This window comes from Medicago sativa, chromosome 7 (assembly GCF_051527215.1).
Source record: "Medicago sativa cultivar Bolivia chromosome 7, Bolivia_mono, whole genome shotgun sequence".
Taxonomy (NCBI): Eukaryota; Viridiplantae; Streptophyta; class Magnoliopsida; order Fabales; family Fabaceae; genus Medicago; species Medicago sativa.
This window is the reverse complement of record NC_140755.1, coordinates 74,689,036-74,833,214: the sequence shown is the minus strand read 5'-3', so window position 1 is coordinate 74,833,214 and position 144,179 is coordinate 74,689,036. Positions and strand designations below refer to the sequence as shown.

Below are 144,179 nucleotides of genomic sequence, written 5' to 3'. Positions count from 1 at the left end.
GATTTCAAGAACTCGCTGATCTTCCAAAAGAAATCGGTGACACAGCAAAAAGATTTAATGATTTTCTTGCCAAAGGAAGAGAAATATTTCTCCAATTCGAACAAACATATCCATGGTTCGAAGAAGAAAATAATCAGATGGCTGTAAGACCAAGAACAACCATAAAGATAGGTATCTCAAACAAAACCTATCTAGAACCAAATGCAACAAGTGTTGGATGGACATTAATCTCATTTGTTCAACAAATGAAGCGTTTTTATGACTATCTAATCAAATATGGGTCATCCATTATCAATTATAAAGTTTTATATGTCTCAGATTATTGTTTAATGGTCTGTGATTCAAAGAAAAAGGTCTCTACAGAGCACCTCAAACAAACACTTCAATTCGAAGAATTATTCTCAGGATTCGAAAATGGTCTCCACCGGATACCAGATGAAGTACAACAGGAGTGCTGTCAATACTTCTCAACCTACAAAGGGCATATCTGTAAATGGTGTGCAAAAGACAAAGTGTCGGCAGAAGAAGCCAAAATACCGACAACTTCAGCAACAAGAGATAAGGCTACAGAAAAAGCCTAGACACGCGTCATAATGTAATAGTGAAACCTTATCATCTGAGTCAGATAGGGTCCACTTAGAGATAAGAATCTTATCACTTTAGGTGATAATGCGTTTTCTTTTCCTTTGCGTGTTTTAATTGTTTTTCTTTTTTGCTGTCATGGATAAGGACAGGTGAACCACTTGTAAGTCCTTTCCTCCTATAAATAAGAGCCTCGATGCTCACTTGTAAATTACAACTTTAATCAATGAAGTAAGTACCTTTAGTTTGTGAAAAACATTGTGGGAAAGGACTTCGCAGGATTTGAGGTTGTCATAACCAAATCAAAAGATTTTAAATTTTCAAATATCAATAATCGAAAGATTATTTCAAATCCAAAGGATCGAAAGATCAGAATCATCAAAGATCCAAGACAAAGTCAGGTATGATTTTAAATATTTTATAATTTTTACATTTCACAATGGAATATAGTATGATAAAAGAAAATTCATCTGGTTTTATGGCAGATATATTAATAGATCATATAGAAAAGGTAGATTTTACCTTAAAACCAGAAGAAAATTTCAAACAGAAAAGTATTTTTTCTTTAATAAAAGAAAAATTATCTAGAGAAAATATTCTAAAATATGGAATGATGATAGGAGAAGTTCTTGTACCAATGGAATCAACAGATGGATCTGTTGTAATATCCATAATAGACGAAGACCAAATTAATAATAGATTAAAACATTTACCGTTAGAAAAAAGACAGAAGATAGGATATATTCATATATCAACTATCCAAATAATTATAAAAAGTACTTTTATGAAAGGAGTAAATTCAGAACTAGAACTTCTCATAGAAGATGCTAGAATGAATAAAAAACATTCATTAATAGCCGAAGGTGAAGGAAACTTAATAGGTGGAAAAATAAAATTTGATATAAATTTACAAATAGGCTTGAGTCTAAATGATATAGATCTAGACAGATCTTTAGTAAATCATTATAAACTTAAAGATCAAGATCTCATGAGACCAGGAAACCATCCTTTTAGTATAAGTTATAAGATGAATTATGCACTAAGTAACTCTCATTATAGTATAGAATTTAGTGGAAAAGAGAAAATACAAATAGATGAACTATTTGCACCATTAGTAAAATTAGAATCACCAATTCTAAAACCACTAAAAAGGTCAAAATCAATTATGACTATAGAAAGAACACCTCTTTTAAAACAAGAAGAAAGTACTAGTGAACCAAAGTTTCTACCAGCAAGAACTTCATTAGATAGTTATGAAAAAAGAAAGCTTAATAAAGCTTTATCAGAAATAAAAACTGAACTTTCAGGTATTAATAGAAAATTATAATGCCAGGAATAACAATAAAAAATGAATTAAGATTATTCAGAATAAAACTAGATAACCTAGTTAACAGAATAGAAGAAAATTTCTTCAAAATAGAAATGAAAAACACACTTTGGGGAATTCATGATTTAATGATTTTACAAATTTCATATATAGATGAAATAATAGAAGAATTAGAAGGAACAGAAAATGTTTCTATTATACAAAAAGAAAGAGCCACAACCCTGTTATGGCCATCTCAAAAACTATTTGAATTTGAGCAATCTTTAGAAAAAATTATAGGAAGTTCCTCAAACATATAATGCCTGGTTTAGGTCTTATAACAGAATTAGAACTCTTTAAAGAAAGATTAGAGAACATAGTCTCTGATATAGAATTTTATCATAGAAGAATTGTCCTAAGACAAATTCTTTTTCATTCTAAAGAATTCGTACAGTACCATATAGAATATATTGAAGACTTCCTAAGGGAAATAGAAGATTTAGAAAATCTTACTAATACACAAAGAGAAAGAGCTAAAACACTCTTAAAACCATTTCAAGGTTTAATTAAAATCGAACAAATGTTAAGTCAAGTTCGAGAAAATTCCGTTGGCGATTTTGCCCATAACCTGGTATCAGAGCCAGTATTACAATCCTAAAGGATGAAGATAAAAATGAAAATGAAAATAAAAATATTATATTTTCAAAAAGACAAAAACTTTTTAAAGTTGCTCTTTTACTTAACCGACTTAGTAGAATCTTATATGATATCAGCTAGTCTTTTAACCGATTTAAAAGCTCATAAATATGAGTTGTCAAAATTCTATTGGCTGTGCCTAAGAAACAGGTGTTAGGCTTGTGCCTATGCAAGTGTTTCTCCATTTCTGAATAATCAAAATGTAACATTTTTTAAAAAAAAATGTGACAATTTTTTAACAGCATATAAAAATACATCTAAAACAATTGTTAACTTGATTAAATAAGAAAGATAGAATTATTATTAAATTGACAATCGTATATGTAACGCCCTCCTTTTTATTTAATTATTTTAATTAGTTTTAGAATATATTTATATGATTGGTATGATTTACATGATTTATGTGATATTTTGTTATGTTATATGTTGGTATTTACTAGCATAATATAATTGTTATTTGGTGTAGAAATATATTTGTTATTTGTTATAGATATATTTGTTATTTGGTGTAGAAATATATTTGTTATTTGTTATAGATATATTTGTTATTTGGTGTAGAAATATATTTGTTATTTGTTAGAGATATATTTGTTATTGGTGTATTATTATTATTAAGTGGAGGAGAGATATATTTAATTTAGAAATAAATAAGATTATGAGGAATATAGTAGTTTTGAGGTGTAAGAGAAATAAGAAGGGGGTAAGAATAGAAAGAAGAATAAGTTGTTGGGTCAAAATAGATTTAGGAAGAGCATTTAGTATTAAAAATAGAGAAGCTTAGGTTAGAAAGAGTTTACCGGAAACCGCTTTTTGGAGAAAGAGGAGAACTCAGAAAGAGAGAACCGTAGGAACGAAGAACGCTGCTTTTGATTTCAGAAAAACAATCTAAGGTGAGGGTGAGACTATCTTGCATTAATATTAAGTTGTTAAATCATTAGATTACATCTAACAAGTTGGGGAGAGTTTGTGAGAATTTGAGAATTAGGGTTTTGAGAGAGATTTGATGATTAGATGATGAAAACTTGTTGAATTGATGTAGAAATTGTGTTAAATTCATGCTCTAATTTGCTGCTGTGTTTTTGGGTATATTCTTGTCTCTAAATTTATTGTTTTCATGTGCTAGAAGTAGATTCGTAGCTGATACATAATATTCTTATTCATAAGAAGATTTGAAGTAGATGTATATATGAACTCAATTTGTTTATAAGACGTAAATTCAATTAATAATGTTATTTGCATAGCCATAGGTGAATTCAATTGGTAATGGCATTGACATGTGTATTTGCATTGAATATTTTGTGTCCTAATGTGTGCTGTTCACGTTCCTATACGCTATTAGGTTTTATCGATGTGGGTATGTGCTTCTGTGATCTACTATATTTGTATCATGTGCTATAATTCATATTGACGATTAGCATCTCTATAGTTATGATTAGTTGCTTATTGCTAATTCCGTGTTATCATGATACTTGACAACAAAATATGTGATTCAAAGGGTATATATTTGATCTAAAAAATTGGTAAATCTATTTATACTATTTCTAAATGGTTTTAAAATGATTACGGGACATTGTGTTAGAATATATATATATATATAAGTTTGTTGAGACAAAATAGGTAATTCTTAAAGGAAGCTGATCCGAGATCTATGTCATGAGATTAAGTTTGTTTTAGAAATCGATACTCTTAATTATATGATAATTAACAAGCTTTTGGAATTCAACTAATAACAAATAAGGTTTCTTCATTTTTTTGATTTTCGTATTCTTCCGTGTGCCTTTTAACTTGTTATTTAAATTGCTATTGGATAAATGTTAGTAATAAATGGATCATTCATATTTATTTTAAGATTTAATTCTTACCTTTTAGGGTATGAACTTGGTGTGTGATGACATCCTGTCATTACGTAATATTAGGGACTTATTGTGACATTTTGATAGAGTTCTCATGCAATTTATACTGTTCTGGAGTGCAAAAAGCTTAAAATTTGAAGTCTGTTCGAAGGAAATCGCGCCACGCCAATTTCAAGCCGTGCTGCGATTTTTGAAGCAAAATTACACACTTCCTGTAAAGAGGAAATCGCGGCACGCCTATATACATGGCGCGGCGCGATTTTGATGGGTCAGGCCCATGACTTCTATAAATACTGCACTCAATCTGAAGAACAAGGGTTACGATTTTGGAGAGCAAAGTGCGATTCTGAGACATCAGAGACGGATAGAAGGGCGATTTCTTCATCCTTTTACCAATTCATGTATGTTTTAATTATTTCATTGATTATGCTATTTGTAAACTCGATTATGAGTAGCTAAATCTCTCAGAGATTAGGTCAGAGATGAATCTATGTAACCCTAATTGATACATGTTGCTGTGAAACTCTATTACTTATTAATGATATTCTAGTTTTCATTCAATTCAATTGTTCTTAATGCTTTTTATATCCTGATCAAATATAAACATGATTTTGTGAGAACGAATGACTACTGACCATAGCTTTCGACTTAGACCTAATTGAATTGTTCTAATAAACATGGTTAGTCTAGGAATGGATAATCGTTTGTTAGTGATATTAGGTTAACGTGCTTAAACCTTTGATGATTATTAGACCACCTAAGGAATTAGGGGCTGTAGTTTAAAAAGAGGGTCCTAACTCAAGGGATTGATTAGGGCTAATTTGTTAACTATCGTGAAACTAGAGAATCATTAGTAATAATAGGTGCAGTAACCAATTAGGGGAAACATAGAGGATTCGACAGACCTGATCTCATCTCTCTCCATATTTTCTTAATCAACTTTATTTCTTTTATTTGATTTCGTAAAATCAAACCAAATCTACTGCCTAGTGGCAAACCAAAAATAAACTTTTACACATCCTATTCTTATAACGCGATTGAATTATTGAAGTTAAAACAGTCCTCGTGGGATCGATATTTTTACTACTTCGATAGTATTTGGTGCACTTGCCAAACGTCTATCAAGTTTTTGGCGCCGTTGCCGGGGACTGTTGAATTATTTCAACAAGGCAATTACGTTATAATTTAGGGTTTTTGCAATTTAATTTTCTTTTTTTAATTTTTATTTTTCTGTTTTCATATTCACTTGATTACTTTGCGTTGTGCAGTGCTACTAAGGTATTTTGCTGTTTATGCGAGGTAAACAGAGCTCAGACGACTTAGAGTACGATCCGGAAATTGAAAGGACTGCTAGAGCACTTCGAAAAGCTGTCCGATCGCAAAGGTTAGCTCAGTCTGTTCCACCGGGTGTTCGAGAACAAATACCGGAGCCACTCTCAACTGAATCTAAAACAATCTCTTCTCCTAAATCTGCAACTATGGAAGGAGAAGGAGTTGTACCACCGAGACCAAAGCTAGGAGACTACGGGTTAGCCACTCATCGCGGTCAACTGACCCACACTTTTCAACCAGCTAACCCCGTAGCTTTCGACATCAAGACAACTGTCCTCAACGGTTTGAGGGACAAGCAATTCGATGGGACTGAAGCTATGAGTCCTCATGAACACTTGAGCCGCTTTGCTGAAACCTGCGAGTTTTGTGTGCAACCAGCCACCGTGACTGAAGCACAAAAGAAGCTAAGGCTGTTTCCTTTCACTTTAACGGGAAGAGCGAAAGATTGGTTACTAACAATACCAAACGGGACTGTCCAAACATGGGAAGAGTTAAAGCTGAAGTTCTTGGAAAAATATTTCCCTATGTCTAAATATTGGGAAAAGAAGATGGAGATTTCTAACTTCAAGCAAGGAGAAGGTGAATCATTGTATGATGCTTGGGAGCGATTCAATTTGCTTCTTAAGAGGTGCCCTAATCATGAGTTCACCGAGAAACAATACCTTCAAATCTTCACTGAAGGGGTAACACCAAACACTAGAATGTTCTTAGATGCTTCCGCGGGAGGTAGTCTCAAGAGCAAAACTGATCATGAAGTTCAAGCTCTAATTGAAAACATGGCTGGCAATGAGTATCGTGATCAAGCTAAAAAGAAAGAAAGAGGAGTGTTTGGGGTGAGTGAACAAACTGCTATCCTTGCTAACCAAGCAGCTATGAACAAACAAATCGAAGCTCTAACTAAGGAGTTTCAAGGCTTCACTTTGGCTCATAAGCAACAACAAGTAGCTGCAATCAAGTGTGACTTATGTGGTGAAGAACATCCAAACGGTGAGTGTGTTCCAGAAGGATCAAGTGAAGAAGCTAACTTCATGGGAGGTTATCAAAGGCAGAATCAATACTACAATTCAGGCATCAATAAGCATCCAAATCTAAGCTACTCAAATAACAATGCTTTGAACTCTCAGATGCTCACTCCTCCTCAACAACAACAAAGGAAGCCATCAGCTCTTGAGGAAACTATGATGAACTTCATGAAGATGACTCAAGGCAACTTTGAAGAGATGAAGAAAAGTCAAGAAGCGGAAAGAAAGAACAATGAAGCTTCTAGGAAGATGCTTGAAACTCAACTGGGGCAATTGGCTAAGCAATTGGCTGAACAAAGTAAAGGCGGATTCTCAGGTAACACTAAAGACAACCCTAAGAATGAGTCTTGTAATGCTATTGAATTGAGGAGCAAAAAGATTTTGACACCTTTAGTTCCAAAAGCTCCAAAGAAGATTGATGATGTAGTTGAGGTGGAGGAGAATGATGTAGTTGAAAAAAATGATGAGGATGTAGTTGAAAAAGAAAGTGAGCATGGAGTAGTTGAAAACGAAAGGAAGAAAAAAATAGAGGGAGAAAAAAGTGAGAAATTAATTGATGAAGATTCAATCTTGAGGAAGACGAAGAGTCAAATATTGAAGGATGGAGACAAACCACAAGTTATTCCATCATATGTGAAGCTTCCATACCCTCACCTTTCAAAGAAGAAAGAAAAGGATGAAGGTCAATTCAAGAAGTTCATGCAACTTTTCTCACAACTGCAGGTGAATATTCCTTTCGGTGAAGCTCTCGACCAAATGCCGTTGTATGCTAAATTCATGAAAGACTTGTTGACTAAAAGAAGGAAGCCTAAGGATGATGAGAATATTGCACTTTCTGAAAATTGTAGTGCTATTCTTCAAAAGAAGCTGCCACCTAAGCTGAAGGATCCTGGTGCATTTACTATCCCTTGTTCAATTGGACCGGTAGACATTGGAAGAGCTTTTTGTGACTTGGGAGCAAGTATAAATCTGATGCCTCTTTCGATGATGAAGAAGCTTAAGTGTGGGGAACCAAAACCAACAAGAATGACCATTACTTTAGCTGATCGGTCAATCTCTTATCCTTTCGGTATACTTGAAGATGTACTAGTCAAGGTTAATGACTTGGTGTTCCCAGCAGATTTTGTGGTCTTAGATATGGCTGAAGATGAGGATATGCCACTCATTCTAGGAAGACCTTTCCTTGCAACTGGTCGTGCTTTGATTGATGTTGAACGTGGAGAGTTAATGTTGAGGTTCCATAAGGAGCAGGTAGTTTTCAATATCTTTGAGGCAATGAAGAACCAAGATGAGAACCACAAGTGTTACCGGATTGACGTTTGTGAAGTAACAGTCGAAGAAAACTCCCTTGAATCTCAAACTATTCAACCTATGGAAGGAGAAATTGTTAAGTCTATTGAAAGTAAGGAAGTGGTTGAAGATGTTGGGGTGAAAGAACATGCTAAGCAACTTGAAGTAAGCACAGATCAAATGCAACAACAATTATCAGGAGGCATCCTTGACAATAAGAATGGGGGATTGGAAACTTGGAACAACATGCTTAAGACTAATTTCACTAAGCCTTGTGGTGTGTTTACTTATAAGAAGATCCCCTTTGGAATGCATAATGAGCCGGCTACTTTTCATTGGTGTATGCTTTCAATTCTCTCTAATACGATAGAAAGGGTTAGGAGGTATTGTGACAAAGAGTTGGTAAGGAACAAGCCTGTTGATGAAGCTGTGGATCTAAGGAAGTCTGTTGCACAAGGAACCTTTAAGGGTAAGGAACAAAAGCTGAAACGATACCGTGAAAAAGGACTCCCAAACAATGAAGAGGGAGAGACATCAACTGATCCTTAGGGATCGTCATCAGTCAAGCTAGTGACGGTAAAGAAGCGCTGGGTGGGAGGCAACCCACTATTTACTTTTCAGGTATGATTTTATTGCTTTCAAAAATAAAAACACAAAAATATTTTTCTTTTCTTTTAATACAAGGCAGGAAAGTTTAAAAATTTGTTCAAAATATACCTCTTGCCAAGAAAATCATGCAAGGTACTGATGTCTTGCATGATTCTCTCCTCAAATTTTTTTTTCAGAACTTAAAAGAACTCAGGCGTTTTTCAAGAAAACAATTTTTTTGGCCTGAGGAAGCAAAACACACTACCTGTTTCATCAAAATCGCGCCGCTCTGTGTAAATTGGCGTGCCGCGATTTTGAAGAACAGAAGAACACTTTCCCTGTTTTAAAGAAATCGCGCCGCGCCTTGTAATTGGCCGCAGCGCGATTTAGCTTGGAAGCTGCCTTTATATTTTCAAAAACTAGCCGTTACAAACCCACCAAACTTCCCAACCGTTAAAAATTTGCCCGTTACTAGCCGTTACACACAAAATCGCGCCGCGTCTTGCAAATTGGCGTGCCGCGATTTTGCCACTACAGCACTATAAATCCTTCACTATTCATCATCATTTTCATTCCATTCTTCCTACCTTTCTCTACCAAAACTTCCCTAAACTTCCACCCACGAATTTTTATCATCTTCATCTCCTTTTTCACTTCCTAAACATTATCTACCCATAATCCTATCACAAATTCATCAATTCAAAACACCATCAAACCACAATCATTCCCAAGTTTCCAAAACTTCACAAAACTTCCCTTCAAACATCTTCCTAAACCACAAATGGCCTCAAACCAAAGAAACACCCGCTCAAAGAAAACTACTAACCCCAAACCATCCACAAGCAAATCCAAACGCCCTCGTGCCGCATCCAAACCACCCGAAAACGCCATCCATTTCATCAACGACCAAGCCCAAGAGTTCCATCAATCTATGAAGAGTTTCGAAGTCATAGGGGAGAGGAAGTTTGATTTCACAAAGCTTGTGAAATATCCTTTCTTTGAGTCTGAATTACGAAGGAGGGGGTGGACGAGATTGAATGAGATGATCGACGAAGCAAACAACAAAACGGTGATCGTCGAATTCTTTGCAAATGCAAGGGTGTCCGATACACCCTTTCAATCTTTTGTTCGAGGAAAGTATATTGATTTCAGCCCAGATGCTCTCAATGCATGGCTGAATGTTCAAGCACCGGAGGAGTGTTGGGTTGAAAAATTGAGGAGGGAGAGATTTGCCATTACGGAGGATACCTTTGATGAGATCATCACCACAATGTGTAGGCCTGGGTCGACTTGGAAAAAGTCCCGGATGCTTACCTATGCGGAGATGCTGCCGGTACCCAAGGCATGGGTGTCTTATGTGGTCCAGACTCTTGAGAGTGCATCTTGCACTTCTGAAATTCCTCTCAAGAGGGTGCTTGCTGCCTACGCCATCATCAAGGAGCACCCTATAGATATTGGCCGCCTCTTGGCCAATAGTCTTCATGATCTAGCAACCGGAAACACCACACAATTGGGGCATGGGAGTCTAATTAATTGGTTGTGTGAGCAAGAGTTGGTGCCGGCTTATGATAGTGATCTAAACACAAGCAATATGAAGCCAATCACCGACTCGGTAATGGATGGATTTGTGAAGAAATATGAGGGCTATATGAAGGAGAGAGAGAGGGAGGCAGCAAGGCAACAACAAATGGAGCAAAGAGGGAGTAGTAGCCAAGGGGATTATGCTCCTCTTCACCCAAAGCTTGAGGAATTCATGCATGTGCAAGCTAATTGGATGAATGAGACTTCGGACCAGCTGTGGGTGAACCGTCCTAGGTTCTCAGCTGCGTTTGCTGCGGAGGCTCAATTGCATATGGGTCCGATTAGTGGGTCTTATGAGAGGTTTGGAGGCTCCCGTGAGCGCATGGAGCAATATTTTACACATCAAGAAGAGTATGGTCTGCGCATGAGGAGGGAAATCACTGATGATTTCAATGCCACCGAGCAAGATCAAGGGGATGGCATCTTTGAAGGATTGAGGACACCGGGGGCTGGACACTCGGATGATGATGTGAACATGGGCTGATCTACTGATGGATTAGCATTTTCTGCTTTGTATTTTATTTTCAGTCATTTTTCTTTTGATGTATTTACTTTATTTTCTTTTTAATGTCGAAGTCCATTGAACTTATTTCCCTATTGTAATTGCTCCTGCACTTGTTTATTATTAATGAATTTGTTTTGTTTCATGTGACCTATTCCAGTTTAGTAACAGTTGTTTGATGAAACGGTATTCCAAAAGTTCTAAAGGAGGGGTGACTTGATTCAAAGGCGAAGTGTACGGCGTTGCTAGGTAGTCACATACTCCCAGAAATCTCAGCCATAAGGTTCATTGCCAAATTTTGTTTTTCAATTTACTTATATTTAGATTAGTTTTCCATGCAACTACATTTCTAGAACTTGCATTGTTTCTCTATTATTGATTGGTCTTTGTCAATTACACACTGAGGCAAAAGTGCTTGGTCCTGTGAGCCTTTTTGAAGCCTACCCTGTTTTAATTTGTTGAATTTATCCTTTCTTAACCAATTGTGAGCCGGTAGGATTAGAACTTTTTGTTCGGTGACAAACTACATTACAAGCCTAGAGACTTTTAGGACTTGTCCCTTAATGTATTTTCTGAGTAAAGGCATTGTAGAATGTTGCTAAAGATTAAGTTGGGGTTGCTATTGGAATTTGCAACCAACTAAGTTTGGGGTGGGGGTACTAGAGAATAAGAGAACAAAAATGAAAGAAATATAAAATTGTCATGCAAAATACACACAAAAATGGTGTATCAAAAAAAAAATTGTATGGTGAAAAAAGGGACAAAACATTGAAAATCCGAGTAACTTCAAACTCGATTGTCCCTAAATGTTAAAAATGTTCTCTAGTACCTTTGCATTGATTGTGTTTCCACAAGGTGAATGATTAAAGGATTGAATTTTGTGCTTTAATTTCCGTAGGAATGCCTAACTCAAATTTTGTGTAGCCTACTTATCCAAATATATCCCACCTTCACCTAAGCCCTGTTATAACCCTAAAGACCTCAAAAGTGTGTAATGATATTGACTTTGATTGATGTTTAGAAACTTTTCAAGCGTATGGTAATATGTAGACCTGCATGTCGACTGGTAGAACCCTATTTCATATTGATGCGTGGAGTTGTGAACTGGTGGATGCGAACAAGTCAAACTAGCTCATCTTTAGCTAGAAGGAGAATGAACTTTTGGGTACTATCGTTTTGTCAGGTAACTGTTATTTTACTGTCGTTTGTCACTGTTGCAAGCAAATTCCTTGAGGACAAGGAATGGTTTAAGTTTGGGGTTGTGATGACATCCTGTCATTACGTAATATTAGGGACTTATTGTGACATTTTGATAGAGTTCTCATGCAATTTATACTGTTCTGGAGTGCAAAAAGCTTAAAATTTGAAGTCTGTTCGAAGGAAATCGCGCCACGCCAATTTCAAGCCGTGCTGCGATTTTTGAAGCAAAATTACACACTTCCTGTAAAGAGGAAATCGCGGCACGCCTATATACATGGCGCGGCGCGATTTTGATGGGTCAGGCCCATGACTTCTATAAATACTGCACTCAATCTGAAGAACAAGGGTTACGATTTTGGAGAGCAAAGTGCGATTCTGAGACATCAGAGACGGATAGAAGGGCGATTTCTTCATCCTTTTACCAATTCATGTATGTTTTAATTATTTCATTGATTATGCTATTTGTAAACTCGATTATGAGTAGCTAAATCTCTCAGAGATTAGGTCAGAGATGAATCTATGTAACCCTAATTGATACATGTTGCTGTGAAACTCTATTACTTATTAATGATATTCTAGTTTTCATTCAATTCAATTGTTCTTAATGCTTTTTATATCCTGATCAAATATAAACATGATTTTGTGAGAACGAATGACTACTGACCATAGCTTTCGACTTAGACCTAATTGAATTGTTCTAATAAACATGGTTAGTCTAGGAATGGATAATCGTTTGTTAGTGATATTAGGTTAACGTGCTTAAACCTTTGATGATTATTAGACCACCTAAGGAATTAGGGGCTGTAGTTTAAAAAGAGGGTCCTAACTCAAGGGATTGATTAGGGCTAATTTGTTAACTATCGTGAAACTAGAGAATCATTAGTAATAATAGGTGCAGTAACCAATTAGGGGAAACATAGAGGATTCGACAGACCTGATCTCATCTCTCTCTCCATATTTTCTTAATCAACTTTATTTCTTTTATTTGATTTCGTAAAATCAAACCAAATCTACTGCCTAGTGGCAAACCAAAAATAAACTTTTACACATCCTATTCTTATAACGCGATTGAATTATTGAAGTTAAAACAGTCCTCGTGGGATCGATATTTTTACTACTTCGATAGTATTTGGTGCACTTGCCAAACGTCTATCAGTGTGTTATGTTATTCGATGATGTGAAAATGATGTGATATTTGAAGATGTATATGATTTAAAAATGTGTTATATAAAGATGTGCTATTTGAGAATGTTTGATTTAAAGATGTGCTATTTGAAGATATTTGATTTAAAGACGTGTTATATGAAGATGTGTGATTTAAAGATGTGTTATATTATGATGTTGATATGCTATGAATTAATATGTGTTGTCTATGTTGCTGTTGAATCTTAGTGAAATTGCATGAGTCGGTCTAAGTTGTCATGATTTAGGAAGTTGTCCATTTTAATGGAATTGTATAAGATGCTCACGTTGTTGTCCAAATTGTAGGAAGATTGTGTCGTTGCATAGTTAGCGAAGGGGGCTTAATGCCCGACAGGTTCTTTATGACCTTAGCGATGGGGGTTTAATGCCCGACAGGTCCAAATATGACCTTAGCGAAGGGGGCTTAATGCCCTGGTGGTACCACATGCATATTGAAGTTGTCGAAGTTGTCTAAGTTGTTGTCGAAGTTGTCTAAGTTGTTGTCAGAGTGGTCTAAGTTGTTGTTGAAGTTGTTGTTGCATTGTAGAGTCGTCATAACTTATATTTAATGATGATTTGATAAGTGATGTTCGATGATGATGTTTTGATTATGTTTTGATGATGATACTTATGTGAATTACATGTTGATGCTTATGATTGATATTGATGCTATGTGATGATTGTTGGTGACTATTATTTGATGTTATATAATGAAGTTTAAGATTAGTAATTGATGATATATGAAGATGTTTATGATTAGTGTTATGATAGTTTATGACTAATGTAGGAAGAATAATGATACTAGTTAAGGAAGTTTAAGTTGTTAGATATGATTAATGAGTTATAAGATGTTTAAGTTGTTGAATGTATTTTATATGATTTATATGTTTAATATTTTTGTTTTGAGAAATCTCACCCCTCTGCTTGGAAATGTTGCTCTTCGTATGGGTAACTTGCAGGTAATCAAGATTAGAGGCGTCGTGTCGTGAGTGGACTCCTCACATGTGTGTCTAGGTGCTCTGATACGTAACGGGATGGGACTTGACTTTACTTCTATTCCTTACGTATTGTTTATGAACTTTTATGAATAAATATTGAACTAAGACTTATGAGATTTTCTGATGAGGCCTGCGTGCCAAAGACTTTTTATGTTGAATGAACTAATTCCGCTGCGAAGTTTTGAATTACTTATGTTAAATGATTTTGAAGAATAAATTGTTATTTATTCAGTTTATGAATTTTTAAGAAGTGTAGCATTCCGTTAAAAGTTGAATTACTCTGATTTTTAATTATGAAATTTTCATGTTGGGAAAACGGGGTGTTACAGTATAAACATACAATGGTAGACAATGTTGTAGTAATTTATAACAAATTTTTTTTTGAAGGAATTTATAACAATTTTTTTCTCATGCCGATAATAAAATATTAGTTATAGTATTTTTAAACACATGGTTTGAAATATCTAAGCTAAGTAATGTTAAAAAATCAATATTTTTTTTCTAAGTTAAGAGTAAAATGACATGTAAGGAATATAGGATGTCCTAACGAAGTTGACACTCCACTTTAAGTCTATATTTGTTAAGTGCTTATATATATTATTAAAAAAAATAAAAAAATACATAAAAATTGGGGGACAAAAAACCTGACCCAGTGAATCAACCCTAACAGGAAATACAACCAATAATAACAACACACTCGATTCAACCCTAGTCAAGACTAACAAATGATTTTGCGAGCACTAATCGAGTCTATAAAGGTGGCGAATGAACCGACTGTCAACACAGAACAGACCATGTACCATCAACTAACTGCACCATCAGCATCAAGCATTAACGACTCTTTCGAGTCCCAAACAATTTGTACACCAACAATTCATTAACCAACAACGAATTCGAAGGATCAAAGCAGGTTTAAGACCAAAACAAACCAAAGATGAGATTGAATAATCAAACCCATCTTTTTCATAATGGCGAATGGACGGTCCATCAACACAGACAAATTCACATACCAATAGCCCTTTGCGATTTACAAATCAATAGTTATTTTAACAAAACTTATGATTTGTTACTTTGTATTTACAATATTTATTTTCGATTGATGGTAGTCGTTTAGCAGTCTAATGTAAATTTCTCATTTAGAGTAGCAAAATCCTATTTTTAAATTGTATTTCAACATCGTATATAAATAAGCGTGTATGATAGATTCGAGGAAAGAGATAAAGATAAAATAATATAAATGTCATAAACCATATAGATTTGCTCTATTCAAGATGAATAGTTTAGACGAATTTAAATTCGATTTATGGGTAGAGTAGAACAACTCTTGACCAAATTTTACATATCTTTTGATCGAACTCCGAATCACTAAAACTTCCATATCCTAGAAATTGGAAGATTAAGACACAAAAGAAAAGTATATACATGATACGTTAATGTTAGATTTTGTGTCGAAAAAACATTTTTCATGAATGAGACAAGTTTTACGTTTTGCATAAGTTAGTTTTCATCTTTGGATCAACTGATCTCACGAGATATAGAATGCAATTATTTATTTAATAGTGAAAATAACATTTATACATTATGCAAAATCATTTATATGTTCATATTAAACAAAACATAAATGTATTATAGAGTATCAAGTTTTCTTAGTATCATGAAATGAAGAGTTGAGCAGCATGTTTTTTATATAAATTTTTTTTGGATTGTACTATATGGCATGGCAATGACATATGACATGAAAATAAAAATACCACTAATGCATTCCTTCAAAAAAAAAAAAAAAATACTACTAATGCATGTGCTTGGACAAAATAATAACAACATGGTTAGCAAGATATAAATAAATAAAATCAAACAAAGTGCACAAAGACGAATAACTAGCCGCCGTGAGCAGTTTTGATTCATGTTCTTCTACCCATGACACACTCCCTTTTTCCTTGTTTTGCACCCTCCCATGCGAGATTTATCAGAAACATCCAAAAGCCTAAAGGCATAGAGAACCGTGTTATTATGTTATGCTAGAGAGAGAATCATACTCAATTACTCCTACTATGTGAAGAGAATCCTTTAGCTACTGTCCCAATCTTCACAACGTTATCTCCTTGTAACTTTGGAACCAACAACACAACACACATGTATTTGCCTCTTAAACCAACACAACGTTCTTCTAGTATAGCACTCCTTAATTATTTCATACTATTAATGCACCTGTACTAGTACTTTACACATTCAATTTCAACCCAACCCAACCAAATATTCATCTTGCTTTCGATTCTATCAATATGGCTGCTTGTGCTTTGTTCAATGGTGCTACTACTGATGAAACCAACAACAATAGTGCTTCAAACTCCAGCAATATCAGTAGTGAAGATTTACACACTCTACACAACAACACCACCAACATGCCGCAACAACAACAGCCTCATTCAGAAAGAAAAGTGCTTAGAAAAAGAATGGCTTCTGAAATGGAACTTCAACTTCAAGTCCACAACAACAACAATAGATTTTCTCGTAGAAACAACAACAACAGCAGCAACAACATTTCCTCATTGAATTGTACTTTACCTTCTTCCACAGAAAAAGGTGTTACAACAACAACAACACTAGCCGCAGGTACAAATAATAATAATAATAATTTTCATTATAATACTAATAATATAAACAATAGTAATAATATTAGTCATCATAGTAACGTTGCTTTGTCACGAGATAACGTTGCTGTTCAAAATTACCCCACTGTGACCGTCACAACCAACTACTCCACTATGTTGCTACCTTCTTCTTCCAACAATCTCAACAATTCCTCAAACTCCAATGCTCCAAACTACACTCATTTTCAACAACCACTTGTTGAGGAACAAAACCATGTTCCTAATATTTGTGGTTTTTCTGGTTTACCACTTTTTCCATCTCAAAACCAACCCAACAGAACCAGCAACAGAAACAGTAACTGTAACATAAGTTCTGGTACTAATATTGTTGATGTTGTTAACTCTTCACCTTCTATGATGGATGAAACCTCAGCTGCAACAAACTGGATTGATGGTATTTTGAAGGATCTTATTCATACTTCAAACAGTGTTTCCATTCCTCAACTCATCAACAATGTTAGAGAGATTATATATCCTTGTAATCCAAACCTTGCTCTTGTTCTTGAACATAGGTTACGTCTTCTTACAGAAACTGCTCCAAGTGTTGTTCCTGAGAGAAAAAGAAACAACACTGAACAACAAAGTGTTGCTAATGTTAATGTTTTACCTGCTTCTAATGTTAATTCCTCAGTGAAACTCATGAACCGTGTTGATGACATTGTTCCTCATTTTTCTGATTCATCAACTCTTTTGAATCAAAATCAAAACATGTTTCCAAATTGGGGTGTGCCACAAATCAATAACAACAATAACCCTTTGGTTACTTTACCTTCACAACCACAATCAACACAACAAGATCAACATCAACGACATCAACATCAAGAGCATGAAGAAGATCTTGCACCTGCATCAACGCCACCACCACCAACTTCTGCTGAGTTGGCAGTAACAAGAAAGAAGAAAGAGGAGATTAAAGAACAAAAGAAGAAAGATGAAGAAGGTTTACACCTTCTAACATTACTTCTTCAATGTGCAGAAGCTGTATCAGCAGAGAATCTTGAACAAGCAAACAAGATGTTACTCGAAATTTCGCAGCTTTCGACGCCTTTCGGCACATCAGCACAAAGAGTAGCAGCTTATTTCTCAGAAGCAATTTCAGCAAGACTAGTGAGTTCATGTTTAGGAATCTATGCAACACTTCCACCACATACACTACACAATCAAAAAGTTGCTTCAGCTTTTCAAGTCTTCAATGGTATTAGTCCATTTGTGAAATTCTCTCATTTCACTGCTAACCAAGCTATACAAGAAGCTTTTGATAGAGAAGAAAGAGTTCATATCATAGATCTTGATATCATGCAAGGTTTACAATGGCCTGGTCTTTTTCATATCCTTGCTTCAAGACCAGGTGGACCTCCTTATGTGAGACTCACTGGATTAGGTACTTCCATGGAAACACTTGAAGCTACTGGTAAACGTTTGTCTGATTTTGCATCTAAACTTGGTCTTCCTTTTGAGTTCTTTCCTGTTGCTGAGAAAGTTGGAAACATTGATGTTGAGAAGCTTAATGTTAGTAAATCAGAAGCTGTTGCTGTTCATTGGTTGCAACATTCTCTATATGATGTTACTGGTTCAGATACAAACACTTTGTGGCTCTTGCAAAGGTTGGTAATAGTAATAAAAGTTTAGGTGCATATACTCTCCATGAAATGATGTTATAGTTTGTTATTGTTACTCTTTTCCAATTCTTGTTGGTTTTGTATATATAATCTACATGATTTAGTGGTAGCTGATATGGAAAAATAGCACTTTTTCATGAAAGATTTCCCAAAACTTTATGCTTTTTTTTTACCTTTATAGACTATAGTGCTCACTTTATGTCTACCTTTTTTCTCTTCTAAAGGTAAAATTGGAAGCTATGATTATGTCTTTGTATAAATTAATAGATAGAAACAAAAAGAACTATATGTTATTATGATATGTTTATAGTAAGTTTTGAAAGACATAGCTCTCATGTAAGTTGATTATTACAATTTACAGACATGACATTAATATGTCTATAGTTTCTAATTATCCATTGGATTTGCATGGGATTTTTATTCTGGTTATGTGTTTATCTCCGTCTCTCTTACTTTTTATCTTTTACGAATTACGCACATTTCAAAAATACACAAATAAGAGGACACCGTATTTGAAATCAAAATTTTGATGTCAAAAACTCATTTATCTGTGTTATATATGTAGGTTGGCACCTAAAGTGGTAACAGTAGTGGAACAAGACTTGAGCAATGCAGGTTCATTCTTGGGAAGGTTTGTGGAAGCAATACATTACTACTCAGCATTATTTGATTCTCTTGGTTCAAGCTATGGAGAAGAGAGTGAAGAGAGACATGTGGTGGAGCAGCAACTATTATCAAGAGAGATTCGTAACGTTCTTGCAGTTGGTGGACCATCAAGGAGTGGTGAGATAAAGTTTCATAATTGGAGAGAAAAGCTTCAACAGTGTGGTTTTAGAGGTATCTCTTTGGCTGGTAATGCTGCTACACAAGCTAGTCTTCTTCTTGGCATGTTCCCTTCTGAAGGGTATACTTTGGTTGAGGATAATGGTATCCTTAAACTTGGTTGGAAAGATCTTTGTTTGCTTACTGCTTCTGCTTGGAGACCTCCCTTTCATACCAACAATGTCATACCACATCATAACTGATGGATCTATCTCGGTCATTGATTTAATATCGAACGACTCAGTAACTGCATGACAAAGTTACTGTAGGGAATCTAATCTCAGCTTAGTTAGGAATGAAAATAGATTCCCTGCAGTTACTGGTCATGTAGTAATGATTTCGGTAGTTGATGAAGGTCGGTTGGTTGAGATTGATTTACCAAAGTTATAATATGAGTCGTCTGATCTGTATCACATGACTTGCACTAGCATAGTCCCTGTTGATGGCCTTTTGATTTTCATATTCCAATCCTTTGTAGCATCCCTATGTTCCTTTAATTAAAATTTAAGAGATATTATTAGGTGTTTAGAAAGCATGTGATATTTCTTGCTGCCAAATGTGTACCGCTTCAGTGATGACATAAAAAAGTACTAGTTAATAATAGAAGAGAGGGATGATGATAATATGGCTGAAGAGGTACACATTTAATATGATAGTATTTTGTTTTATTAAGAGAACTCTTTAGGATGCTACTGTGATATTTCTTACTTTTGTGGGGTACCAAATTATATATATAGCTTTACCGTGTGTTTTATAATGCGGTGACAAAATGTTGAACTTCTAATTTATCATCGAATGATGAACTTTTAACTCAAACTTATCATACCGACATAGAACTTGATTTTGGATGAATGAATTTTGTATAATTGTTTTTAGTTAAAAGTGAGTGAGTTTGAAGTCATTTCTGTTTGAATTAACTAATACAAAAGTGGATTGAATAATAAATGTAAAAATGAGGTTTGGAGGGAAAGCTACATATAATAATTTCATGATAAACTTTTTTTTTTTTTTATCTAGACGAAGTGACAAACAAGACAAAAACTCACGTTTGAAATAAAATCAAATTCTAAATATTCAAACAACGTCAAAATTAATTATACACTTTTAGAATTAATTTTGTACCTCCCTAAAGTGAAACCAAACCAACACTTACGGGTTAGTAGTAGTTTTTTCTTTCTATGTAGAAGAGCTATTTTTCTATTTAGTTGCTTATCTTCTGGCAAAATCAATTTTCTTCCAGCTTACTTGTGTATTTAGACATGCGGTAACGAAATATGATTTGGAATGAATTTATTTTAGTTAAAAGTGAGTTGAATGTAAAATAATTTATCTTAAATATATTCACTTAAAAAATAGTAGGGCAACTAAAAAGCACGTTTTAAATTAGAAGTTAGAATCAATTCAAAAGTCGGTATATCAATTCTTCTTAGGCTTAATTACACTTTTGGCCCCCTAAGTTTTTCAAAGTTGTGATTTTGGCCCCCTAAAAAAAACAACTCTTTCCGGGCCCCCTAAATTTACTTTCTGTTGCAACTTTGTCCCCCCACGCCAATTTTGACCCAGTCAACAGACACGTGGGCGCCACATGTGTAAAATTTTTTATTTTATTTTTTTAATTATTTTTAATTACAAAAATAAATTAAAAATTTAAAAAAATGTTTTTTTAATTACAAAAATAAAAAAAATAATTTTTTTTGTTTTTTTAATTACAAAAAATTATTTTTTTTGTTTTTTATTACAAATAAAAAAATTTAAATACAAATTTTTTTGTTTTTTTATTTCAAAAATTAAAAAGAAAAAATTTTATTTATTTTTTATTTTTTAATTACAAAATAAAAAAAATTAAAAAATAAAAAAATGCGTCCACGTCAGCGTTGACTGGGTCAAAATTGGGCTAGGGGACCAAAATTGCAACAGAAAGTAAACTTATGGGGTCTGGAAAGAGTTGTTTTTTTAGGGGGCCAAAATCACAACTTTGAAAAACTTAGGGGGTCAAAAGTGTAACTAAGCCTTCTTCTTAAACACACCCCAAAAATGCCAAAATGGAGTATACACCTGTAAATTAAATTAGGGTCATGTTAACCAGTGTCCCAGTGCCCCGGGGCACTGGTTAAGGAAACTAAAAAAAGGAAGTTTTAAAATGAAAGTAACACTTTTTATGCTTTTGAATAGTTAACAGCACAATTTCCAATGTAATATTTACTATATTTAACTCCTTAACCAGTGCCCGGAGGCACTGGTTAACATTACCCATTAAATTATAGCTCATGTGATAGTGAAATCATACACACATTTTGATTAGTGGTTGTCTGGTTGGAATAGCTACGTAGCAATGTGCTGAACTATACGGATCATACAAATATTTCACTACCTTTGGAAACAGACACTCGAAAAGATTCAGACATCTCTGCAGAGTAATGTCACGAGTCATGATACTCCCTCTGTCCCTCAATACTTGACCTATTTGGAAAAAATATTTGTCCCACAATACTTGACCTTCTCGGATTTTTTAGCAGAATTTGACAAATTTACCCCTTATAAATACTTTTTGTGGTCTCCATGTAAAAGTTTGTAGTGGAACAAAGAAAATAATCATTGCTTAAAAGTGAATGTTTAAAAATAATAATAAGGGTAATTCAGTAAAAATATCATTCTCTTTCTTTCATCTTTACACTTTTCTTAATCTGTGTGAAATGGTCAAGTAGGTCAAGTATTGAGGGACGGAGAGAATAGTATTTTTTTGGTACAGTTTTCGTACATATTTTCCTTAATTTAATGGAGTTATACAGTATTGGATCGATATTTTCATTTACGTACACTCACTCATTACTCACTAGTCATGAATATGATGTCTTTTTTTTTCTTCTTTCGCACCAGTTTCCGATACACCAAAGGTGGGCGACTAATTCAGCTCGTGCGTAGAGACATGCGCACTGGCCAAGTGTTGTTCCCCTTGGGAATCGAACTTGGTATTCCCCGGGTACGTCCTTGGAAAGAGCTCATTGCCACTGGAGCTCAAGCAACTTGGTTAATATGATGTCTACATTAGGCATTGATTTATTTGAAGATTGGATGAAGTAAGTTCACCAACGGATTTAGAAAATTTTAACGGTGGATGCTGAAATCTCTCTAAATCAGTCGTTAACTTTGGTGATAAAGAAAAAAAGAGTTGGAAGTTTGTCCATTTTAAATATATTTTGCGGGTGTCTATTAGACTTGGGTTCAAGAGGAATACTAACAACACTCATTTTTCAACATCATTTCTAGCACTCACTCTTTTATTGGATAAAATTAATGTTTGTCTCACCACTTTGTGTGAGTTCAATTTTCAAAGTGTAGATTTACAAAGATTTAAATCAGTAAGAGAGTGAGTATTAGAGACTGTGTTAAAAAGAAAGTGTTGCTAGTATTATTCTTATGTTCAACTGGAAAGACTAGCTTGTCAATAAGTGGTACAATTCATAAACTAAATTTCTAAGTGATATAATTTAGTGAGTAATTCCACGGTATATGTGATATAATTCAATAACTAATTTGTCTAGGGATGGTCGAATGGTAATAGAACCTAGAGTAATGTTAGCAACACTCTCTTTTGAATACACTTTTAAATATTCACTCTCTTACTGGTTTAAATCATTGTGGGTCTGCATTTTAAAAATTGAACTCATACAAAATGGTGCGACGAACATTGATTTCATCCAGTAAAAGTTGCCGACAACATTCAAATTCAAAGTTTCTTTTCCTGTTAAAAATTTGTAGGGGTGTAAATATTTGGCCCATAAAGTTTGAGAGGGTGCAATGATGATATATGAATTCTGCTCTTTTCCCATCAAAAATTGCTCGCTCCCAACCAAATTTATGAAAATACTCATGTGTAACTTAAGTCACGCAGCCTACGTGAGTTAACTCTCGCAGGGTTTATAACCCACGTGAGTTAACTCAAGCAAGATTTATAACTAGTGTGAATTAACTCACACATGGGTAATTATGTCTTTTTAGTTGAGAGCGAGCAAAAAATGTTGGGAGAAGAGCAGAATTCTGATGATATACGGTGATAATTTACTGGCATTAGGGAAATAAACTGGTTTTCCGTCAAGTAAATAAATAAATAAATAGACTGGTTAATGATAGCTTGCTTACTTTATAAAGAAAAAAAGTAAAAAAATAAATTCAAAAAATTAGTTTGGATTTTGGAATATATGGTGATGGGTGTGAAAAATGTGTTTTTGTGCATATATTAACGTCTTTGATAATTTTGGAATGGCTTTTTATTCCTTTTTCAAAAAATTGGGAAAGAGAAAAATTGGAATTGTTTTTGTCAAAAAAAAAAAACAAATTAGAATTGTTAATTAAAGAGATTTACATTTTCTTTAAAAAAAGTAAATCACAATTTGACCAATAAAACAATTACTTGTTTGTCAGTTAAACATTTAAGGAAAATGAATTGAAGTATGTGTTCGGTTTTGCGATAATCAAATTAATTAATTTTGAATGAGTTAACTTCATAAATTTTGACAAAAGTTGAAGGTAAAATTAGTAATTGCATACATTTATGTAAAGTGAGTTTTTCTATAAATAAGTAAAAATGAATTGAACAATAAATTTAAGTCTAAAAATTTAAGAATATAAATTTTGAGTTCTAGTTTTGAATCAAAATCAACTTTAGTGTCAAAATCAATTATATTTGAGAGCAATTAAACATGTGAAAATCAATTTTATACCTCTAGAATGAAGTTTGTCTCCTCTAAAAGTGCAATCAAAACATTCACTATGTTTTGCCTAATAATGTAGATCTTGTTAGTTACTTCCATTGAAGAAGAAATAAAAAGGATTGCTATTAAGATGCAAGGCTTGTATAAGAATTCTCTCTCTCTCTCTCTCTCACATAAATGTGGTTCCATTGTATTCATTATTCAACTTCTTTCATCTTATTTCAAATAAAAAATTAATACATGGATTCAATGTTAGAAATGAAGTGATTTAAGAGTTGTTGGATTGGAGTGAATAAGTGTTCATTAGACAACCCACTTGGGTTAGTCTGGTGGTATTGACTTGGGACCTGAGAGTGTGTTCATCCTTAAAGTTTCAGGCTCAATTCTCCGGTGCTAATTTAGATGGGCTAATTTAGCTTCTTAAAAAAAGTGTTCATTAGACATTAAAAATTAAAAATGAAATGAATATGTGATATATACGTGGAGGGGCCATTAAGTTACCTCTTATTAAGAGCACCATTGGAGATGCTCCAAACTTAATTTTATAGCAAAACTATAATATATATCACTTTGCTTCAAAATTAATTTAAATAAACATTTTGGTATCATATTATTGATACAAAGTTTTCTCCGTCATTTAGAAGTGAGTAAACTTTATTAAAAAACTTGTTGCACGCATAAGATCAGTTATTCCCTCTCAACCAATTTTTTCCATACATAAGAGTTAGGATCAAACACTGTATCACTCGTTTAAGAGTTTAAATTTTTTATCACTTAGAACAATCAATTATAGGTAATTGAAATGAACTTTTGTCAAAAAAAAAAAAGGTAATTGAAATGAACTTAATTTTATAAAATAAAATTTATTTATTTTAAAATCACATTATGTGATAATCATTTCAAAGGAAAACTGTAGACTTTTTTCTCATACCATACATTATGCAAACATCATTGGAATTTTCATGTTTGAATTGATTGGTAGCAAATTCCCAATATGGAATTCAACCCACGGGGGAACATCACTCCCATATATTTCCTTTCTCCCCATCCTTTCCCCAGATATCATGTCTAAAGTGGTGGAGCCTCCTCTTACAAGTAGCATCATCTAGTACAAAATAAGTGAGAAAGTTCATGATACATAGATTGATGAGATACATGTTTTGTCTTGGCTTATTGCAGCATGTTTTTTGGCATTAGCTCCGAGCCCTTTTCACTTTTCTGCTAACTCTTTCGTCTTTTTCCTATCAAATGCAAATAATTCTAATGTATCACTTCTTCTTGATAGTTTTTTGTTTCCTTGCCTCTTGTTTCTTAAACCTCTTCTTTCATGAGTCTTTTTCTTTTAAGGGTTAATTATGTTTCTAGTCCTTATAAAATAGCGATCTTGTAAGTTTAGTCCCTACTTAATTTTAATAGCATTTTTAGTCCCTATAAAAAAAATTTACTTATAATTTTAGTCCCTGCTAAAACAAAGTTTGATTAATTATCCTTAAACTCTTAAATTTTTGAACGATTTTTTTGAGACAAGATTAGAACACTATGAAAGGTTCGTTTACTAAAATTTAGAATTTTCTGACATGAAATGAATTAAATATGAATTTTTTAAAACAACAAAAGTTAAAGATAAAAAGTAATAAAATCTGGATGTAGAAATCAAATTTTGCAATAATTTTTTGCGGACGAACTTTTAGTAATGTTCTAAACATGTCTGCAAAAAATTGTTCAAAAATTTAAGAGTTTAAGCATAAATTAAACAAATTTGAATTGAGTAGGGACTAATACTCAGTGCAGAAAAACAAAATTAGGGACTAAAAATGCTATTAAAATTAAGTAGGGACTAAACTTACAAGATCGCTATTTTATAGGGACTAGAAACATAATTAACCCTTCTTTTAATTAAGATGTATTAAATATGTGTGTGCTTGCTATATCAAAAAATAATAATTGTGTGTTTGATTATGTAGCGATGAAAAGTAATTTAAAATAATAATTGTGTGTTTATCTTGACGCAACTGGTAAAATTGTTGTCATGTGACTGAAAGGTCACAGGTTCAAGTTCTGGAAACAGCATCTTAGGTAAAAAAACAGGATAATGTTGCGTACTACACATCAAATTGTTTATCCCTAAAAAATAATTGAGTGTTTAATTACTAAAAACGGCTTGAATTAATATAAAATGATGAGTTGAACGCATTCACACAAAAAATAATTTGACAATAAGTTTGAAGCTAAAAGGTTGAATTAATATAAAATGATGAGTTGAACGCATTCACACAAAAAATAATTTGACAATAAGTTTGAAGCTAAAAGGAAAAAATGCTTACGGATGTGAAAAAATCATAGTGAAAAAAAATTAATACTCATATCTCTAGATATGTAATGGATTCAATTCAATAATTTGATCGGGAATGGATCGAAGTTGATATGTCAACGTCAACCAAACGAACAATGCAACAATTCAAAAAATAAAACAACAGCGCACTCTTGAGTGTTTATATCTTTTTAACACTCTCCCTCAGACTCGTTATCATATTAAGTAAAATCAATGAAATCAACGTGGGTCTCACCACTTTATGTGTGACCCATTTTTAAAGTGTGGTACCCACATATATTTCATCTAATAAAAGAGTGACGGTTACTCGGTTAGTAAGAGTGTTGAAAGGAAAGTATCCATAACACTTCGTAACCAATCCACAATATAACCAAATATCATGACCAATTCATATAAATAGTTTTGTTTTCACAAAACCAGATATATCCATATCCAATTTTATAACAAGATTTCAATTTCATTAATGGATTTAAGTTTTTAAAATCGGTTTTGGACATAAAAATATAATTTTCAAATAGTACACACGGATTTTAATTTTGTAGTATTTTGGTTTTATAGGTGGTGAAACCAAGCAATAAAGTTGTTTCTCATTTCAATTTCTTTCTTTGAGGTAAAACAAAATGTTTCTTATCAAATTTCAATTCACCGCAAATTTCAAACTTCAATTCACCACAAGTTTCAATTCAAGATTAGAAGCATCCCCAAATTCACCATCAATTTGTGTATCATTCACCGACTCATCAACCATCTCCTTTACCCATCCATTTGTTGGTCTTTTTGTTCTTCTCTTTGAGGTTTTCAGTATTGACCCTCTGAACATGCTACCCTTTTTCTTTTGATATTCTGCTCAACGGTTCTATACATGCTTAATAGTTACGGCAATTTTTTTTCCATGTCATAGTGAAATTTAGGATAAACTAAATGAAGTTCTCCGTTAACAATTGCCGGATCAAATCAATCGCAAACTCTATCTGGAGGGGAAAACTCAATCGCTCAAGGTTCTCCACTTACCCAATCATCTTGAGTATATGAGGATCTACAAGTTTTCCCTCTACTAGCTTGCCTTGAAAAAGGCTTTGGAAACTTCATATCTCTCATGCCTAGCATGCTCTTGATAGACTATCTTGAGGTGTTTGATGATATCGAATACCCTCAATTTCTTGGGTTGCTTCTGAAGCTAAGAGTTTATGGTTGCTAACTGATGAATGTAGTTTTTGCATCAAACAAGATAAGTATTTGTATCGTCTCCACAGGGATTAGTGCGATATTAAGGATAGTTTAACATCAAATATCATTTCAAGTATTAAGAGTGATTGTTTGTTTGAATTTTAACTACCTAAACTAAATTGCAAAAAGTAAAAAGCTGAAATAAATAAGGATTGAAACTTGTTAGGAGTAGAGTTCCTTAACCAAGCGTCACACATAACCAAATGATCCATACGAATTCTAGCTTTATAACCAATATTATCACAATCAATTCTACATTATCCTTCGTGTCCAAAGCGATATAAATAACTCTAAGGTATCGTTTAAACATTCGTGTCCAAATCCCTTAAACGATCACAAAGACGATCGGATCATTTAATCGACCGTGTCCAGCCTGACTAAATGTCCTAAAGCATTAAACTCTTGATTACGGTGATTATCAAAGATTAACAAAGATGTCAAGTAAGTTAACCTAAGATATATTGCTACTCTAGCTCTAGATTCAAGAGTTCGTGTCCAAATCATCTTGAATCTCATTGAAAGCATTGACACAAGAATAACAACAATATTGAATATAAATTGCTAGAACCATATATTGCAAGATCAAAAGATTACATGTTTAGCAAGGATCAAGTACCTCTCATCCCAACAAAGGGTATTTAGCTACACATCATCATGGAAGCCTTGCAAGGATGGATTGAAAAGGAAGGACCATTACACTTGTGATGTCTCAACAAAGGAATAAAGATCCAACTTCCAAAACCACTCTCACTCTATATGATCTACCTTACTTCTCTCTATAAAATATCTAAAGCTAAAACCTAAGAGAGAAACTAAGAAAATATCAAGCTAAGATCCCAACCTCCTTCTTTCAAGGAATAGCAAGTGGGCATTTAATAGCCTCTGTTCTGCTTGAGCTCGCAGATGCGAGCAGCATCACTCGCATATGCGAGTGATTCTTCTAGTCCAATGAGATGCTGCCACGTCATAAATGAGGAGGTCAAACCGCCCTAACTCGCATCTGCGAGTAAGGGAGCTCGCAGTTGCGAGCTGCTCGCATTGGCACTCGCAGTTGCGAGTTTGAGTGCGAGTTGCATGCCTCCTGGATCAGCTTCTGCCCAAATAGTACTTTTTCATGATTTTTGGTCTTTGATCAGTGTCTTGAGGCTAATTCCTGCATAAAAGGATAGAGTAAGATATATATAAAGCGTAATAAGACATTTAACACTTATTTCTCGGCTTTTCCTTCAATAACTTGTAAAACAAGTAACAAAAAGTGCATGAAATATAACATGAAATTAACACTTCTTGGCACTTATCACTAACATGAGACAAAACGATTTTAGGACATCATCAACATACTTCTTATAAGCAAATTTTTCTTACTTAGGAGCAAAACCAAGTGTCTCCTCTTCGAGAACATTCATCCTTTTCTCATTCTTTGTCCCTATAAAATTTCAACATCAAATATAATTTTCAAAATTTCATTTTTTGTCCCTATAAAATTTCTCATCAGTATTTCCTTGTAAAATTGTCCATCAACATTTTTTGTCGCTAAAATTTTAAAAGGAAAATATAACAAGGACTAAAAACTAAAAACAAAATTTTAGATATTTGTAGGACCATTTATGTAGTTAACCTAAATAATAATCTATAACAATTTTGGCAAAAAGAAAAAACTATAACAATGTATAAACGGAACAATGAGAAAAAACAATTTTCTCAATAAATTAAATAAATTGTTATAATTTTCTCATTTTCATTGTTATAATTTATTTATTAGTTGAAATTTAAAATGAGAAAATTGTTATCTTTTTTTTAGAGGATTTAAAGTTCATTCTTTAGCAATATATTTTGCTCATGTTTGTTACTAATATTATTTTAGATGATTTAAAGTCCAATCTTTAACATTATTTTTTGCTCACGTTTGTTACTAGTCTTTTTTTAGAGGATTTAAAGTCTAATCTTTACCATTATTTTTTGCTCACATTTGTTACAATTGATCAAAGGCTAAGGAAGAGTAACTTGTATTAATAAAATAATATGGAAATACTGTTTTTTGTGGAAGTAATAAAATAATATGGAAATACTGTTTTTTGTAGAAGGGATATGAAAATACTTGGCAATCTTTGTTGGTTGTATTGAGGGGAACAACACATGTACAACATAAAATCGGCTGATAAAAAAGTAACGTGAGTTTTTGTTTTGTGCTAGTTTTTTGTGAGTTTGATCTGTGGTTAACGGAGGTAAAAGAGGGTTAACAGGAAGATTAGTGACATGAATTAGTAATCCACGTGTTATTTTATAACTGTCTAACAGTAAGAACGGTTCATAAGGAATTGTGTGTAGGTTTTCTCCTTAAATTAAATTAAATTTATTATTATCTATTCGTTACATGTGTTATTCGTATTTAAAATTAAAATTTAAAATTAAGGGTATTTTTGGAAATAAAAGTCCAACCCAAAAGTGTGCTGAAAGGGGTAGTTTTCTTTATATATAGTATAGATCTATTTGTTACATATGTTATTTGTATTTAAAATTAAAATTAAAAATTAAGGGTATTTTTGAAAATAAAAGTCCAACCCAAAAGCGTGCTGAAATGGGTAGTTTTCTTTATGAGACAGGATCCGTTGACACCAGGTGTCAACGGATTCGTTGACACCAAATCTTAACCATTGATTTCATTTGATCCAAATGCTTATATTTGTTCACTTAGAATATCATGTGAACCACTTAAGAGTATCATGTAGCATATCTTTTTGAGATTTTCATTTCTTAATTTGTTTGGTCGATTTTCTCTTTCTATATTTGCGATTTACATTCCATTAACAACTTTGTTGTATGTGTGCAGCAAATATAAGTAAAGTTTTTCTCAAAAAAAAAAGAAAAAAAAGGTAAATTACTCAGAAAAAAATTACTCATTCTTCATTTTGTTCCAATGCCAAGTGCCAACCTTTTCTATCTGCAGATAACAACTCGTTTTCTATAAGCCTCATTTTTTTCTTCTTCTTAATCTTATTCCAACCTTTTCTTTAAGCCATGTTTCTTCTTCTTAATCTAATGCTATTTTTCTTCGTTACAATCTTATGTTATTAAAATGACCTTCTTGTTTTTCTACTATTTGAAAATTCAAAGGAAAAAAATTGAACAAAAGCAATTTAAAATATAATTGGCACAAATCATGACAAGTCAACTGTAAATATTGAGCAAATGTTATTTATAACTATAACAACAATGTATTACCACTGATGAATTGAAGTGTTGCTCTACTTGTTCGACAAGTTCAATAGAACAAGATGTATCCATACATTTTTTTACATAATAATGCTTGTTAGTTTAATCTTGATTAATATTTTGAATTCAAAATGATTAAGGCTGCTGTATCGTGTAAAGCCTCAATTCTCTTTCTTACTGATTTCTGGTGAAACGCAATTATTCAAATTAAAATCTCATTATGAGAAGAGAGAATCCTGTAAAACAAATTAGGAAATGAAAAACACAATAAATATGATACATGATACTTTTAAGTGGTCAAATATTATCCTTTAGATCAAATGAAATCAACGGTTAAGATTTGGTGTTAACGAATCCGTTGACACCTGGTGTCAACGGATCCTGACTCTTTCTTTATATATAGTATAGATGTAACAGTTAAGTCCTTTATCTATTTTTTGTCTCATTCAAATCATTTATCTCTTGAAATGTTTGCATGTTAGTCTCTTTTTTTTTCTTTTCATTTTCATTAAACAAACATTGATAAGGCTAGCCACATATGATTAGCAGGGTTAGAGTTTTCTAAGTTTTGATTTGAGATACTAAAACTTTGTACTTAGATTTGAATTTTATGGGTTTGATGAAAAAGATGATGATGTTGAAGACGATGAACATATGAAGAAGAAAATAAATCAGTTTGTTATGAGTTTTTTTAACAATATTAATTATATATAATAAAAATTATTACTAATAATCATATGTAGCAAACCATCTCAATGCTTTTTACTAATATTAATGAACATGACAAAAAAATAAAAGATTCAAGTGTTACAAATAAATGAGATAAATGATTTAAACATGATTAAAAAAGATAAAAGACTCACTTGTTACAAATAAATAAGATAAAGGACTTTTGAAGTAATTTTGTCTAAAAATATATAAAAATTATAATGTTTTGGTTTAACATTTTTCTTCTAATTTTAACATTCACTTTATTATATTTTACCATTTTATCATTCATATTGTTATTAAGCGCATAAAACGCATACATTAGTGCTCGTCTTAACAACAACAACAACAACAACAACAACAATAATAATATATACTCCATCTGTCTTAAAATAATAATCATTTAAGGTTTGTGCAAAAATTTTAACGAAGTGATTTCTTGTATTGATTTCAAAGGTAAATTTAGTATAATTAACATTGAATGCTAAAAGAAATATGATCAACAATCAGATTCATTCTTAAACAATTTCTGAGGTATTCTTAACTGATTTGAATCAATGGACGTGTGAATTCTTAATCAACTTCCGAGTCTTCTCAACTCATTTGTAGTGTTTTGTTTTGATACATGTTTCTCTATTTCCGTTTTTGTAGTCATCTCATTTTAATATGATCAACAGGGTCGGATTCAGTGGATCCTTTGACTTCTTAAAGAATTTCTGAGGTATCTTTAACTGATTTGATTTGATGGGTGTGTGAATTCTTAAACAAGTTTCGAGTCTTCTTAACTGATTTGTAGTATTTTGATATATGTTTCTCTATTTCAATTTTTGCAGTCTTCTGATTTTAATATCCATATTGTATCGTTTAGGAAAAGATTACGTTTGAATATTCTGGTTATCTTTGTACCCTCATTGTCTCTAGTATTTTCTGTATATTGTTTTGCAAAATTTAGTTTCGTTTACTAAAATATCCTTATTAATTGTATTTAGTGGAGTAGAGTAGTATGATGGAATTTAATAAATAACGGTATAATAGTGGAAAAATAATAATAAGTGTTTTATTGATGTTATAAAGTGAAAATTATTTTGAAACTGAGAAAAAATATTAAAGAGACGATTATTTTGAACGAAGAAAGTAAAATTATATAAAAGATCCCAAAGTTTTTTTTTAAAGAAGAGGATCTCCAAAGTTGATTAACTATTAACTAATTTTTGGTCAAACCATTCTCTGGACAAAATTACCCTTGCCAGTCCAATTTTATTTTGAATTTTAAATCTATGTCTAAACTATAAGAAATTTGAATACTTACCATCTTTTAGTTCAACAATTTTTTGCTACAAACTTTTCCTTAACAACCTTCTATTTTTTAAATTTAAATTTAAATTTAAAAACAACATAAAATAAACCCACCTGGGTTGACCTAGTGGTATTGGCTTGGGATCTGGGAGTGTGCTCCTCCTCAAGGTCTCAGGTTCGATTCTCTTCGGTGTCAATTTAGGTAGACCAATTTAGCTTCTTCAAAAAAAAAAACATAAAATATAAATATAAATACAAATATAAAAAAAAACATAAAATATAAATATAAATACAAATAAATGTAATAAAAATATGAGAATAGAGTAGCATTGACTGCCCGTAGCTAGTAATAATAATGGAATACTAGATTTTATTATGAATTAATTAAAAAAAATTACTTGATTATAATATAGACATAATACTTGAATGTAATAAGAGTTAAAATTTACAATTATTTTGAATTTTTAACATATATAATATTCTTTATCACATGACACGTATGAATCCAAAAGTCATATTTAATACATGAAAAATAAGAGATAAATAATCTTTTAAAAAATGTTTATAGTGTCATGCATGTAGTTGGTTGATAGTGTTCTTGGTAATTAATACACATGAATCCAAGAGTTATATGTAGTACATGAAAATTAGAAAAAATGAATTGTGTATGATTTATATAATATTCAAAATTTTATTTTTTAATTGAAACTTAATAATATATTATTGTGCTTTTATCCCTTTTTTAATTAAAATTTGTTACACTAAATTTTTTAAATTATAAGAAAATTTAACAATTATTATTATCTTTGTTTGATCTCTAATTTAAACAATACTTGATATGTTTTGCTTACATCTCAATTAAATTTCAGATTATCAGAGCTTAATTTATTTGAAAATTTGAAGGATAAGATATCAACACTTGTTATTTGTAAAAATGAATAAAAAATTAAGCATGCATATTTTTTAGGAAAAAAAAAATACAGTAACACAAAATTCAAAACATTGAAACAAAATAACAAAGAATAATATCAATCATTCGCATAAAAAAATTAATATTGATATATGAAATAATTGAAACTAAAAGTATTAAAAAAAGTGTTCAAAATATTCCAATCCAGTAGTCTCTTGGTCTCTTTAACATCTCGATTAATCTTTTCAACTATCTCTAATCTCTTGCTTGGGGTGTTCGATCATAAATCCAAAAAGTCTCATTATGCAGAATGATTTTTTCTAGAGTATTAGTATGAATATTATATATTATTGATGATTTCGAAACAAATAATTCATGTACAAAATCATTTCAAATGATGATATCGTTACGAGGGACCATTCTTTTTTTTTTTTTTTTTTGACGTTAGGGACCATTCTTTTAATTTGCCCAGACAGCAAAATTTTCAAGATTGACCCTATTTTTATTTTAACTCTCCTTGTTACTTGAATTTCGATAGGAACGGGAGCTAATCATATTTGAGGCACCATTGAACTTTAAATATGAGCACCTCTTTAAGCTGTAATTCGAAGTTGGAGACTATCATTTTCTTCTAGATTGAGTCGTTGGTTAATCCTCATTGTTTGTGTTAATCTTGAGAATATATATTTTTTCTTTGTTACGTGATAGAAACTCAAATGAAAAAAAAAAAAATTATATGTTGGACAAAAGATATGTTGACTAAAAAGAAGTAAATGAATAATAAAATAAAAAACATTACAAGGACCACCACCTTGAGAGAAATTTTTCATGTGAACTAAAATAAGTATCAAAATAAGTATTTTATAATGATTAAAAACAAAAGATTTTATTAAATTATAAATTTCAGTAACTTAATCTACTAAAAAAATTAAATAATATTAAAAAATAAAATGGATGCATCACTTATATATAGTGAGTTAACTTTATCAAGTTTGTCTAAATTAACAACATTAAAAATGTAGCAATCTTAATTACTCAAACCCATAGCACGGCTAATCCTGATGACACCGTTCCTGCTGAATCCGTGGATGCCTCTCAAGACTTGGCAGTTGTTCATCTGTTTCCCACGAAGGTGCAGCTGTTGCAGCCGCTATTGCACCCATTCAGCCTCCTTTGACTATCCCAGTACCGATGGTGAATGCCACACTTGACGAGACTTTAGTTGACAGCACTTTAGCTTCCCGTGATGCTCCCCCAGAGCAACATATTAACCCAAGAGTCCAGCGTGACTTAGATCTTTGGCAGCGAATTAAGGATTATGATAAAAAAGCAGCAAAAGAAACTCCCTTCACTTCCGTTTTGTCGAAGAAACAAAAACAAAGTCTGAAAAAGCAACTTCTTGATGGGAAGCCGCCGTATCCTACCCGATCTAGGGGAGAACCTTCTCCATCCCCCAATGAATTTTTTCTACTAGAACGTTAGAGGTATTGGTAACGATCACACTCTAGAGTTACTTTAAAAAATTTATTTTTGTCGCATAAGCCATTGTTACTTTTGCGTAATAGATGTTATAATGCTTGTAATCTTAGCGTGCATGTAATCTCCTCTCACATAACAGAGAAGGTAACTGTTGTGCTGACAAGTTGGCTAACATGGGACATGCCGTTCAAGGTTCTGTTTGGTTAACTACTTTACCCCAGTTTTGAGTTTTGATTTCTCCCGGGACAGATGCGGTCTTCCTAATTCCAGACTCCCATAGTCTGTTGTTCTTTTATTTGTTCTTTTTTCTCTCTTTCTTGTTTCGAGGGTTTTGGCCTAATCCCCCCCTCTTGTACATATTTTCCCCCTTTTTTTAATAAGATTTTGAGTTTGACGGCATATGAAGGAGGTTCTCCGAGGTGCCAACCTAGTTGGGATGTCGATGCTTTCTCTTGATGTATGTCCTTTCTTCTGGCTTATCCAACAAAAAAAAAATACTTATACCAACCTAAATTGATTATTTTTTATAAAAAAATAATCAATTTAGGATGGTATGAGAAATTAAGTGTAACGCCCCGGATTTTGGTCCAAGACATTACGCCTAATTCATTTTCATTTTTAGAAAAACCACTATTATATTTTTTTTCCTCAATAATAATAAATTCTTAATAAAAACCTATACAAAAATTCTTAACATAAATATCCTTCAAATCACTTTTCAAAGTACAATTCGATCAAAAACCCAATTTTGTCCCCGCGTACGCTTTCATCACACATCAAACTTCATATATCATCTTTGGTACCTACAACATTATATTAATGTAAGGGTCAATTTCCTTATCCAAATTGGTTCATACTCAAAGCACCAGAAATAATGTCATGAAATAGATAATATCAAAACTTATCAATCAAAAAGAATTAAGAAAAATACATTCAAGTCATATGCTTCAAAGTAAGGTTCACACACATCTTATTTGCAATAAAATAGTTTTAAGTCAATAATCAATCACATGTATACAACAGACTCAATGCAATTATGCGTAAGATGCATGCTCTTATAACTATATGATCCGGATATAACCCGCCACACAGGCGCCACACAGAAATATAATTGCAATTCCCGCCACTAAGGCATCCACACAGAATATAATTGCAATTCCCGCCACTAAGGCACCACACAGATGCATATGCCATGCATGATCATGAAAATGCAGACTAAAATCCGCCACTAAGGCACCACACAGAACATAATCACAACCCGCCACTAAGGCACACCAATAAAATATGATATTTACCCGCCACAAAGGCACCACACAGAAATAATCATATATCTCACATCACCAACATAATCAATGACAATATTTTCAATAAAACTCACATTTATATCCATCAGCCCAAAAATATACCCACACATAAAAGGAGGATCTACCTTTCATCTTTTGAGTTAATATATTAAGTCTTACCCACACATACATATTCATGAGTAATAAACAAAGTTCATTCTTATAGTTCATCAACCTAATTCTTTCAGACTATTGTAGAATACATTAACTATTGTTTGTTAGCTATAATAATTAATTAGCTATACATATACTACAAATTTAGATTGTTACTGATCTTTTTAACCGTACAGGAAGACAAAATAAAACTTAAGCAATTTTTGCTCCAAGAAATATATAGGCTCATATATGCTAACATTGGACTTTTACTATTATATTTGACCGCAAGGAAGGAAAATAACACCACAAGTATTTTTCTCCAGGAAATAATATAGTACATATATACAAAAAAATAGACTGATATTAATTTATTCAAGGATTTCAGGTACTATATCATCATTATTTCTAAAATTTATATCCAAGATAAAAAAAAACATAAAAACATAATAAAATAAAAAAAAGAATATCATTCCAGACCAAATTGTCGTGCACAATCATCATATAAATCTTAATTTAAATAATCACTTTTATAAAAGGTTAAATTTTACCACTTAAAAGAAATATTTTAATTGTTTTTCTTTTCTAAGGACAAGAATTTCTACTTCTAATTCACAACATCATCGTAGTACTTAGTATGGACGTATGGGGAAAAAGCCCTTACCTTATAGTTATACGCTTTATTCCTAAATGAGACTTTTAGTTCCACACATCCTAGCGAGACTTCTACTTCCGCACAAAGAGCTTGCAAGAGGGGAACTACTCAAAACTTCAAAAAGGAGATCTTAATATTAGAGACGGTGGAGACATGAGGAATAATGACAAATAACAGGAAGGTCATACCTTGGTTCTACACGAAAATCGAAGGACAATAAGACTAGAATTTATTTTCCATGAACAAATGATTCATCGTGAGAATTTCTTGGTGCAACTGTGTAGCCTGAGGTAACCGTGAAGCAGAAATAAAAAGGCAGAGCTAAAAGGGAAGTTTGGCGTTTTTTTTTTATTTCTTTGGTCTGGCAACGTGCTTGTGATAGTTTATTTAATATCAGATAGGCGTGGCTTGATTTTAGGAACCAAATAACTATTTCACTGACTCCAAAATTTTACTGCAAGAAAGTGTCATATAGAGAGAAAGAAATATGCACGTTGATTGGTAGTGGATACAAATAATTTGGCAACAACAATCTCTAATTAATTTTATTATACCACGATAAAAGGAACATGGGTTGTTAATAATTTCTTAACTCAAGCAAGACCACTAAACCAAATAATTAGGAGGTAGTTGCAATGTTTTGGCTTGGCAATTAGGCCACAAAAAGAACATGTATGACCGTATCAAAATAGAGGACCAAATAATAAAATAATATAATACAAATTATTAACTCTAAAATAGATTATAAATAAACATACATCATAAAATTAATTGAATAAAAATAAGTCATGTATGGAATGATTATCCTATTTTTTTTTCCACACCAACTTATTAAATAAATAGTGGAAATCAAGAAAATTATAAAAGCAACGGGTAAAAATATTGGGATGTTACATTAAGATTTTGGCTGCTTAAGTAAATGATGAGAGAAATTAAATTATGTCTCTTGTGAATTCACAGAACTTAGTAGGAAGTGACTACTCATCTTGCATGCATTTAGATTATATAGAACTCTTTTATTTTTATTTTTCTTAAAAAGAATTTGGGAATGAACTTTTTTTATGAATTAAAGTGATACTAATATTCATTTTACAATCGTTTTTGAAGAGATCTGGCTAACTAAGCTCTTACCATTAAACTAGCACATCAAAGGTAAAAAAAGCATTAAAAAAAGTTATAAGAAAATATACAATTACTGGATTATTTAAAGAGTTTAATTGTGCCACAAATAACAACAAGATGGAAAAAAAATAGTGATTTGGATCACTTACATTGGTGATCTCTTGGGACGAAACATGTGAATGATAAAAATAATATTGAAAGTCTTGGATTGATTTGTAAGGACACTTGTCGATCGTGTAATTACATTATTTCTTGTCTATGGACATAACAAGTGATATCATAATCAAATTGTTGGGTCAGTGAGGGGGGTCTGGGGACCGCCCACATCGGACTCTCCAACAACTGGTATCAGTGCTCTGGTTAGACTCGGTGGGGGAGTGGAAACGGGATCCTAGTATGGATTAGGCAAGTGATGTGGGTGAGTCACACTTGAGAGGGAGATTGTTCGAAATCAAGTGTGAGTGATTATGTTCCACATCGGCTATGAATGGAGGAAACGTTGAAAATATAAGAGAGAGGACCCATATATCTGATGCCTTAAGGTTTTGGGTAAGAGTGTGGTGTTTAAGTCTCTTATGTCCTGGACGTTTCGCCCATTGCCGTTCCCGGAGCTCCCTAGACTCCCCAACACAAATTATGTTTATCCACAAGTTGAAATGGATTAAAGTCTATTGGGTCCTTGAATTGAAAGTCACGTAAATGTTGAGTTAGTAGCATGCTCCTTTGATTGGTAACAGCGAAATAAACACAGTAATATGAGATACTCAATCTTGTGGGTGACTGGTTGTACAAGTCATGAATAATTAGTCTGACTCTGACATTGTCCAAGAATAAATTAAACAAATATTATATATATCCAAATGCATTGCATTTAGATTACAGGTGAAAATACAATGTCAACTATACTAGGTAGTTTGCTCAAAAAAAAAAACCTATACTAGGTAGTCCTAATCATTAGTTAGTTTTTGTTTTCGTTGCTCATGCATACTCTCAACAAGTGTATCAAAACTCAAATTCGATAGGGCAAACCCTTGAGAAGAAAAATAGTTCGAACTTGCGAGTCTTATTGGATGAAGCTCCACAATAGGTTGTGACAACCGACTTTAATTATGTTAAAGAAATTAGATTAGATAAAAACCTTCACAAAATATTTGTATCCTAAACAACATTTATGGACCTCAAATGGTTTTTTTTTTAATCATTTTCTCTCTTCGTATCCAATCCAATTAAAGTAATTTACAACAAGAGATACATGTCATAACAAGAATTTTTTTTTTTTTTTTTATAAAACAATGAAAGAACCTATTTGAATCTTATTTGAACTTATCTTATAACATATGTTCATGTGTCATAAGTTGTTTGAGGTGTGTTGCACTTGGTTGAATGAGGGTTCTTTTCAAGTGAATGATATCAACGTTGTTCAATATGGACTACACCATTTTATTGCCTTATGCATGTTTTGGTGTGAATGTTGTTTTTTGAGACAATAATGGTGCTCTTGTTTTGACACACTAAGCGTGCTTACAATGAAGCAAGTGTTTATTGTGTTCCAACTTGTTCGTAATCATGGTTTTAAGCATGTTCTTGAGTTAGACAACCGAGTTTTTATCTACTTATAATGTTTGTCATCCTCAAGGTTTCAGAAGAAAACAAATATGATCATACACTGCTTAGTACGAATGTCCATATTACGGTCTATTCCAAACAATTACTATCATCCACCAAAGTGTATTACTTCTCTCAATTTTCATGAAATTGAATGAGTTGTTTTGACCTTAAAAAAGAAAGAAGAAGAGCTTTTTTTTTTTTTTTTTGATGTATTAAAGAAGAGCTTATATAAATTCTTATAACATGTATTTTCAGATGGTTTTAACAAACTTTTCATGACAAATTCTGCAAAGAACTTTAGCTAACTTTAACTACTAAAGTGTAACTATCAATTTTTTAAGCAAAGGAAAATATATTAAATTCAAAAGAAGTACAAAAAACCTTGAGGCATACACATGACCCAGAAACTATATAATTTGTCATAAAAGGGTATTACAACAAGAATTGACAAAAGTGGTATAAAAATACAACTAGACAAAAATCTAGTAAACTAATGAACCCAGGTGCGTTGCAGACGTATCACCATAAATACAACACGGCAAACCCAATGTGGGGGGTATGAAACCAGATTACAAAAGAAAGTGATATGTAAAAGGCCGCAAATCTTATTAAACCATAGACGAGCCTATAAAGATCAAACCCATCTTTTAAGGAATGACAAATGAACCAACCGTCAACACAAACAAATTCATGTAACAACAACTCTTGAGAAATTATTTATAATTTATAAACATATGTCTTTGAAAGGAAATGAACATATGTTGAACTAAGATGTTTAAGCAAACACATCTAATGAAACACAACACACACTCAAGTAGGTAGCTCGGTTTGTGAGGTAAAAGGCATAATTTTTTTTAAAGCAAGTGGTCTAATATTTAACCACTGAAAACTAACATCATCACTAATTTGTCAACATTTCCCTACTAAAAGAAACATTTTTGTCCACAAATTCTAGCTCAACTGACAAACACGCCTAAATTATTAGGCTAGACATTGTGAAACCTCAATTCCTTCAGTTGTGTGTGTGAATTTTCGATGACTATTGTCATTTCGTCTATCTATCCAAAAATATGAAATAAACACTTTTTGCATTAACCCTCCAGTTCCCTATGGGAAATGATGCTTTAACAATCCAGAGTTCGATAAAGAAGTCTTACAAAATATTATTCAACCCAAAAATCAAACTCAGATTCTTCTGAACCATCCGTGATTTGGTAAAACTCGGAGTTCAATAACTAGGTTAAAAACAAAGTTTTTTACATGCATGAAAAAAATCAACAATGCTTTTTTAAATATAAAATTGATTGGGCCGACATGTGAGAGAGACTACTACATACGATGGGCTGCCTGTGTGGTCTGTATGTCTCAACAACGATGTCTGGAAGTTATACCTCACACCCCTGCATTTATACCTTGACCCCAACATTTAACATAAAGTTTCAATTGTACCCTTTATATAAAATAAAACTCAATTACTCTTTGTTCACCCCACCCTTTTTCTGGAAACGCACAACAAATATTCACCCCCACCTTATTCTGGAAAACGTTCGAACAACAAACAACAAGCATTATCAAACCATTTTTTTCCCAAAACATTTGATTTGATTTTTATTTTGCAGGCATCAACCACAATGTTATTGTTAATTGTTTCTCTTTATGGTTGTGTTTGTACTCTCAATCGTTTATTGGAATCTTTGATTGAGGATTTCTGGGTATTTCAAGGTTTTCTAGGTTACCGAATTGTTTAACCATATGGTTGTGTTGGAATCGGAATCATTATCTGATTACAGGTTGTGCCATCGACTTCATAATTGTAGGCTTAAAATTTGTTAGAGCAGTTTTTGTAAGTTCTATCACTTTTTTGTGATCACCGGTGCACGTAAAGGTGCTTCATCACACACATGACATATGCTTGCAAGCAGGAACCTAAATTATTATATATTCATATGATAACTTTTTTCGGAAAGGATGTGTACAATTTTTCGGTATACCTTTGGGACATGTAAAGATGAGTGTAAATTTTAGAAATGTATTATAGGAGGAATAAATCGGACATACATACCTGAAAGAATATCATGTGGGGTGAATTTGAATGAGAAATGGTGAAAGTAAGAGTGACAAATTAAGGTGTAAAATGTTAAATAATAAATAGGGTAAAATTGGAATTTTTGAAGATTTGTAGGGGTGAAAGTACATGTGTCGGGGTACAGGGTATAACTTCCACGATGTCTGTATCAATGGTCCATTTCTATTTTTTTTCACTCTCAACAATAATAACCTGAAAAAGGAAATAAAAAAAATTCTCTTTTTCCTTTTTCTTATTCCTCCCCATTCATCAATTCAATTCAATTCAATTCAGCATCCAATCCAAACAAAACCGAATATTTTGCTTCTTTTCACGTTTATTCCCTTCGAATGAGGAAGAAAACTCATCGGTGAATGAACAAAATGGGGGGTATCACTAGCAGTGTTGAATCTAATGCGGCGGTGAAGTGGTTGGTCGGAGTTATCATCGTTGGTGTATCAGTATTAGGTTTTTATTCATCTTCTGGGCCATTTGGGTTGTGGAAAAAGAATGGTAGAAGAAGGAATAAAAAACCGATTCGTGTTTATATGGATGGTTGTTTTGATATGATGCATTATGGTCATTGTAATGCTTTGCGTCAAGCTCGTGCTCTTGGTGATCAATTGATTGTTGGTGTTGTTAGTGATGATGAAATTATTGCTAATAAGGGTCCTCCTGTTACCCCTTTACATGAAAGGTTCAATTTTTTTATTTCTTATTTTTTGTTATTTCATATATTTAATTTACCATTTCTGGATAAAAAGCTGTTTTTTTTATTTAATAAATTATATTATTTATATAGTTTTGATGTGCTTTTCATCTTTTTAATTGATTGCACTTACATGGTATGTATGGTATTTGTTTAAATGAATTTACGATGGATTTAATCATAGAAGCAGATGTAAATCATTGAATTCAAGCTCAGTGGTTGAAACATAGGAAAGCCTCGTGTGTTTTATGCGATACGAAATGAAAAGTTTATCCTACAACTATAAGATTGACGATGTTGTATGGAACAAAGTGTTGAACGATGAGGAACCAACACTAGAATAAAATAAATTTAGCGGAGATCTTGATATAGTGTTGGATGTGTGGTAAGACTAGATGTGATAGGATTAGAAATGGCAATATTAGAGAGAGTTGAGGTAACACCTATAGTAGAATATATGGTGGAAAATAGGCTCAGGTGGTTTGAACATGTAGAAAGATTTGTAGATTCTGTACTAAGGAGAGTAGATCAGATGGAGTTTAGCCGGATCACTAGAGATAGAGGAAGACCTAGAAAAACTATTAAGAAAGATTTAGAGATTAATGAGCTGAACCTAAATATGGTTTATGAAAGAAAATCATGGCGTAATTTGATTCATGTAGCCATTCCCACTTAGCGGGAAAGGCTTAGTTGTTGTCGTTGTATATTGTAAGCGTAACATATGATTGATTGTGATTTGCTGACAGGATAGAACATTTTACCCTGATAGTGAGTGTATCGAAGTTGAACTCATTTCTGATTTGGTATATTTGTTTTATTTTGTGATTTTGATGTGGTTATTTTGATTTGTTTGTTTGGTATTTTTCTGAGATGTTGATTATGGTGATGTGTGTGACAGGTTGATTATGGTGAATGCTGTGAAATGGGTTGATGAGGTTATTCCTGAAGCTCCATATGCCATTACTGAGGAATTCATGAAGAAGCTTTTTGATGAGTATAATATAGATTACATTATTCATGGGGATGATCCTTGTGTTCTACCTGATGGAACTGATGCTTATGCTCATGCCAAAAAGGCTGGCCGTTATAAACAGATAAAGCGCACGGAAGGAGTTTCCAGCACTGATATTGTTGGTCAGTAGTGTTGTCACTTATCATGCTATGCTTACTTTCAAATGAAGTGACATTTCTTTATTTGGTATTTGTGCTATTCGGCTTTGTTTGTCGTTGTTGTATGGAGTTTTCATAAATTATTGCATAGAGGTACTTTGCTATGATAGAGTTGCTTCAGAATACATTAAAAAATGTATAACTAATGTTATACAAAATATTCATGTGCAGGTCGAATGCTTCTCTGTGTAAGAGAAAGGAATATTGCCGACACTCATAATCATTCTTCTTTACAAAGACAGTTCAGCAATGGCCGGGGTCAGCAGAAGTTTGAAGACGGCGGTGTTGTTGCTAGTGGAACCCGTGTATCTCATTTTCTGCCTACATCTCGTAGAATTGTTCAGTTCTCAAACGGGAGGGTATGTTTATATAAAATCTTCATTCTGATTTATGACTGCATATAAGCTTGTTATTGACTTCTTTACCTAAATTATGTTTGCTTTGCATCCTTGAATCTTTGTGATGCTTGAATTGTGTATGTTTCACGTCGTGATATTGGTCAATTGGAATGATTATTTGGGCATTTACCAATTACCATTGAGAAATTCATTATGTCTTATGTCCTTGTCAATTGGATCACTTGAGAATTTTTCGTCCGGCTTGTTTTATGAACTTGTTATTTACAGGGACTTGGGTCATGGAGCAGTAAACTGACCGGGAAGCCTAGGCCTTAGGAAATAGAAAAATTTAGCTTACGTTTATTTTTTTTAACAGGAAAATGTTAGTATTTTCTCCTTTTAACCCTTAGCTTAAACCAGTTGAGCTACTCAACCCTCCCCATATTTAGCCATGTTGCTAGGCATTGATGTGGGGAATTAAGTTGGTAGCAAATGATAATAGGTGTTGATTGGATATTGTTGGTAGTAGTAAATGGAACGATTCAAGGTTTAACCAAGTGCCAAGGTAGAGTTTGTTTTGAAAGGATGACATTAAAGTGTAGTTAACTAATACAGTATGGAATCAGGTTATAAAAATTTGGAAAACAGCAGAATGGATGCATACAATTATAAACCTCGCGATGAATGCAGCTTACTCAACCCTCTGAAAATTCATTTCTTAGGTATGTCTGTTTCATTGGCTAAGCTGCTGATTTGTAATAGGATTAAGCAACTTGCTTCTACTGGGTCCAAGGCACAAGAGATTTCGAAAGGGGTTTACTTCGCTCAAACATATATGCTATAGGGTTTGGGAAAGTGAACTATGTAACTATTGCATTTCCTTTTAGTTGCCTATGGTGTATGCATCAGATTATTAGAATTAGGAAAACATCAGAATGGGGGATGTGCGGTTTACAAAAGTAATCAATGCAACATACCTAACCCTCCCGAAATTCATTTCTTAAGCATATCTTTTGTTTGGGTTCGTGGGTTGATCTGAACATGTTGTGATCACCTATGGTAATTGTTAAAGCAGTAACATTCATGAAAAACCGTAAAAAGAACTACACAGTAGCCAAGACATGCTTGCTTTGAGACATGAATGACTTGTCTAGCCAGTCTCCTTTTTTTTACACCTGTGATTGAACTTTCATGGTTGATTTATTTCTCTCCATTGCATACACAAATATATTGATTTCTTGCTACTTAGAGATGGTATAATATTTTTCGCCAAATTAGAATTATGTGTATTTCAGTAATTTCTTCGTATCACGTGATAACCTACTCATGCTTGCTGTTCCAGAGTCCAGGACCTGATGCACGGATTGTATATATAGATGGCGCTTTTGATCTCTTTCATGCTGGACATGTAGAGGTATTGCTTGCATACTTTATCATATAATTGCTTAATAATTCACTGCATAGTATTTTTGTTCTGTCCGATCATTACCTAAAAATATATTTTTGTTCAAAGTTCCCTCATTAACATGATGATAGTAAGCTGTTTTGATGCAAAGTAAGTTAATCCAAGCACGCACCTTGTTTCTCAAATGCTAGGTCTGTAGTGAGTAGAATATAAGCTAACCGATCGTGTTCTTATTCAATAATCTGTTGCCATTTGCCAGATTGTTATCTCTGGCAATAGAAATTAAAGTGTTTTGGTTATCAGATGAGTTTGTAAGGAGGGTAGGCCAAGATGCAACTGGAGGTTGCTACAACATCGCATATTTTAGTTGCCTAATGTGAACATCTTATCCTCTCTAGACCATACATTGCTGGGAGCCTCAATTAATGGGCTGTCCTTTGATAGATGGGGTTCTTGGTAATGCCTTCAGGGTTACTCAAGCATCCCTGAAATTGTGATTCTGATCATTTTAATTCAAACACGGGCATTCACTACCAAAGTTGCTTAAAGTGGTTATTTCAGGAAGGAATGGAAGAATGGTGTCATGTGGTAAATTGGAAGGACACAAATAGGAAGGAGTGCATGGTTGAAGGCAGTATTGTCAATCACGGATTGTGGAAAATACCAGTTTGTTCAAATTCCGTTATACTACAGTGCTATAACGCCGCTATTTGACTACACTTTGTCCAAAATAGTGCATTGCCCACAGAACAATAACGATTTGTTCAGATTCTGTCATGTTACAACACTATAGCCACTGTTGGAGAGGAATGGAAATCAGATCGCAACACCTCTTGAGTCTGCCTGACCATATCCAAATAAGACCCAATTATTTATTGCTGGTGTTAACCTATAGGTCTTTGACTTAGAGCCCTTTAGTTCCAAATTATTCTATGAGGAAAAAAAATACCTTTTCTTTTAAAAGAAACTCTTCGAAAGCCTTTTATTTTTCCTTATTGTACTAGACTGTCATTTATTTTTGCCTCCATGCTTGTTACCATCAGATTTGTTTAAATGGATGTTGTACCTTTTATCAACTGTTCTTCATTTTATATAGATCCTGAGGCTTGCCAGGGATCGTGGAGATTTTCTTCTTGTTGGAATACACACGGACCAGACAGTCAGGTTGCAAACGTTTACATCTATTGCTTTTTCCTACCTTTTATGTTGAAATATAATATATTGTACTTGGTATCGTTGTTATCAAAAGTGAATGGAAGCAAGTCGAAAATCTGCAATGGAATTATTGTTGGACAGTGTTGTACTGGCTATGTTAACACACACACACACACACACACACACACACACACACACTACATGCATCAATATTAAAGTAACATAATTGACCATTTTTTACCATATCAAACTTCTTAGAGTGAACACCAACTCTAATGTAAAATAAAAAAGACAGAAAAAGATAACTTGTATCGTAATTATGGAAGCATGGGATATATCACTCTTAATCCTATAAACTGGGGGGCAATAGTACTGAGAAAAATAGCAATTCACAGTTGTTGAACGTGCTTAAGAACGCATCTGATTAATTAGCAAGCTTCTGTTGAAATACACAACTCCAGAGTGATAGACAAGAAACTTCTTAGAATCAACACAAACTCCATTTACCTTAATATGAGCATCTATCTATAATTGTTGATGTTTATATAGTGCACAAGGTGACAATGTTCTATTTTTTTTGGCTTTGCAGTGCAACTAGGGGATTGCATCGTCCCATCATGAGCCTTCATGAAAGAAGTCTAAGTGTGCTAGCATGTCGCTATGTGGATGAGGTTATAATTGGTGCGCCATGGGAAGTGTCCAAGGATATGGTCAGTCTAATTTTTGCTTGTTTATTTTTTTATGTTATTTGTATATGATGATTCTTTTCGATTGCTATAAACATTTTTGAGCTTTTATTATTTGTTATGATATGTAATGGAAATATTAATAATTAAAGCAAAGGTTATTTTGAAATTCTAAATCTTTAAACTACATAAGAATTATCACATGAAACCACTCTTTTAAGTTGTTCTGGTTTTAGAATGCATAAATTAGATTATTTTTTAAGTGATCAATGCAGCAATGTACCTGACCCCAAATAGTTGGATAGATTATTGCTGTTGTTAAGAAATGTAGCGAAAACTGGTTTTTCTTAAGTGCCAATAAGATTTTGTGACAATTTGCTGGTTGATTCAATCGGAACATGTTCCTCTCAAACCAGCTGCTTTGAATTCTGCTATTAATGAATTATTGAGTCGTGGATTGTTCTGATGTGACTCATAGTTTAAATTATTTGAATGCAGATCACAACATTTAACATCTCATTAGTTGTTCATGGAACAACTGCAGAGAATACTGATTTTCAGAAGGTAAATTTGATGTATTTATGATTAGTGCTTTTTCTTGCAAGAGGGTGTTAAGTTGGTTCTGCATTTAGAGATTTTCTTCCTTATTAGTTGTTATTGACATTAATTTTCGTACAGGAACAATCAAATCCATATGCCGTTCCCATTAGCTTGGGCATCTTCCAAATTTTAGATAGTCCTTTAGATATAACAACTACTACAATAATTAGGAGGATTGTATCAAATCACGAGGCATACCAGGTAAATTCAGACCTTTTCATTTTTGTTTGGTTAGTTCATTTTCATACAGTTGGATTCTCGAACTTATCACTGTCTCTGTCACTTTTAGAATGATAACATAATTTTTATCATAATCATTTTGAATTCAGAAATGTTTTTCAAAATAAGATTTCAAACACAGACACCATATTCAATACAGTTTTGGCTTTTTTAATCATTTATTCTCTATCTCCGGGACCCAAAAACACTAAATAGACATGTATTTCATACGGTGTTGGCTATACAGTGTCGGAATTCTTGCTCTTGTGAATTAACTAGTTATTCTAATTCTAATAAAAATAGGATTCCTGTGTACCAAGCCAAGACTCTTTTTCACTCAAAGCTCTCTATATATCGTTTTATTGTTGAAGACCGCTTCTTCTTTTTTTAATTGAAATTTTTTGTAAGTACCTTGTGTGAGAAAAGTGAGCAAGATGTTGGAGTGGCACTTATTGAAGCGTTGGTGAGAAAAGTGATCGAGTAGGATTGTAAGGAGTGATGGAAGACTGAAGCAATTGATCTGTGTAACAGAAATCATAAAGATTTTAATTTAAATGGTTTTAGTGAAAAATTATGTTAGAGCTCAATAACATCAATATATATGATCCATCTAGTGGGATAAGGTTTGACTCTTCTGCATTTTGAGATGATGTCTGCTCCGCTAAATTGTGTTAATACAGTTTAGTTAACTACGGTTAGCCAACTTGCTTCAACTTGATAATGAGGCAGTTGGCTAATTTGCTTGGAGATGATGATGGAGCAGTCGATTAAGAGATCGTTGTGACTGGAGTTGGATTCTATCAACAGTCTTTTTTCCCACTTTCTGTATTATCATGACTGATATTATATGCTGCGTGATTGTGGTAAGAATGTATAGGCTGGAAACTAAACAAGAAGGTTTCTTTCTATGCTAATATATATTATTTTTGGATTTGGCTCATCCGAAGTGCATAGTTAGAAAAGTCAGAAAATCAATGGTTAATATTTCATCACATTCATAATTAGTTATGCATGTAGATATAATTTAAATTATTGATTTCTTCATCGATGGTTGATACTTTAGAGGAGCTGGATCAATTATTTTTTATATTTACAATGTCAACTGTCCCTCTTTCCTGCTTGTTCCCGTGTGTTGCTGGTTTCATGTAAAATGCTTCTTTTTTCACATAGATTTTGATTTGTGTGAAGTGTTAGTGGGTGTTGTAGTTAGCATATCACTTTCAATTATGAAGTCTTCATATTAAATGGAAGGTGGTGTGATAGTATATCACTTTCACAACTACCAAGACCAAGAGTTTTCCCTTGTGGAGTGTGGTTTTCTTCTTTATTGGGAATGTTATGTCCTCACTTTCCTTGGCACACATTATGTTTTCCTTTTCAACCATTGTACTTCTTTTCTTGAGAGATTTGGTATACGGTCTTATAAAATCTTTTCTGTTTTAATTCCTAATTACAAAACCTACTGTTTTGTTTTTATTTTACTTTTTGTTTTAAAAGTGAGATTAATATATATGCACTCTAACATCCAATCACAACTCTTCAATTTGCAACATCACGTTTGACAGTTTTTAAATAAAGGCAGTTGTTGTGTGGCAAGCTGTGATTGGTTGTTGGTGTAAAAAAATTACACTGACTGTGCATGGCCCATTTTCTCTTAAAAGAATCTTATTTAAAAATTAGAAAATGAATATTGAAATTGTTTTCTCCAACCAAAAAGACCTTTTTGCAAGATCTTAGGCTCATTACTCCCCATTAGGTTGCACCTCCTTTGCACCATGTGCATGAAGCTTGGAAATACATGTCTAGAATTTCTCATTTTCATCATGAACACATGTGTGTGTCTGCAAATTTGTCTCTTTGTTATTGTCTCGCACTTTGTTTCTTACTTTTTACTCTTTGTTTGCATGCAGAAACGCAATGAGAAGAAGGGTGAAAGTGAGAAAAAATACTATGAGAGCAAGACTCACGTGTCTGGAGACTGATTCATGTCTGTCATTTGGAGACATAGACATTGGGGGGTCACCACCAGGATTTCACACACTCCTTATTTATCTATCTTATCTATGTCTTTTTAGTTGTTTTTTATATTTTTGTTTGTGGAGAAGATGACAGTTTTGTTCAGCCATGAGCACGAGTTAGGCCTCGTGGTTCGCGCCTCTGATTTATAATTTATTAAACTGATTTTAACCTTATGAATATGTAAGTTTTTATCAGATAAGAATTGTGGTTAGCTAAGCTATTATCAATTAGTTTGAGTGATTGATCATACTAGTGAACAAAAATGTTCAGCTTATGCTTCAAGTCAAACAAGATTGTCACTATCCGTATTAGTATTATTGTTTTTTACTATTTTTTTAGTATATCATGCTGCAGTGTATTATTGCTTTTTCAAAAGGATACATTCATCGGTCTGATTAAGTGTTATTGTTTGATGACGAATTTTACAAGGGTGCACATTATTGTGGAATCAACATTTAAAAATTGTGTGATTACTCTAATGACAACCAAAGTATTCTCTTAGAAGGAGCAGTTTATCTTTGTCCTAACAAGATGGTGATTGCCTCAATTAAACTCATTTTCATTTTTCTTATTGAATCAATATCTGCTAGGTCACTGTTTTACTCAAGAAAATATTGATAGCAATGAGCTTCAACATTGATTGTTGATATTTCGAGTGATTAAAAGTTGAGATTGTTTTCATTTCTTAAGTGAGGCTCACTTTTTAAAATATTTAAAGTAGGTTCCATCAATATTCTGCTTGTGTCTATATCTAAAAAAAATGTGATCTTCATTACTTTGAGAAAATGAGAAGATCTTGACCCGATTTTAAAGTGTTGGTCTAGCAGAAATCATTTATCAAAGTGATTCAGTGTTGTATGTAGACGATTTATTGAAGTTGTTAACAATAGAATCAGCCAATGTTTATTGAAGTTGTTAAATTGTGACCTGTGAGATTATTTATATTAATTTGTAATTCTATTACTCACGAGCATTAAAACTGTTGCCGTGTCCAAGGGAAAAAGACATTAAAACTGTTGCAAATCGTTATCTGTACTGTCAAACATTGTCTAATAACGAATTATTATGAGATTTCCATTCTGGTGATCTTGAAGACATGTCAGTTAATAATTATCACCTTCACATAATTTAAAAGAAACAATTCTTAAAAAAGAAAAATTACTCTTTTGGCACAAATCAATTGCTTTGGCTATAAGCGGAAGAAAAAAAACTGTACAAAACTCAAAAAGGATCCTTCAATATTTAAAAAACCGATAGACACTTGAAAAAAGCAGAGCATAATTCAGTCAATCTAAATGGGTATAAGATTGTTAAAACAAGACAAGAGTACAGGCTCTTGCACACCCAGTTACCTAACAATCAAAAAAACCAATAGACTTGCAGGCTTATGCACCTTTTGTGTGGAACCATATTAGTTCTGATTCCACCATGATTACAACTACACAGAAATTTCAGCAAACAATAATTCCCACCAAAATTAACAGAATACCAAACATTGATACAAAAATCATCAACTAGGGCTTCTTGCCACCATAATATATCATTTACAAAGCAACAACTACAAGGGTGAAACCCACGTTTTTAACAGCAAATACTATTTTTTTGACAAGTAGCACACCAGATGGAGATTCATAGCATGAAATTATCATCTGACCCGTAATGCTGCAGGCGCACCACCTGGTGAGCAATTTGGGTTTGGAGACCGACAAGTTGCACCTGGACCAACGTTGTTTGAAAACTTGTGACGCATTCGGTAGTCAGAGATTTTATTCATAGCAAAAGGACCACTACTCCCACTATTTGATCCTGATAATGAGACTTCGTCTGCACCAACACTAGAACTTTGTAAGGGTTCTAATGTCTCGACTACATCACTCATTAGCGGCCTTGCTTTGGGATTTTGACTCAAACAGTAGTAAGCCAGACTACATGCTTTCTGTGCTGCCCTCACTGAATATTGATTTTCCAATCTTGGATCGATTATTTGTAGGAGCTTTCGCTTATCATTGAGCTTTGGACGTGCCCAATCTACCAAGCTTTGTTCCTTACCCGGTCTGGTTTTGTCAACGGACTTCCTTCCTGTTAAAAGCTCCAAAAGAACAACCCCGAAGCTATATACATCACTCCTAGCTGTTAGGTGACCTGACCAATTTCAAATATGCCAAATTTAGATGTGCATCCATTCATACTAAAACATATGCACAAGAGAGCACAGGCACCATGAGAGCCATAATAACTATGTTATCCGACATGCTTAATGGGTACATGTAAACAAACATATCCAGCTTGAACTGTAAACTATGTGACAGTACAATGTAAAAATGCTTATTGTTTAGCACAAAACATATACTAGGAAAGACCATGGAACAGGAAATTGATTTGAAAATTAAATTTGAGGAAATCATATTTTATTTTAAGAACTCTTTTAGTCATGTTAACAAAACAACTTGCAAGATTAAAGGACTGGAAACAAAAAATGGGATTGACCTGTAAAGAGATAGAAACATTCGATACTAGAAATTTAATCAATCTTATTATGGTCTATGTACTGTCAGTTAGTCACGTAATATAGGAAGGAATTACTTCAAATTTATTAATATGCATTGGCCTCCATCTGATCACAACCCACAATGAATAAGACCAACTTCATGGTACCCATACTTTCAGACATTTTTTTTCATTTATTTCCAAATTGAGCATGTTTGGAACACTGAGATCATACCAGTCATTACATATTCTGGGGCAGCATAACCGTATGTACCCATGACTCGGGTGGATACATGGGTTTCATCGCCTTGAGGCCCTGCTTTAGCCAACCCAAAATCAGAAAGCTTGGCTGTATAGTCCTGTAGAGCCAAAAGCAACAGAGAGTAAGTAAAAGAAATATAAAAAAATACTTGGTTTCACAGCCCTAAACTTCAATATACCAGAAACTTACAGAGTCCAACAATATATTAGACGTCTTGAAGTCACGATAGATTACTGGCCTTTCAGCATTATGGAGAAAAGCAAGTCCTTTGGCAGCACCAAGTGCAATCATCATTCTTGTAGCCCATGTTAAAGGAACAGTTGCCTCTGGAAACCTCAGGAAAGTTCATATCAATGAGTTGAAATTTGAAAAAACACAACAAGAAACTAGAAAAACTTTTAGTTTCATAACTAGTACTAGAACAATAATCATCTCTAGATTAGAAAGAAATCACACAAATTTCAACACTTGAATTAGAAACTTCAGAAACATTGTTGTGCATAATCAATTTATAGCATGTTTGACCGGCGGCACGGAACAAGTGCAACCAAAAGCCACTTAGGAGAAATTCTTGCTAATTCTGTCTCATGAAACATTACCTTAAAATTTATCATGTTAAAACACTCATGAAACAACACCAGTTACAATACATTTCAATTGGATTGGTCATTCATTAATGCATTACTCTTCTCAAAAGTCAAACACCTAAGAATCAGTGCTGTCAATCTCAAATTGCAGAAAGTAGTAGTTTGTTCAAATTCCCCTACACTGCAGTGCTAATATAGCAATTATTTGACAATAGTTTTTTGTTAAAATTCCACTGCATTTTACCACTACTCGACAACACAGCTACAAACACTTCATTACTCAGATCCAAATCCATTCAATTCAATTCCTAACAAATTCTCAAAAATCATTAAACAAAACAAAAGAAAATCAAGCATACTTCGGAACAGATGATTCTCCAAACTTCCTCGAAACATAAACTCATAAACAAGCAGTCTATGATCATCCTCACAGCAATAACCAATCAACTTCACAAGATTCGGATGCCTTAACTGCCCAAGAAAATTCACTTCCGTCTACACCAAACAAACAAAAATTCAACAAAATTTCACAAAATCACAACAACAAAAATTCACAAAATCACAAAAACTTACAAGCCACTCTCTATGTCCTTGAAGACCTTCTTTATTCAAAACCTTAACCGCAACGGGAAGCGATTTAAGTCCAACTCTAACATTCTCATCAATGTAGCCTTTATAAACAGTACCAAACCCTCCTTCACCAAGAATATAATCAGCACGAAAGCTTTTCGTTATAGTTTCAAGCTCATAGAGCGTGAAAGCTATAACATGAGTGTATAAAAGCGTATTGTTATTGTTCGCGTTGTTCCACCGCGGCGTTGAACAAGTCTCGCTTAGATCTGATGCAGAATCGGTTAGATGATGACGTAGACTGCTGTTTTTCCTCTCGCCGGTGCCGGAAAGGGAGGTTTGGTTTCTAGCTCCGGTAGGTGGATGCTGAACTGTGTAACAGAAAACAATGTGAGTTAGTTAGAGTTAGTTACAGCAATGAAACTCATTGAATTTGATTTGAATTTGAATTTGAGTTTGAGTTTGAATTTGAATTTGATGATGGAGTAGATAGATCTGAGACCTTGAGCATTGGAAACGACGGCGGATTCTTCTCTAGTACCGCAGTTGCCCATTCATTCAGGAGGAGGAGGAGGAGGAGGAGGATGAAACGACGTCGGAGGAGGAGGAGTGGTTGAAGTGGAGGGGATGATGTTGTTGGTATGCACGAGGATCACAGATTTTCATTCTTTCTTTACTCACTTCTTTGCCTTTTTCTTCTTTCTTTTCCAGTAATTCTTTTCAGCTCACTCACTCACACTTTAATAAGTAGTAGTATTTAACTGCTTTGCGGAATCAGTAATGATATTTTGACATCCATTTGATGACAACTTTGTTGACAATCTTGTTTTTCTCGCTTTTTATTGGTCAAAAACAATGGAGAGAGAAAAAGGAAGAGAGATGATAACAACATCATGTGAGTATGAGAGAGAAAGTTGTCCAAAAGTTGTCAAAAATTGATTGTCAAAATATCATTTCTCTTGCGGAATTGGTCCTCTTATTTTAAAATTTGACTATGTTATTTTAACCGTTAAATATCTCGTCGAAGATATTTATGGTATGAAAATAAGTAGATCAAAATTGCAATTAGTCCATATATATATTATTAATTTTTTACGACTTTTTTTCCTTCATTATTCGTTTGTATAACACTAGAGAAATGATGTTGTAAAACCATTTTGTGAAACTTTTGAACAATTTTTATCGCGATTTATTTTTCTCTCTCAAGTGTTTTTGACAAGTAAAAAAGGAGAAGAAGAATAATGTTGTTGTAAAAGTTAATTGCAATATGGTTGTATAAATATCATTACTCTATGCACTACATGTCCGTTTGAATAGACTTATTTTTGAGCTTATAAAAAATAATTTATACAAATAAATGAGTTTTTATGTTAACTCATATGTGTTCAATAACAAAATTGTATTTTCATAAACTATATCGACAACTTATGAATGATGCAAAAAAAAAAAGAAAACTTATTGTTTTGCATAAACTCAAAAATATGTTAATCGAAAATGGTCTCAATAAAAAGTCATTAAATTAAGATGTAATTCATATGTCTTCATGAACATATTTCAATTGATAGAAATACTGTATTATGCATGCATGTTCAGAGTTTGAACCCCGGATTTACGTCTTATTCACCTTAAAATGAAACTATTCATTTTTTATAGGGAAAGGTGAAATTATTCATTTGCAAATTGCACCAACGATCTAACATTGTAAATTTTTCACCATCAATAAACTATAAGTGTTGGATAATGATGTTCATTTAATTTTAATCAAATCTAACTCAAAAGGCATACAAAGAGTGGCATGCAATTAGTTGTAGGTGTAGTACCTCAAAATTAATTTTATATGATATGATAACGGTTTTATTAACATGTGTTATGAGAGCAGTTGTCGAGTTCATAAAAAAAAAAACATTTTTTTTAAGGAGAAAACATTTGTCAAAGTTTTTTATTTAAAATGCGTTGAAAAACCTGAAGCCAAAAATAGCAGTGTCTAGTTTGACTTGCCTTTATTCAAGTGTCATCGTAGAAAAATACATCAACTTTTGTTAACTTAATTGTTTCTGAATCTATTGTGTTGCGGGCTAAAAATTCTCTCCAAGAATAGATGTATATGCAAAAAGCAAGGCAACCGAGTCAAGGTACACATCAACAAACTTTGTGGGAAAAACCTCCGTCTCTCATGGTGAAATATAATGTGGATTGTGCACTCTTTAACAACAACACTATTACGGGTCTTGGCTTATGCTTCAGAGACTCCTCCGGAGAGTTGTTGTTAGGCTTCTCGAACTATTCTTATTTCAATCCTACTCCTCCAGAAGCTGAAGCGCTAGGCTTATTTGAGGCTATAAACATTGCTATTAATTGCCACATGTCAACTGTTATCTTTGAGTCCGACAGTAGGTTACTTGTTGATACTATTAATTCCAACTCTACTCCAAACAATGAGTTCGGAGATATTATTTCTAGATGTAAGGATCTACTATCATCTCGCAATAATTTTATTGCGAGCTATGTCAGGAGGCAAGCAAATATGGTAGCTCATAACATAGCTAGAGCTTCCTTATCTCACCCTAACCCTCATATTTTTCATGAAGTACCATCTACATTGTACCCGTTATTCTTTAATGAAATGAATTAGTTCTGTCTTTGCTAAAAAAAAATTGTCTCTTATGTTTAAAATCGGATGAAGTATTAAAAATTGTGGTAGAATTAATGTGTATATTTTTTGTGTAATTATAATTAAATCATCTTTTATGTATATATTTATCTAATTTACTTTTCCTATTTTAAAACAAACCAATAATATTAATTTGAAAGATAACATATATTTACACTTTTTTTTTTACTACAAGATGCTTATAATTAGAGATGGAAGTAATTGTTAACAATTTTGGTTGAGAGTAAAAATCATAAATGGTTTGAATCTCGATAAAGAGAATGTCCATATTCAATGTTTGATACGCGTAGAAAGGAAAAAGAAAAGTTTTTAAAAAAAAAAAAGTATAAGAAGTTTTTTTTATATAGTCTACGTGTTGCACGTGACATCCACCATTATTTTGCAACTTAACTTAAATACTACATTATTATTAAAAAAATAATGCAAGATTAGAGAAAAAAAAATGGTGTTAAATAATAATTTTGTCAATCGTAGTTGTACCCTCGTAAATTAGTTTTACCTTTTGACGGTATACATTAGCTACATAGGACGTCTTTAAACTATGCCTTTTTTTATGAATAGAAGCAAAGGTTAATTCATTTCACATGTGATCAACTTGTGATTAAGGACCAGAGGTACACAGGTACATTAAAGATACCGTGGGAACTAATATAAGACAAGGATGCTTTAGTTAGATGATGAGAAATCTAACTTATTGACTTGCTCCTAAAGAATACAACTTTAAAATTAGAATATGTATGTAAAATGGACATTGAGTAATTATTTCCCCAGTTCCACTGGTTCTTTAATGGTAATAAATAGATTTGTAAATGTTAGAGAGCTTTAAAGTATTAGTCTTAAATTGAGATATTTTTATCAGAAAAAAAGAAAGTTGATAGCCTCCACTACTGTCCACTGACATTTGAAAAGGTCATACTCATAATGTATGCAAATTTTAGTGACTGAGATACCGATATAGCTTATGCCTCAAGTACCATAAATTTGCAGGGAGGCCAAACTATTAGGGCATGTAAGAATTGTCCAGCATCATCTCTAAAACAAAGACCTACTGCCATAATGGATGATGCTAGCGTAGCAATTCTATAATAAACTATGATTGTCTATTTCTTTTTTTACAATAGTATGTTCCTAGTTGTATTTTGGACCGACATAAGTTTTAATATATAATTACTAAATTTGCTTCTTTAAAATTAAGGGTACTTGTTATTTAAAAAAAAAAAATCACTGAACAAGTTTAATTAGATTAACCATACCAATAGAGGTTAAGTTTAGTAAAAGAGGGTCGATTTCTACAATGTGATGAACCAATATTTGAATCTGGATCAAGAGAAGTGTCATCCAAAAAATGATGAGATCGTTTAAAGTTGAAAATAGGTGGTTGGAAGAAGAAACCATAGAAAGTGGTTTTCACGGGATGGACGAGTAGAGAAGGTGACATGGTAATGGCAAGGTTGGAGGGTTGTGCGAGGGAGTTAGACCATCTGCAACAGAGCACTCCACTTTGGGTGCTTAAGTGGGCCATGCATGTACACATCATCTATTTTTTTAATTTTCAATGATATTACTTAATAAGCACTCAATCTCTCCAACTCAGCACCTTAGAAAAAAGTTAATAAATAGATCCTATTAATAACTCAATGTCATTGTATTTCAAAAAAGTTTATTCGTTTGTGTACAATTTATTACATATGCCTCACAAAAATTAAAGAGAGAGAGGGTACTTTTATAGTCACCCTTCTCTATAAGCACCAACCATTTTCTCTCCACAATGAGGGTGCTTATTAATTACGGTGCTAAATAGGTGAAGCACCCACCATTGTGGATGCTCTAAGGGGGAGCTAACATCAAGTCACAATTTAAGGGATGGAAGGGTAAAATTTTCATTTGAAAGATGTGATTTTATAAGAAAAAACGAGGGTAAAAGTAGCTCTCTACTAGCATTTTAAAAAATAGGCCTATTTTTTTTTTTTTTTTGCAGTGTAGTCTTTATAATAACCTATAAAATCAATGTAGTTCTACCCTATAGGTAAGAGAGTTAATTTTCTACACTAGTATAGTTTTATAATAACCTATAAAATCAATGTATTTCTACACTATGGTTAAGAGAGTCAATTTTTTCCTCCAAAAGAAAAAAAAAGTGTTAAATTGATAACTTGTAAAGTCTGATTGAATCCAGCATGATGATTACCACCGGCAACTAAATCAATATAATAACTATGGGCTCTTTTGGTACACAAGATGAAGGACATCAAAAACAAGCTAACAAAGAGAAAAGAAACGAAAACAGCTAAACCAAACTACCCTTTAAGATAACCATGGGCAACGTATAAATTCATGGTCCACCTAGTTGCTATTAAGATGCTATTATGTTCACATAATGATGATCAAATGCAACAACAAATTCATACTCCAAGCAAAACCACACATTCAATCCACTTAGCATCAAGTATCAACCAGATGTTTACTCATACAATATGAACAAGAAAATTTTGCTTTCTCAGCTAACAAGTAGTCAATTACAATCAGTAGTCAATTTAATGCAGACTAATATGAATATCACTTACTCGATATATTATATGAAAACCAAAGTAAAACTACTCATTAAAATATTGTTAGGGTTGACCAAGTTTATCACGAATCTGTCCATATCATGCCAGCAAAGTTTTGTATTGAACTGGATCAAAATGCTTTGGGACTCAAATTTATTAGGCCAACTCATATTTTATGGGTCCGACTTTTGTCATAATAAAAACCATTTACGTAAACAAATGGAAGCTTTTTTTTCCACTGCTATATGATTATTTAAAAATGTGAGTAAATTCAGAGGGTTGTAGTTTTTAAAAAACAGTAGAAAATAAAAGTAGCTCTAAAAAAAAGACTAGCACATATTATATTTGTGTCCTTCGATTGTATATTTCCGAAAAAACAACTAGTTGCTGAGATGGGTAAAGCTGAGCCCATTTTACGTACGATGAAGCTCAGCCAATTACACACCACTAGTTGCTATATGGTGTAAAACCACTTTGTGAAATAATCCTTTTAATTGAGTATCGCCGTCTCCCCAAACATGACATTAATGCAAATATATATAGGGATGGGATGGCAACAAAACCGGTACCTGCGGACTTTGTGAAATAATCCTTTTAATTGACTATCGCCATTAATGCAAATATAGGGATATGCAAAGAGGCATGACAACAAAACTGGTACCTGCAGGCCGCGGGTATCCGTCCAAACTGACGGGTTTTTTCCGCTTTGACTGAGTTTGAGTATGGATTGAGTTTTACTCGATTTTAAAACGCTGGTACGAGACGAGTAACATGGATATATGTACCTATCTCAATACTCAAACCATCTCTCATATGACTTTGACTTCTTATAGTTCTCTCTAATCCTTACATATCTCACACTCTCGATCTCTCTCTCTTCTCCATCACCATAAACATCGATCGTCTTCTCTTTGCTGGATAATGCATTACAACACTGCGTTCGAAACTGAAAAATAATTTTTTTTAATTACAACAATTGTCCACTACTAGGATGAGGATGAGGCGGAGATACCCGAACGAGTCGAGGGTGGGGATGTAATTCGATTTCTTATTCCCATTGGGCATGGATAGAATAATGAGTTAGTACATGAGAGTAGAGTATAGGGCCAGAAAATGTAAAACTCATCTCCACTCCACCTTATTACCATGTCTAGACGTAAATGAATATTCATGAACACATACTTTGAGGAGCACACATATATTTACATATATCTATGAATCGTTTTTTAATCGATTTTTGTAAAGAAAAACTTTTTTAGTTTGTTGTAATTAACTAGTAAAATTTAACAATTCATCACTTTCGTTCCCTTATCAACTTAAGAATAAAAGTTCATAGCATTCTTTTTATTCTTTTTACCAAAACATAATAAAATATATACATTTCATTTCTAACTAAAACAAAATTCATCACATTAAACAAAAACTTACATAGCATATAGGTTTTTTCTCCACCGAATTTGAAAGGTTAACTTATATATTTAACAATGATATTTAAATAACTTACTTAATTCATTAACGGATAAAGAAATCCGTAGACACAAATTTCACTAATTCTACATCCGCATCCAATACAGATCGACTGTATCCATTACGAATCAGGTAGAAATATCTGTTTATTTTATCTGTGAATAACTATTAGGGTATTGGCCTAGTGTCGTGATGAATTTTTTTTCTGCGGATATCCATTTTCAAAATTTAAGTTTTCTTCTTCTGCATGTAAAAAAGGAATAAATCAATCAATCTAATTTCGGGAGGCTTCATAAAGTGTTTCCTTAGGAGTTAAACTTCCATTTGTCCATATTTCGAAAAAGAGTATCTCTTGTTTCTCATTACCACTAACATAAGAATGAATATTATGATTTGCATTTCTAACAAGCATGAATAATGCATCTATAGTATAACTTCCATCTTGAATGGTTTTTAGTGTTTTTATACGATATCAACGCTTCCTCTCAATTTGTAATTCAACAGACAAATTAATACGTTATGTTAGGTTAGCTATATGTTGTGTATTATCAACGATTTCCACCGAAGGTGGTAAAATAATGTCTTGAGCAGTTACATATCCAGGACCTTTGAAACAAATAGATGCGTCTCAAATTCCATACATATTACTTTTCAATACAATTTCTTTCAAATTCATTAAAATTTCATGTATTGATTCTTGAGTACCTACTATGGTAAAATATTCATGTGGTATTTTCTCAGATTTTGCACGTGTGAAACATGTTCCCTCTATTTCTCCAAGCAAAATTCTTCGCATTGCAATGCTTATTGTACCTGCTTGACCTTTCATAAGTGGAGACAAAATAAAGCATCCATAATAAAGACACTTACTATCCACCCTTGATTCAACACACTATTATTGTAATGTCCGAGTAGATATTTAACTTTTTCTCAAATAATAGTGATATGTTTTTATGAAACTCTTGAATTAATTGTTTATTTCTCTTGAAATCTCTTTCTTTAATGTTTATTCTTTTAGTTTTACACACGTCTTTTTTTAGAAGCCCTACATCCATTATGTGGCATAGGGTTACATCTCGTATAATTTTACGAACAAATTACCATAATTTGACCTCGCCTGTGGGTCAATCAACATTTTTCACAAATTTTACGAACAAAGGCTCCTACTTTCATATTTTTATTTTTTTGAAGAAGCAAAAATGGAATTTATTAAAATCACAATGAGTCCTGACCAGCACAAGGAGTGCTAGGGTAGGAGTCATAAAGTAGGAAAATACAAATACAAATGATAGATGGGGAACACCGAAATGTAAACACATACATCCGTGCGTCAAAGATAAAATCTAAAGACCTCAGGAAACACCACCTAACATTAAAGACACCAAAATCAAAGACAACCCTCCGCACAACAACATAAACAAAAGTTGTACCAAATCCCTCAAATATCATCACTAGCTGCCACAAAATCCGAAACTAGATTATCCACGCCTACCACATCCATACCAACACGCAAAAACCACACCTCCCACAAAACCCCCAACCATCACGCAAGTAGCTATCTCCATCACACCACGCAAACACCAATAACCTCGCTAACCCTCCCGTTGGCCACCACCACCACACCCTACAAAACCACCACCACACCCACAACCCGTTTCTTCTCACCACCAATCCACCAAAACAGCATCACAACATCACCTCCTCCCACCACCTAACCCGTGAATTACATCACCACCATCACCGTCTCACCACCAAACCCATGCCTACAACACACCATCACTTCCTCCACGTTAATCCTTATCAAATCGGACGAACCCAGACCGAAAACCACGGAGAAACACAGAACAATCAAGAGCGGAACACCACCTCTGGCCCACTCGTGAACCACCACAAAAACGACCACAAAAACACCTCAAAAAGCCTCCTTTCACAACCATCATCTCTGCCGCCGCCGATGCTCTAACCACCTCTGTTACGCTACTACATCACCTCCTCAACACCACATGACCACCACCCCATAACAACATCTCGCCGGCGCAACAACCTCACCACATAACCACCACTGATCCACCACACAACCACCACCTCTCGCCAGCACAACAACCACCATGATTGCAAGGCGAGGCCAAAATGTAACCCACTAAACTAACACAGAAGCACCCATATCAAAACAGATCTGAACGAGGCTGGAAAGGATCCACGGAAGCAACAGATGGGATGAAGAGCACCACCACAACCGCCTTGAAACCACCACAACTTCAAAAGGAAAATACAGATCTACGATGAACCCTGTCGCGCCGGCTATGATATGGGAAAACTCATGTCGTCGGCGCAACCATTTGAAAAACAGAGCCACCACGAACCCAGTCTTCCGACGAAATCACCGCCGAGAGAACAAGATCGGAGGTGATGCGGATGGACGTTCCATCTTCGCACCACCAGCCAACATCGTTACATCAAAACAGAAGGTTTTGGAAAAGAAGGGGCGACGGCAGAGATAAGAAAGTTAGCGAGGGTTCAGAGCGATTTTTAATGTTTCACGATAATATGATTTGTTACTTTCATATTTTTAATTTAACTCCTTAACTAAAATTTAATGTCAAATCTATATATTGGAAGAAAATAAGTTTTCCTTACATTTTTAACTTATAATTGTGTCTCCTAAATAACATGTTAAAGTTAACAAATAGTCTAATTAAATTAAGTGACTTGTACTTCCATTTTTTCCTTTACCGGTCGTATACATTAAGTACGTCCAATTTTTTTTTTAACATAACTTTTTTTTTCTTTCTTTCTTCAAGTGATATTATTAATAGAAAAAAGTTTTCCAAGTGATATTATTAATAAAAAAAAGTCAAACGGCATGAATCAACTCCTATAGCTCACTGTTGACTTAGGTTGTCTATATTAAAATTTGATGGTTAGCAAATAAGACTAGCACAAAATATATTTAACTAAATCCAATAATAAATAGAAAAAGTCTTCAAAATAATATATTTGTAAAGAATATGGAATGCAATTTTTATTTCGTATTGTGCAAGGTGCGTGCATGAGAGCATCACATCGTTTTGTCATGCTTCTAGTTTTTTAAAGAATAAAAGAGAGGCATGAGAAGTTAGGAATATTTACATGTCACGATGGGTAACAATATATAGCATATTCGAATATTCATTATTGTATTTATATCGACATCTACATTCCAAAAACAAAAACTTGTAGCACAAACTATAAAGTAAAAAAAAACTTGTAGCACAAACTATAAAGTAAAAAAAAAAAACTTGTAGCACAATCCAACTCGAGTAAAAAAAAAAAAAGAAAGAAAGCAAAATCCAAATTTAATAAAAAAAATTTACTAAGTTAATAATAATAATATATCTTAATTCATATTTTATTTATTTTGTCACTATACATCTTTTACAAATTTCAATTATTTAAGAAAAAAATAACAAACTATATGAGTGACTTTTTTTTCTTTCTGACGAATATATGAGTGAGACATCAAATATAGTTTAAATTATTTTTAAAATTAAAATGATTAAAAAAAGAAAAATTTGTGACTCATAGTTCCCTTTTTTTCTCCGTCTCGTGACTCACGATTCTCGTAGCTTCATTCCATTAATAAATTTTCAAAAAAAATATCTGATTCTGTCAAAAAAAAAAAAAATCTGATAATAAAAAAATAAAATATCGTGTCCAATAAACAAGCCAAAAAAACGGTATTTATATCCAACGAACCAACCAAACCAAACACAACACAATTCAACAGGTTAAGGTTTTGGTCGTGTTAGGTTACCTCTGTGACATTTGTGTAACAGTTAGTTGCGCCTCTCTCACAACATCGTTAGGTTAGTTATTTCTGAGATTTCTATGCTTCTTCAATTTAGTTATTTATTTTATTTAATCTCAGATTTAAGATCCAAATTAACCTGTTTAGTTTAATTTAATTTAATTTAATTATATGCATAGATATTATCAATGATGAGGTTTGTTGTTGATTTATGGTTTTGTGATTGAATCAGAATCTGTTATAAACAAAGATGGGTAGCACTGATTTTTCATGGAAACTACCGGATCACCCTAAGCTACCAAAGGGAAAGACAGTTGCTGTTATTGTTTTGGATGGTTGGGGTGAAGCTAATGCTAATGAATACAATTGTATTCACAACGCTGAAACACCCACCATGGATTCCCTTAAACAGGTATATTAGTAATCTTTTTTTTGGATTCAATATGGTTAGATCTATTGCTGTTTTAGGTTTTTGTTGAAAGTGAAATTGTTTTGTTATGTTGTAGGGTGCTCCTGAACATTGGAGATTGGTTAGGGCTCATGGTAAAGCAGTAGGACTTCCAACTGAGGATGATATGGGTAATAGTGAAGTTGGTCACAACGCGCTTGGTGCTGGTCGTATATTTGCTCAAGGGTAAATTTTAATAGCTTATAATTTCGATCTGTTTGGTTTGGTTCCGCATGTATTTTGCTTGCAATACTAGTTAGTAGTAGTAGTAGTAATTATATACTAATCTAAAGGGCCTGTTTGGATAAACAACTTATTTGTAGCTTATAGCACAAGTGCTTATCATGATAATGGATAAGCTAGTTTTACAACAAAAGATAAATTTTATCTGTATATGCTATAAGTTGTTTTAATAAACTACTCCCTCATTAGTTCTCCCAAATAGTCTCACAAAACTTATGCCAGTAGATAAGCTCAAATAAGCCAATCTAAACAGGCAAAAATTATATTCTGTGATAAGTTAAAAATTATATTATATGATAAGTTAATTGTTCATGTTCACGGCTAATTTAGTTTTAGGATGCAACACTATAATCAACAACAGCTGTGTTCTCCTTTTCTTTTTGAAAGTGTTTTTTGATTTATTTATTCACCTATGTCTTGGTAAGTACTTGGTCTTCGATGCGTCATAAATGTAACCGGTGTGGTGCTTCTTGATTTACAATACTGGAAAATATGAACCAATTTTGTTTCTTTCAAACATTTGGATTTGCTGTGCCTATTTTTTTGTTTTTTTTTTTTGTGTCATGGATTGCGTCGCTACCGTTATTGCTATGTCTTGTTCTGTGAACCATCCTTTTTCTTGAATTACTCTAAGAGTTCAGTATATATAAATTTGCACCTCGCTCATGCATAGTTTAGTTTTAGGATTCAAATGAATAGTCAACTTGTTTGTGGCTTTGCCTTACTATGCATGTCAGTTTTCCTAAGGACTCACGTTCTTATGTTTGGGTGATTCTTTCCAAACATTAGGATTGGGTCTTGCACACTTAACATCCTGAAATGTTTCGCTAATTCTTCCGTATTGTATATGCATATTGACTATGCTATAATGTTCCTAGCACATGTGATGATTGGGATGTACTGGTTTGTGTTTGTTTGTTGTAGTGCAAAGCTTGTTGACATTGCTCTAGAAACTGGAAAGATTTTCGAAGGAGATGGTTTCAATTACATAAAGGAAAGTTTTGAAACTGGCACATTGCATCTCATTGGACTGCTGAGTGATGGAGGAGTTCACTCCAGACTTGATCAAGTGCAGGTGATTTGATGTTTTCAAACTTATGTGTCTTTTATGTTTGCATAATTTGTGCCTTCTTTGTTCTAACTAACTATTTTTGTACAGTTGTTGCTTAAAGGAGCTAGCGAGCGAGGTCTTAAGAGAGTCCGTCTCCATATTCTTACTGATGGTCGTGATGTTTTGGATGGCTCAAGTGTGGGTTTTGTGGAAACCCTTGAAAATGATCTTGCAAAATTGCGTGAGAAAGGTATTGATGCACAGATTGCATCAGGTGGAGGTCGCATGAATGTCACAATGGATCGTTATGAGGTATTGCATATCAATTATCCACCATTGCATTTAATATGTTAACAAATTCTACACTTTCTCTTTTTCTTTTCTGTTATTATGTATTCCAGACAGTTTTAATTTCTTTTTAAAAAAGAAAGAATAGTTAACGGCAGTTGTAAATATTTTTTGTAAATTAAACGTAGTTTACTATATGGTGTCTGATTAGGTTCTTAAGTTCAGCTCTGCATCAAGCTTAGTGTTTTATCTTCTAATATTTGTACTTCACATCATTCAAACTTACCTAGTTTCTTTCTTTTACTAATTTTTGTGTTGCCATTAGTCTTATACACTGCCCAATTTTATTGTGTTTATTGAAAATGTGTAAATTGTGTTGCCATTAGTCTTATACACTGGCCAATTTTATTCTGTTTATTGAAAATGCGTGATTTTTTGTTGTATTACCATATTGGCTCGGAAGTTTGATAGAAGGAAAGACAACAATTTTTCTCCCTAAGAAATCATGACTGTTTTAACCGAAGGATTCAAATTATGGTGAAACTGTTATGAAAATATTTGAGTTATTAGATTTCCTTTTTGTGGTTTTGTTTTGTATTCATATTTCTTATTTTTACACCAAATAAATTTTGTTGACTTGATATATCTGTAGATGTGTGTACATATATGTTATATATGAATAATAAAAATGATTTCAAATCAACTTGCAGAATGACTGGGGTGTTGTGAAGCGTGGATGGGATGCTCAAGTTCTTGGTGAAGCACCTCATAAGTTCACAAATGCTCTTGAAGCCATCAAGACATTGAGGGCAGCACCAAAGGCCAATGACCAATATCTGCCTCCTTTTGTTATTGTTGATGAGAGTGGAAAATCTGTTGGTCCTATAGTCGACGGAGATGCTGTTGTTACATTTAACTTCCGGGCAGATCGTATGACTATGCTTGCTAAGGCTCTTGAATATGAAAAATTTGACCACTTTGATAGAGTACGTTTCCCTAAAATCCGTTATGCTGGTATGCTCGAATATGATGGTGAATTGAAGCTTCCAAAACATTACCTTGTTTCTCCACCAGAGATCGACAGGACTTCTGGTGAATATTTAGTCAAAAATGGTGTTCGCACTTTTGCTTGCAGGTGAGTTATCACCTATTTAATCTGTTGGTTTTCTCTTGATATGTAATAGTTTCATGCGAATCACTTATCTCACTAAATGACCATTCTATATGAAACTACTATTTTGACTGTAGTTTTTACGTTGAGCGCTCTGCATTATCTAAAATGTTTGCTTTTGAATGATGGCTATCATAGTCACTAATGAATTTCTTCTTTAACAGTGAGACTGTTAAGTTTGGTCATGTCACATTTTTCTGGAACGGGAACCGGTCTGGATATTTTGATGAGAAACTGGAGGAATATGTTGAGATTCCAAGTGACTCTGGGATAACATTCAATGAGCAACCATTAATGAAGGCTTTGGAGATTGGCGAGAAGGCAAGGGATGCAATTCTTAGCGGTAAATTTGATCAGGTAAGTAAATGGATTATCTTGGATGGTTTTGCGATTGTTTGTCTAATGATAAAACTTTTAGTTAATATCTTATTATTTTCTGTTGTGTAGATACGTGTCAACATACCAAATGGTGACATGGTGGGGCATACAGGTGACATTGAAGCAACAGTTGTGGCTTGTAAGGCAGCCGACAAAGCTGTAAAGGTACGAACTTAATTTTTGAAATTTGCTGGGACATTTCTGTAAATATATATCTTTTGTTAAGTTTTTTGAGCTCTAGCTGAAAATTTGAAATTTTTCAATGTCATTATATTATGTTATGAAATTATGAGTAAAAAACAGTGCTGTATTTAAATATAGCACAATCCTTTCAGTATGTGTTATTGCCTATTAAGTGAAGGCTAAACAGCTACTCCTTGTAATAATACTGTGTATTTATAAATGTACTTGCAGATGATTCTTGACGCAATTGAGCAAGTGGGTGGAATTTATGTTGTGACTGCTGACCATGGTAATGCAGAAGATATGGTCAAGAGGGACAAGGCTGGAAAACCTTTGCTAAAGGATGGAAAAGTCCAGATTCTTACTTCTCATACTCTTGAGCCAGTAAGTTTTACTACCTAACATATAATAGTTCAGACTATGCATTCAGTTCGGGGTCTTTTCTTAACATATACTAGTACATGCGTAGTCATTATTACAGATTACAAGCTCAAATTTAGTTCTAAAAATCTTTTACTTTTGTTTGTTAAGGTGCCAATTGCCATTGGAGGTCCTGGATTGGCTCCTGGTGTCAGATTCCGCAACGATGTTCCCACCGGTGGGTTGGCCAACGTAGCTGCAACTGTGATGAATCTTCATGGATTTGAGGCTCCAAGTGACTATGAGACAACTCTCATAGAAGTAGTTTGATAAATGAGTAACAAATAGATAATGAGTTTTTACAATTTTCAGCAACTTTTAAATAATTTTGAACTTTTCATTCCTCCACACTTGTTTGTGGACTTTTGCTCTTAAATTGCTGTATTAGTCTGCGGTTGACAGAACAATATACTAATTTTGAATGCAGTTTTTTTCTTTTGAACTTTAGTTGTGCTGAATAATAATCAGGCCTAGCATTGTCAATCAAATACTACAAACTTAGAATACTTTTTGGTCAAAAAAAGAATAATATTCTTTTACTTCAGTTATGTTTGGCAACTGGCTGGAATGTCCTTTTTTGTTTTGTTGTCTTTTCATTTGTATGAGGAGACATGTTATTATCTGTTACTACATCTTGATTGATGCTTTGCAAAATTGACATCTTGTTGCTCTAAATAAAAGTCCAAAAATAATGAAACTGTTGATTTGAAATGCTAAATTTGTAGCCATAGAAATGGTTGTCTCTTTCATAAACCAATTGGACTGGATTATACTGCATTCTTCATGCGTGTGATGCTTGGGTACATATCAAAGAGAAGTTTGTCAATATCTTATTATGTTTTTCAATACAATTATAGTACCACCAAAAAGTACATAAAAACTTTTCTAGAATTGAATTTTTGATTCGTTTTTCCAAGAGATAAATATGGGTCATGCTAACAAGTGTCTTAAATATATTAGTTAAGAAAGTAAAAATATAATAACTTAAACATTCAAAAAGTTGAATTTACACTTTTTTACTATTGTCTAAGACAATATTTTTATTTTAGATTCCTTAAAGCGGCGAAGCTAACATTATTTTTACGAGGTGGCCACATATGAAAAGTTTTTTTTAAAGCTAATAGTAAATTTAACTAATAAACAATAAAAATTCACAATAACTATTACAAAATTCACAATAACTATTACGCATATAAAATATACTTTATAAAATACACTTAAACAATAAGAACGGGATATAAAAGGGTTATAATTTACTAATTACTTGTTTTTTTAGCTATAAAAAAGGAAGCAAAGTGTTAATAAAGTGTTTGTTCTATAAACCCTCCCACACCCGTCTCTCTCAAACTGGATGTCACGGCTTTCTTGTCCTTTCTCACCATCATAACTTTGAAAATTGGTCTTAGGCTCAACAGTATTCCCAACGATTCATCAAAACAGTGAACCCATATAATAGTAAAATATGAAAATATGAAAATATTATTGCAAAATAAACGAGGTTTCTAGCATTATGCTCAATGCCTTGGTTTTTGAACATTGTTTTTTCCAGTTCAATAGAGTTTTCTCCTAGAGAAACTTATTTTAGTACATCCTTTCACAATAATAAATTCAGTTTGAAAAGTCATTTTGATACAGGTGCTGTCTTATAGACAAGCCTGATTTAAACAAAAAGATTGTCAAACTTACACTATTACAATCTTGGTCATATAGACAATCACAAAACAACCCAAACATGCCCCAAAAATAAAAACTTAACCTAGTAGTACTACATCAAGCATGCTACGGTAAAAGTTGTGATTCTATGCACTAACTATTATAATCGACAAAGTACATCACATTAGAATATAAATTTTGACAGATCAATAATAGAATTAAGGAAAATGGTAACTTGTGCCCTTGGGGCATAAGTTAAGAAACTAAATATAGAAGGTTTTTCTTGGAACTTGTACATTCAATATCTTAAAAGTTGCAAAAGTTATACTTTCAATATGAAATTTATTTTTAATTTCTATTTTAAGCACTTTAACTTGTGCCCTTAGGGCACAAGTTAACATGACCCTAGAATTAAATATCCACCTTACAATATTTATTATCATTGTTTGTTGATGAAAAAGAGAGTAAGCTTCCTTGACATCAGTGGTGTTTTATCAAACACAAAGTACTATAGCTTCATGCAAAGATTTGCATTCATTTGCGCACAAAACAGCGCAGCAGGAGAACACCTAAAATGTTAATGGAAGAAAAAAAGAAACTAACCAGTCTTGTCTATAATGTCTTCAAACATACTTTCAAGATCCTCCAAATGATCCTCAAGAACATCTACTTCGTGAAGGTCATCCTCATGAAGCAAATTTTTTGCCATTCTAATTGCAACATTGATCTTCCTGTTCTCTCGTGTGGAGAGCTTCAAGTTAGCATTCTGCTTCTTTAAAGCAGTTTCAATTTTATAAACGCAGCTATCCAATGCATTTTTTACTTCAGCCATTTGTAGGAATTTCTCATCTTCAGCATGGTAGTTCTCAGCTTCTTCAATCAATTTTTTAATTTCTTCAGTCGACAGCATTTCGCTGTAATTAGTTATTGTAATCTCATTTGTACTGCCAGTGGAATCGTCCTTGGCAGAGACTGTCAAAATGCCATTTTCATCAATAGCAAAACATACATTAAAAGGATGGTCACGAGGCACATGGGACAAGATAGAGAGGCTAAATGAACCAAGCAGTTTGTTGTCACTAGCTCTAGTCCTCTCACCCTCATAAACATCTATCAAGACTGAGGATTGGTTATTGTGAATTGTAACAAATTCTTTTGTCTTCTTGACAGGTATATTAGTATTCCTAGGAATCACTACACCCATGCAATCATGAATTAGCCTCCAACCTAAAGACAGCGGTGCAACATCAATCAACATCAAGTTTGGAACATTGTTACAACCTCCACTCAGCAATGCAGCCTGCACAGATGCACCAAAAGCAACAGCTTCATCAGGGTTGATGCTCTGGCACAGATCTTTTCCCTTGAAAAAGTTCCCTAATAGCTGTTGCACTTTGGGAATCCTAGAAGAACCCCCAACAAGTACAACATCATCTATGCTACTCTTGTCCATCTTAGAGTCAGTGAGACAACTCTCAACAGTCTCCATACATTCATTGAAAAGGTCCATATTGATTTCCTCAAATTTGCACGAGTGATCATTGTAAAGAAGTCAATGCCCTCAAATAAAGCATCTACCTCAATAGTGGTGTCAACAGAAAAAGAAAGGGTCCTTTTCGCCCTCTCACACGTTGTTCTCAACCTCCTCAAGGCTCTTGGGTTCCCACTAATGTCCACTTTTTTCTTTCTCTTGAACTCCTCAACAAGATAGTTCACCATTCTGTTATCAAAGTCCTCGCCACCAAGGTGTGTGTTTCCAGCAGTTGCCTTAACTCGAAAGACCTTATCCTTAATTGTAACAAGAGACACATCAAAAGTCCCACCACCAAGGTCAAACACAAAAATATTTCGTTCTCCAGTACAGTTAGTTCTCTTGTCAAGACCATATGCAACAGCTGCAGCAGTGGGCTCGCTCATTATCCGCATAACATTAAGGCCAGCAATGGCACCGGCATCTATGGTGGCTTTTCGCTGAGAATCATTAAAATATGCTGGCACTGTGATGACAGCATTATTAACTGGTGATTCCAAATATGCCTCCGCAATCTCCCGCATCTTTGTAAGGACCATTGATGAAATTTCCTCCGCACACAGCTGCTTCTCTTGACCCTTGTACTCAACAGCAACCATATGGGTTTGTTGTTTATATCAGCAATGACTTTGAATGGCCACAACTTCATATCTTTTTGAACAATGTCATCAGTGAATTTCCGACCAATTAACCTCTTAGCATCTGGAGAAAAGCATGTTAAAATTGTATTTATTAGAGCAAAAGCCAACTTAATCATCATTGTGATAAAAACACAGACATACTTGATCTCTAAGAAATAAAATGTACTAATTTTGCCATAAAAATTTCAAATGTTGTCAAAATAGTACTTACCATAAATAAAGGTTCCTACAAATTATCTTAAAAAATAACTAATTATACTTATGTTTTAGATTTTTGAAAGTAAAATTTGTCATATTTTTATTTTTCAAGAACAAATAGGTCACACTATGTAGCTAACATAGCATCAACAATACAATAATAGCAGTAAATGCTAAATATATAACGGAATATAATTAATAACTTACCAAAGATAGTATTTTGCGGGTTGGTAGCAGCTTGATTCTTAGCAGCATCACCAATCAACCTTTGTTTGTCCGTGAAAGCAACACAAGAAGGTGTGGTTTTGTTGCCTTGTTCATTGTGAATAATCTCCACTCTATTGTGTTGTTCATGCCACACTGCAACACAGGAGTACGTTGTGCCAAGGTCGATTCCCACGCAACATCCTTCATATTTTTCCGCCATAACCTATCAAAGTAACAACAGAAGCTCATAAAAAACTCGAAAGTTAAATCAAAACTATACCATTGTTAAAGAAGCTCAGAAGCTTTACCTAGAAGGTTTTCTTGTTGCACTCACTGAGAAATTCCCTTTATTCAATAGGAATATGATCGTTTTATATTGAGCAAGTATTGAGTAGTAAATAAGTGACCATACGATTGTCTTTGAAAACTGAAGCGTCTCATTGCTACATTCTTCTGCTCTCTCATATGGAGAATACGCGAGTGTGGGTGATTTTGAATTGCCAATGGTTCCAACTATTTCCAAGGAGAAGCTAATTATTGATTGGGGAAACCATTTGTATACTGGTCCCGTAAAATTGACAATGAATGGAACCAACCATCAATAAATTATAAATATTCCCCAAAAAAAGTTATAAATATATTTTTGAAATAATGTGAAAGCAATAAACAATTTAATTCTTGTTAGTGTTACTAAATCAAGTTGTTTTAAATGTTATTATTGTCCTATAATTTTTTTTTAATATTAGGCTAATAGTCATTCAAAAAACTTTGTATTTGCATTAAAATTCAGGTTATTCAATTACTTTGTATTTTTTTGACGGATTTACGCTTGAATGCTATTGAATACGGTGTATGTCATAGTGTCATTTAAGTGTTCATGATGAGTATGCTTAGAGTGTTATCGTTTAAGGGATTTGGACACGAATGTTTAAACGCTAACTTAGAAATAACGTTGTCACTTTGGACACGAAGGATGTTGTAGAAATGATTGTACTAATATTGGTTATAAAGCTAGAATCTGTTAATCGATCGAGAGATTGCTGCTGTTATGCTTGCTCGTTATCTTATACCGCAAGCGAAATAGTTCGATCTCCTCTCGTTTTTACTTTTATGTCATCTGTGGATATAGTGTTACAAACAAACAAATTATATCCAAACCCTTAATGTGAACTATTGTGAAAATGCTTATGATTAACATAACTCCCTGTGGAAACGATCCTATATATACTCACGTGTACATAGTTATATGACATGTAGGAAAAACTTACATCAAAATGGCGCCGTTGCCGGGGAGTAACGGAAATTTTTATTATAAGTATTGGAACAATTTTGTCATGTTAAGTCAAATTTTGCACAAAATTCTTTCATGCATATACCTATATCATTCATTATTATTTACGCTAACCACCTGGTATAGTCTTGGTGAACTTTGTTTATGCGAGGTACCGTTGCTAAAGAAGACCTACAATTTGATCCTGAGATTGAGAAAACTGCTAGGTTACTTAGGAAGCAAGCAAAGGAAGCTAGGAGATTAGTCAGGTTGGCTCAGCCGGAATCTTTACTTTTTATTCCTTCTCCTTCCGGTTCGGTGCATGCTATTTCACTTAGTGGTTCTTCACACTCTTCTGAACTATCATCTCCGAGGAGTGAACCAGAAGTAGTCATGGCTAATGAAGGTGAAAATGATGCTCTACCAATGTGGGTTAGTCCGAGGAGGCTAGCTAATCTTGGAAATCGAAATGCTAAATCAGTTGAGCTGAAGTCAGGGTTGATAAACTTGATAACTCATAACCAGTTTACCGGTATGGATCATGAGGATCCATATAAACACTTAACGAACTTCTATGTTATCGTCGGGACACTTGGTTTGAAGGAAAATGAGGAAGAGGGTGTATTCGTGCAATTGTTTCCTCATTCTTTGATTGGGAAGGCTAAGGAGTGGTATATTGATCAACCAACTTCTTTGATGGAAAACTGGACTGAGCTTGAGAAAGCGTTTCAAGAAAGATTCTTTCCTGAGGATAGACATCTTGAAGCTAAACATCAATTACAACCTTTTCTCAAGGCCAAAGTGAGTCTTTATGTGAAGCTTGGGAGCGCTATAAATCATTGCTAAGGAATTGTCCAAAGCATGGTTTTGATAGCCAAATGCAACTCTACCTTTTTCGTCAAGGGCTGCAAGACATGTCCAAGACAATGTTAGATGCTAGTGCTGGTGGATCTATTACTTTGAAAAACCCAGCAGATGTTGTCAAGATCATAAACCAGATGGCTCTCAACACAAGGAGATCAACTCACAACCGGAATCCTCAACAACGGAAAGCCGGTATCCTTGAACTAGAATCAAATGATGCAGTTTTGGCTCAAAACAAGCTTCTCACTCAACAAATGGAAGCTATGCAAAAGGAGATGAGAGCTATGCCAAAACAAATTCTAGAATCACTCATGAAGGAAGGTGGAACTGCTCAAGTTAACACTTGTGAACTTTGCACGGGAGATCATCCCACCGGAGATTGTCCCGCTCCCGGCTCTTTTGAGGGAGAAGAGGTCAATTATGTGGGAAACCAACAAAGACCTAACCAACCACACCAAGCCGGAACCTCACAACAAGCACAAAATCCGGGTACTTCCAACTTTCAAGGAAGATATTCGGGCAACCAAAACTTTCAAAGACCATGGAGAGCACCTTACAACAATAACTACCAATATCCACAATCAAATTTCTACCAACAACCGTACCCTCAATTTCAACAACCATTCAATAATCAATACCAATTTCCACCACAAAATAACCCCCAACAACCTAACAATTCCCAAAGCACCGAAGAAACTTTGAAGCAATTTATGCAAATGTCCATGGCTAACCAGAAAAATACCGACGCGTCCATCAAAGGCCTTGAAACGCAAGTTGGTCAGTTAGCACAACAAATGGCTCAAGGTCCTCCGCAAGTGGGAACTTTCACCGCTAACACTCAACCAAATCCTAAGGAGCATCACAAAGCATAGCAGTCAAAAGCTATTGCTACAAGGAGTGGTAGAGTAGTAGGTAAAAGGGTAGGTGAAGATATTGTTGTTGAAGAGAAGGATGATGAAGTTGTCATTGAGGAGGATAAAGAGAAGTTCGAGGAGGATGTTGTAGAGATAGAGAAGGAAGTGTATATAAAGAATAAAGAAGAATTAAATGAAAAAGAAAAAAATCAAAAAAGAGATCTAGTGGAACAAGAGGAGATGGAGAGGAAAAAGAAAGATGTGGGGAAAGATAAAGGGAAGAAACAAGAAGTTGAGAAGCAAGTGGTGGCTCAACGCTTACCATACCCACATGCTCCATCGAAGAAAGACAAAGAACGACAATACGCAAGGTTTCTTGAACTCTTCAAGAAGTTGCAAATTGATATACCATTCTCAGAAGCCTTTGAGCAAATGCCGGTCTATGCGAAGTTCATGAAAGATATCCTGTCCAAGAAAAGAAGAGTCAACGATGAAGAGACAATCCAAATTGATGCCAATTGTAGTGCTATTATTCAAAGAACGTTGCCTAAGAAAGAGCAAGATCCAGGAAGAGTCACTCTACCGGTAGCTATTGGCACAACACATGTAGGTAAGGCACTACTTGATCTTGGATCAAGCATAAATCTCATGCCTTTGTCCGTTGCCAAAAGAGTTGGTGACCTTTGTATAAAGCGGACTAGGATGATGTTGCAATTGGCCGACAAATCCTTTGCAAAACCACTAGGTATGGCCGAAGATGTTCTTGTAAAAGTGGACAAATTTATTTTTCCGGCTGACTTTGTGGTTATGGATGTCGAAGAAGATGAGGATGTGCCTATCTTAATGGGAAGGAATTTCATGCAAACGGCTCGGATGATGATTGATCTTGATGATAATATCATGAAGGTCAAGGTAAATGATGAAGAGGTCACTTTCAACATCCGGGAAGCCTTGAAGTACTCGAAAGACAAGGGTGCATGTTTCAAAATGGATGCAACCGAAGAAGTCATCTTGACTACTCGGAAGCAATTGCACAATAGAACACCCCTTGAGAGTGCTTTGGTGGACGCACTCAATGCTATTGATGAAGACGAAGCAAGAGCTATTGAAGAGTGTTTGAAGGAGCTAGATTCCTTGAAGGAGATTCTTCCTAATCAAGCCATACTTGAAGATTTGAAAGAAGAATCCAAGGAAGAAGCAAAAGTTGATGACACCAAGGTAGAATTGAATGTTTTACCATCTAATTTGAAATATGTTTTTCTTGAGAAAGATGGTACAAAACCGGTGATCATTAGTAGCTCCTTGTCCATCAATGAAGAAACAAAGTTGGTAGAGGTCCTCAAGGCCAACAAGGAAGCGATAGGGTGGAAGTTATCCGACTTGAAAGGGATAAGTCCATCTTATTGTATGCACAAGATTATGATGGAAGAAAACTACAAGCCGGTAGCACAACCACAACGCCGCTTAAATCCAAACATGAAAGAGGTGGTGCGAAAGGAAGTAGTGAAGTTGCTTGAAGCCGGCATGATCTATCCTATCTCGGATAGTGCTTGGGTAAGCCCGGTTCAAGTAGTTCCCAAGAAAGGAGGAATGACGGTGATCACTAATGATAAAGATGAGTTGATCCCAACTAGAACCGTCACCGGATGGAGGATGTGTATAGATTATAGAAGACTCAATCAAGCAACAAGGAAGGATCACTTCCCCTTGCCCTTCATGGATCAAATGCATGAAAGACTCTCCGGTCAATCCTTTTATTGCTTCCTAGATGGTTACTCCGGTTACAATCAAATCGCCATGAACCCAGATGATCACGAGAAGACGGCTTTCACTTGCCCCTTTGGTATTTTTGCTTATCGAAGAATGCCATTTGGCTTGTGTAATGTAACCGCAACTTTTCAACGGTGTGTTCAAGCAATCTTCTCCAACTTTATTGGTAAATGCATGGAGGTGTTCATGGATGATTTCTCGGTTTTCGGTTCGTCATTTGATATGTGTTTGAATAGCTTGGATACCGTGCTGAAGCGGTGTATTGAAACTAGCTTGGTGCTCAATTGGGAGAAATGTCACTTCATGGTTACCGAGGGTATTGTCCTTGGTCATAAGATTTCTGCTAAGGGTATTGAGGTAGACCAAGCAAAGGTCGATGTTATTGGAAAGCTTCCACCACCGGTGAATGTCAAAGGTGTTCGGAGTTTTCTTGGTCATGCCGGATTTTACCGGAGATTCATTAAAGACTTCTCAAAGATAGCAAGCCTATGAGCAACTTGCTCAACAAAGATAAGTCTTTTATTTTTGATAAAGAATGCCTTTTAGCATTTGAAACTTTGAAAGAAAGATTGACCACTGCACCAATAATCATTGCTCCTAATTGGAATTTAAATTTTGAATTAATGTGTGATGCAAGTGATTATGCTATTGGTGCGATTTTGGGTCAACGTAAGGACAAATTTTTTCATGCTATTCACTATGCAAGTAAGGTTTTAAATGAGGCACAAATCAATTATGCCACAACTGAAAAAGAGTTACTTGCAATAGTTTATGCAATGGAGAAATTTCGTTCTTACCTTGTAGGTTCCAAAATTATTATTTATACTGACCATACAGCTATCAAGTATCTCCTTACTAAGTCCGACTCAAAGCCAAGGCTCATCCGTTGGATGTTGTTGCTTCAAGAATTTGACTTAGAGATCAAAGATAAGAAAGGCACGGAGAATCTTGTAGCTGATCACCTTTCAAGGTTGACAAACAATGAGGTAACCAAGAATGAACCGGAAGTTCGTGAAGAATTTCCTGACGAAAGGTTGCTTGCAATCAATGTGAGACCGTGGTTTGCCGACATGGTGAACTACAAAGCAACTGGGTTCATTCCGGAAGATTTTGAATGGCAACAACGCAAGAAGTTCCTCCATGATGCTAACCACTATGTGTGGGATGAGCCTTACTTGTTCAGAATTGGAGCGGACAATCTCTTGCGTAGGTGTGTGGATGATGAAGAGGCAAAGAAGATCCTATGGCAATGTCATAATTCGCCCTATGGAGGTCACTTCAACGGGGAGAGAACAGCCGCAAAGGTACTTCAATCCGGGTTCTATTGGCCAACTCTTTTCAAAGATGCCAATTTACATTGCAAGCATTGTGATGAATGCCAAAGAACCGGATCAATGTCAAAAAGAAATGAGATGCCTCTACAACTCATCCTTGAAGTGGAAGTGTTTGATTGTTGGGGTATAGATTTTGTTGGCCCTTTTCCTTCATCATATTCAAATGAGTACATCTTGGTAGCTGTTGATTATGTTTCAAAGTGGGTGGAAGCCGTAGCATCGCCTAAAGCCGATAGCAAGACGGTAGTGAAGTTCCTAAAGAAGAATATTTTCACCCGGTTTGGTACACCAAAAGTTCTTATTAGTGATGGAGGGTCACACTTTTGCAACACACAACTTGCAACACCCGTTGGTCTATGGCAAATCTTGTCACTTACCGGTCGAGCTCGAACATAAAGCATTTTGGGCATTGAAGTTCCTAAACTTTGATCAAGAGAAGGCCGGTGAAAGAAGAAAAGTTCAAATGCATGAGCTTGAAGAATTGAGAAATCAAGCTTATGAATCTTCAAAGCTCTACAAAGAAAGGACCAAGAAATATCATGATAAGAAGATCACCAAGAGACAATTCATGCCGGGGCAAATGGTGTTACTTTTCAATTCAAGACTAAGACTGTTTCCGGGCAAATTGAAGTCTAAGTGGTCCGGACCTTTCATGGTTAAAGAGGTCAAACCATATGGAGCTGTTGAGCTTGAGGATCCAGTCACAAAAGCCAACTGGACAGTTAATGGGCAAAGGCTTAAGCCCTACTTCGGTGGTGAAATTGATCGGTGTCTGTCGACGATTTCACTAATCGAACCATGATTTCTTCAAAATGCGTCGAGCTCATGACGTAAAACAAGCTCTTGCTGGGAGGCACACCCAGTTTTGTAAGTATTTTTTATGTTTTATAGCATTTAGAATAATATCATGAGCATTGCAAATCAAAGTAAGAAGCATATCTGGGTAAATCTCGCTTCAAGCGAAGTTCATCTCGCTTAAGCGAGATTGCTGCATTTTTGAATTTTTGGTTACGGGAGAAATCTCGCGTAAGCGAGTTAATCTCGCGCAAGCGAGATGAGTTTTTAATTCAAAAAGTTTGTAACGGTTTCCAAGGGGATTAACTCCCCTTAACCACTCCCCCATCCACTCATTTTTTCCTTTTACGATTTCCAACTCTTCTTCTCTCCACTTTCTCTAAACTTCTTATCTCTCACAAACACTAACCCTAAATCACCAAATCATTCCTCTTTGATTCAAGTCAAGCATTCATCATTAGCATACAATTTCATCTTGCACTTGCATTATCTTTAACTGATTTAACAGGTTTGATTTCCCTCCTTCTATTTCATACTTTTCAATTTCAAAATTCATGCTTTATTCAAATTTAGAATGGTTAGGGTTAGATGTAGGTGTTTGTGACTAGAGACTGTTTCCTTAGGTTCATAACAATGAAAATGAATCAAAATCATCACTGTTTTTCTTCAACATTCAATTTTGTAAATTTTGACCCATTTTGGAATCTTTGGAAAATAAGGGTTTTCATTGAATGTTGAACACAAGTCTTGATTTTGGTTTCTTTTCATGAGTTGGTTTTGTGAGTAGAGGATTGAGGTTGAATTTTTGTTGAAAATATTGTGGGTTTGGTTGAATATACTGGAAATGGGTTAATTTTCGCAGGTTCAGAAGAACCTCGCTTAAGCGAAGTTCTTAGTTTCTTTTCTCGCTTAAGCGAGTCTTCATATTTTTTGCCCAGATTTTCTTCAATATCTCGCTTCTGGTCTCGCTTAAGCGAGTTGCAAGCGAGATAGCCAAGTACCTTGTTGTTGTTTCTGACTTTTGTGTTAATCTAATCTGTGTACTTCCATTTGATTCCATACTGTGCTAATCAATTGTTGCTATACTGTATATGGTTTTTCTGGTTGTTTTGCAGATGGCCCCCAAAAATCAACAAACCAAGAAACGAAAAACCACTGCTTCCTCATCCGGTGTTGTAAACCGTCCTGCACCCTTACCTAGAAACCCGGACCGTACCATTTACACTTCCAACAAAACCTATGCCAGGTTTCTCGAGCTGAAAAAAGAGAAAACTTGGCATGACAAAATTTTCCGGATTAACCCTGAGGGTGAGTATGCAGACATTGCAGCCGTTTTCACTGAGAGAAAGTGGGAGAAACTCCTTAACCCATACCCCAAAATCAACCTGGACCTTTTGTGTGAGTTTTATGCTAATTCCTTACCAGATTGCGATGCTAAGGAAATGCAAGCTGCATTTTCTTACACCACCATGGTGAGAGGAAAAACCATCCGCTTTGATAGGGATGCGATTAATGAGTATCTAGGCAATCCTTACACCCTACCCGAGCCCGATGACCCTGACACACCTGCCTTGTGTCCTTATGGGGAAAGAGAGGAGGCTGCTGATTGGAATCTTGGTAAGATTAAGAGGGAAATTTTGCTACCAGGAAGGACATACACTGAGTCCAAAGCGGGTAACCGCAATTTGGCAGCCTTCACTGATATGAGGCCAAAAGCTGGGATTATTTTTAAGTTCTTGGTTCATAATGTCTGGCCAAAAAGCCATGTCACCACAACTCCCAAGAAAGTGATGCCTCCTCTGATCTGGCATATTTGCAAAGGAAAGGCAGTGGATGTGGCTGCAATTATTTCAAGAGAGCTGAAGCATGTAGCTCTCGGTGGTGTAGCAGGCCCAGAGACCAGACTTGCTTTTCCCGGATTTATTATGGGATTGCTTAAGAATCATCAGGTGCCAGTCACCGAACCTTTTTCAGAAGAGCTGGTTTCTCCCATTGATGACAAGTACATTCGGGGTCACATTTCCAGAGCACTAACCAAAGGTGCCGCTTCTTCTTCTCAAGTACCCCCACCTGAGGATGTACCCCCAACTGAGGACTTTCCAGAGCATGATGATCCTCACCAGACTATGCCACCACCTCAGCAGCCCGGCACTTTTGATTTTGCTTCTTTGCAGGCTTGGATGACTCAGCATGAGCAGAATGCGCAGAATAGAGCCTTAAGGCAAGAGTTGAGAGATAATCACATAATGGATCAGCAGGCTGCTATCTTCCGCAGCAACCAGGGCATCTATTCTCATCTTTATGATTCTCACATGGACCCTGGGTGTTTCATGTTCACTCCGGCACAGTACTATGACTCTTGCATGTGGCCTGGGGACAGGCCAATTTACCCAGGAGGGGGCAGTGGAGCAGGACCAGCTCATACCCAAGAGAGGACTGCTAGCTTGCATGGTGCTCATGATCCAGAGAGGACAACCAGTGTCCATTTATCTCAGGATGATATGGATGATGATGCGGCACACTGACCGTATTTCTTGATGTTTTTAGTGATGCTTAGTTTGCTTTGACTTCTGCTTTGACTCTTTAGTTTATGTTTTTTATTTTTATGCTGGAACAATTTATCGCTTTTGAACTTATACTTTTTGAACACGGTTTTGGGTGTTCAATATTTTGGTTTAATTTTAATTTCATTTTGGGTTAAATAGCTTAGCTTGTTGTTTGGTTTTTAACTTATTGCTTTGGATGAATTTTTTTTTTGCTTAATCTTGCTTGTGTTTCGTCAAAAGAAAAATTGCTCATGAACATCAAAGTTTAAAGTGCTCCATGGAGCCAATTATTGAGCAAAAGCAGGTGAGTGATAATGATATGAATTGTGAGAAAGCGCAAAACCAAGGTATTGGTTTCCTGTTGTTCTAGGTGTTACTATGAATTTGAAACTTGTACTTTGCACAAAATGTATCTCATTTAATTCTTTTCATAAACATAAATAATTTTGAACCACTTAATACTTAACCTAAATGTGAGGTAGCTTCAATCTGTTGTATATATGCTGGAGACCAATAATCACCGTCTAACTTATTTTAGTTATGTTAAATCTGATAATTATTTTGAATTGTTTGAAAGCATGGAAAGGATCAAGGCACTTTTTGAATTGAGAGTAACCTACTTGACCACATAAAGCCTACCTGTGAGAAGAGTGAGTATCTGATACCCCAATCTGAACCAAATGAATCAAGTCCTCAAACATGAACTGTCAATATTCATAAGCACAATGCTCATTGAATTTGCCTGAAATTTTTCAAAAATCCAGTTCATGGTTGATTCTTATAGGATTTTGATATTTTTACTTTGTTGAACCCTTAACCTTTTTGTACTTTGTCCCTTGCCTTAGGATAGGGGAACATTCAATTAGAGTTTTGTTGTATTCAAGTTGGGGAGAAGAAGGAGGCATTATATGTCAAGTTCTGGTGAAATTGTTAAAATAACCTGACAACATTGAATCAAAGAAAAAGTTTTACATTTGATAAAGAAAAGAAAAAGAAGAAAAAGAAAGAGAAAAATCAAAAATAGAATAAGTTGTCAAGGTTATGGTTTGATTGTTAATCACCAAAGGTTGTAAATATTGGTAGGGAAGTTATTGGATTTCAAGTTTTGATACAAAGAATGTTCCTCTTTGATAGGCTTTCTGATCAATTGCCCCACATATGACATTTCTTTTGTAGCCCGGCCAAGTTTTAACCCTTGCAAGACCTTTTGATCCATGCTTTTATGCTTTTTGAGACGATATTTGGATGGACACCTAACTTAAATAGGATGTTAGCATGATTGTTGGATGAGTGCTCATTACCCTCGCTTTGTTATCATAGTATTCATTTACTTTTAAAAGAAGTGTGTTAGACGTGGTTCATAGTTAGTTATGTTTATGTTTTGAAGTTTATGATGTAAATTTTGTGCTTAGGACTTGTTTCACATTTATAGCTGTGCTAGGAATAATGGAGAACTTCATGCTTGCCGGTGCATTCACATTTGAATCACCACTTGAAAATTTTTATTTGATTTGAATTGTTTGGTACTGTGCTAGAAAGCTTGTCCAAAGCCTTGTGAGTTTCCTTTTGATTCTTTTGTTTGAGGACAAACAAAAAGCTAAGTTGGGGAGAGTTTGATAAGTGCTCAAAAGTAATATATTTCATGTGTTAAAAGAGGCATTTTTAGTGACTTGTTATGCAAGTTATCTACGGAAAAACAATCAATTATTGTAATTATACCATTTATGCTTTATATGCCTAATTCTACCCAATTTATGCAGGAAATGACAAGCAAGGACCAAAACTCAAGTGTGTGAACCAAACGAATCTCGCTTACGCGAGGTCATGTCGCTTAAGCGAGATTTCTCCAGGGAGAAGCTCAACCTTAGCTTGCATCTCGCTTCCAGGGTCGCTTGTAGTTTTTAGAATCTCGCTTACGCGAGATCATCTCGCTTACGCGAGATTCCTCCAGGGAACAATTGTAAATTTCGCTCCCATCTCGCTTCCAAGTCGCTCAAGCAGGATTCAAAGGTGGTTTAAGTTTGAAGCAACCTCGCTTACGCGAGTTCTAACTCGCTTACGCGAGATTTCTCCAGGGATCATTCGCTTCTGGCTCGCTTCCAACTCGCTTACGCGAGATGCAACTTCATCAAGGATCAGAGCTACGTGGCAAGACTTCATTGGTCATGGCTAGATATTTAGGCTTCTCGCTTAAGCGAGATTTATCTCGCGTAAGCGAGATTACACGTTTTCAGCCCATTTAAATACAAGTTTTCCCTCTCTCTAGAATATTGACTATTCCATTGAAACATTTTATACATTTTTAGAGAGAGGTTAGAGCTATTTCAAAGAGAGAAACACAAAGCAAGTGATTAAGGAGTAGATTCAACCCTAGATTCATTAAGACATCAAGGATCTTGGCATGGAATCTTCATCTTTCCTTCATTCCTTGCATTAGTTTACATGTCTATGTGTAACTATCACCTTCTTTGTAGTATTGAGGTAACAATCAAGCTATTATGTAATCTTTTGATCTTTTAATATATAAGGGTTCTAGCTTAATGATTCAATATTGTTGTTATTCTTGCTTTTAATGCTTTCAAAGAGATTCAAGATGATTTGGACACGAACTCTTGAATCTAGAACTAGAATAACAATCTATCTTATGTTATATCACTCTTGACAAGTTTGTAAACCTTTGATAATTACTTTTAATCAAGATTTTAATGCTTTCGGATACTTAATCAGGCTGGACACGGTCGATTAAGTTATCCGATCGACTTTGTTATCGTTTAAGGGATTTGGACACGAATGTTTAAACGCTAACTTAGAAATAACGATGTCACTTTGGACACGAAGGATGTTGTAGAAATGATTGTACTAATATTGGTTATAAAGCTAGAATCTGTTAATCGATCGAGAGATTGCTGCTGTTATGCTTGCTCGTTATCTTATACCGCAAGCGAAATAGTTCGATCTCCTCTCGTTTTTACTTTTATGTCATCTGTGGATATAGTGTTACAAACAAACAAATTATATCCAAACCCTTAATGTGTACTATTGTGAAAATGCTTATGATTAACGTAACTCCCTGTGGAAACGATCCTATATATACTCACGTGTACATAGTTATATGACATGTAGGAAAAACTTACATCAGGAACCTTGCTCCTAATGCTCTCTGTCCTTGTTTCTCTTCATCTGAAGAAACCTTCCTTCATTGCATCAGAGACTGCATAAGCTCCAATCATCTTTGGCATGCTTTGGGCTTCACCTCCGTTGAATTTTTCTCTAATACAGATACTTTGTGTTGGCTTAAGCAAGGACTCACCTCCCAATCCTCCAATATCTTCGCCTCAGGAGTGTGGTGGTCTTGGAGAAATCAGAACTCTACTTGTTTCTCTAATATTTCTATCCCTACCTACCGTCTTGCCATGGAAGCTCGTAACTTATCTGCCACCCTAATATCTTGCATCTCTAGCTCTCTAACCCCAACGATTGTAGATAAATGGGTTCGATGGAAATCTTTTAATCAATCTTGTATCATTTTTAATGTCGATGGTAGTTGTCTTGGAAATCCCATCAAAGCAGGATTTGGAGGTTTACTTCGTCACCAGACTGGAAGTTGGATGACAGGTTTTTCAGGTTACATTGCAGACACATATGACATGCTCCTTGCTGAGCTTGATGCCTTTCATCGTGGGTTGTTACTTGCTAAGGAGATGAACTTTGAAGAGGTTTTCTGCTACACAGATTCTCTCCATTATGTCTAAATCCTTAAAAAGCTAACGTTGGATGACATGTTTTTCAGGTTACATTGCAGACACATCTGACATCCTCCTTGTTGAGCTTCATGCCTTTCATCGTGGGTTGTTACTTGCTAAGGAGATGAACTTTGAAGAGGTTTTCTGCTACACAGATTCTCTCCATTGTGTCCAAATCCTTAAAAAGCTAACCCCTAGATTTCATAAGTATGCTACATTGATTCAAGACATCAAGGATCTCCTCAATCTTGACTAGCTAGCTTCCATTGGTCACACTCTTCCAGAAGGAAATATATGTGCAGATTTTTTGGTCACACTCTACCTTGAAGTATGTTGATCACACCTCTCCTCCGACAAGATTGTCTGATCTCTTAGCTTCAGACTCTGCGGGATCGTGGTTCCGTAGACTTTAGTCTTTTTTTTTGTGTTTTTGTTTTCCTCTTTTCCCTTTGTTTCTCTTAGCTTTGTAACAAAAAAAAAAGAGTAGATTACACTTCACTCCTTTCTTATAAGAAGTTTGAATCATACTCTCTTCCTTTCTCATAAACCAATTGCTTTGGATTACACCCCACACCTGACTTTTCTAAATAAATAGAAAATGAGAGTTGATGATCTACTAACTTTCTTGAAATCCTATAACAAAGACAAGTATAGATAGAATTGAGAGATTTGTTACATTGAACCAAGATCGGTAGGGTTGTAGGATGTTGAAGTATAACACAACACTAGTACAAAAAATGCTTTTTAGATTTGTGCTTAAGTCGGTTCGCTCTGCCACCCGTCTTAAGAAGTGATGCGGTGGCAGTTTCACAATTCTTTCAAACTTTCTTAGGTCGGTTACCTACTTACCCGACTTAACATGGATAGAGTAATTTAAAAAATTATTTGAATTAAATTGCTTTAGTCGATGGTTTGACCAATTTACTTAACAAGTCATTTTATTAAGTCTGTTCGTTGACCACCCGACCTAAGAAATTTTTGTTTTAAGTTGGATGTTGCTGGTTCGACTCTTGCTCTGGAAAAAAAACATTATCTCTTTTTTTTGACAAAAAAACATCATCTCTTCAAAATCCATTTAAAAACTATTATCTCTAAAAAAAAATACTAACCCCAATTTCTTTTACTTCTCTGTTGAAGCAATCCATTACATCTCTATCTCAAAAGCTCGATTTGTCTCTCTCTCAAACTCGTCTAGACCTTTTCCATCGACGTCGCTGAAACTTGTTGAATCCATAGTTAAAACTCACTGAATCTATGGTTGAAAATCCTTTTCAGCACTAACAACGTTGTCGTTCTAGAGCTAGCTATGAAGTTCTTCTGCAAAACAATAAATTTTCCCCTGTGAGACCCTAAATTTTGGTTCGATTGCAACACCCAGCTGCGAATCTTTCATTTGTTCGTCGTTGTTGGTGAAACAATATCAGCGGCCAGGCTATTTCTCTCATCTCTCCTCTTCTCACTGACTCAACCTCGTCTCAGTTCTCACTCTCCCGCTGGTTTCTCTCTTATTCACAATCGCCTCTTGTCTGAGTTAGCCAATTCACTCACCAATTTCTCCTTTCTTCTCCAATCACTTGTTTTAGGGTTTCAGAATTGAGAATTGGGAATTCAAAATTGTTAATTGGAAAATTGCTTATCATATGCTTGTTTATGATAATTGCTTAATGTTTAAAATTGCTTATTATGTAGAAAATTGCTTATTGGTTTTCTGTGTTGTGTAGAATTGTTTATGGAAAATTGCTTATTCTTATATATAGGACCGGAGGGAGTAATTTATTTCTGATGGTGCTCACTAAAACAAAAACAAGAAATTTGCCACATTGTTTACAAACAAATCTATACTTTTTTTTGGGGGGGGGGGGGGGGGGGGGTTAAAATCATCGTGACTTTAATGTATTTTTGTGTGATTTATGAGAGGGAAAGAAGGAAAAGAAATGATAGATAAGATACAAGAGAGATCAATATAAGAGAGAGATAGACACAAATGTAGTACTCCTTCTGTCTCACATTAAGTGTTCTATTTGAGTTTTACGCGATTATTAAGAAAATGATTAATAATGTTGATTTAATGACAAAAATGTATCATTTACTATAACAATCTTATTAATTATAGTTAGTGGAGTGATTAAAGTCTTAAAGATGGTTGAAATGCAATATATAAGAGTATTGTAGTGGAAATTAAATAATAATAAATGTTGTATTAGTACTATAAAAGAGAAAAAAAATTTAATAAAAAAAAACTATGAAAGATGACATCTAGTATGAGACATATGGAGTAGTATATTTGAATCCATATCCCTTAAGTTTACTTTACTCTTATCATTAAGTTGACGCCCCTTGAAATTTCAATATTGATAGTATTTGATGTCATGCGTGAATTATTTATAGACAAAGTTTATTTATAAATATTTTTTTAACAAAAATATTTTTTAAAGAGCAATCATTCGTTGTATTTCTTGGATCTGATAGCCATTGTCATTATAGTCTTTAAATGTTTAAAAAAATACAAAAGTATCTCTGAATGTGTCTTTTCTTAACGAATTTGATTCTCAAATGCAATTTTTTCTAATTAGATTAGTTCTCGAATGTATTGTTTACTACTAAATTAGTACATTAAATTACTAAAAAAAACACATTCTACAATATTTTTATAATTTTAACATATTTAGAGAATATAATGACATCAAATCACATTTATTTGACCAAAAGGCATGATCTTTTGATAGGTGTGTGAGAATTGGACTTATCCATAATCTATTATGGCGAGTTCGTGTTGTTGGTCAAAATGTTGAGAGATCATCATATGAGAGAGATGATGCAGAGGTGGTGATGCAGGCTTCATATTATGGTGAGTTCTAATCTACGGATCAGACCATACATTAATACTTCCATCTCCATTTCTCCTCCCATAACCAAGTGTTAATAGGGGAATGATGCTTCATATACTCCTTCACGCGTAACTTGGACTATGACCGAGCACATCCGAAAATCTATTTGAAAATATTTTGCTTAGAAATCTCTATTAAGAATATAGGAAGAGTTTTAATTGTGAGAAGCTTCCATCCTTGTTTATCCACCATGACAAGGTTAAAGCCTTCATGATCCCGGAAATTTAAGCCACCATAATCTTTACGGATTGTTGTCATCTTGTCCCATTTTAGCCAATTGATACTTCACACTCCGCTTTTCTTCGAGCACAATAGAAATAGTTCAACATTCTTTCAAATTCTTCTCCAAAAGAAGTAGGAAGAAGAAAAACACTTATGCAAGAGACATAATCACTTATCATAATTGAGGCTTTGCAAAAGTTGGCATCTCGTTAAAATTCTAAATAAATATCTTACTAAAAATCACGGAAGCAGTGGATTTAAAGTAGAATGTTATGGCCATATGTGTATCTACTAAATTTCTTGATGTGTATCATGCAAAACATAGAAAACTTGTATATCTTGAAAATGATATTTCTTCCTCAATGATTATACAAATAAAAAACAAAATCTTCAATCATAGTTAAAATTGTCCATCCCAGGCATTATGGAGAAAGTGTATAAATTGCATAACCCTGGAATCTTTTATCTCTTGTTGTCCTCTCTACCTTTTTAAGCATATGGAGGAAGTGTGTCGTGCTTCTGGGTAAGGAGGATATATGGATGGCAGTTGTTTCCGTATATGCATTCAATTTATGAATTGCTCATGAGATAAACAAAAAGAGTTACCGTCCAAGCCATGCTAAAAACTTGTTCTCCACATAATTGATTTCTGGCTAGTTATAAACCATATACCATTGGAAAATTTATGAAAACCTAAATTAGCAGTAGATCTTCCTGCAAAGGCTTTGCATTCATTGCGTACGAAACAACAAGATAACACTAAAGTATTATGTTAATATACATACTTTTGAACTCTTTTAAATGATTCTCAAGAACATCTATTTCGTGCTGGTGATTCTCGTCAAGCAAATTTCTGGCTCTTGTAATTGCATCATTGATCTTCTTCTTCTCTTTCAAATTAATAGCTGGATTCTTTAAAACAGTTTCAATTTTGTAAACCCAGTTATCCAATTCATTCTTCACTTCAGCCATTTGTTTGAATTTCTTGTCATCAACACTGTAAATCTCAGCTTCTTGATTGAATCAATTTTCTAATCTCTTCTGCTGATAACCTATCTCTATAATTGGTTATCATAATCTCATTCACGATGCCAGTGGATACTTCCTCAGCAGAAACTGTCAAAATACCGTTTTCATCAATAGAAAAACATACACTGAAAGGATGGCCACGAGGTGCAGAGGGAATACCAACAAGACTAAACGAACCAAGCAGATTGTTTGTTGTCACTGGCTCTAGTTCTCTCACCCTCGTAAATCTTTATCAAGGCTGAGGATTGGTTATCCTGAATTGTTACATAATCTGATGTTTTCTTGACAGGTATGGTAGTATTCCTAGGAATCACTACCTTCATGTGATCATGATGTAGCTTAAGACCTAAAGCCAGTGGTGTAACATCAATCAACACCAAGTTTGGAACATTCGTAATGCCATCAGTCAACAAAGCAGCCTGCACAGCTACACCAAAAGCAATTGCCTCATCAGGGTTGATGCTCTTGCACAGATCCTTTCCACCGAAAAAGTTCCCCAATAGCTGCTGCACTTTGGGAATCCTAGAAGAACCACCAACAAGGACAACATCATCTATACTACTCTTGTCCAGATTAGAGTCAGTAAGACAACTCTTAACAGTCTCCATACATTCATTAAAAAGGTCCATATTGATTTCCTCAAACTTTGCACGAGTGATCGATAAAAAAAAGTCAACATTCTCAAATATAGCATTAACCTCAATAGTGGCGTCAACAGAAAAAGAAAGCGTCCTTTTAGCCCTCTCGCACTTTGATCTCAACCTCCTCAAGGTTCTTGAGTTTCCACTGATGTCCACTTTTTTCTTCCTCTTTAACTCCTCTACAAAGTGGTTCACCATTCTGTTATCAAAGTCCTCACCACCAAGGTGAGTGTTTCCAGCAGTTGCCTTAACTTGGAAGACCTTACCCTTAATTGTAACAAGAGACACATCAAAAGTCCCACCACCAAGGTCAAATACAAAAATATTTCGTTCTCCGACACAATTTGTTCTCTTATCAAGGCTATATGCAACAGCGGCTGCAGTGGGCTCGCACATTATCCGCATAACATCAAGGCCAGCAATGGCACCAGCATCTATGGTTGCTTTACGTTGAGAATCATTGAAATAAGCTGGAACAGTAATGACTGCATTTTTAACCGGTGATTCCAAATATGCTTCAGCAATCTCTCGCATCTTTGTGAGGACCATTGATGAAATTTCCTCCGCACATAGGTGCTTCTCTTGACCCTTGTACTTAACTACAACCAAAAGCGTGTTGTTAACATCAGCAATGACTTCGAATGGCCACAACATCATATCTTTTTGAACAACATCATCATTGAACTTCCTACCAATTAACCTCTTAGCATCTGAAAAAAACATTAATAGTTGTTAAAAAACACATTGTCGGGCCATCTCCTATCTGATGTGGGACTCTTAACAATAGTTATTTCTTAACTTAGAGGCTGAAACAGCCATCATTGAGGCAAGTTGGGAGGCTTACTTGATCTATAAGGAATGGAAAGTACTAATTTAGCTCTCAAAATTTCAAAGCTGTCAAAATAGCACTCGATAAGTTCATCAGGACTAAAATGTCCATACAAATTATCTTAAAAATAACTAACTTATCATACATTTGTGATTTTTGTAGACTAAATTGTCAAATTGATGTAATTAAGGTCTGTATTTTACGAATTAAAAATAATATCTTAGGACCAAATAATGAATTAAACCAAGTTGTTTTTGGACCAAATTGAACCTTTACCATGTTTTTTATCATTCATTTGTGAAGCAAATAAATAACAATACGATATATAATAACAGTAGATATACAAGGGAGTAGAGAATAAAAGTTACCAAAGATAGTGTTTTGTGGGTTGGTGGCTGCTTGATTCTTGGCAGCATCACCAATCAACTTTTGTTTGTCAGTGAAAGCAACACGAGAAGGTGTTGTTCTGTTGCCTTGTTCATTGTGAATAATATCCACTCTGTTGTGTTGCTCCTGCCACACTGCAACACAAGAGTATGTTGTACCAAGGTCGATTCCCACAGCAGGTCCTTCATATTTTTTCAGCATCATCATCTTTCAAGGAAACAAAAGAATAACAGGAAAACTTAGCTAGAAACGTTAACTAACCTTGTAGTAAGTTTTCTTGTCACACTTTGAGCAATTCCCTTTATTCCAAAGAAAATGCTCGTTTTATATTCAACAAGTAACATTGAGATTGATTAAGTCTACTACTCCAATAAATAACCAACGATACAATTATTTTTGAAAAATGAAGCGTTTCATCGCTGTGTGTAGTATAATTATTATATGGATACAATACAACATTTTCCACGCAGAAACTAATTGCTACATTTTGTCTCTCACCGTCTCGCACCAGCACACAAGAAGCTTGTTTGGACTAAAGCAACCTAAACTACCACCGTTCTCTTATTATAAACCCTCTGATCAATTTCACAAAATACTCCATTCGAGTATAAAGATAAAAAAAAAATGGAAACCAAAATAATATTAGTTTGTTTTTTTAGGAAAAAATAAAAATTAGTTTTTTTTGAAGGAGAAAAAATAAACATTCGAGTATATACTCTCTTGAAAATTTGTGAAGAAATATACCCATTAATATCTACTAAATCATAAATTATAGTACTTCATTTGTTATTATCTTATTTGGGTTTTTCGCGATTATTAAGCAAATAATTAATAGTGTTTTTTTTTGAAAGAAATAATTAATAGTGTTAATTTTAGTGGCAAAATATATCATTTATTAAAATACCATTGTTAATAATTGTTAGTGGAATAGTTTTAGATGATTAAAATGTAATAAATAAGGTATATGTTAGTGAAAAAAAGTTATAAATATCGCATTGATATTGTAAAAAGGACAAATAATCTAAGATAATTTTTTTAGGAAAGAAGACAACTATTGTGAGACGTAGGAGTATGTTATTTTACAATATCAATAAAAAAAAAGGTTTATTTTCTTATTATTTTTGGGAGAACGCTAATGAATGTCCTTGGGGCATTGGTTATAGTACTAAAATAAATAACTTTGCAACAAAAAGTTGTGTAAATCATAGTTGTCAATAGCGCCGCGCCGCCCGCTTCGCGACCGAGATAGCGGTTTTTTTGGCTTCTTCGCGTTGAGCTGTGCCGGTGCGTGTCAGATGGCCGATGCGGTCAAAAGCGGCCGATTTTAGCCGGTGCGGTGCGGTCTGGGAGCGGTCAGTAGCGCTGCTCCAGAAATTGAAGCAAAAAAAGCAAAAAAATAGATGAAGAAAAGGAAGAAAGATAGATGAAGAAGACAAAATGGTGGAAGGGAAGAAAGACAAATGAAGAAGGTGGCTGGCGGCTGCATAAAAAACTAGGGCTGTATAATAAGATAACCCACTTTCATAGTATCTTATTGGGCTGGGCCTATTGGGTCTTTTTTTTTTTAATTTTCATTTCAGTTTTTTATCTAAATACACCCATGCATTCTTCTTTTTTTATCTTTATTTTATAAACAAAATGTACACAATGGTATTAACATTAGATATTATTTAACATTATGAATATTTTCAGACATATTTCGTAAATTAATTAGTTTTTTAATTTAACATTATGAATGTTGTATTATTTATTAATAATAGATCAATAATGGTTATAAAAACTAATAGACCACTACTTGAGCAATAAAATAATAGTAGTAATATATGGTATTTTAGTATTTTCATGAATTTTGAGTGATGTTTAAGGTGTTTTAGTATTTTTTTCTAACATTATAGTATTTTAATATTAAATATATTAATGTCCGCGTCATGAAATATCGTCCGCTTCGCTCTCGCATCCCGCGCCGCGCCGCATTTCCGCTTTGACAACTATGGTGTAAATATTACCAATACAAAAGTAACAACTTGTATTTTCAAGACAAATTTTTACTAATGGATTCCTTAATCAATGCCCTTAGGGCACTAGTTACCAAAACCTTTTTTTTTTTTTTTTTTATAACAATGAGGGCTTAAAGCCAATCTTCTTTTCATATTACAAAGATGGAGAAGTTGGCTCGAAAATGCATCGAGCAGACAAAGGAAGAAGAGAGAAAAATTCTTTATAACTAAATATAACCTTTGATGTGAGGTGGAACCCTCATTATATAGTGCAAGAACAAATGAGGCAACCAAAATGGAGGGTCGAGATTGTTTGACTGTTGTGGAATCAACGACATAATCCTGTCTCACTAATGCCTCATTAACGACTTGAGTTGACTTGCACTAATCTATGGAGGACGTACGTTGGCGTGTGCCAGACACGTGTAGGCATGTGTTAAGAGCATGGTGGCGTGTGCTAAACACGTGCAAAATGCTTACGTATACTGAAACAAAATATTTAAAACAAAAATATTTAATTAAATTATAAGGTTTGGTCATTAATGACCCAAAACCGACCGTACTAGACATGGCAACAAAACACATACTCATGGTTAACCGTCCGAACCAAACACAATTTGACGAGTTTGGGTATGAGTTTGAGTTTTCCCTGATTTCAAAACACAGGTATGGGATGGGTAACGAGTATATAGGTACCCACCCCGAACCCATACCCAAACACGTCCCGAATGCAGAAAATTACTTTATGTTGATATGTCATGTTAGTTTGTTTGATAATTGTCGTGTTATAAAAACTACCATTAATATTTAAAGGTGCAACTAAATCAATCGGTCTAAAAAATGTTAAAGTGAGTATGTTGCTTGATAATGCATTACAACATTTCTCTAGGGGTTGGAAATTTTTTTCTATTTTTTATTAAAAAAAATTATTCAATGCGAGGACGGGGATGGGGTGGGGATACCCGAACCCGTCGGGGACGGGGATGAGGTTTAATTTCTCATCCTCGTTGGGTATTGGTAGGATAACAGATAAGTATATGAGAATCGGGTATTGGAACGGGGAATGTAAAATTCGTCCCCACCCCGCCCCATTATCATTCCTAGACCAAACAAACATTGAAGCACGTGTGCTAGTCATGTTGAGTCCATCATCACCCGTTTACAAGTATGTATACCTTCAAGGAAATACCCTTAGAAGTCAAACCTCCATTATATAAAATTATAAATACTACTCCTGCTAATATATGGGACATAGGATTTTTCAATTCACACACAAACGCACAAAGTGTTCCCACAATTAGACTAGGTGCAGTAGAGGAGACGCCTGCTATACAATGTGGTTAATTTAATGTGATTCAATATGGTTAATTGTATTTGTTAATATATGTGATGTGATTCAACGTGGTTATTTGTCTTGGTTAATATAGGTTTTGGAAGTTCTTGGTTAATGGGGAAGGATGATATATTCAATTAGAGAACTATACGGATGAAGTTATTTGTAGCTTCTTAAGAAAAAAAAGGATGAAGTTATTTGTATACAATTCCATATCCAATGTGAAATCCATCTATTCTCTTGAAAGTAGAATTTCTTTATCTCCATTGCGTTAATACGTGTGTATGAAGCAAATGCATGAATGAAGTATTATGTTAAAGTCTTACGTGCATGACTATTCGTCTAACAATGTTGATTTTTATAGTATTTCTTAGATAGATGCGTCTTAACAAACTATATATCTTCCGCCCTAAAATAAGTGAATTATTTGTTCATTTCACATATATGAAGAAAAATGTATAAGTAAAAGATAGAGAAAAATAATTTTAAATGTTCTTATTGGATAATGGTGCATTCACCATGATCATAAATGTAAAGTTGAAGATATTGAATTGGATGTGATGAAATGAACTATAGGATGAAGTTATTTCTATACAATTCCATATCCAGTGTGAAGTCCATCTATTCTCTTAAAAGAATTTCTTTATCTCCATTGCATTAATACGTGTGTATGAAGCAAATGCATGAATGAAGTACTTATGTTAAAGTCTTACGTGCATGACTGTTCGTCTAACAATGTTGATTTTTATAGTACTCCATTTCTTAGATAGATTTTTTTTTGGTTACACCATTTCTTAGATAGATGCGTCTTAACAAACTACATCTTCCATCTTAAAATAAGTGAATTATTTATTCATTTCACATATATGAAGAAAAATGTATAAGTAAAAGATAGGAAAATTAATATTAATCATAATATATAACTAGAAAAATATAATTAATTTTACATTTAAAAATAAAGTAGATCAATTATTTTGAGACAATATTTTTATTTTTTTTATAAAAATATCACTTATTATAAGACGAACTTATCTTATGTCACACTTATCTCATTCCCTTGATTATGGCAATATCTTAGCGTGTACAAGAGGTGTGACAATAAGGCAGAAATTTACTCTCACTTCATAAAAAAATTATTATAAGTACCACTCATCTCATTCATTCTTAAATCTACCCAACAATTCTTTCTTTTCTTACTCATACACAGTCTCTTATGACAATGAAGGAGAAGAAGAAATGTATTACCATGATGATGACGGTGTTAATAATAATGTTCGTTGTGACTCAAGTATGTGATGCAACTCAATTTATAGATATAAGTACTAAAGACTATTGTGCTCGTTGTTAGGATGATTGCTTTTCAGGATGTCTCGGTGAATACAGTATGGGATGCACTCGTGATTGTCAGTCTAAGAAATGCCCTTGTTGCAACCATAACCCCCCCTTCTTGTTGAAAATGATTAAAGCCAGGGATGGAGCCAGGATTTAAACATCGGGGGGGACCAAGTTTAAAAGGTAAAAATAAATTCTCAAATGCACTACATATTTAAAGAAGAAAAACAACTACATTCAAAGTTAATATTGGCAAATATATATATAAACTAACCATTACATCTGAAGTTGTACTCGTCGTGGAGGCCTGCAACAATAATAAATTATTACTTGTATGTATGTTTGACTTTGCATAAGAAAATAAATTAATATTAAATAATGAATGTACCAAAAATAATAATAAATAAATGAATTTTAATTTATAATGTATATTCACCATTTTGCTTATCAATTTCTTTTCATATTATATTTCTTCTTTGTTTTTAGAGTAGATTACGCTTCGTTCCTTTTTCAGAAGAAGTTTGAATTATACCCTCCTTTTATGTTAAATTATACACTCTTTTCTCCTAAAAAGTAAATATATACAAAAAATATACTCACATCTCATAAGAGATATTTGAATTGCAATATACTTTCTTAATAATTAAATATATATTACACTTTAATAACTTTAATAGCGGATAATTGATAAGATAGTTGATGGTAACTTATAGTTGATGGTTGATGTGATGACTGACAACTGATAAATTAATTGAAATATTTGGTAAAATTATTGGTTCAACCTAACTAAAATGTCATAAAATCACATTTAAATTAAAATAAAATTTATATAGAATAATACATAAGTATTAAAATTTTGTAATTTTAATTTTCTTTTACAGTAATTGAAATTTATTAATTGCTAAAATGAAAGAGGGAATGAAGAAGAACAAAAGCCACACAATAAAACAAGCGTCATATTTCATTTTTCAACATTTGGAGTGCAAAAACGAGCACCAGTTTTTCTTTGGAATCAAAATAGAACGAGATTATCAAAATAGACTTTTTTAGTCTATTTTGAGTTATAAACTCATGATGAAATGACGATTATCAAAATAGACTTTGTTATATATATTTTTTTATTTATTCAAAAAAAAGAAGACATTTTTACTCATACGAACTTATAAGCTATAAGCTCGTTTTTTGACCTTAGCTTCTTTTATAAGCAAAATAAAACCTGTTACTTGTAAAACAAATTTAACAAAATTTAAGGGATGAAAGTGTGATGTGTAAACATGGAAAACTTGCATAAGAATTGGGCAACCATAATAACTTTATTTCACAAAGTTGAACTTTATATATACATGCCTTCTTTGACTCATTAAACAAGTAGCATGGTTCAAAGAATTAGTTGAGAAAAATTAATTAATGAAATAGCATGTGGTCAAAAGCATGCAAAAATAACTTTTGAAATATAATAAAAATTCTATAAAAAAACACAATAGAAAGTGAATGGACAAATGATTATTTTAGGTTGGATTTTAATGTTGGGTCTAACCTTAAGTGTGCCTGTGAACGTATGATATTAGTAAAATGGAAAGTGAGTTAGCCTCGGTTCGATCAATTGGTTATTTGAATCTCAAAATCAAAAGCCAAGAACCAAATCAAGTTAGATCGATTTGGTTTTTGAACAACGTTAAAGAAATCAGGTTGCAATTCAAGCATCTCATATAAAAGATGGGTATAATTTTCTTTATATGATTCAAAGTTATCTCAAAACAAAGAGGGAAGTGTAACTTACTCTAAAAACATATAAGAAATATACTATAATATAAAAAAGAAATTGAAAAACAAAATGATCAATGAACATTATAGGTTAAAATTTATTTATTAATTATCAAGTATATTTTCTTGTGCAAATTCTCACAGAACATACAAATAATTTGTTGCAAGTCTTAACAGATTTAATCATTTTGCACAATTAGGAGGATTCTTAACGCAACAAGGGCAGTTCTTAGCCTCACATTCATCGGTGCATGTAACACCGTAACCACCAAAACAATCGCTTAAGCAATTGTTAATACAATGAGTACAGAAATCTTTAGGACTAGTATCTATATATCGAGTTGCATAACATACTCGAGTCACAACCAACATAATTATTAACATCATCATCATTATGGTGATACATTTCTTCATCTGGTTTACTGCCATAACTCTCCTCAATATTTATATTTTTCCGATCTTAATTAAATTTACGAAGATTTTTGTATTTCAAGTTTTACGATAGAAAAGTATGTTTACATAACCTTATTTATAGCCAAAAATAAATTAGTAAATGATATTTACTATTAGAAATATTTTAATTATAATCAACCGTTTTTTCAGTTAGCATATAATTCATGCTCTTTATTGATGATAATTTGACTCAATAAATGTGTAGTATACTTTAGTCTACCTTTTTTAATTTATTTCTCAAAAAAAAAAAGGTAAAGATCACATACCAATAAAAAAGGTAAAGATCTTGTTAACGATGAAGTTTTTCTTTTTGTATCATTATTGATAAAGATTATGTTAATGTGTCCATATTTTTCATATATCATTGACAAATATTTGCATTTTTAATAAAAAATTTAAAATACTAAATATGTATCATATATGTGCTTGCGTCTTTCACTACAAAAAAAAATACTACACTACCAAAAAATATGTGCTTGAGTCTTTATATTAAATTATAATTACTATATTCTATTTATTTTAATTATAAATAATATATAAAAACTCAATTTAACTAATTACTAACATTGAAATAGTTTTTTTTTGACAAAAACATTGAAATAGTTGTTACTAAATATTATAATGTATTACACTAAAAATACATCTGTCATGTCTAACTCAATCCATGTGTTGGTTCATATATGAAACAATCAAAATCATAAAAACAAAAATACACAAAAAAAAAAAATCAACACATACTGAACATGCTCAGATTATATAATATAAAACATAAACAATTTTGTTCGGATTATATAAGTCGAACGTGTTCAACACCTAAACTAAAAAAAATCAAATCAAAGAACAATAGATCAAAGAAATGCGACCTTTTGGTATTTGAAAAGGCTTAAAATATGATGATTTCAACCAACAAATTAAAACCTTCAAGAATCACACATTGTGTAGTGGTTTGGATTTTGGGTGGTGTGAGAGTAGTTTTAGGGCAAAAAATCATAATTCTATAAATCAGGGTGGTTTGTTATTTTGCTTATATATAAGGACTGGTTCAGATTATATAATATGTAATATCCCTACCAACTGAGCTAAGCTCACGAGGATGGTTCAGATTATATAATATGAAGCGTATTTTTGGTTTCATATTATATAATTTGGACGAGGTAAATGAGAAGCAAGAAGTGTGGTAAAAGAATTCTCAATATATTTTCTACTACTGGGTCAATAAATCACATCATATAATTTTTTATCCAGTAGTAAGACTTATTAATCCAATGATGAAAATAAATTTGTATATAGTGTGAGGTTTGTCATTGTTGCACCATAGAATTGGCCTAATTTGACGTCCAACAACCGTAAATTGTCATGTTTCAAAGCACTTTCACCGTGAAGATAAAAAACCATAAATTGTCACTGCAATCTCAATTTGTGTTTAATGCAATTCCACCTCAAAAGCAAACATAAGCTAAGATGACAAGTGATTGATAAGTGCAACAAGTTACATATATCGTCCGGTTATAGACATCTCATCACATAAGGGTCTGTTTGGTTCGAGAGTTTTGGAGGGGAGGGAATATTTTAAATTTGATGTGTTTAGTTCAATTTGTAGAGATTTTATTGCATTGCCAAAATTATCCTTAAATTAATTTAAAATCTCAATTTTAACTTTGTAACAACTATTATTATTATTATTATTATTATTATTATTATTATTATTATTAATTATTATTATTATTATTATTATTATTATTATTATTATTATTATTATTATTATTATTATTATTATTATTATTATTATTATTATTATTATTAGCTTATATTATACTTGTAACAACATTATTATAAAGTACAAATACAAACCCCAACAACCCAATTCATTGTTCATCTGAGAAAATTAATTAAAAAATGCTTGGAGAGTCTTTAATTTGTTCTTCTGCTACTTAACTCACAACAACGTTAAGGAACTTCTTTTTGACCCTCACTCTTCTTCTGTTTTTGTTGTTATTCTTTCTAAGAAAATAGTTTCTTGTGGATCAAAATTTAGCTCTCTTTCTTCTTGCTCCATTTTTAACAAACCATTTTTAACTTGTTGTTTCTACTTGCTTCATTTATCAAATATTCAAATATCTTGATAGTTATTGTGAATGTGATTTTGACAAGCAATTCAATCTTCCCTTGTTTTCTTTATGTGATTGAGGATATGCTTTTGTTACTTCATTTTGCCTCATTTTGTTTTCTTGTAAAAAAAAATGTAGAAACTAGAAAAGTAGTATATGTCATGCGGTACCTTTTTTGGATTGGTAATGTAATTTCATATGATAATTTCGTCCAAAACTCATCAGAAATGACCCGATATATTCGCTTGATTCCTAGAAAATTAATTGCACATGAATTTGCATATTATAAATTTGTAAAAAAAATGAATCTTTATTGGCTATGCCTCCATCCAGAGATTATCTATGATGATATTGCTTAAAGTCGCATAATTGTATTATGTTATAGGAATACGAAATTTTGAGCTGCGTGTGATATAAGAATTAAGATTGAAGACATTGTTAAAAAAATATATTGGCGATGGTGGCTATAACTCGATTCTACAAGTGCAATTAGAAAGTTAGTTACATATGATTATGAATTTGATGCTAAGAGGAAGCCTCGGATTATACTTCGTGTTTGTGGAAGTGTAGCGGCTATAAAATTTGGACTTGTTATGTTATGCGTGCTTTATTAGAATGGGCAGAAGTAAAAGGAGTTGTCACAAAAACAGCTCTACAATTTCTTTGCTAGCGGTAAAGCAAGATTATTAATCCCAGAGGGTGCACTAATATTTTGTGACGATCATGACTGGAAAAATTGGAAAAAAGATAGGTAATTCTGTGCTTCACATTGAACTTGCTAAGTGGGCTGAAACCATGGTAATTGCTCCCTAATTAATCAGCACATACTGCTGCCAAGGTAACTAACTATATACAGTTTTGGAAGCTTCTATGGTGCTTTGATGAATTGAAGGGTTTCAGTACTTTTTTAATACGCTAAAGACGAATAAAAATTTGGTAGAATTCAAAAGCAATTTTTGTCAGTTTCATTCGACTGAAAATATTTCGAAACACATTGACAATTTCCATTTTGATCTTCTATATTTGAACTATTTTGAGAGATCGTGTTGGGTTGTAGATTGCTGATGAAGGGTTGTGTGACAATGATAAGAAGATAACTACCACTATAATACTAGAAGCTAAGAAAAAAGGAATTACTGAAATATCTGATGATTTCATTCATTAACTCTTGTACCTTTATAGTACTACATCATCAATCATTGGAAAGATCTAGTATCTTGCCAGCACATAAGTTTGGCACATGGCCTTAATTGACAACAATGCATAATCTAATTACTATTAAGATAAAATAACAATTGGAATATGCTGCAAGGTGCTCCTTAGTTACTTGGACACATAATCATTCAAATAGGTGGGCCTACGAGTCATCCTCTTAGTGTGGCCCATAGCAGCATTTGTATCAATACCAATCCCTGGGAGAGTCACCTTGTCCTCAAGGTGATAAAGAACTTCCAAATCTGTCCAGCTTTCCCAACTAGTATCCTCTGGAGCCAATCCTAACCATTGAACTAGCACCATGCGTGTAGGAGGAGTAGTGGAAGTGTCAATCTTTGAATCCAGAATGGCTAATGGTTCAATGAGAGGATGGTTATCAACTGAAGAAGGAGGTAACTCAGCAATATCTGTAACAGCAGGGCCATGATGTGGTTTCAACAGTGAGCAATGGAAGACCGGATGAAGCTTGGATGATGGGGGAAGGTCCAATTTATAGGCCACTGCGCCTATCTTGGCCAGTATGGGGTATGGACCATAAAATCTTTTGGACAGCTTACTGTAACTGGTCTGGGAGAGAGATTGCTGTCTGTAGGGTCGTAGTTTGAGGTAAACAAGGTCACCTACCTTGTATTCAACATCCCTGCGTTTCTTATCAGCAGCATCTTTCATTTGTTTTTGTACTTTAAGCAGCCTCTTGTGTAAGTTTTGTATCATTTCCTGCCTTGTAGATAGTAAGGAATCTACAGCTTCATTCGGTGAAGACCCCATAACATACTGTGGGATGGAGGGGGGAGCCTTTCCATAGATAACCTGAAATGGTGATAAGCCTGTAGACGAATGTTTGCTGGTGTTATAAGACCATTCAGCTAGTGGAAGGAAATTGAACCAAAGAGATGGTTTGTGGTGGACGAATGCGCGCAGATATTGCTCTAAAGAGCGGTTCAGAACCTCTGTCTGCCCATCTGTCTCAGGATGGTAGGCAGTGCTCATTCTTAGTTTAGTACCAGACAATTTGAATAATTCACGCCAGAATGAGCTAATGAAAATGGGATCCCTGTCAGAAATCAAACTACGGGGTAGACCATGGTGCTTACAAATCATATCTAAGAAGATTACTGCAACCTTATGAGCGGAGTAGTTTGGTAGTAAAGCACCAAAATGAGCTCCCTTAGAGAAACGGTCTACGACCACAAGTATGGCAGTATTGCCCTGAGAATTTGGCAGCCCTGTGATAAAGTCTAAAGACAAATCTTCCCAAATAGCAGTAGGAGGGGGTAATGGTTGTAACAGACCAGCAGGCTTTTTGGTTTCATATTTGGTTGTTTGACACACTCTACAGTTGGCAACAAAATTTTTCACATCATGACGCATCCCTTCCCAAAAGAAATTGGCCTGAAGTCTGTTCAAGGTCTTGTCAACTCCCATGTGACCACTTAGAGGAGAATTATGGAATTCCTCTAAAAGACGATCCTTAAAAGGAAGTTCCTTGACAATCCAGATTCTGTTTTTAAAAAATAGTAAGTTCTGGTGTAGCTTATAATGTGGGAAAGAAGCAGGATCCTGTGTGAATTTGGTCAAGAGAGTTTGATATTCAGGATTAGCACTGAGTTGCTTTCTGAGATCATCCAGAAACACAAAGCTAGGGACAGATAAAGCTAGACACTGACCAGTAGTATCAATACGAGAAAGGGCATCAGCAACTACATTAGATTTCCCAGTTTTATAGTGAATAGTGAAATCATACCCTAATAATTTGGAGAGATAAACCTGTTGCTCGGGAGTTTGAATAACTTGAGAAATAAGCTGCTTCAAACTCTGATGATCCGTGTAAATGAGGAATTTGTGCCCCAAAAGATATTGTCTCCACTTCTTAACAGCAGTAGTAATAGCATGAAGCTCTCTGACATATGTAGATGATCTAAGCAAGCGTGGACAGAAGGGCTTGCTAAAGAAAGCAATGGGGTGATTATTTTGCATCAAGACTGCGCCCATAGTTGTTCCAGATGCATCTGTCTCCAATACAAATGGAATAGAAAAGTCTGGGGAAGCTAGAATAGGGGCTTTAGTCATGGCTGATTTGAGTGCTTCAAAAGCGGATTGAGCTTCTGCAGACCATTGAAACCCATCTTTACGCAACAGCTTGGTAAGAGGGGAGGCTATGGAAGCATATTTGCAAATAAACTTCCTATAGAACCCAGTAAGACCCAAAAATCCTCGCAGTGCTGTTACCGAGTTTGGTACTGGCCATTCAACCATAGCAGCGATTTTGGAAGGGTCAACCTTCACCCCGGACCCAGAAATAATGTGTCCCAAATATTCCAATTGACGTTGAGCTAGGAGACACTTTGATTGCTTAAGGTAAAACTGCGCATCACATAATTTAGAGAAGACCTTTTCAAGGTGATTGAGGTGTTCCGCTAGAGTGGAACTGTATACCAGGATATCGTCGAAGAACACAGCCACGAATTGGCGCAGGAATGGTTGTAAAAGCCCGTTCATCTCTGCTTGGAAGGTGGAGAGTGCGTTGCACAATCCAAAGGGCATGACACGGTATTCGTAGTGCCCTTGGTGTGTCCTGAATGCTGTTTTGGGGATATCATCTTCATGCATCCGAATCTGATGAAACCCTTGGCGAAGGTCAAGTTTGGAAAACCAGGATGCAGAACCTAAATCATCCAATAACTCATCAATGGTGGGCATTGGAAAGCGATCTTTGGTAGTGATCGCGTTCAAGGCTCTATAATCGACACAACATCTCCACGTACCGTCTTTCTTCTTAACCAATAACATCGGAGAAGAAAAAGGACTTCGACTAGGGCGAATCATTCCCGATTCAAGTAACTCAGCAATTTGTTTTTCAATTTTGGTTTTCTGAAAATACGGGTAACGATATGGGCGTACATTAACAGGAGATGTTCCAGATTGGAGGTGAATGCGGTGGTCGTTGGCACGGTGTGGCGGTAATGATGAAGGGTTATTGAATAGTTTCTGGTATTTAGAAACGAGGGTTTCGATTTGGGGAAGACATGAACTGTGTTGATTGGTGGGTTCAGGTATCAGTTGGAGATGAAAAAACATGGAAGCTGAGTTAGTAGCAATGCAACGTTTTACCTGAGGGGCAGAAATGTCCTTTGGTTTGAAGGGAGCATCTGCAACCAACTGAATCTGCTGGCCCAAATAAGTGAAGCTCATTGTAAGGGTTGTGTAATCCGTGAGAATAGGACCAAGGCTAACCAACCAAGGCACTCCTAGGACTACTTCTGCACCGCCTAAGGGAAGTATATAGAAATCAGAGATAAAAGATGTGCCTTGTATGGAAAAGGGAACTGCGATACATTGGGTGGAACACTCCAAGATATTGCCATCACCTACCATCACTTTCAACGGTTAAGGGGCGGTGGTTGTGGGGAGACCCAGGAACTTTGCAACCCGATCTTGGATGAAATTATGCGTGCTACCACTATCTACCAGAATCACCACTTGCTTCTTTGCGATTGTACCATATATCCGAAAGGTGCTTTGAGGGCGGGATCCGGACATAACATGTAAGCTGAGTTGAGCATCCGAGGGGATAGGTAGGGTAGGAGTTTCCTCGGCAGCGATGATTGGTGGCGGTGAAAGTTCATCCGACTGAAAATCCTCTATATCTTCCTCCGAAATCAACATGAAGAAACGCCCCTTGCAACGATGTTGTGGTGTAAAGGTTTAATCGCAGTTGTAACAGAGGTTACGTTCGCGACGAGAGGCCATCTCTTCCTGGGTTAATTTGCGAAACGGAACTTTGGGATTAGTGGTAGTTGGCGGTGGGGTTTTTGATGGTGACGGTGAGATTTGTGGTGGTTGTGTGAGTGTAGGGGAGAAGTTCGGTTTTTGTGTGGGTGTAGAGGAGAAATTGGGTTTCTGATTTCTGGTGTTTCGGAGACGATCCGCAATTTTATCTTCTTGGATCTTTGCAAGCGCAGTTGCTTGAGGTAGAGTCATGGGCTGGAACGCCTGAACTTCACGGCGAATTTCCGGAATAAGACCGGAGATAAAACAGCTGAGTAGAAAGGGATGGGGAAGACCCACAATTCGATTCGCCAATCGTTCGAACTCAGTGAGGTAGTGATTAACAGATCCGGTTTGTTGCAACTTGAACAGTGCTCCACGAGGGTCGTCATAGAACGACGGAGCGAAACAGGTTTCCAACGAGAGGAGGAAATCCGGCCAAGCATGAATGAGGCCGTTTCGCATCATCCACTGGAACCAACTGAGGGCTGGGCCATCCATATAGAAGGAGGCGATGGTGAGTCTCTCGTGATCGGGGGTTTGGTGGTAGTCGAAGAATTGAGTTATTTTGAAGATCCACCCAAGTGCATCAGCACCGTTGAAGCGTGGAACTTCTAGTTTCATGTGTGGTTTTGGATGATGTGGAGGAGGCGGTGGTGGTGGTGGTGGGGTGTCACGGTGGTATAAGGAGGCAACCTCAGATGCCAAGGAATCTACTTTCTCACTGAGAGCTGAAAGGATAGCTTCCATATTTTCTGAACCAGAAGTGGACATGGGTAAGAAAATTGGATCTGAGTTTTTTTTTTAGGTGATTGTGAGCAATGAAAGCACCAAATTGATAAGAAGATAACTACCACTATAATACTAGAAGCTAAGAAAAAAGGAATTACTGAAATATCTGATGATTTCATTCATTAACTCTTGTACCTTTATAGTACTACATCATCAATCATTGGAAAGATCTAGTATCTTGCCAGCACATAAGTTTGGCACATGGCCTTAATTGACAACAATGCATAATCTAATTACTATTAAGATAAAATAACAATTGGAATATGCTGCAAGGTGCTCCTTAGTTACTTGGACACATAATCATTCAAATAGGTGGGCCTACGAGTCATCCTCTTAGTGTGGCCCATAGCAGCATTTGTATCAGACAATCTGTTGACAAGTATTGTGAGAGCACGGGACTACGAGAAGCCAATGTTTCACAAGAAGAAAATATGTGATTTGCTCCGACTGTTTTCGTAGCTAATTCGCAGCAAATTACTAGCTAAAGAGTTTAGCTTGAGAGTTACCGCGGAATAACTACTGAATTAGCCGTAGCACGGATTGAGAGACAAATTTGCACCATCAATGAACGATGCTATGTGGAGAAATCCTTTCACGAGTTGAAGACTGAAGTTAAAAATCCTATTAAATTGCAAATTGACAACAAGTTTGCAATAAATTTAGCCAAAAACCCTGTGCTGCCTGGTAGGAGCTAGCACATAAAGGCAAGGTTCTATTATCTAAGGGAGCAACTGAACAGTGGAAGGATCGAGGTGGTTCACTATCCAACTGAATCAGAGCTTGCGATGGTTTGCCCTAAATATTAAAAACTAAGAGGTTTTTTATTCTTAGGAATGATGAATTGAGACTAATTCAATTCCATGAGCAGATTGAAATGGTTGAACTATAAGGGAGCATATTGAAGTATAATCCAACCATGTTATTTAGTGTTTGGTTAGTAGTTAGTTAGATAAGTAACCGACTTTGTTAGTTAATTAACTTGTGTGGCAAGTAAATATCTTAGCTTTGTTGTAACTAAAAATTATAACATTGTGTATGTGTAAATCAGTTATAATCCCATCATTTTGAATAAAGATTTTCAATTTCTCTTCTCACCTTTCACCTCATAGTTCAAATTTTTGTTATATTTTCTTAGAGCTCAAATTACCACTTTGCTCTAAGATAACATATGATAGATCTAAATAGAGTCATAAGAGGCCAGGTTTGCTCCATTTACTTACGGATCATTAATTGTCTATTTATGAGAAATATCGACACTATAAAAAATTAGTGGGACTCATTAATGAGATCCACTTATTAAAATGACTCCCACTAATTTATCACCTTTTGCCGATCTCTTTTAGATGGACAATAAATGAATGATACGTAAGTTGAGCACATTCGAACTCCACAATAATAATACACAATGGACTTGGTTTTGTATTCTTCATATTTGGTATGAGCTTATAACTTATATGTTTTCTCTCAATTTTGCATCTATTGTATGAATTGAAAAAAAAAATACAAATTAAACATATCTTTTACATGTCATTTCATATTTTTTTCAGATAGTTTGACAATTAATTTTACCAAACATTACAAATTCAATCAGTTAGCATATATGCTATAAGCACATCCGTTATAAACTAGCATATCGGTTATCCGCAGTTTTTTTCCTCAATGATTATTCCATATTAATATTAACAGTATTCAAGTCGAAGTTTAAAGATTTTTCCATATGCTCATATTGGTGTCTTACTAAAAACTATCTAGAAAACTTGTATATCTAGAAAATGATATTTCATCCTCAAATGACTATAAAAATAAAATCAAACGCTTAAACCATGGTTAACATTGTCTTTTTTTAGAGGCATGTTGTCAATCCCAGGCATTATGCCAGAAATTTTTCAAGGTGGATCAGATGACAATGTCCTTTTCAAAATTTACTCTTCCTTTTTCAAAAGTATCAAATTGCAGAAGCCTATAATCTTTTATCTCTTGTTGCATGTTCATGGAGGAAGTGTGTTGTGGCTTCTGATGAAAACGATTCTTTCTGTTTTCTGTTACATCAAGTATTCATTTTGACTATGAATACATTTGTTCAACTTAGAACAGTTATACACATTTCTCATACTATTATATAGAAAAATATTTTCCTTTATGTGTATGATTACTAGGTGTCTTGGGAATTGTATATTAATATTGGTATGTATGTTAGAATCGCTCATTTGAAAAACAAAAATAGAGTAGCCTTCAATGTCATGCTAAAAATTCGCTTTACTCAAGTGACTTTGAGCTACTTATAAACCATATACGATTGCTCTCAAAGAAAATCAAAATACAAACCATATACCAGTAGAAAATAAATCTTCATGTAAATTGTTTCCATTCATTGCATACGAAACAGCAAGACAATACCGAAAATATTAATGGAGAAATTGTTAAAAAATAATAATCTTAATGGAAAAAGAAAAAAGAAACTAATTAGTCTTCACAATAGTGTTTTCAAACATACTTTCGAGCTCCTTCAAATGATCCTGAAGAACATCTAATTCATGCTGGTGATTCTCCTCGAGCAAATTTTTGGCAATTGTAATTGCAGCATTGATCTTCTTTTTCTCTAGTCTGGAGAGTTTCAACTGAATATTCTGCTTCTTTAAAGCAGTTTCAATTCTGTAAACGCAGAGATCTAATGCATTTTTCAGTTGAGCCATTTTTAGGAATTTATCATCTTCAGCACGGTATTTCTCAGCTTCTTGAATCAATTTTTTTATTTCTTCTGTTGATAGCCTTTCTTTGTAATTGGTTATTATAGTCTTATTTGTATTGCCGGTGGAAACTTCCGTGGCAGAGACTGTCAAAATGCCGTTATCATCAATAGCAAAACATACATTAAAAGGATGGCAACGAGGCGCAGGGGTCAACCCATAGAGATTAAAAGAACCAAGTAGATTGTTGTCACTGGCCTTAGTTCTCTCCCCCTCATAAACCCTGATCAAGACATCGGATTGGTTATCTTCAACTGTATAAAAAACTTTTGTCTTCTTAACAGGTATAGTAGTATTCCTAGGAATCACTACAGCCATGCAATCATGTATAAGCCTCCAACCTAAAGACAGTGGAGTAACATCGATCAACACCAAGTTTGGAACATTCTTAATGTCCTCACTCAACAAAGCAGCCTGCACAGCTGCACCAAAAGCAACAGCCTCATCAGGATTGATGCTCTTGCACAAATCCTTTCCCTTGAAAAAGTCCCCCAATAGCTGCTGCACTTTGGGAATCCTAGAAGAGCCACCAACAAGGACAACATCATCTATACTTCTCTTGTCCATCTTAGAGTCAATGAGACAACTCTCAACAGTCTCCATACATTCATTGAAAAGGTCCATATTGATTTCCTCAAATTTTGCCCGAGTGATCGATGAAAAGAAGTCAATGCCATCAAATAAGGCATCTATCTCAATAGTGGTGTCAACAGAAAACGAGAGTGTCCTTTTCGCCCTCTCACATTGGGTTCTCAGCCTCCTCATGGCTCTTGGGTTCCCACTAATGTCCACTCTTTTCTTCTTCTTGAACTCCTTAACAAAGTAGCTCACTATTCTATTATCAAAGTCCTCTCCACCAAGATGAGTGTTTCCTGCAGTTGCCTTAACTTGGAAGACCTTATTCTTAATTGTAACAAGAGACACATCAAAAGTCCCACCACCAAGATCAAATACAAAAATATTCCGTTCTCCGGTACAATTTGTTCTCTTGTCAAGGCCATATGCAATAGCCGCAGCAGTAGGCTCGCTTATTATCCGCATTACATTAAGGCCAGCAATGGCACCAGAATCTATGGTGGCTTTTCGTTGAGAATCATTGAAATAAGATGGCACAGTTATTACTGCATTCTTAACCGGTGATTCCAAATATGCCTCGGCAATCTCTCGCATCTTTGTGAGGACCATTGCTGAAATTTCCTCTGCACATAGGTGCTTCTCCTGACCCTTGTACTTAACAACAAACATGGGTTTATCGTTTACATCAGCAATGACTTTGAATGGCCACAAGTTTATATCTTTTTGAACAACATCATCGCTGAACTTCCTACCGATTAACCTCTTAGCATCTAGAAAATTAATATTAATAATTATTAATCAGAATAAAGTCTAATAGCAGTAATTATTGAGAAAAAAAATACAGACTTATTTGTTCTCTATGAAATGAAAATTACTAATATTTCTCTCAAAAGTTTCAAATGTTGTCAAAATAGTTCTTGACCAGAACTAAAATGTCCATATGAATCATCATAAAAATAAATAACTAATTTAAATGATATTTGAGATTTATTAGAATTTAGGTTGGGCTTAACTTTACCTTACAAAATCGGCTTACCAATGTCCCTCAATAAAAAAAAAAAAAAAAAAAAAACTTGCTTGTAAGGTGAGGCCCCACTTGTTAACGGGTGTTCAAGCCATATTTCATCCATTTTGGGACTCTTAACACCCCTCAAGTTCTGGACTGAATATCTAGAGCTTGACCTGGGTTGCTCAACTAATCATAGATAGACTTAGATACCATATTAGAATTTGAATTGAACCTATCTCAACTCTACAAAACCGACTTGTAAAATGAGGATTGCTCTCGTTTATAAACACGTCTTCATGTCATATCTCATCAAATATGGGACGCTTAACAAGATTTTTGAAGACCAAATCAATATTATTTATTTCTCAAGACCAAATAGGTCAGAGAGCAAAGACTTGTATGGTCACAACCCCAAATTTAAAGTATTTAGACACACTCACATAAATAGAAAAGGTAGAAAAAGAACACTCAATTTTTTCTTTTTGCTAAAATATTTAAATGAGTGGGACCCTTTCCTGGACTCTGCATATGCGAGAACTTTAGTGGACCAGGTTACTTTTTTTATTTTTTTTATTTAAATGATGTATATATTTTATGTGTGCATGCCTAAGTGATTAATATTTAGGGTTGTGACCAACTAGGAATTATCCATAGGTCACATTCTTTTTTACCAATTTGAACCTTTACCGTATTTCTTATCACTCATTGATCTATCTATAGCTAACATAACAATACAATAATAACACTTAATATATAAAGTAGCAGATCAATTGATAGTAAAATATACCAAAGATAGTGTTTCGTGGGTTGGAAGCAGCTTGATTCTTAGCAGCATCACCAATCAACCTTTGTTTGTCAGTGAAAGCAACACAAGAAGGTGTAGTTTTGTTGCCTTGTTCATTGTGAATAATATCCACTCTGTTGTGTTGCTCCTGCCACACTGCAACGCACGAGTACGTTGTACCTAGGTCGATTCCCACAGAAAGTCCTTCATACTTTTTCGCCATAACCTTCTAAAGAAACGGAACAAGTTCTGATTCAAGTGATGCTTACCGTGAATGAAGAACAAAAACTCTAGGTTTAGGTTTTCTTTCCATCCAAACGAATAATATATATAGAGATTCCATCAAAGGAAGAAAAAAATAAATCGTATCTTGTGTTTCGTTGAAAGATTATGGCGAAGAATACGCAATTGTGGGCTTTTGAAATTAGGGGTATTTATTTGATGCCGCGCACCAAATTTATATTTTTTTTATAATATATATATTTTTTTTTATATATATAAATAGATGCATGATCACCACGTATCCTGCTGCCGACTAGAGTTTGGTACCTAGTAGATTCAAGCGTTGAAGGTTTTTGATTCATATAAATATAAACTAGATTGTTGACCCGTGCGCCGCACGGGTCGAATAGACTGTAATATATAAAAGTATAAGAGATGAAATAATTGGTATCCCGTTGTATAAATATTACTTTTGTTTCTTTAAATTTGTTCTAATCAAAGTAATCTTTCACGATAGCCTATCTTTATGCATGTGAGGACTAAAAAGAACAGCAAAAATAACAAATGTAATAAACACTAATGTTTTAGATATATTCAATTTCTTCTATAGATTCTATTTGAATGCTATAAGATTTGTTCATGAATGTAAAAAAAAAGTATTGAATATGAAGTCAGAATAGAGATTTATGGTTTATGTAAAAAAAAAATAGAGATTTATGCTACTTGGAGAAATTGAATTGTTTTTCTAGACAAGCAAACTTATCATTTCATTAAGAATAAAATCATGAATACAACTTGTACCAAAAAAAAAAACATGAACCTCGAGAAAAATCATGGATAGGTAAAAAAAAAAAAAAAGAGGAAAATATTAGGGTTTTTGTTGAGGTAGCATGGATAATCACAAACTAATGGTGCAAATTTAGAGCCAAAATTTTAGGGTTGAGGATTAACATTTAACGATGCAAATTTAGAGCCAAAATTTTAGGATTGAGTTGTTGCAAACCTAATAAGGGATTAGTGGAGGGAAAAAATTAAGTTAAGTTGTTGCAGACTTAACAAAATTAATAAATAAGGATATATCATTTTTCATTTTAGTTTTTCTAAATTGATTTTTGGTTGAGAAATGTTATTTGTACAATCGTTTTATGATAATTTTTAAACAACCGTGTCTTTCATACTCATATTATGTTGTTATTTCTCTTTCTCTCTATTTTTTGACCAATATGAAGATAGAAAGAAAAAAATGTTATTACAAGAGTTGACAACAAATAGATCTACAAATATCATAGTTTGATGGAAAGATAACAATGTTCCCCAATTGAGTGTGCATTGGTGTACGATGTTTAACTGTTCCAATAGTATTATTTTTTTGACAAACAATAATATGTTTTTTTTTGTTTTGTGGTGGCCGGAGTTCAAACCTCGGACCTTGCATATATTATTCATTGTCCTTACCAACTGAGCTAAGATCAGGAAGACACAATTGTTTCTTATTAACATAGTTACAAAATATAAATCTTCACTCTTGTGCGTTTGTGTAAATATAAATAATTTATGGTACTTATTAATATTTTTTTCCTTAATTTTTTTGCATACATCCAATTAAATCATGTCATAAATAATTTTTTTAATAATTTAGGAACTAGTGTGTAAAAGTGAGACTTTGTTGTGATTTGATTGGATACATATGTAAAATAAATTACGCCATCATTACATAAAAATTAATCTCATTCTTTATTAGTTACCTACTACTATATGAAAATTACAAAAACATTTTAGCTACTGTGTTTGTAGCTTTTCTGCGATATTGTAACATCTAAACATTTTAGCTTCCTTTAATACACCTTGTATTAGAGGAGCTTTTGTTGGTTTTAAATATATTTGCTTAGCTTTTTCTAAAAAATAATAAAAAATTACAAAAACATGGCAACTGAACGTTAGAACACGAGAAGTAGAAAAGGTTTGAAGTAAAATATTTGTTATTACAAGGTGACAAACTCTAGCACATCCATTATGTGACTAAAATGGCAGCAATTTTCAGATACCATAAACAAATATTTTAAAAAAGAAGTTGAAGCATAACAATTAAAATCGTATACTACAGTTTGTGAAACTGAACTCAAATATTTTAAGCACTCAACTCTTTTAAGCTACCTTGGGTTTGAGCCAAATGCATGAAGGGAAAAAAACATGGTTGGAACATGAAACTCCACTAAAGGTAGTGAGCCAAATTCTTCGACAAAGATTAATCATCGACAAAGTAAAGTACAGATTTTGCAGCAATAGTATGACTACCCAAAAAATGAATACTTACCAACACCACAAGAACATGTCTACAACTAACCAAAATGAATAACACATTCATAGTGAAAGTTATATCAATCAATGATACAAATGAAGGATATAAACCCATGTAGTTTCCCCTCTTGCCATCATATCCCACAAAGTCCCCTAAGAATTCCAGGATGAAGTAATAATAGAATATGTCTCTCATCTGACACAAAATATATGGCAGTGACTTCACTGTACACAAACTATCTACAAAGTCAAATGCTCTAAGACCTATATAACAGTGAAAGAAACACATGCATAACAGTTTTACCTGAACAAATCACTCCATAACTGGCTAAACAAATGCAGTTATATAATCACATGTCAAATAATGCCTACAATCCTGAGTCAATATCCACTCTTTCAAGAAAAATCAATGAGAGAGAGAGACATAGAGGGTGGAAGGAGAGGATCCAGACCCGGTCCTGAGGCAGTTTCGGCAGTAGAATCATCCACTGCAGTAATTACACATCAGCAAAAGTACAGAGCTAAGCATGAGGATTCTTTTCCTTGGTCCATGAAGCCAGTGAAGAAACACAGCCATTTTTTTTTCTCTATTAGTTGGACCATACATGAACATAACCATGTCTATTACCAGTATAGATCTCGTTCCGGTCTTCATCATAAAAGAGGGCAGTTATGTCCTCCAAAGCCTCTGCAACTGAGCTCCTTATTTGAGATGAATCAGTTTGTTTGCAGCTGCAAGTACTACTGCAATCGTCCACCTTGGCGATGCAATTTGCAGCATTAATTTTCGCCACACATTTCCCCGTCAAGATGTTGCTCACATTGATAGAACCGGCTGTGGCAACAAGAAAATTATGATGTTAAATCAATTTCATAAATTAAAATCTGTTTATGATTTCTTCAAAACAATAAAAATTGTTTATGATAACTGCATTCAGAAATCAAACAATAACTAATCTTAGAGATAATCACCATTGGCTTCCATCCATTGATCTTCAGATTCAGCTTTGCAGTACGAGATAATCAGGTCCTGATCACTTGTTATGTATATGTTGTTTGTGTTGCAGTCTGGATGCCATAACAGGTGATCCTCAAATGATGTGACAAGTTCGCCACGAAAGTTCCAGACAGAAACTGTTCGGTTTCTGAAAGTAAGGAATAACTGATTTTCGTACAGAAAGATAAATGCTGAAGGAGTCATGAACTCAGTTCTGCTTACCTCCATCAGCTCAGAACTTCGAACCTGTGAAATATCGCACAAACAGATTTCAAAATCATTTTGAAGAGATGCTGAATAAGAAAAACGGATAATTAGTAATTTAATAATTATATAAAAAAAATATAACAAATGACTTCTTATCCCCCCGGGGTGAATCAAAAATACATTTTTTGGTGTTTAGAAGATTGTGTTGGTGAGGGCAGAGAAGGTGGGTGTCGTAAGCCTTTGGAGTTGGGGTAGGGGAGGTCTTTTTAGACTGTAGAGATGGTGGTTGGTAGTGATGGCGCCCTCGTTGGTGGTGGCCGGCAATGGAGCTCCATTGTTTTAGGGAGAGAAAAATTTAAGAATGGAAGTATAAAGAAGGAAGAATTAATAAAATGAAGGCTGAAACGGTGGTGTTCAGTGAAGGAGTCATTCAACCATGTGTAATAAACAAACGCAAGTGAAGGCATATTTGTTTTACACTTTTTCTTTTTGGATGTTAGTGTAAAACAAGCTTTTACCGACAGGGCATAACTTTCAATCTCTTTAACAATCCAAGCAACGAAACCCCACCCCATTCCATTCCCTTGCATTCTATCTCATTCACCAATCCAAAACATAGCCTCTAACGTACCGGTTAGTCAAGAAATGAAAATTATTGATTGAAATGTACAATATTTAATATATTGGTAACTTAAAACACTGCACTTTTCAACAACGACATTCCATTTTAGATTTCCTTAACCAATGCTCTTAGGAAAGTGATTAGCACTTGTCTAAAAGAAAAGACAAACGAAATTACACAGATACAAAACTAATTTTGAAAGAAAAGGTAAAATGAAGTCTCACATCAAGAATTTGAAGGTTCTCATTTTCCTGCTTGACTAGAAGCTTTTCATTGAATTGCTCTATGAAGTCCACTTTCTTATTCCGATGGAGTAGATGATTGAATGCTTTGAGAACTGTACCATCCTCAATCGATATAATCTTCAGTGGAATATGACCACTTGCTCTATTGAATATTAATAACATGATGCCAGGACTGTAACAAAAGACGAACTAATGAATAGATAAATAAACATGTGCTTGGGAAGAGCTCAAGTAACAAAAGAAGAAAGTAATTAAAACAGCTAGAAGAATATTCCAAACAGAAAAGATAAGAGATTCTACTCAGAGAAAAAAACAACAGAGAGAAGAGAGAAATCTCTTTATAAAGACCATATGCTTTACGGTAAATAGAAACCAAACCTTAAAGATGATAGCACTATGCTACAAACAACCAAATGAAACCAAGTGTAGCATGGATTACAAATTGCCACAAAAACATAGCCTCTTGGCCTATTAAAACCAGCAAAGGTACTTAACAAAAAACTGGTCCAAGGACCTGGGGCAAACTCGAGATTCTCCAAAACTGATAAAAAGTAATAATTTTATAAAGAAATAACTATAGAAGGATCCTATGTTATCACCAGACATAACACACATCAGGAGTGTTGTAATGCCCAACACCCACAAAGATGTAGCAGTTCATTAATATCAATTTAACACAAGAATATCATTCAAGGCTTTAGACTAAGAAATATATTTATTTAGATGATAACAAACTCACTGAATGAGTTGAGACTTAAAAGATAAAATTGGTATGGAGACAGCCTAGAAGGATCAAGAGACTAACCCTGTCACCAATTTAGAAGATTCACTATCATTTAAGTCAGAAATGGAAATCCTAGAAAGAAGATGAGTCTTTTGTTTTTACTGAGTCTTGAACACTATAAATTGAGGATAGGAGAATTGCATATGATAGCCGATAAAGTTGAGCAAAAGCCACAAACATGGTATTGGGAGAGTTGGTAACATGGCTCCCCCCTAGAAAAAGAACCCAAATTCGATTCCTGGAGGATTAGTCTGATAGCGAGCCCAAAGGGCCTAAGCTGTGGGAATACCTTGAGGCCCCTACTAGTGGTCAAAGACCCTAATTATGGTGGGTAAGCAAAAAAAAAATAAAAAAAAATGAGCAAAAGCGAAAATCGAAGAGGAAAATCCTCCAATGGTCCTCCAAAAGATAACATGAGGTCCACTGCCTATTTCTAGCAAAGCAATGGCTTCGCAGCAGTATACTGTGAGATAAATTTCCCATCGTCTAAATGAGAAGCTTGGCTTCCTGTATTTGCATCCCTCCCATTTAGGTCAACAGTTTCTTACTCCAGGTAACATAATGCTAAAGGAAATGAGATTCCAAAGAAAAATGTCAAAGCTAGTCGCAATGTTTTTATAGATCATACAGTCGACATCCAAACTCAATCCTTCTTAAAGCAACAACAGACCTACCAACTCATTAAGTAATACAAGTCCAACTAATTTTGAACATAATAAATATAAACCCAGTGAATTCTCTCATCAAAGTCATCCAAGTTCGGATTGACACTAGCAGATACAGATTCTGTTGTCATGCCAACTTTAAATACAGCATTATCCACATCAAACTGCAAATGAGAGACTAATAACTCTTCTGAATCCATCATGGCTGCTCTAATGGACCTGCTTGCTAACTTTTATTGCTCTAGAAATAAAACGAATAAGGACGTCCACCCCCGAAACCTGAGATAAAGGATCTGTTTGCCCCTGCAATTATGAAATCAAGGTTTTGGCTCTCCATTGATACTTATGAAATGGTGCCACACAATAAATCCTGGAATTCAACTTCTACATCTAAAAGTAAACCCTTTCTTCTAAAACCTAATCACCAAACCCTAACCAACAATATCATAAGGTTTCTCAAATTCTAATTAAGCCTGAGACTTTTCTACCTTAACTCCTTATTTATATACTTACTCCCAACTACAAATAACCATCAGTAATTCCTCTTCTTCAAAGAGTCTTTCTTTTCATGAAAGAAACGTTTTCAAAAGTTATAGTCTGCCAAATATAGCCATCCCCGCCCTTAGCCTATTTCACCCAAGTCTTTGGTCTCCAACTGGTTTTATTATTCAACAAAACCTGCTCAAAATCATTTAAGGTAAAAAATATAAAATAAAACCTTGCAATATTCACTACAATAGTGGGAAATTCATCCATGACCTACTAAGCCATCACCTAAATTTCTTTGAACGGTTTCTTTTTCAAAGTGATGTGTGTGAGGGGGCGATGCAGAGTATGGTAATGATTATGCTCATGACTTGACAGAATTTATTTATCAAAATGGAGTTTCTGCAGATACCGAAACTGCTAAGCAGAAAGTGAATCAGAAAATGAGAAAGTACCTGATTTTGATCTCTTGAACATTCCTATCTGAAATCGAGTATAGCAAAACGTAGTTTTTAAGATCGAAGACCTTGTATATACTGTTACCATTGGAAATAAGGGGGTAAGATAAAATAATGGGTGGAAAAGACACGTGATAGAAGTAGAACGGAAAGAGGAAGAGTGAAGGAAAGTACCTATCTTGCGCAGAGTATGTTAGGACCTTTGCATTAACATCATCAAATTCCACAAATCCAGGCCATTTTAAAGATTCGGACTGGAAAAGAGGAAAACCGGCATCCGGCTTGGCCCTCTTTATGTATCTAGGAACAAAAATAGTGAATATGTTAGTAACATACATTGTAGACATGAAAGGAAAATTTGAATGCACAACCACAGAATGCACGCACTCAATCCTTGTAGATCTGCACTTCAAAGAACTGAAATTCTCAGAAGCATAAACAGACACCGTAATAAGTGAGTCATTGTTCTTGTTGTAGAAGAGGCTGCGGATGACTTCGTCAGGGCAGATATTCAAAAAGCAAATCCTCTCATTTGTTTCTGCATGGAATTCGCACATTAAAAACCAGAAAGTCGTGACTTCTATAAAATATACCAATGATTAATTGCTTATTTGGAATGGGAGATTTCACCCTTTTGTATACAAATTTGATTCGACAGTGTAAAGGAATAATAAGAGATGGCAATTCGTTCATTAAAAACCAAAGTCATGGCTTTTATACACAACAAATGTCAAAGACAATGATTAACATATGGGGAATGGGGAAATGGAATTCATATACAAAAAATAAAAATTTCTGGCTTATATACAAATGAAAATAACTCGGGTAATTATCAATGGCAATCCATACACAATAAAAAATCATAGTCTCCAAATAAATGAAAATGACTAATATATGGACAATGGATAATGCAGATGTGGATTCCCTACAAGAAAAACATACACTCAAGGAATCTCATGAAGATCAAACGGCCCGTATTCGGATTTCAGAAAATCGACTTCAAAATACATACAAGAGTACGAACTGTCTGACCTTCATCTAACAATCGACATCCACACTACACAACTGTATAGAATCCAAATCCGACAACAGAAAATTATTATACCTAAAAAATTAAACCAAAATTCATGACTTATAACAAATATTTCAATGACTATTAGCCTTATTAGAATTTTGGGTTGAACCTAACTCAACCTTACAAAACCGGTTTGTAAGGTGAGCACTGCTTCTACTTATAAACCCATGTTCAGGCCTTATCTCATTCAATGTAGAACTCTTAACACACACCCCTCAGGGTCAGGCCAAAACAGACACCTGCAGCGTGACCCAAGTGGCATGATAGCAAGTGGTCAAACGGATCTTGGATAGGCTCTAATACCATATTAGAATTCTGGGTTCGGCCTAACTCCACCTTACAAAACTGGCTTGTAAGGTGAGAAGTGAGAACGGCCTCTGCTTATAAACCCATGTTCAACATCAAGCCTTAGTGGGACTCTTACCAAGTCTAATACATGGTATTATGTTATGGCAAATCATACTTATAAAACAAATCAAATGAACTAGTTTTTGTACAAATATGAAGATTACCAACACAAAAGTAATGGATTAACAAAAGTTGATGTATCTAATTCAATCAATGGTCAACAAAAGTTGATGTATTTGGTCGAAATTTTGATCCAGATACATCAACTTATGTTGAACCAACTTATGTACAATAACGATTCATACACACACACAAGTCAAAAAGGCAAGGTTTTTATACAAATATAACAACTACTAACACTAATTCACACATGGGTAGTGACAATTCACGCATAAAAATAACCTATGATTTGCAATTTATGCAAAAAATAAATAACATAGTATTTAGGGTAAGTAACAAAGTACCTCTACTAAAAGCAGCACAAAGACCAGAATGAGCAAGAGCAAAGACAATATTCTTAGCAGCAACGATCTCAACAACCTTAGTTCTTTTCATCAAAAAAGGCAAAAAGGGTGAAGGAGAAGAATGATGTTTAGGGTCATGAGTATCAAATTGATGAGTCAAACGCATGTTCTGGAATCTATGTGGTGAAGTAGCAGCAACAAAGGAACGATGAGGTTTAGGAGAAATCTCGCGTGTTTGAAGCTTCTTGATGATGTTTTTGTTGTTGATCTTGATGTTTGGTTTGGAACCATTGTTTGAGGATTCACCTTTGGTTGCTACTATGCGCCGACAAGACCAAACTCCACGCCTTCTTTCTTCCATTCTCTTCACTTCCACCACCACCAAATTTTCATCTCTCTCTCTTCTTTTTGCAAATTGTAAACTTAGTATTTAATTGTATATACTTTGGACTCTTCATATGATACCCCTTTTGTTTTTATTTTTATAAAATATATTTTTCTTTAATGAGAAATTTATAAAGTATAAAAAATAAAAGGAAATTTTTACTTTCTATATTTTATTTGTACAACCTTTTCCATGAGTTTAATGGATGCAAAATATTTGATTCCAATATTTTAAAAGGAAAATGCTACTTCTCAAGAAAAATAGCTTCAAGAATTTTTCAAGAAATAGTTGGCAAATTTTAATTGGATGATTTATTTGTCCACTTCCTATTTTTCAGCCACACCTCCTTGAATTGTGGCAAATAGTGCATTGTGATTGGCTATTCTTTATTCTTGAAGAATTCTTGATGTTATTTTTCTAGAGATATAGCATTGCTCATTTTAAAAATTGGATCCAAGATCAAATCGGTGAGATCTCTAGATCAAAAGGTTCAGTTTGTTCAACAAGTTGAATATATGATTGAACCATTTAGTAAATAAAGGAAAATTCATACATAATCAAAGTTCACAACTAAATAAAGGAAATATTCTCGAAATATCTACAACAAATACATAAAAGTAATAACATCCATGACAAAGAAAAGTCGGCATGATATCAAGCCAAACATCAAAACTTGTGTGGATCAAAAGATTAACTATGAGTGATTTGTTGATTAATTGGATCAATATGGTCATCATAACTTGAATGTGCTATAAAACAAGAGAAATAAGGGATTGAATTATGTTGATAATTTTAAATACAAAGATGAATTTCCCTTAAATTCAATGTAACTCAAAAGGAAGTTCTTCGTCAAATCATTTAATTGAGGTTGAGACGTTTAGATAAAAGGTGAACTTAACCCATAAAGAACTTATGCAAAATTAAGTAAAGAGAGTAAGAGAAAGAAAGTGGCATGGTATGTTTATATTGGTTCATTATCCACCAATAGTTAGTTTAGTCCATCCCTAACAGAGTGATTTTGCATTCTCCTCAAGAAGGACTTAATCCACAATAGTCCACTTATGATTACGGTATCTCTTGTCCCACAAATTGTACCCAGATTTCAACCACAAAGATCTCACTTAATCAAGTCCTTTGCTACTCAACAATTCTAATTACAACAAACTCAAAGAGCGTCCTGCAAAGCTCTTAACTTGACTTAAGTTGCTTCTTCATCTTCTCAAAGCTCTGACCTTACTGGTTCTTTGAGGTGTTCATTTATTCGATGATGGGTTAGCATGTTTGAAATTACAAGAATGAGTTTCTATCATACATTATACAAAGATTGGCCTAATGATCTATGTCTCATCAAGAAGATATTCAAAATAATCCCATATCAATTCATGACCTAATCCCTCTCAACCGAAAGGGTATGAGATGAAGTTCTAAATCCTAAGTTCATAGTTTTTCTGAATATTTTATTCGATGAACTTGTATTTTTTTTTCTTTTTTTTTTTTGCTCACTCTTTTCTCTAATAATTGTGTCAGATGATATTGAATGATTGGCCTGAGTTATACTTCTTGAAATGATTGTTTTCTTTCTTGCTCAGTGTCTTGGCATCTAATTCCTGCATAAATGGGTAGAGTAAGGTACAAAAAGCATAATAGGGCAATTGTTCACATTTTCTTGGCTTTTCCCTAGAAAACTTATAAAACAAGTAACAAAAGTGTCTAAAATATACTGTGTAATTAACTACTTTCTGACACTTATCAGTACCCCCTGAATGTGCCACTATTTTCTTGCAAATTTTTCAATAAAAGGATTCCTGCTAAGGATTCCTGCTAAGGATAATCATCTTCTTCTTCATCGCGACTACTTTGGTTGTATATGGAACCTGGTTTTCCAGTGGGTGGGACTTACTTTTGTTAGCCGTGCTGACATCGACGAACAAGCTAAGCCTTTGAGTTTTGTGGAACTCACTTATTTGGAAAGGAGATTCTCCCTTGTTTGTAGGTAACTTGGATGACTTCCATTTGGACCATGTGGAAAAAGTGTAATGCCCACATTTTCAGTAGTAAAATTATTTTGTCTAAGCAGTTAATTAGACATGCAAAACTTCATTCCTGTTGGTGGCTGAAGGCACACAATCCAATTAAATTTGTCGACTTTTCAAGCATGGAGGCTGAATCCCTTACAATGTTTTGGTTTAGTCGCTTTGTAATTTGTTTTTAGCTATTTGCTTGTTTCTTTGATTTTTTTCAAATTTAATTCTCTTTTGTCCCTTATGGGCACTCCTCGTGCATTGATGGGAGGTTTCTTAATACATGTTTCCTTTTTGGCCTTTAAAAACAAACAGTAGTAAAAATAGCGGATAGCTGATAGCTTATAGCTGATGACTGATGACTTTTAGCTTATAGCTGATGACTTATGACTGATGACTGATAGCTGATAAGCTAATTAAAGTGTTTGGTAAAATCAGCTGTTCAACTGACTGATAAACGTAAAATGACATAAAAGGACATTCTTGATTCTTAATAAAAGTTATAAATATTGAGAAAAAATATTTCTTGTTTCTTGGTAATTTCTTGTTCAAAAAAATTTTATTCGATAATTTAAGTATTTATATACATTTTCTTTTTGAAGACTTTTAAATTAGTTTTCTTGGCTAAAATTTTATTTTGAATTTATTTTCATTCAGTTTTTATACTTTATAAAAAAGAAAAGTATACAATTTTATTTTAAAACAAAATACAACATAATCCACCCATAAGATAAAAAAAACAAAAGTGCTAAATGAACAAAAACAAAGAGAAGTTCTATGAATATTGAACAGACAAGTTTGTATATATACACACTGAGAACTATTTCTTTTTAGAAAAAGAAATTGCTATAAAAAGATAGTATATTATTAATTTTGAAGTGCCTGTACCGTACTTGATGTTGTTCGTATAGACTCAAAACTAAAATGTACACGTTAATTTAATAGGCCTCGTTTTATTTTATATATCATATACGTAATAAATGAATATTAAGGGTAAAAGTGGATTTTAATTAAAATAATAAGGGTAAAAATGTAATAAAAGATAATAAGCTATAAGTTCAAACGCTACTTGGAATAGCTTCTGAAAAATAGCTTATAAGCTCATGGTAAAAAAGCATTACCAAACAAAGTTTTTTTTGTCAGACGAGCTTATAAGCTATAAGCTCATTGATGTGTCTTACCAAACAGACCCTTTAAGTCAGCGGGGGTATTGTATACGTTAACTACTTATGCCCCCCCAGTGGCGGAGCTAGAAAATATTCTGGGGGTGGGCCAAATTATTTTTTATCCATTTAAGTGACCAATTATTTCATGTGCAAATTTACCGCGTAAAGGAGTTTTATTTTTGGATCAACCAAAACCTAAAATCGACATAAAATTGTATAAAATCTCGTAAAATAGACCTATAATTGAATTATTTAAATTTTTTGGGTGAGCCACTACACCACTTTACGGGAATTTGGATCAACCGAAACCTAAAGCCGACACAAAATTGTATAAAATCTCGCAAAGTAGACCTATAATCGTTGATTTTTTAATTTTTGGGGTGGGCCGTGGCCCACCTCAGCCCATGAAGGGCTCCGCCCCCCCCCCCCAAATCTTCCCTTTAGGTTTATTGGCTTTTAAGCAGTCTTGTCACAAAAATAATGAAATCCACATCACAGTCCCAATAGTTAAGAGAAGATCTAATGTGTTAGAAGACATTCAAAATTATAATTTTTTTTTGCATATTTATAAATTTCAGGGGTAACATGATTGACCCCTAAAATTTCAAGAAAATTGGTGATTACACTTTAATTGGGTGAGGTAAAGTTGGAAACCACATACATACACCCAACACAATAACAATAAAATTAATGAAAATATTATTCCTACAATAATTAATAAAATCAAAATAGTCAAGGTTTAATTAAATTCCACATAATCTCAAAATAGTCTAAGTTTCTCCAACAAACAAAAAAAAATCCTCCAACAAAATAAACTAAAAGAAATAGCAAAAAGAAAAGTTGAAGTCCCTCTCTAATTTCATCACTAAATTTTGTGATGCGGAAATTGGAGAGATTTTTATTTTACTTTTTGTCACTATTTTTTTTTCTTGAAGTAATGAATTATGTTGTTGAATGGTGAAACAATATTTAGTGTTAATAGAAATATTGATTGATTAGTGATTTATTTTTTATTTTCTTAACAATTAATTTCAGCTCCCTTAAGAATTAGTTATTGTGGTTATTAATAAGAAGTGTTTTTCTGAAGGGATTAAGAAGAAGTTAGTAAATAATTAGTTTGATGATTTGTAATTAGTTTGTTGTTTCCCTAGTAGCTATTTTATCTTCAATCATTCTAACCAATATGAATTCTAAGGAATTTTTCTTTATGTGAAGCTCTCAAATTGTTTGTTTTTCAAATGAAATGAAATTTCATTTTTTTAAACTTGTCATTTGTAACATGGAAGATGTCCTCTTTGTTTTACAATAGAGTATGACGCAGTCCAACTCTGTCATGCTTATATTTAAATTGTTTAGAAACTAATCATCTGATTACTGCTCTAATTTCAAAATTTATGACCACTCTCTCCATTAAACCATTACCATGATAAAAGACTGTTTTTTTTTTTTTCAATAACAATAATAACTAGACAATCAAACAGCTGCAAGCAATAAAATGTCTCCAAACATGATTCTAAATCAAAATGAGCAAATGTTTATAATAAGATCCATGCATTCTTTAACCCATTTTCCTAGGTCTAACTAATGTGAAAGAGACCTTATCTCATCTTCACGCCAAATATCTTCCACGGATCCATGTGGCATTCTTCTTGGATTTCTCGCAAACGGATTCTTGCACCAAAGGCATGTTCTTATTTGACAAGTGATAAGCTTGCATGAGATATTGACACGACTTTGCACATCATCAATCGAGTATAGTTGAAGCTCATCATCCAATTTATCCACAATCATACTATGGCTTAAATTTACCACCTCCAAATGTTCCAAGTTATTAAGTACATGACATAAACCTCCCATGTTAACTATCATGTTTCGAATACTCAAGACCTTTAAATTTGGAGTGTAGTTAACCAATGCCCTAGCTTCATATTCTTCAAAACGACATGTGATCTTTAAGCTAACGATGTTCGTGCAGTATTTTCTAACCGCATCAAAAAAGTTAATATGATTCACCACTGAGGTAATTGTAATGGACTCAAGGCCTCTCCATGATTTCATTGCGGTTTCTATTCCAATTTTTGATATGTCGCCAGATACGGGAAAAACTAACCTTTTGAGATTTGGAGTCCTGCACATTAAAGAACACATATACTTTAACATCGTATAAAATAAGTAGTTTTGGTTTAGAAGGTCTTGAATAAGTTTAGATTGATGATCAGTTTTTCAAAATCACAATGTATCATTGTAATTTTGACAAAAACTATATTTTATACTTTAAAGTATCAAAGAGAGAGATAGATGGAAATAATGTTGGACTAGGAAACTCGGGGTATCATCGCTTTAGGTTTTAGGCAATCACACAAGTGGATTGAACACCACATCGTCACCCAAAATCTTAAAGGCTAATAGATAAATGGATCCTCTCAACATCCACTTTTTAATCTAATGTGAGGCTTCAAACTCAGACTAGCAAAAGAAACACTATCAAAGTAGAAAATATACAGGCTATACAGGCAGGAAGCAAATCTATCAAAGTGTGGGTAAGTTCAAGAAAACATACAATTAATTTCAATCATATATTACATTAGCACATATATAGCTATTAATGTATACAAGCTAAATATTTTTTTTAGAATTAATTAACTTATATTAAGAAAAGTATAAGAGATATTTCAACCCTTACAGCAATAAAGTTAAATGTTTTTCAAGCACAACAAAGGATTAAACCACTCCCATAAAAAACACAAGAATAAGTTAAAAATGTTACCTTTCAGCAATCGATATTAAATGTACATCTCTCAAGTAGACATAACAATTGAATATTAAGCAACTTATATTACCGCCACTCAAACTTGAAGCATACTTCAAGAATTGAGTCATTTTTTGGCTTGAATGATCATCCCTCCAAGCATATGGTCTCAATGGTACATTCAAACCTCTTGAGTTCAACGTACTTATATCAAGTTTGCTCCAAAGTTGAGGAGCACGACTCGCCATGTTCCATGATTTGCAAACCATGGAAGCTACTGCAAGGTCTACAACACTAAGAGTTGTAAAGATTCTTACCAAAATCTCATAAAACAGGCCATCATTCGAATAAGTGTTAGCCGAATTATTTGTCTTCATGTTTCACGTAATTTTCTGCATGAGTTATTAAGAAAACATTAAATGTTTCACATAATGATTTTATGAAATTAAACAATCTAATTGAGAATAATATCATGAATGACCTCACCAAAAGATTAAATATCAAACAATAGATCAATTATATTTGAACATAGTCGATATAAATGTACTTTATAAAGACAACACACACGCCACACGTGCGCGCACACACTATTCAACTACATTGCTAACACTTTAAAAGTACAAAATTAGACAACCCTGTGATATATATGAGGTCCGACAATAATATATCTAGTACAAATGTTAGATCCAAGATGAAAAAAAACAAAAATGATACAACTGAAAACGATAATCAGAAAACAAAATGAACTCAAAATCCATCTCAAAAACTTGCAAATCATAAATTAAAATAAGAAAAACTCAATAGTTTGAAAGATTTCATTACCCATTTGTAAAAAGTAGAAGACTCCATACCTAGTACTCCCAACAAACATTACATGGTATGAAATAATTGGATGTGGGATGCCAAACCTAACAAAACTCTACCTAGTACACTAAATCCAATTAGTATACCATATATTCGACTAATTTGAAAATTAATCCAATGAATAATCAGAGATCTCATAGTAAATAAAATTCACATTTTTTATGCTTAAATTTTGCGTTTATCGACTAACAAATTCCATCCATATATTTATTAGTTAGATTCACCATAATTGTGCAAACTATTCCCTCAAGACATCTCTTGATTTTTGGACATTGACGAGCACAATATAAGAAAAATACGTAGGAAATGATATCTAAAAAAAATGAAAACATGTGATTTGCCGGAAAAAAAACTATGGTCATACCTCTTATTCTAAGACCCAGACAAATGTATTTGCTCCCTATCCCTTAAACACAGATAGACTAAAGACTGAAATTAGTAAAGACTTGTTTTCCTCTTAAATATATAGAGGAAGAAAAGACCTCGCATTGAAATATAAGATTTTTTTTTTCTACATTGTAAAAATGCAAAAGTATATTCAAATCATATTGATATGGTGCATGAACTAGCTCATTAATTAGTCAACTACAATAAAAATAATACTAGTTTTTGCATTAAATAAATATATTAAATGTCATTTTGAGTCAAAAAAAACATTAAATAAAGAACATGAAACAAATTTTTTTCTTTATTTCATTATGAATTTCATTAATAGTTTATAATATTAATTATATTAAAATATGTTTATATAAATTATTGATCAAATTTTACTTACCTCAAAACTGAATTTTAAAACAAAACAAAAAAACCCATCATGAAATGATAAAAATGTCTGAATATTTGTGTAAACTTAAGCTTTTACAAAAATAAAAAGATAGTTTTTGCGTAAAAATACATAAAATATAGTTCTGAGTCAAAAACCAATTAAGAAAATAATAAAAGAAAGTTTTTTTTTTTTATAGTTTTTAGTCAAAAACATTAAAAAAAACATAAAATAAAGTTTTTCTTTGACTCAAAATTAAATATAGTTTGAAAAGTGTAAATTATATATATAAAAAAAATATAGTAACTCTTTGAGTACGTCTGGTGCTATGTTTCTCTTGTATCCTATCTTTTTTACATATTTATTTCTCATTAAAAATATATACAAAATAATATATAAATTAATTTTTTTATATAAAATCAATTCTATTTTTTAAATAATTTATCATTCTTTTTTTAATGGATATTAATTTATCATAATATATTAAAACTATTTTTTATAAATTATTCTTTTAATAAGTTGTTTATATCAATTATTGGTCGTGTTTTATTTAACTTTGAAAAATATAAAATATGATTGAATATTTATGTAAATTTGAACTAAATTATATTTCAATTTACGATGTATATATATAAGATCAGTTCCATAAAAGATATATCAAGGGAAACATGGATTAAGTCTAGCAGAAGAACTAGTCAGACTCTCATAATATGGCGATTGAAAGATTCAAATTTCCACAAGAAGAGAAATTTATATTAGTACTCCACATGTCTTGAATAAGATTATCTTTAAAAACCAAAAAACATAGAGCAACGGATAAATATTGCTTTAAATTATCTACCGAAAGCTTGTTCAAAAAATTATCTACCGAAAAAATATTGCTTTAAATTAAAAAAATTTAAACATTTTAAATACAATTAAAAAATTCAAAGCATCTTTCACAATTATTTATGGCTTATAACATAATAAATAAAATTAACTAGTATTAGTACCTACAAGCGCATGAGCAACCATTTTTGCTTGTCTCCTAGCAAACTCCACCCTAGAGTTGGAAAAATAAGAGTTGGACAGTGAACGACAAGATGCAATGATGCACCCGAATTCATAAATGTCGTCATGAGTAGAATGAAAAGCATCGCGAGTGATCTAAGAGTCAATTTTAAAATCAATATTGTCAAACTGCATATCACTCAACCATTGCAAAACATTACGTAACCCCAAGGCTTCACCTACATCAACCGACTAAACACAAGGAAAAGTTACAGCTTTGACCAACACAAAGATGCCCTCAGAATCTCATACACAAATGTCAATTCCAGTTCAGCTATGACTAGAAGAGAACGCATCATTGATGTTGCACTTATACCTACCCGAAAACGGACACTGCCAACAAACAGGAACAACATGTGTCGTGCTGCCAGTTGTAGCATTTGCTTCGGCATATTGCACAACACCATGGGGCTGCTCCATGTGTTGCTGATTCTCTGGGACAAATTTCCAGAAACATTTGCGAGTTACCAATCTTCAACCATAGTCTTTGCACGCTCAACAACTGTGGCACACACCTCCGTATCATCATCCAAAACTTTTAAATTTCTGTGTTTGCAAAGGCTCCAAAAAGTTGTTGCCAACTGATGGTTGTGCTCGGTGGACAACGTATCAAATAACATAAAATTAGTTCAACTGCCAAAGGAGTAGAAGTAATGGCATGTTGAATTGCCCCGCAAATACCTATCATGTGGCAAACTTGGATAGCAAAAGGACAATAAAAAAAATCAAGTAAGCAAGATCCTCATTGTTTGAGCTACAACTAACACATTGTGTATGGCATTGAACTTCTTTAGTCATGAAGGCGAACTCTAGTCGGCAAGCAGCGCCTACACATGCGCCACACTAAATTTTTAACTTTAGGAGGAACCTTGAGCTTCCATATTCTGAACCAAAATCCTAGGCGACGAAGATGCGACGAATTAATGAGATCTTCGACACATAACTGATAAGCACTACGCACAAAATACGACCATTCTTTTCCGCTTTCCAAATTAAACAGTCACCAAAAACAATCATTTTTTGTGAGGAGATGTGGTCTCAGTCCAAGATAGTGTGGATCTTAGGCTCAAAGAACACTTACAAAAGTATTTATATTTACCTTCCTCCAAATACACTATAAGGACTCAAACTTGGAACCTCTCGAATTCAAAATTTGTCTTTTTATCACGAGATTAAACCCTTGGAGTTTTAAATTTAATTTTCTCACAATAAGTACTATTACTGCATTTATTCGACTCAAAAAAGTAGTACCTTTAATAAATTAAATAATATACCTATTATATTTAATTCATTATGAAAAAAGACCACGGTTAAAAATAATGATGTAAATTTAAATGCTAAATATTGGTTAAATTCCATTAATAATTTAAATTTCAAATCTTCACCTAAAAAAATCAATCTTCAAATCTTATGAAAAAAATACTAAATTTCAAATACATATAATGTTATATTAATATTTAGTTACTTTAGTATTTATATTGTATAATTTATTTTAGTCCTTGTTAACCTAAAAGAAAAATTTGACTGGATACATCAACTTTTATTGATCTAAATGTATTTTATAGATAGGATCGAAGGGAGTATCAAATTCAGAGGTATTAGAAATTAATGCTCATCAACAATCTCTCACTTTTTTTTTTTTAGCAAACAATCTCTCACTTTTGTTGGATTGATTATTTGAGATTGTATTAATTTTAATGCTTGCTTTCATAGTTTAAATTTTGTACATGTTAGGCTTGAGGGCAAGCAATTTGTCGATTATAACTCAATATGCTATTTATAATTCAAATCGTATGTTAATCGAAGAGATTCCACCTTATATTTATAAAATATTGACCTTTAATATATTGTAAAATTTTCATTTATGAAATTATCTTTGATGTAAAAAGAAAGGAAAATGCTATACTTCCCGAGAAGCTCACGAGGCTATCACGATAGTTTAAAGTATAACTTTGTGGGCCACCTCCTCTATTTTCCATCAACCCATGTATTGCTATAAAGAACCAAAATCATCGTCTGCCATACTTTTGTGATTCCTTCGTGATGAATTTCCTCGCTGGAAATAACATCATTGAAAACGAAAAAGATTAAATAAGGTATACATGAAATAAAAAAAAGTTATAACTCATTACATTTTTTCACTTCCTAAACTATGGAATGAGAATTTTTTATTTCATTGCATCATAAAATTTTGTTCCATATACTGGTTCATTTCAGTGCACTTCACTCTGCTACGTTCCATTCCAATAGAGTGAAAAAATTATGTTTCAAATTGATAAATTAGATAGGGAATTTTTATAAGAAAAATAATTAGTGCATGTGATATTTTTTTTTAAAAAAAAGAAACAATAGGGGATATAGAAATCGTAAAAATTGGTTTTAAGATCATTGATCGAGTATAACTGAAACCAAATCTAATTCTTAACAAATTAAAGCGTGACCTAAATTTACCATCTCCGAATGTACAAGACATAAATCTCTCATGTTTACAAATTACCATCATGTTTTATGCCCGATATTGGTAACCGTAACACTAAAATTTTGAGATTTGGAGTCCTACACAAATGAACCGGTATATGGAACAAAGTTTTGGTTTATGGGACGAAGTTTTCACTCGATTTTTTCACTCTTATTTTTCCTCATACCGTTTTGGTTTAGAAGGTTTATGCAACATGTGCTTAAATTTTAAAGGGAAAAATAATTGTGTTGATTATATTTTTTATAACCAAAGAATTCTTTTGAACAAGTAAAAAAAATTAATTAAAGTAATATAATTAGACCATTAATACAATGACAAAAATACATGCATGATACATACCGTTGGCTTCCTCTCAAGTATTAATTCTGAATATCCTAAACAGTTCATATTCCCGAACATGTATAATTGATCACATGCATCTTCTGCATGTCCAATTCATAATAATGAACAATATTTTCTTTGGATTCCCTAGCTAGCCATAGCAAAATATTATGTAAGTTTTAATGTGAGTGATAACAAATATATATAGTAACTCTATGGAAATATAGAAGTTCACTGATATTCCAAGCTCAATAAAGTAAATAGAAGGATATGTCTTGGTTGAATTTCAAAGCAGGAGTTGAATGTGAGTGAATGATAATAAATAGTAATAAAAGATTTTTACTCTTTTCAAATTGGGTTAATTATGTTTCTAGTCCCTATAAAATAGCGACCTTGTAAGTTCAGTCCCTACTTAATTTTAATAGCATTTTTAGTCCCTAATTTTGTTTTTCTGCATTGAGTATTAGTCCCTACTCAATTCAAATTTGTTTAATTTATGCTTAAACTCTTAAATTTTTGAACAATTTTTTGCAGACATGTTTAAAACATTACTAAAAGTTCGTCCGCAAAAAATTATCGCAAAATTTGATTTCTACATCCAGATTTTATTACTTTTTATCTTTAACTTTTGTCGTTTTAAAAAATTCATATTTAATTCATTTCATGTCAGAAAATTCTAAATTTTAGTAAACGAACCTTTCATAGTGTTCTAATATTGTCTCAAAAAAATCGTTCAAAAATTTAAGAGTTTAAGGATAATTAATCAAACTTTGTTTTAGCAGGGACTAAAATTATAAGTAAATTTTTTTTATAGGGACTAAAAATGCTATTAAAATTAAGTAGGGACTAAACTTACAAGGTCGCTATTTTATAGGGACTAGAAACATAATTAACCCTTTCAAATTCAAGAAGAATTTGTACAAGATTGTTCAAGTAAACAAAGTTCACTTGCCTTTCATATATTTCTTTTCCTGGTGATTTTTAGTTCTTCTTTTATTGTGCTTTATCCCCTTCAATTCATAAGAAAAGAAAGTATGGAAACAGTTAATTGAACAAAATCACCACATACCTTAATTTTATATATTTGAAAAGGAGATTCGCCCATGTCTGCAGGTAATTTGGATAACTTCCATTTGAATCTTGTGGAAAAAGTGTAATGTCAACATTTTCAGTAATAAAGTTCTTTTGTCTGAACAGTTAATTGAACATATAAAGATTCATTCCTGTTGGTGGTTGAAGACACACAATCCAATTAATTTTGTCGAATTTCATCTATGAAGCCCCGATACCTGACACGATACCGATACGATACCGATACGGGAAAATTTTCTAAATTCCCGATACGATACGGCCTCGATACGTTATTAAAAAATTAAATTTAAAATTAATAGTATAAGTGCACAATGTATAAACATAACTAAAAATGATAATAAACAAACATTCAAATTAATGAAAATGATCAAAACAAGTGACAATTACATATTTTTTCCGCACAAATTAGATAGAATATAGCTAAACATCATTAGTACCATCCAAAGAGAACATCATAAGTACTATAAAAAATAATAAAAAAAAAGCATATTTGTCTAATGTTGACTACTTAACAGTTTAACACTAATTTATATCGAAAACAAACAGCAGAAGAAACATAACATTAGAGAGAAGAGAAACAGAGTAGAATTCAATCAGTGGTAATGGTTAGAAGAGAGAATAACTATTGCTATGTGGTGACGAGAAACCCTATTTTTTTAGGTTAGAAGAGACAATATGATTTTCACAGTGCTGTCAGACTTGTAGTTTTATTTCTTATTATTTTATTTTATTTTATTTTTTTAAAGGAAATATGTAAGACAGAAGTATAGGTGTCAGAGTATAAGTAAGTTGTGTCGGAGTACAAGTTAGTCGCATACGACACGTATCGGTCATTTTTTTCCTTCAAAAAATAAATAATAACTGCCCGATACTTCTCCGATACGCGTATCGGGACTTATCCGACACGTATCGGTCATTGTTTTTCAAAAAAATAAATATTAATTGCCCGATACTTTTCCGATACGCGTATCGGGACGTATCGGGGCGTATCGGTATTGGATACGTGTCGGATACGATACTTCACCATTTTTGGAGTATCGGGGCTTCAGATTTCATGCATGGTAGCTGAATCCCTTACAATGTTTTTGTTTAGTCACTTGTAACTTTTAGCTTTTTGCTTGTTTCTTTGATTTCTTGTAATTTAATTCTCCTTTGTCCTTTTCGGTAACTCCCTGTGCATTGAAGGGAGGTTTGTTAATATATGTTTTCTTTTGGTCGTTTCAACAAAAAAATTGAATCAGAAAGAAGATGTGTTTGTCCCTCCATTAATGAAAGTATAAACCCTGATTTTCTCAAGTGTCATTGTGAAAGAAATGTTGCATTCAAGTAGCTGGAGTTGAGAAGAACATAAGAGGAAAATACTTCACACACCCCTTGTCAAATGATTTCCTCATTTTCTTTCCATTTTTTCTCTTTGTTTCCCCCTCCTTTTCCCTTTTAGGTTTATTGGCTTGCCTGCATTCATACAGGCTCATAGAGACTCTATTGTTATGCCACTTCCTATATTCCCTTTCTTGATTATAGTCACCTAAGTCCTCTTGTGAAAATGTGAAAAAATGTTTCCAATTATCTTTATTTTTAACATCTACAATGACATATGATAACAAATATGAGGTTATTTTCATCTTGTTCCATAACAGATAGAAGGGGTTCACCAAAATATCCCTTAAAAAACACATTCATGCAAGAAAGACAAAATCGAACTTGTATGAGGGGCCGGAGAAGATGAAAATGAACAGCAAAGAGGAATACTGCGCTTATGATCAGTGGGACTCTCAAGAATCAAGTGATGAGAATGCAGTTAACATATAGTCACACCCACTAATAGTTAAGTTAGCAAAAGGCCCAATATGCTCGAAGACATTCAAAATTAGTGATTTTTTTTCTTCATATTCATAAATTTCAAGAGTAACTTGTGTGACCCCTACAATTTCAATGTGAAAATTGGGGGAGGGAAAGCTGGAAATCCACATATATATACACCTAACACAATAACAATTTAAATATTGGCAAGTCTGGTGGCTGCATTTTAAGTATGAGTGGCAATATATGCCAACTTGCTCCGTTTTGGCCCGTCCTTACACTGGCATGACAAACCAATTTAAGTGGTCTAGTTAAAACTTCCACCATGCCCCGCCCCGCTCCTCGAAAAGTTGGCGGGCCGACACATCTTTTTTTTTTTGTTACCATTCACGTCTCATAAAAATAATAACACCAACAATTAATTGTCGTAATTTAAAAAGCAAAATCGCACCAAAAACACAAACATAAATCCACTCTAACTATTAAATAACAAAACAAAACATGATATTTCACATGTCTCAATCAATAATAAAAAACAATATAATTAATGAAAATATCAGTCCTCCTATAATTAATAAAATCAAAATATAGGTTTAACTAAATCCAACATAATCTCAAAAATAGTCAAAGTTTCTCCAACAAACAAAACAAATCCACCAACAAAATAAACTAAAGAAATAACAAAACGAAAAGTTGAAGTCCCTTTCTAATTTCATCACTAAATTTATAACGGAGAAATTGGAGAGATTTTATCTTATTGTTTAGTCACCAATGTTGTTGAATGGTAAAACATTATTTAGAGTTAATAAAAATATTGATTGATTAGTGATTTATTTACAATTTTCTTAACAGTTAATTACAACCCCCTTGAAAATTAGATAGTGGTTATTTATAAGAAGTTTTTTAGTAGGTAGTTAGTTTGATGATTCGTAGCTAGTTTGTTGTTTCCATACTAGATCTTTTATCTTCAATCATTCTAACCAATATGAATTCTAAGTAATTTTTTTTATATGAAGTTCCCAACCTGTTTGTTTTTCCTATGAAATGATATTTCATCTTTTTTATTCTTGTCATTTGTAACAAGGAAGATGTCCCGTAATCAAATTCAAGCCTATAAAAGGGAAGTATGTTTTTTTAACCAAAAAGAAATTACAAGGGGAAGTATGTTTTATTCTCCATTAAACCATCACCAAGATAATATTTCAGCATGGAACTCAACATGATTATAATATACTTCAATACATTAAAAGACTATTTTATTTTTCAATAACCATAATAACTAGAAAAGTTGACAACTAAAATCAATAGAATGTCTCCAAACATGATTCTAATTCAAAATGAGCAAATGTTTATAATAAGATCCATGCAATCTTTATCACATTTTACTAGGACTAATTAATGTGAAAGAGACGTTATTTCATCTTCACGCCAATTATCTTCCAAGAACCCATGTGGCATTCTTCTTGGATTTCTTGCAAACGGATTCCTGCACCTTAAGCATGTTGTTATTTCACAAGTGATAAGCTTGCAAGAGATATTGACACGACTTAACACATCATTAATCGAGTATAATTGAAGCCTATCATTCAATTTATCCACAATAAGACTATGGCTTAAGTTTACCACCTCCAAATGTTCCAAGTTATTAAGTACATGACATAAACCTCCCATGTTAACTATCATTTTTCGAATACTTAAAACCTTTAGATTTGGAGTGCATTTAACCAATGCCCTAGCTTCACATTGTTCAAAACAATCTGTGATCTTTAATCTAACGATGTTCCTGCAGTATTTTCTGATCGCTTCAAAAATGTTAAAATGATGCACAACTGAGGTAATTGTAATGGACTGAAGGTCTCTCCATGATCTCATTGCAGTTTCTATTCCAATTTTTGATATGTTGCCGGATATGGGAAAAACTAACCTTTTGAGATTTGGAGTCCTGCACATTAAAAAACACATATACTTTTAACATCATATAAAATAAGTAGTTTGCATATGTAGTGTAAGAAGATAAAACCGCCATTGAAGGAGGTGAAAAAGCTTCAAAAAGGAGAGTGAGAGATAAACTGTTTCATTGATTGTGAAAGGTTGTTACAAACAGTTTATATAGACAATAGTGCCAGCTCATGATAACTCTAACTAACTAAATGCACATGAAATTACAAGCAAATGAAATTGTAAACTACAAATGCACTTTAGCTAGTTGTCTTGTGCGCCAAGTTATCTTCCTCTACGTTATTTTCTCCATGTGTTAATACCCCCTCGCAAACTGGAGGTTGGTAGATATCTACCATCCCTAGTTTGAGCATACATTCATGAAACTGTCGAGGACCAGATGCCTTGGTGAACATGTCAGCTGTTTGATGCTGGGAGGGAACTGGTAGCAAGCGCATAACCCCAGCTTGAATTTTCTCTCGTACCAAATGGCAATCTATATCCAAATGTTTGGTACGCTCATGAAAAACCGGATTAGCTGAAATATGTAATGCACTTTGATTGTCACAATAGAGTACAGGCAAACGAGAAGGAGCTTGGTTTAAATCATGAAGCAGAAAACACAGCCATTGCAGTTCTCTGGTTGCAGAAGCCAATGCTCTGTATTCTGCTTCAGCAGAAGAACATGAGACTGTTGGCTGTTTCTTGGATTTCCAGGAAACCAGAGAGTGCCCAATAAAAAAACAATAGCCTGATATAGAGCGACGAGTGTCCACACATCCACCCCAGTCTGCATCACTGAAGCCAAGCAGTTGAAGTTCAGATGAATGAGGAAAGAAGAGACCCCTGCCTGGAGAACGTTTCAAGTAGCGTAGGACTCTAAGAGCTGCTCTATAATGCAATTCAGTAGGAGAGGCCATGAATTGGCTTAGTTGTTGAGCTGCAAAAGCTATATCTGGCCGTGTAGTTGTAAGATACAACAATCTTCCAACTAAACGCCTATAACCAGTTATATCAGTATGAGGAGAGCCACCATCTTGAGACAAACGAATAGAAGGGTCAAGAGGAGTGGAGGCAGGTTTACAATCAGTCAAACCTGCTTCAGTAAGTAGTTCTATACAATACTTGCGTTGACAGAGAGAGACCTCTAAAAGAACGTGCTACCTCTAATCCTAAGAAGAACTTAAGTTCCCCTAGATTTTTAATACGAAATGTATTATGCAGAGCCTGTTTCAATGAATCAAACTCTTTGAGGCATGTTCCTGCCAAGATGATATCATCCACATATACCAAGATCACAGTGTAGGAAGTTGCAGTGATCTTAGTGAATAATGTGTGATCTGCAGTGGCTTGAGTGAATCCCTGAGCATGCAAAAAATGTGTAAGCTTCTCAAACCATTGCCTACTAGCCTGCTTAAGACCATAAAGTGATTTCAAGAGCTTGCAAACTTGGCCAGGTTTAGGAGAAGTGACACCTTGAGGTACCTTCATGTAGACAGCTTCATGTAGATCTCCATGAAGGAATGCGTTATTTACATCAAGCTGATGTAAATACCATCCATGAATGGAGGCTAGTGCAAGCAATACTCTGATGGTTGATAATTTTGCAACAGGAGAGAAAGTTTCAAAGTAATCCAGACCCTCAGTCTGATTAAACCCCTGTGCAACTAAACGTTCTTTAAAGCGTTCTATAGTACCATCTGCATGCCTCTTGATTTTATACACCCACTTACTACCTATAGGTTTGGCATCTGGGGGCAAATTAGCAAACACCCAAGTGTGGTTAACATTGAGTGCCTCTATTTCTGCTTGCATAGCAGTCAACCACCTAGAATCTTTACTGGCTGAAAGAAAACTGGTGGGTTCAAGCTCAGTATTCAAAGAGTAAGCATAGGCTAAATGCTTAGGAGAAAGAGCTGAATAGTTAACAAAGTTGTTTATTGAGTAGTGACCATCTATTGAGTTGCAAACATAATCTTGCAAATAAGATGGGGTATGGCTATTTCTGGATGACTTTCTGATAGAAAATGGTGCTATTTCAACATTCCTTTCTTCTGTATCACTGGTAGAGTCTCCCTGTGAAACTTCTAAATCATCTTCAACAGAGCTCACACCTATATTACTCACAGGCATGATAGGATTGACTGGCCTATCAAGGTAAATTTCTGTAGATGGAACTGTAGTGATACTGGAGGAATGAAAAGGAAATTCCATTTCAAAAAATTTGACATTTCTGGAAACTAAAACTTCAGAAGTATTAACATCAACAAGGACAAAGCCTTTGATGCCTGGCTTGTAACCTAAGAAAGCACACTTTTTGGCCCTTGAGTCAAACTTATGTCTGTTGACTGGTAATGTTGATGCATAGCTTAAGCATCCAAAAACTTTAAGGTTACTAAGGTCAGGTATTTCATTGTACAAGACTTCATAGGAGGATTTATTGTTCAGAATTCTAGTAGGGATCCTGTTAATCAGGTATACAGCATGTAAAACAGCATAAGACCAAAATTTCTTAGGCAATTTTGATTGAAACATCAAAGCCCTACTGACATTGAGTATATGCTGATGCCTTCTTTCCACTCTACCATTCTGCTGTGGAGAATATACACAACTCCTCTGATGTACAATTCCTTTCTCAGCATAAAAATCTTTCAACAAAAATTCAGGCCCATTATCACTCCTAATGATTTTCACTTTACACTCAAACTGCCTTTCAACCATTGAAATGAAACTTTTCACATTCTGAGAAGTCTCAGATTTATTTTTCATCATGACAATCCAAATATGTCTTGTACAGTCATCCAATATTGTAAGAAAGTATTTGTGACCATGTACAGAGGCTGTACCAAATGGTCCCCAAATATCAAAATGAAGTAATGCAAAAGGAAATTTAGCATTCTTATCACTAACAGGAAAGGGTAAAATCTTTTGTCTACACATTTGACATACATCACAAGCAATGTGTTGACTAGTAGTCATATAGCTATACACTTTATTCATGCATATCATTCTATCCCTGGACAAATGACCAAGCCTGAGATGCCATAGGATTCCATCAGGCACATGTTCTTTGTGTAACTTTTCTGAAGCAGATACACTTGAAACTGAAACTTGATGATTCTCAGCATCAGTCTTCAAGTAGTAAAGACCATTTCTTTCTTCAGCTAAACCAATCTTCCTCAAAGTGTTCCTTTCCTGTATAGTACACTTATCAGCCTCAAATTGCAAAATGCAATTATGCTCTTTGATCAGTTTTGAGACAGAAATTAGATTCACAGCAAATTGAGGTAGATATAAGACATTATCTATACTCAACTCCTGTGTCAATCTTATTTGTCCTCTACAATTTGCCTCTGTAGTATTTCCATTAGGTAAATTAACACTAATAGGTTCAATTTTAGTGCAATTACTAAACCATTTCATATCAAAACAAGTATGATGGGTAGCTCCTGTATCTACAATCCATCCAGTATCATCATGCTTATTATCAAAATTAGCATAACATGAATTACCTCCACTAGATGAGTAGAGATTGATACCTTTTACCACATTTGCTGAACACTTTGTCTCCAAATTACTCTTTTCCAGTAGAGACATCAAGTTCTGATATTGCTCCTTTGTAAGATTGATACCTGAACTTTCTTCATTTCTGCTTGATGATGCAGATGCCACTTTACTCTCTGCATCATCTCCATCTACCATATTTGCATAAGAATTTCCTCCACCTCTTCCCTAGTTTGGTGGATAGCCATGCTTCTTATAACAGGTTTCAACAGTATGATTTGTCCTTTCACAAAAAGTGCAATACCTTCCATTTCCTCTACCTCTTCCTTGAGAAGAGTTATTTCCTCTTCCTCTACCAAATTGCTTTTGTCCATTCACAGCATTAACCAAACCATTAGTGTCTTCTAGTGGTGTGTTTTGAGTAGCAACAACACCATATTGTAGTTTTCTTTCCTGTTGTAGCACCATAGAAAAGACTCTGTTTATTTGTGGCATAGGATCCATTAACAAAACCTGAGAAGCCACTCCTTGATACTCTTCATTCAAACCAATCAAGAACTGTATAGTTCTATCCTCTGCTCTGAAGGCTCTTGCATTCCTCATAGCAACACAAGTACATGCAATAGGGCAATTACAATGAGGCATTGGTCTATATTGTTCTAATTCTTCCCATAGACCCCTCATTTCAGTGAAGTAATCTGTAATTTTATGATTCCCTTGCTTCAAATTAGCAATTTCTTGATGTAATTGTGCAACCCTAATTCTATCACCTCTCATGAATCTATCTTTCAGATCATTCCACATGTCTATTGCATTTTCTATAAAAACAACACTTTGTGCAATAGAAGGTGTAATAGAGTTTATAATCCATGTATGTACCAGATTGTTGCACCTTTCCCAAGCACTCTTGTTCAGATCATCTTCATTAGGAATTGGTATAGAACCATCAACAAACTTGTATTTGTTCTTCATAGCCAAAGCTCTTCGCATCTTCATGGACCAAGCATGGTAATTGTCACCATTTAGCTGCGGTGTAACACTCACCGTTGCTGAATTCTCTGGAGAATGGACGAAGTAAGGATCAAGACTTTGATCTTGATTATTGTTATTTCTCACCATGATTCAACATAAAATTGAGTGAATTCTAAGTTTGATATAGAATAAACGAAAAATTGAATCAAGATCTAGAACTTGTAACGAAGAAGAAAGAGGAAAAATCAGAAACAGAAATTGAAGAAAATATGATTCGTGTTCTATGAATTGAAGCACGTAATCAACGAGAAGAAATCAGAGTAATGTTGATTGCGGAAGCAGAGCAAGACGAATCTTGCTCTGATACCATGTAAGAAGATAAAACCGCCATTGAAGGAGGTGAAAAAGCTTCAAAAAGGAGAGTGAGAGATAAACTGTTTCATTGATTGTGAAAGGTTGTTACAAACAGTTTATATAGACAATAGTGCCAGCTCATGATAACTCTAACTAACTAAATGCACATGAAATTACAAGCAAATGAAATTGTAAACTACAAATGCACTTTAGCTAGTTGTCTTGTGCGCCAAGTTATCTTCCTCTACGTTATTTTCTCCATGTGTTAATATGTAGTGTTGGTTTAGAAGGTCTGGAATAAGTTTAGATTGAGTGTGAGTTTGTCAAAATCACAATGTATTGTTGTAATTTTGACAAAAATTATATTTTACAGATTTACTTTGAAACATTAAAAATTATATACGTTGGTAAATCAAAGAAATATATATATCGAGATGGAAACTCAAGGTATCATCGTTGTAGATTTTGGACAATCACGCAAGTGTATTGAACACCACATCTTCATCCAAAATCTTAACGACTAATGGATATATGAATCCTCTCACATAAATAATACTCTACGCTCACTTTTTTAATCTAATATGAGGCTTCTAACTCACACTAGCAAAAAACGGACTATTGAAGCAAACAATATACAATTAATTTCAATCCAATATTACATTTGTACATTTATAGCTATTATTGTATACAAGGCTAAATATTTTGTTTTTTCAAATTAATTAACATACACTAAGAAAAGTACAAGAGTTATTTCAACCCTTACAACAATAAAGTTAAATGTTTTTCAAGCACAACAAATGATTCAACCACAACCATAAAATATAAAAATACAACGCAAGAATAAGTTAAAAATGTTACCTTTCAGCAATCGAGGTTAAATGTACATCTTTTAAATAGGCATAACAATTGAATATTATGCAACTTATATTTCCGCCACTCAAACTTGAAGCATACTTCAAGAATTGAGTCATTTTGTGGCTTGAATGTTCATCCCTCCAAGCATATGGTCTCAATGGTACATTCAAGCCTCTTGAGTTCAATTTATTTATATCAAGTTTTTTCCATAGAGTAGGGCTACGGCTCGCTAAGTTCCAAGATTTACAAACCATGGAAGCTACTGCAAGGTCCACAACACTAAGGGTTGTAAAGATTCTTACCAAAATCTCAAAAAACAGGTCATCATTAGAATACATGTTAGCTGAATTATTGTTCTTCAAGTTTCGACGTTTCCTGCATGAGTTATTAAGAAAACATTAAATGTTTCACATGATCATTTTATAATCTTAAACAATCTAACAGGGAATATATCATGCATGACCTTGATAAAAAAGTTTATCGACTATATATTTATTAGTTAGATTCACCATATCTACGCAATTTATTCCCTCAAGTTTTTTTTAAGAAGTTAAACTAGTATATAAAAATTGACAACATCATAAAATAACGAACATAAGACATTGAGAGGAGTACACTCCAAAGTCCAAAGTTTATCTCTTGATTGTTGGACATTCATGAGCACATAATGTATATAAAACACGTAAGAAATGGAATCTAAAGCAAACAAAACATGCGCTTGACTGAAGAAATTATAAACATACCTCTTATTCTAAGATCCAAATTAATGTATTTGATCTCTCTCTCACTCAGACACCGACTGAAGTCTGAAATTAGCTAAAATTAATTTTCCTCTTACATATATATAGAGTAGAAAAGACCT

At 33.9% G+C, this 144,179-nt stretch overlaps 8 protein-coding genes, 1 long non-coding RNA gene and 2 pseudogenes across 10 annotated transcripts; 3 read left to right on the top strand and 8 right to left on the bottom strand.

The window, feature by feature from the left end:
- Positions 1-15,964: 15,964 nt before the first annotated feature.
- LOC146908446 (protein SCARECROW-like) lies at positions 15,965-19,896 on the top strand. The gene is made up of 2 exons (XM_085728072.1): positions 15,965-18,387; positions 18,968-19,896. Exons 1-2 carry the CDS (start codon positions 16,415-16,417, stop codon positions 19,425-19,427), a joined length of 2,433 nt encoding a protein of 810 aa, XP_085584198.1. The 5' UTR covers positions 15,965-16,414; the 3' UTR covers positions 19,428-19,896.
- Positions 19,897-35,743: 15,847 nt separating this feature from the next.
- Positions 35,744-37,532, bottom strand: LOC146908445 (uncharacterized). The gene is made up of 3 exons (XR_015019664.1): positions 37,381-37,532; positions 37,202-37,306; positions 35,744-35,904 (listed from the first exon to the last, which is right to left on the bottom strand). It is a non-coding gene; the product is annotated as an uncharacterized LOC146908445 (long non-coding RNA).
- A 4,710-nt stretch (positions 37,533-42,242) lies between these two features.
- PECT1 (phosphorylethanolamine cytidylyltransferase 1) lies at positions 42,243-50,590 on the top strand. Its single transcript, XM_085727547.1, has 9 exons — positions 42,243-42,684; positions 43,595-43,830; positions 44,038-44,225; positions 45,547-45,618; positions 46,706-46,773; positions 47,354-47,474; positions 47,949-48,014; positions 48,129-48,251; positions 50,180-50,590. Exons 1-9 carry the CDS (start codon positions 42,362-42,364, stop codon positions 50,249-50,251), a joined length of 1,269 nt encoding a protein of 422 aa, XP_085583673.1. The 5' UTR covers positions 42,243-42,361; the 3' UTR covers positions 50,252-50,590.
- A 909-nt stretch (positions 50,591-51,499) lies between these two features.
- Positions 51,500-54,906, bottom strand: LOC146908443 (Protein kinase superfamily protein). The gene is made up of 6 exons (XM_085727546.1): positions 54,697-54,906; positions 54,198-54,565; positions 53,984-54,119; positions 53,227-53,363; positions 53,011-53,134; positions 51,500-52,430 (listed from the first exon to the last, which is right to left on the bottom strand). Exons 1-6 carry the CDS (start codon positions 54,746-54,748, stop codon positions 51,934-51,936), a joined length of 1,314 nt encoding a protein of 437 aa, XP_085583672.1. The 5' UTR covers positions 54,749-54,906; the 3' UTR covers positions 51,500-51,933.
- Positions 54,907-64,630: 9,724 nt separating this feature from the next.
- On the top strand, positions 64,631-69,292 carry LOC146908442 (2,3-bisphosphoglycerate-independent phosphoglycerate mutase). Its single transcript, XM_085727545.1, has 10 exons — positions 64,631-64,726; positions 64,901-65,080; positions 65,175-65,302; positions 66,284-66,434; positions 66,519-66,722; positions 67,409-67,833; positions 68,034-68,226; positions 68,317-68,412; positions 68,662-68,814; positions 68,962-69,292. Exons 2-10 carry the CDS (start codon positions 64,919-64,921, stop codon positions 69,118-69,120), a joined length of 1,671 nt encoding a protein of 556 aa, XP_085583671.1. The 5' UTR covers positions 64,631-64,726; positions 64,901-64,918; the 3' UTR covers positions 69,121-69,292.
- Positions 69,293-70,995: 1,703 nt separating this feature from the next.
- On the bottom strand, positions 70,996-73,300 carry LOC146908441 (heat shock cognate 70 kDa protein-like; annotated as a pseudogene). Its single transcript, XR_015019038.1, has 2 exons — positions 73,081-73,300; positions 70,996-72,736 (listed from the first exon to the last, which is right to left on the bottom strand). The product of XR_015019038.1 is annotated as a heat shock cognate 70 kDa protein-like (transcript).
- Positions 73,301-89,703: 16,403 nt separating this feature from the next.
- On the bottom strand, positions 89,704-92,888 carry LOC146908440 (heat shock cognate 70 kDa protein-like; annotated as a pseudogene).
- Positions 92,889-109,329: 16,441 nt separating this feature from the next.
- LOC146908439 (heat shock cognate 70 kDa protein-like) lies at positions 109,330-112,489 on the bottom strand. Its single transcript, XM_085727544.1, has 2 exons — positions 112,134-112,489; positions 109,330-111,107 (listed from the first exon to the last, which is right to left on the bottom strand). Exons 1-2 carry the CDS (start codon positions 112,351-112,353, stop codon positions 109,474-109,476), a joined length of 1,854 nt encoding a protein of 617 aa, XP_085583670.1. The 5' UTR covers positions 112,354-112,489; the 3' UTR covers positions 109,330-109,473.
- Positions 112,490-114,684: 2,195 nt separating this feature from the next.
- Positions 114,685-121,418, bottom strand: LOC146908438 (uncharacterized). The gene is made up of 7 exons (XM_085730309.1): positions 121,002-121,418; positions 119,502-119,652; positions 119,289-119,414; positions 119,112-119,192; positions 116,701-116,893; positions 115,623-115,893; positions 114,685-115,485 (listed from the first exon to the last, which is right to left on the bottom strand). The coding sequence occupies exons 1-7, from the start codon at positions 121,360-121,362 to the stop codon at positions 115,241-115,243; spliced, it is 1,428 nt and encodes a 475-aa protein (XP_085586435.1). The 5' UTR covers positions 121,363-121,418; the 3' UTR covers positions 114,685-115,240.
- A 4,606-nt stretch (positions 121,419-126,024) lies between these two features.
- Positions 126,025-127,709, bottom strand: LOC146908437 (F-box/LRR-repeat protein At3g48880-like). The gene is made up of 2 exons (XM_085728045.1): positions 127,341-127,709; positions 126,025-126,701 (listed from the first exon to the last, which is right to left on the bottom strand). The coding sequence occupies exons 1-2, from the start codon at positions 127,697-127,699 to the stop codon at positions 126,155-126,157; spliced, it is 906 nt and encodes a 301-aa protein (XP_085584171.1). The 5' UTR covers positions 127,700-127,709; the 3' UTR covers positions 126,025-126,154.
- Positions 127,710-137,020: 9,311 nt separating this feature from the next.
- On the bottom strand, positions 137,021-143,971 carry LOC146908436 (F-box/LRR-repeat protein At3g48880-like). Its single transcript, XM_085729269.1, has 3 exons — positions 143,919-143,971; positions 143,321-143,692; positions 137,021-137,636 (listed from the first exon to the last, which is right to left on the bottom strand). Exons 1-3 carry the CDS (start codon positions 143,969-143,971, stop codon positions 137,090-137,092), a joined length of 972 nt encoding a protein of 323 aa, XP_085585395.1. The 3' UTR covers positions 137,021-137,089.
- Positions 143,972-144,179: the final 208 nt, after the last annotated feature.

Coding starts and splice junctions, on each gene's coding strand:
- LOC146908438 (XM_085730309.1), bottom strand. CDS start 121,362: ATGGAAGAAAGAAGGCGTGGAGTTTGGTCTTGTCGGCGCATAGTAGCA. Junction 119,193..119,288: donor ACATACTCTGCGCAAGATAG/GTACTTTCCTTC, acceptor CAATGGTAACAG/TATATACAAGGTCTTCGATC. Junction 115,486..115,622: donor TCAATGGATGGAAGCCAATG/GTGATTATCTCT, acceptor TTGTTGCCACAG/CCGGTTCTATCAATGTGAGC.
- PECT1 (XM_085727547.1), top strand. CDS start 42,362: ATGAACAAAATGGGGGGTATCACTAGCAGTGTTGAATCTAATGCGGCG. Junction 43,831..44,037: donor TTCCAGCACTGATATTGTTG/GTCAGTAGTGTT, acceptor ATTCATGTGCAG/GTCGAATGCTTCTCTGTGTA. Junction 47,475..47,948: donor GGGAAGTGTCCAAGGATATG/GTCAGTCTAATT, acceptor ATTTGAATGCAG/ATCACAACATTTAACATCTC.
- LOC146908443 (XM_085727546.1), bottom strand. CDS start 54,748: ATGGGCAACTGCGGTACTAGAGAAGAATCCGCCGTCGTTTCCAATGCT. Junction 54,120..54,197: donor AAGGACATAGAGAGTGGCTT/GTAAGTTTTTGT, acceptor TGTTTGGTGTAG/ACGGAAGTGAATTTTCTTGG. Junction 52,431..53,010: donor CCCAGAATATGTAATGACTG/GTATGATCTCAG, acceptor GAAATTGGTCAG/GTCACCTAACAGCTAGGAGT.
- LOC146908446 (XM_085728072.1), top strand. CDS start 16,415: ATGGCTGCTTGTGCTTTGTTCAATGGTGCTACTACTGATGAAACCAAC. Junction 18,388..18,967: donor ACTTTGTGGCTCTTGCAAAG/GTTGGTAATAGT, acceptor TTATATATGTAG/GTTGGCACCTAAAGTGGTAA.
- LOC146908442 (XM_085727545.1), top strand. CDS start 64,919: ATGGGTAGCACTGATTTTTCATGGAAACTACCGGATCACCCTAAGCTA. Junction 66,435..66,518: donor CCAGACTTGATCAAGTGCAG/GTGATTTGATGT, acceptor ATTTTTGTACAG/TTGTTGCTTAAAGGAGCTAG. Junction 68,413..68,661: donor CAGCCGACAAAGCTGTAAAG/GTACGAACTTAA, acceptor ATGTACTTGCAG/ATGATTCTTGACGCAATTGA.
- LOC146908436 (XM_085729269.1), bottom strand. CDS start 143,971: ATGTCCAACAATCAAGAGATAAACTTTGGACTTTGGAGTGTACTCCTC. Junction 143,693..143,918: donor TGGAGTGTACTCCTCTCAAT/GTCTTATGTTCG, acceptor TAACTCATGCAG/GAAACGTCGAAACTTGAAGA. Junction 137,637..143,320: donor TTAACCTCGATTGCTGAAAG/GTAACATTTTTA, acceptor TTTAATGTGCAG/GACTCCAAATCTCAAAAGGT.
- LOC146908439 (XM_085727544.1), bottom strand. CDS start 112,353: ATGGCGAAAAAGTATGAAGGACTTTCTGTGGGAATCGACCTAGGTACA. Junction 111,108..112,133: donor CCCACGAAACACTATCTTTG/GTATATTTTACT, acceptor TTAATTTTCTAG/ATGCTAAGAGGTTAATCGGT.
- LOC146908437 (XM_085728045.1), bottom strand. CDS start 127,699: ATGAAGACAAATAATTCGGCTAACACTTATTCGAATGATGGCCTGTTT. Junction 126,702..127,340: donor TTAATATCGATTGCTGAAAG/GTAACATTTTTA, acceptor TTTAATGTGCAG/GACTCCAAATCTCAAAAGGT.